At 45.5% G+C, this 111831-nt stretch overlaps 1 protein-coding gene across 1 annotated transcript; it reads right to left on the minus strand.

Annotated features, from left to right (window-relative positions):
- Window positions 1-11707: 11707 nt before the first annotated feature.
- Window positions 11708-75639, minus strand: wnt2bb (wingless-type MMTV integration site family, member 2Bb). Its single transcript, XM_080209707.1, has 5 exons — window positions 74934-75639; window positions 59333-59553; window positions 40726-41003; window positions 31909-32173; window positions 11708-12940 (listed from the first exon to the last, which is right to left on the minus strand). Exons 1-5 carry the CDS (start codon window positions 75119-75121, stop codon window positions 12711-12713), a joined length of 1182 nt encoding a protein of 393 aa, XP_080065833.1. The 5' UTR covers window positions 75122-75639; the 3' UTR covers window positions 11708-12710.
- Between the last annotated feature and the right edge of the window lie 36192 nt (window positions 75640-111831).

Raw genomic sequence — 111831 nt, forward strand, 5'->3', positions numbered from 1 at the left:
TTCAAACTTCCTGTAAAGGGAAAGAAGGGAAAATAAGATATAAATATAAAAGAATAAGAGCTGGAGTAGGCCACTCAGCCCATCGAACCTGCTCCACCATTCAATGGGAGAATGGCTGGTCTTCTATACAGAAACCCTACAGTACAGAGGAAGGCCGTTCGACCCATCGAGTCTGCACTGACAATAATCCCGCCTCAAGACCTATCTCCTCAACCCTATACATTTACCCCGCAAATCCCTTTAACCAACACATCCCAAGACACCAATTTAGCACGGCCAATCCACCTAACCTGCACATCTTTGGAGTGTGAGTGGAAGCTGGAGCACCCGGAGGAAACCCACGCAGGTACGGGTGGTGGGGGGGGTGGTGGGTGGCGGTAGGTGTGATGAGCCGCAGTTTGGACATGGTGAGAGATGGGAAGACGAACACCCTCTCAGTTAAAACTGTCCACTCCACAGGCAAGCGAAACAATTGGTTCTGCAGCGACTGACCAAAATCACAGCGAGTCAGAGAATCGTAGAATGACCCAGCAGAGGAAATCATCTTTGGAAGAATTGTCCAGTTATTCGCTCAACCCCAACTCTCTCTCTAGAAGCTTCTGGAAGTAAGGATGCTTGTCATGAGTGCAACCTGTGGCAAGACCTTGTCAGTGGAGCGTCTAACATGGGGAGATGTCGGGCTGCCCCTAATTACTCTATGAACGGTATGCTCTGTCTGTATAGCGCACAAGCGACAATGCATTTCACTGTATCCCAATACATGTGACAATAACAAATCCAGTCAAGTCTCTGACCAGCTCTTGCTGCCTTGCTCTAAGCGTCTCTTAGGGATTTACAGATCTGACAGTCAACCTCCTTGAGCCACACTGGGAAAGCACCTTGCGGGGCCATCAATCCCGGGGCGGGACTCCGACCTGGAATTCCGGGAAAGCTGTTATGCCTTGCACTCCGAGACCGCCCCCCCCCCTCCCCTCCACAGCCGCCCCCCCCGCTGCTCCCTCGCTGTGGTCCTGCCAATTTCCAGTGCATTCCAGAACGCAGCGAGCGGTCCTCAGAAGCAGTTGCGCCGTGTTGATGCGCAGCCTCCTCGAGGGCTTCCCAGACAATCTGTGTTGATGTTTGCTTCGCCCAGGCTGAGAGCTCTAAACCTGGGAGAATGCAATTAATGGATTTCTTTCAGGTTAAGTGGTGGTGGCGGGGGGGACGGGGGGAACGGCCCGGGAGGTCTGTGAGTCTCGCTGACCCAGCAGGGGATCCTGTTTCATATCCCCCCCCCCCCCCCCCACAGCGGGTCCGCACCGCGGCTAAGATATGACTCACCGACAGTAAGTTGCTGCTCACTAATCTGTGTCAGCGCACTGCCTTCCAGCCAATAACCGCCCTGTTTACAAGGGGACGGGGAATGGGCTAAACTGCAAAAACAAAACAGGTCACCTTTCCGCCCCTGGGGGGGGGGGGGGGGGGGAACGATACACAGACACTATTTTCATTGTGTGTCTGAAAACACTTCTGTAGACCAGTGGTGAGCTTTGGCAGCCGAGGCCCCCTCCCAGCTGCCCCCCCCCAAGCACCATCCCACCCTCAGTAGATGTCCTCTGGCAGAAATACTTAACAGATTTAGGTGCAGGTTGATGAATGAAGACCCCCCTCCCCACTCCATCACCACCACCCACCCCCCCCCCCCCCCACCCCCACCTCCACCCACGATCATCTCCTTCAAAAATGCAGTCATCAATCTTTATCTAGGCAGCGATTGCCTGAAGCTTTCTGTTTCAGTAAAATATGAGCCGAGGGAACATTATAAAGGTGTCAGGTTCCACTTTTTTTTTTAAAACTCCTTCAAATTTCATGCTTCCATTCCCCATTCCTCTCTTAAAGGGGTTGCCTCCTGCTGATTGGGGTTTTATTGGTGTCAGAACCCAACGTGAACCGGCCATCATTTATTACACGTGGAACTCGCTCAGTGACCTATTGGCTCCAAATCTGGTAACACTTCCATTTTCAATTTCTTACTCTTGTTTTCAAATCCTTTGTTCGTGCCCCCCTCCCCTCCTCCCGTCCCTGTAACCTCTTCCAGGCTTACAGCCCTCGAGAGATCTCTGCTGCTCCAATTCTGGCCTTTCTGCCCAACACACTATTTACATTCGGCCTCCATGAACAGCCCCACCTTCCACTGCCTGGGCCCCAAGATCTCCCTCAAATTCTTCACTCAGTAAAGTTTTTCACTCAGAGGGTGGTGAGTGAGTGGAATCGGCTGCTGTCGGTGGTGGTGGAGGCGAACTCGTTGGGGGTCTTTTAAAAGACTAATGGATGAGTACGTGGGATTTAATGGGATTGGGAGTTATGGATAGCTCTATGGCCTGGTAGGTATGGATATGATTGGCGCAACCTGTGGGCTGAAGGGCCTGTTTGTGCTGTAGTGTTCTATGTTCCTCCCTAAACTGCTCCACCTCTCTGATACTCCTCAAAACCTGCCTTCGTGATCAAGTTTTGATGCCTTGGTGTCAAATATTATTGGATAAGGCTCCTGTGAAGTGCCTTTTTGCTAAAGACACATTGTAAATGAGGGTGGATGCTGTTGTAATCTCTTTGGGAAATCTCAGTTAGAGTCCAGTCTGTAACTCACTCCCAGGTACGCGTTACCCTGGGGCAGCACAGTGGCACGGTGGTTAGCAGTGCTGTCTCACAGCGCCAGGGACTGGGTTCGATTCCTGGCCTGGGTCACTGTCTGTGTGGAGTTTGCATATTGTCCTCGTGTCTGCGTGGGTTTCCTTCGGGTGCTCCGGTTTCCTCCCACAGTCCAAAGTTTTGTGGATTTGCCATGCTGAAGTGCCTCTTAGTGTTCAGGGAGACTAGCAAGGGGTTATAGGGATAAGGTGTGGGTGGGTTTGTGATCGGTGCAGACTCAATTGGCCAAATGGTCTCCTTCTGTATTGTAGGGATTCTATATATAAACCATCTGAACCCTTTGATTAGATTATGATCTATCTCTGCGTTGTTCCTTTATTCTTTAATCATTGTCCTCTTAGTTGAGATCTACCTGATTTGTATTATCCATTAGGGTGACATGGCAGCACAGTGGTTAGCACTAAGGACCCTGGTTCAATTCCTGGCTTGGGTCGCTGTCTGTGCAGAGTCTGCATGTTCTCCCTGTGTCTGCATGGGTTTCCTCCGGGTGTTCCTGTTTCCTCTCACATTCTGAAAGAAGTGTTGGTTAGGGTGCATTGACCCGAGCAGGAGTGTGGCAACTAGGGGAATTTCACAGTAACTTCATTGCAGTGTCAATGTAAGCCTTACTTGTGACTAATAAATAAAGTTTTAAACTTTACTTTGCTCAAACTCTCTGGCCGAAATCCTCCGACCTCCCCCGTGGCTGGGATTCTCCAGTCCTGCTGCAGCGAACAGAGCTTTGGCTGAGCGCCATATTCTCCATTCTCGCTGGCAGCGGCGACGATACTGGAGAATTTTGTTATCCCTTCCTTTAACGGACCCCTAAAACCTATCACTTTGACCACACTTGGGGGTCACCTGTCTGAATATAATGTCCCGGATTGTTGCTGTGAAGTGCTTCAGGATGCTTGATTACATTGCAGGTGCTACGTAAGTTCAAATGATTGTTAATGCTGTGAGACCGGTGACTGGTTGCCCCTTTTTCCACAGCCCCTGTGACCCCTGAAGTTGGAATCAGAATGTCAGAAAATGTGGAAAGACAAATTAAACTCACCAACAATCTTCATTTATATAGCCCATTTAACAGAGTAAAGTCACCCCTTCCATTACATAGAATCTCCATGATGAGATTTTTACCACTTCCTCTCAATTCCTCACCTGTCAAATGAGATCCTGGGCACCGTTATCAGTGGAAAAAGTGATTCAAATCATCAGAAGTCCGGAGGAAAGGATAAAGAAATGTTTAGGAATGAGAAATAAACTGATGAAAGTTTCTGTTAGGGATTGAAACGTCCTGGCTGTCCCTGTTTCTGGATTATCTTGCTCTCTCTGATCAGTGAATACCAGAAGCTCAGTCATTTGGAATGTCTCAGGAAGAAAGCTGGGACCTGCGGATAGCGCTGACAGGGACAGTGTTACCATGAGCATCCTGGACAGAGGAAGGAATTTGCCCCTGGACAGCAGAGAATGAAATGTCAGAAGTAAACATAGAAATATAGAAGATAGAAGGAAGAGGAGGACATTGAGCCCACTGAGCCTGCTCCGCCATTCATTACGATCATGGCTGATTGTCCAACTCAATAGCCTAATCCTGCTTTCTCCCCATAACCTTTGATCCCATTCGCCCCAACTGCTATATACAGCCACCTCTGAATACATTCAATGTTTTGTCATCAAATACTTCTCTGGTAACAAATTCCACAGGCTCGCCACTCTTTGGGTGAAGAAATGTCTCCTCACCTCCAGCCTACATGATCTAACCCGAATCCTCAGAACCCCTGGTTCTGGACTCCCCCCATCATCAGGAACATCCTCCCTGCATCTACCCTGTCCAGTCCTGTTAGAATTTCTAAGTCTGTATGAAATCCCCCCTCATTCATCTGAACTCCAGCGAAAACAATCCTAACCTTTTTTTTCATTCATTCTGAAGACATGGGCATCGCTAGCTGGGCCAGCATTTATTCTCCATCCCTAGTTGCCCCTGAGAAGATGGTGATAGGCTGCCTTCTTGAATCGCTGCAGTCCATGTTCTGTGGGTGACCCACAATGCCGTTAGGGAGGGAATTCCAGGATTTTGACCCACTTCGTTAATCTTTCCTCAAACATTAGTCTCACCATCCCCAAAATCACACTGGTAAACCTTCACTGCATCCCCTCAGAAAAAAAGATCAAAACTACACACAATATTCTAGGTGTGGCCTCACCAAGGCCCTGTATAACTGCAACAACCTAGCCCTACTCTTGTACTCGAAACCTCTCGCAATGAAGGCCAGCATTCCATTTGCCTTCTTTACCACCTGCTGCACCCTCATGCTTACAAGAAGGATGTGAAAGCCTTGGACAGAGTGCAAAGAAGATTCATCAGGATGTTGCCTGGTCTTGAGGTGTTGGCTATGAGGAGAGGCATGGTGGCATAGTGGTTAGCACTGCTGCCTCACAGTGCCAGCGACCCAGGTTCCATTCTCAGCTTGGGTCACTGTCTGTGTGCAGTCTGCACATTCTCCTTATGTCTGTGTGAGTTTCCTCCAGGTGCTCCGGTTTCCTCCCACAGTCCAAAGATGTGAGAGTTAGGTTAAATAAACAGCATTGCCCCAGTACAGAATCCCTTAAATAAGTAGCATTGCCCCAGTACAGAACCCCTTAAATAAACAGAGTTGCCCAATGCAGAACTCCTTAATAAACAGAATTGCCCCAATACAGATCCCCTTAAATAAACAGCATTGCCCCAATGCAGAACTCCTGAAATTACTGCATTATTTTGATACACATTCCTGTAAGTGTAGAGCATCATCCCAATACAAACCCTCTCTCTATATCCATTCCACCTTAACAGACTCACCCAGATATAAACAGCTCCACTCGAATCTGAAACCCTGAACACAACAACTCAAATAAAAGAAAAATACTGTAAACTTGGAATCTGGAAGCTTATACAGAAAATGTCAGCGAAGGAACAAGCCAGTAAACTAACAATGAGATCAGCTAACGTTAATAACTGCACTCTCTATCAGAAGTCAGACTTGTTGGCCTATCTTTAGATCGAAGGGAGAATTGATTGGCTCAGGGCACCCTTCCTTTGGTCAGGTTCTAACTGGACTCTGTAATGCCTCACCAACACCAGGATGTCTCAGTTCAGAGTGCACTTGGCTTCCTCCATCCAGTTGACCAAGGCCAAGTAACAACCTCCCCCCCACCACAACACAGCACAGTGTGGCTGTGGGCCATATCATTCTCTGGGGCTCGATGTTAAACTGAGGCCCTTATCTGGGTGGAAACATATCCTGATATGAGCAGTGAGCTTCTACCTGATGTAAGAACGATAAGCGCTGTGAACACTCAGCAAGTTCAGGCAGCATCTACAGAGAGAGAGATGAGTTAGAGGGCGGGATTTTCTAGCGTTGCTCTTCCCGAAACTGTAAAATCCCGTCCAAGATCAACGGACCTTCCTGTGGTCCGTCTATCGCCCGCTCTGATTCCTGTGGTGAGCTGCGCTGTAAAATTTCAGCCAATGTTTCAGAACAAGTACACAGAAAATTACAGCACAGGAACAGGCCCTTCAGCCCTCCAAGCCTGCACCGACCATGCTGCCCATCTGAATTGAAACCCCCCTACCCTTCCGGGGACCATATCCCTTCATTCCCATCCTATTCACGAATTCGTCAAGATGCCCCTTAAAAGTCCCTATCGTATCCGCTTCCGCTACCTACCCCCGGTACCCACCACTCTGTTGAAAAACTTGCCTTGTACATTCCCTTTAAACCTTGCCCCTCGCACCTTAAACCCATGCCCCGTACTAAATGACTCTTCCAGTCTGGGAAAAAGCATCTGACTATTCATTCTGTCCATGCCCTTCATAATTTTGGAGACTTCTATTAGGTGGCCCCTCAACCTTTGTCGTTCCAATGAGAACAAACCCCAAGTTTCTCCCGACCAGAATTGAACATGCTGTTCCAAGTGCGGCTTAAGGTTGTGTAAAGCTGCAACATGACTTGCTAATTTTAAACTCAATGCCGTCTGCCTTCTTGACCACCTTCTCCGCCTGCGTTGCCACTTTCTGTGGCCTGTGTACCTGTGTTGAAAATCAGAAATCAAATGAAAATATAGATTATTTGTAGAATGATCTGAAAGTGTTGGTCTCAGTGTTGAGTCTGGAAGGTTTCTGTTTATTTTTTCATGGGATGTTGATGTCATTGGTCGGACTAGTATTTGTCTGTTCCTAATTGCCCTTGAGGGGGAGTTTAAGAGTCAACCACATTGCTGTGGCTCTGGAGTCACATGTAGGCCAGACAGGGTAAGGACGGCAGATTTCCTTCCCTGGTGAACCTGATGGGTTTTTATTAACAATCAGCAATGGTTCCTTGGTCTTCATTAGACTTTTAATTCCAGATTTTTATCAAATTCTAATTTCACTGTTGGCCTTGGCAGGATTTGAACCCGGGTCCTACATAGCTGGGGCTCTGGATTACTAGCCCAGTGATAATACCACCCCACCACTGGAAGGGGTGCCTAATGGAAAAGTTAGGTGCTGTTCCTTGTGCTTAAGGTGAACAGGATCGGACCTGTGCTGAGGATTGAGATATCAGAGAGGGGACAGGATGAGGAATCAGAACAGTGTAAAAGGGGGAGCAGTGAACACAGTACAGATTGAACACAACACAGATAAATTGCTGTTTCACCTGGAAGAAGAGTTTGTAGCCTTGGACTTTTTCCAGATAATAGTTATTACTATGGAAACCCACGTAGGTCTGAGTTATGTCTGATTTTTTGTGGGCTATACAAAACATTCCTTGTTCATGTCCTACTCAGCGTACCATCCTCCGCCCGCCACCCCCCCCCCAACCCCCCCACCCACCTGCCCCCTCCCCACCCACCCTGCTCCCTCACCTCATTTTCTGCTAGGTTGCTGACTGTATCAGTGCCATTTCCTGCTCTCACCCTGAATTGGGTCATCTAAACAATAGTTTGTACCTTTCTCACCCTCTCACATCTTCAACACTTCCCTTCACTTGTTTGATTTCCCTGTCTCCATTTCTTGGGCTAGATTATCAATCCGCAGCCACTACAAACCCACATGCTCCCACAGCTATCTCCTTCCTCACACCCACTTACTGGAAAGAGTTCATTCCATTCTCCCAGTTTTTCTATTTGTGTCTCATTTCTTCTGATAATTCCACCTTCTGATGTGTCTTCCTTTTACCTCAATCGCTGATTCCTCTCTACCAGGGTTGGCAGGCATCTCCACCACGTCCTTCCTATTTTCCCACACTTCTGCCCTCGCTCCTTCCCCCTCCCTCCCAGAGCCATGAGCGGGTTCCCCTTTATCCTCACTTTCTACCCCGCCAGCCTCCACATTTAATGAACCATTCTTCACCATTTTCCCCACCTTTAGTGTGGTGCCACCACCAAGACACCTCTCCCTCTTCTCTGCTTTCAGCATCCAAGAGAGACTGTAGCCTTTGCAAAAAGTCTGGTCCACTCTTGGAGCACCCCCGGAATGCCCACCCCTTCCCAGGGCACCTTCCCAGACAAGTGCAGGAGATGCAACATGTGCCATTTTACCTCCTCCCTCCCCGCTGTCCATTCCGGTGAAATTTATACCTGGTCGTTTTAACGTACAGTATTCGCTGCTCGTGATGTTGCTGCCTCTACACTGGGGACTCAAGTGTAGATTGGATAATTGTTTTGCAGGGTACCTCCATCTAGCCGGCAAGCGTGGGCTGGCACTGGCTTCCAGCCACTCATCACTTCTCATTCTCTGTTCAGTTCTGACCTCCCAGACTCTGTCTCCTGCGTAATTCCGATGAATTTCAATGCAAGTTTGAGGAAGAGCATCTTATCTTCCATTTAGGCACTTTTCCCACCTCAACACTGAGCTCAGCAATTTCAGTTTGTAATTTCTGCCCCAATTATTTTTCCAACAGCAGCTGTTGATGATTTTATTACCACTTACCCCTCCTCTCGGCACACGCTCCCATTCTTCGTTCATTCCCTCACATCCTCTTCTCCTTTCACCATCATCTGTTTTATCATTAAATCTCTCCTGCCTTCCACCCTGTCACAGAGCTTCCCTTTAGTTCTTTCCTGCCTCTGTACGTGTTTCCGATCTCTCTCACTTCTCCAGAAGACCATAAGACATGGGAGCAGTAGTAGACCATTCAGCCCATCGAGTTTGTTCCATCATTCCATAAGACCGTAAGACCATAAGATATAGGAGCAGAATTAGGCCACTCAGCCCATCAGGTTTGCTCCATGATTCAATCATGGCGGATTATTTTCTCAACCCTCTTCTCCTGCCTTTTCCCCATAACCCCTGTTCCCCTTATTAATCAAGAACCTATTTATCTCTGTCTTGAAGACACTCAACGACCTGGCCTCCACTGTCTTCTGTGGCAAAGAGTTCCACAGATTCACCATTTTCTGGCTGCAGAGATTCCTCCTCATCTCTGTTTTAAAGGATTGTCCCTTTACCCTGAGGTTGTGCCCTCTGGTTCTAGTTTTCCCTACTAGTGGAAACATCCTCTCCACGTCCACTCTATCCAGGGCCTCACAGTATCCAGTAAGTTTCAATAAGATCCCCCCCCCTCATCCTTCTAAACTCCAACAGACCCAGAGTCCTTGAGAACATATCTGATTTGATATAATCTTCTTTCTCATTCGTTGACTCTGTCTACACTTTGTGCTGCCTTGGTAAAGCAGCCAGCATAATCAAGGACCCAGACATACTCTCTTCCATTCTTCCTTTTCCGCTTTGTACTCAATGAACAGTATGCTTTGTCTATAGTGTGCACAAGAAACAATATTTTGCACTGTATCCCAATAGACGTGACAATAACAAATCAAATCAAATCAAATTAAAATCACCTTACCTCCATAATCCTTGATTTCCTTACCAATTAAAAATCTCAGCCTTGAAGATACTTAATGACCCAACCTCCGCAGCCCTCTGTTGAAAGGAATTCCACAGATTCACTACCGTCTGAGAGAAGGAAGTCCTCCTCAGCTGTGTTTTAAATGGGCGATCCCCTCACTCTGAGATTTTGCCCTTGGCTCCCAGATTCTCCCACAAGAGAAACCAACCTCTCAACATCGACCCTTTCACTCCCCCTGAGAATCCTACATGTCTCAATAAGATTGAATCCAAAGGACAGGCTAATTTGGTGCATTGGCCGTACTAAATTCTCCCTCAGTGTACCTGAGCAGGCGCTGGACTGTGGCACTGAGGGAACTTTCACAGTATGTTCATTAGTGTTAATATAATCCTAATTTTTTAAAAATTTATTTGTGGGATATGGGCATTGGAGGCTGGGCCAGCATTTATGGCCCATCCCTAGTTACCCTTGTAGGGCAGTTGAGAGTCAACCACATTACTGTGGCTCTGGAAAAAAGTTCCAGTCTATCCAGCCTCTCCTTATAACTCAAACCATCAAGTCCCGGTAGCATCTTAGTAAATCTTTTTTGCATTCTTTCTAATTTAATCACATCCTTTCTGTAATAGAGTGACTAGAACTGTACACAGTATTCCAAGTGTGGCCTTACCAATGTCTTGTACAACTTCAACAAGACGTCCCAACTCCTGTATTCAATGTTCTGACCAATGAAGCCATGAATGCCGAATGCCTCCTTCACCACTCTGTATACTTCTGACTCCACTTTCGTTGAGCTATGAACATGTACCCCTAGATCTCTTTGTTCTGTAACTCTCCCCAGTGCCCTAGCAGTAATTGAGTAAGTCTTGCCCTGGTTCGATCTACCAAAATGCATCATCTTGCATTTGTAGAGAATTCCAAAAGATTCACAACCCTTTGAGTGAAGAGACGTCCCCTGAGCTCAATTCAAAATAACCCCCCTTATTCTGAGGCGATGATCCTGGGTTCTAGATCCCCTCTGAGCAGAAAGGTTTTCTCGGACGTACATTGACGCTATTAAGTACCTTTCGGAATGTGGTATGTTTTAATGAGTTTGCTGCACCATTTGAAGAGATTTGTACCTTGGTTCCTTTGCTCCATTTCCTTTCACACCCGAAAGAAAGAAATCCAGTGTTTTGAGTTCTAGTTTCCACAGCTGTTTGAGGTGGAGTTTGGAGGGAGTTGTAGATTTCTCCTACCCTTTATATGAAAAAAGTTAATTCTAATTTCACTTGTAAATCACTTGGGGGTGGCACGATGGCACAGTGGTTAGCACAGCGCCAGTGACCCGGGTTCGATTCTCGACTCGGTTCACTGTTTCCGCAAAGTCCACACGTTCTCCCTGTGTCTGCATGGGTTTCCTCCGGGTGTTCAGGTTTCCTGTCACAGACTGAAACACGTGTTGGTAGATGCTAAATTGACCCTTAGTGTCAGGGGGATTAGTGGGGTAAGTGCATGGGGTTACGGGGATAGAGCCTGATTGGAAGTGTTGATGGTGCAGACTTGATGGGCCAAATGGCCTCTTTCTGTACCTTGGGGGGTTCTTAAAAAAAATGGGCAGCACAGTGGCATAGTGGTTAGCACTGCTGCTTCACAGCACCAGGGACTTGGGTTCGATTCCTGGCTTAAATCACTGTCTGAGTGGAGTCTGCATGTTCTCCCCGTATCCGCATGGGTTCCCTTTGGGCGTTCTGTTTTCCTCCCACAGTCCAAAGATGTGCAGGTTAGATGGATTGGCGATGCTAAATTGTCCCCACAGTGTTAGGGGGATTAGCAGTGTAGATATGTGCACTATGGGGATAGGATCTGGGCGGGATCATTGTTGGTGTACACTCGATGGGCAGAATGGCCTCCTTCTGCACTGCAGATATTCTTTGATTGGCCATGCTAAATTCTCCCTCAATGTCCCCAAACAGGTGCCTGAGTGTGACGAATAGAGGATTTTCACAGTAACTACATTGCAGTGTTAATGTAAGCCTTACATGTGATGCTAAAAAATAAACTTTAAACTAATAAATAAACTTTAAACTTTGAACTTTAAATCGACTCAGCTCTAATTTGAAGATTGCAATTCCTCCGCCTCGGTTTGGAGATGGCACCTACAACACACATTTGTAGAACATGGGCTTCAGCCTAACTTTTAATTAGAAAAAGATTTGTTTGCGAAATTACAAACAAAGTACTCAGATGGGTGCCTTCAGCACAGGGTAGAATGCATTTCTTTTTGTATCAGCCTATGACTGTAGCAAGGGCACTTGTAGCCTGCCAAACATTAACATACTTAGCAGATAGCAGTGTGAGAATTATTACAATATTCTTTTTTCTTAAAAAAAACATTCTTAAACCATAAAAAAGTTCAGGTGGGTTGTACTAGTGAAATCAGCAGCAGCAAACCAGAGTTAAACCTCATCCTTAATGTTGTCGCAGACTTCCTGTTACAGTTTGAAGGCTGAATTTATGGATGTGAGTTAGAATCAACAGATAGATTAGTCATATCATGTCAAGTCTCTATCAATCTCACTTGCTTTCCCTCCCTCTCTTGCTATCCTCTTGTAGCTAATGTTGATAGTGCAGGTCGCCTTGTTAATACAGAGCTATACAGTTGCCTTCAGAAAGTGCAGGCCTTTGTGTCTGGTACAGAGTTGCAGCTTCATATCCTTCTGAAGGGACAGCAGCTCTTCCGCTTATTAATAAGGCATTGATGAACCAATAATAAAAAATCAAAATCGCGAAAAGAAAAGAATACCAGGTTGGAGAAATTAGTGGCATGCAGTCGGCGTTAAAGGGGGCTCTTCATCACGTGACAATTACAGAAACTGTGTTTCACCTTACACAGTCTCTTGTTTAATGGGCAGTTTCACTGTCCCCTTCAGAGAGAAAAAAAATTAACATTGCGAACGATAAGGTTCAGGATTTACGCTTTATATTGCAGTTCTCCCTATGGATAAGGAATATGCGATGATTTACTGAACATATCCAGCGGTTCACCATGGTCTCCTGGGAGGTGTAGTCCATTCTCTTAGTGCTTCACAGGATATTAATTATAAAGAAAAGCCATGCAGCTAAACTACAACTCCCCAAAATGCCACGTGCCTTCACGCATATCCCAGGTTAAGGCGGCTTTGCCGGGCGTAATCATGTCTGGTCGAGCCAGTCTGCATGTTTGGGCGCTTTGCAGGTGTGGAAGTCCACCGTCTCTTGGCACTCTTTGCACTTGACCGCGCAGCACCAGTGAAACTTGCACTCGCATTTTGTGACTCGCACCACGCGAGTGGTGTCATAGCCCCGACCACAGCACATCACTTCACATCCGTCCGTATCCCGGGAGAACTTGTTGCAAACTCTCCCCGCTGTGCCCAAAGACCCTGGAAGGAAGAAGGAAAGAACGAATGAGACTGTTGAAGGACGATAACTGCATTGAGCCGCATCAGGCTACGCAAAAATGTTCACGCTAAACGGAGGAGAATTAAGAATTGACTGATCACCATCAAACCATTGTCGATTATCAGAAAAACCCATCTGGTTCACTAATGTCCTTTAATCAAGCCTGCACTGACAATGGCGGCACAGTGGGTAGCACTGTTGCCTCAAAGTGCTGGATTTGATTTCTGGCTTGGGTTACTGACTGTGCAAAGTCTGCATGTTCTCCCCGTGTCTGCGTGGGTTTCCTCTGCGTGCTCCGGTTTCCTCCCACAGTCCGAAAGACGTGCTGGTTGGGTGCATTGGCCCTGCTAAATTCTCCCTCAGTGTAACCCGAACAGGCCTGGAGTGTAGCGACTAGGGGATTTTCACAGTAACTTCATTGCAGTGTTAATGTAAGTCCGCTTGGGGGACACTAATAAATAAACTTTAACTAAAAAAAACTATCTTAATAAATTGGACTTTAATTTGAGGTGCCTGTGATTTATCTACTCTAGACACGGGTAGTCAAAGTTTCTGGGGGACACAAAGGGCCTGATTTTACCAACAATTTGCACCCGTTTTTGGGCGCAAAATTGTGGTAAAGTCGGGAGTGAGGCCTTTATCGCAATCGGCACCCGGGTCCCCGCAGATCGCCACTTTACCGAGACCCGCGAATGGCTGGGATCCGTTCCGCACCCAAATCGGGCGCAACGACGATTTAAATATATTTGCATGTATTTAAATTGAATTAACGAACTGCCCCGCCCAACTCTATCAGCATCTCCCCCCCTTTACCGCCCTGTTTACCAATCCGGAACCGCGCTTTTAGGGACCTGCTGAATAAAAGTCTGAGGCTCCAGCCTCTGAAGAGCGCGATCAGTGACTCCAACGGCTCTCCGACACGGATCAGTGGTGAGGGTGGGGGTGGAGGCAGGAGGAGGGGAGTGAAGTCAGATTGTTGTCTGGTTGGGGGAGGAGGAGGAGGAGGCAGGTCAGATATATCTCTGGTGGTTGCGGGGGGGGGTGGAGGGGAGATCGTTGTCTGGTGGTGGTTGGGTGGGGGGAGGGACAAGAAGGCGGGTCAGATGTTCTTCTGGAGGGGAGGGGGAGCGAGGCCAGACCATTCTCTGGGGAGGGGGGAAGGAGTGAGGCAAGTCTGTTGCCTTGGTGGGGAGGGAGGGAGGGAGGGAGGGAGGTGGGTCAGATGGATCTCTGGTGGTGGGGGAGGCAGATGGATCTCTGGTGAGTGGGGGGGGGAGGGGGGGCAGGAGGGTTTGCTGCCACTTTGTGGGCAATTGGTGGGGGGGGGGGAAGGGGGACAGGGATGGTGATCAGTCTGGGTCGTGGTGGGGGGGTGGATAAGGGAAGCAGTGATGTGTGTGTGTGTCCTCCTCATCCACACCCCCCCCACTACCCACCCACATCACTGCACCCCTTATCACCGCCCCCACTACCCAGACCGATTGGCCCCTGCCCCCCTTCCTCCACCGATCGCTTGCAGAGTGGCAGCGGACCCCCCCCCACTCCCCTCACCAGAGATCCATCTGCTCCCCCTTCCCCCGCATCAGAGACACATCTTATCTGCCTCGCCCATCCTCTATTTTAACGGAGATGTGATAGCTCTGTTAGACTAGGCAGAAAGACGGCTGTTACGTCGCAAAGTTAAGAAATATTCTTCCCAGGAGATAATTGGGGAAACATGAAAAGAGCTCAGAACAGCCTAATCCTTTTCATTGATGACCCACTCCTGATTTCTCATCATTATCTTCATCTAATGAACGAGGGGACACAAGGTCAAAACTGATGGATTGGCATCCCCTTCTCCTTGCAAGGGATGATGGGAAAGGAGCCTCGGTACGTTGGTGAAGTCAGGTGGGATTGTTCACTTAACTCAGCAGATGTTCACCAGGTTAACCCCTGGGGAGCCAGGATTGTCTTACAAGGAGAGAGACTGAGTCTGTGTTCCCCACTATTTCCAAGAATGGGGAGTGATCTCATTGAAACTTGCAAAATGTTTACAGGATGTGGTAGGGTGGATGTAGACAGGATGTTTCCCCTGGCTGGTAAGTCTAGAACCAAGGGACACAATCTCAGAATAAAGGCCTTTTAAAACAGAAATGAGGAGGGATTTTTTCACTCAGAGAATGGAGAATCTCTAGCCCAGAATGCTGTGGAATCTCAATCATTATTCAAGACAGAAATGGATAGATTTCTGGAGACTAATGATATCAAGGGATATGGAGATAGTGCAGGAAAGTGGGGTTCAGGTAGATGATCAGCCATGAGCTAACTGAATGGTAGAGCAAGCCCAGTGAGCTGAATGGCCCACTCCTACTTCTCTGTTCCAATGTCCTCAGTCCCCATTCATACCAGGACACAGCATCCTAATGTTCCACTTCCAAGCTGGACTGTCTACACCTTTGGTTTCTCAGGTACCCATTTTCCATCTGCTTGTCAGGGCAGGATCTGTAATCCTCACATACCTATACAGGAAGGTGAATCCTGGTGGGTCCATACCCATTGGCTGGGAGATGCCCAGCTTGAGGTTGGTGATGAGTAATCAGTAGGACGCAAAGGTCCTTTCCATTGTTGGTGCTGTTCCTTTACACCCATCGAGCTGGGCTTATGACCCACAAACTGCACTTCCCATGTTGATTCGCTCACTATTGAGATTAGGGTGAAATATCCAGTCCATTTGTTGTAAAGGGTGGAGCTTTCTCTCCATTTGTTATTTGATTGCATAGCCTGGGCAGAACCCAGTGACAAGGACTTGCCCAATATTAGCATCTCATTGTACTGGGGAGGCAATGGCCTGGTGGTGTTATTGTTTGACTATTCATCCAGAAACTCAGCTAATATTCTGGGGACCTGGGTTCGGATCCCACCAGGGCAGATGGCGGAATTTGAATTTAATTTTTAAAAATCTGGAATTAAGTATCTACTGATGACCATGAAACCATTGTCGATTGCCAGAAAAACTTATCTAGTTCACTAATGCTCTCTGCGGAAGGAAATCTGCCATCCTTACCTGGTCTGGCCTACATGTGACTCCAGACCCTTGGCAATGTGGTTGACTCTCAGCTGCCCTCGGGCAACTAAGGATGGACAATAAATGCTGGCCAGCCAGCGATGTCCATGTCCCATAAATGGAAAAAAAATTTAAAGTAAGTGAGATCCTATGCCCGGAACTCACTTGGTTGCAGAAGTTGTTGGAAGTTGCTTACTGAAGCCACTCCACTCCAGTTCCTTTGACTCTCCTGAGCTAGACCCACAGGCAGTGGGTATTTTTTGACTATTTTCTTGGATCTGGTTGATGGATGCCACTACACGGTAGTGGTCCTACACCGCATCACTGAAGATCTAAGGTTCCTCCGAGTCCCCCTGCCATCCAGCCTAGGGCCCCGTCGTGCCCTGTTGCCATGTGTCACTGCAAGGAGACACTACAGGGGATCTTGGTAATGCAGAGGCTGGGTACTGGCAGAGAAACCTCCGCACTCAGCTCCTGCTTTGCTAGATAGTGGTGGTGGATCACACAACTGCACTTGATGCACAACATCCCACTGGGGCAAAATCATTGACACTCAGGCGGGTCAAAGCTCAGAAGCATGAAACCAGGCTACAAATGGATTTTTGCCCTTCCACTGAAATGACGGCAGCTAGTGCTGTGTTGGATAAATACCAGAATGGAAGTTGGATCTAGCTTATAATAACGGTTACAATCAGAGGTGCCTTGGGGATTAATGGTTCCAACTCAATGCTGAAATCGTGGGAATGTTATCATAGAATCCCTAGAGGCAGAAGAGACCATTCAGCCCGTCGAGTCTGCACCGACTCAGACAGAGGTCTTATCCAGTCTCTCTTCCACTGTCTTCTGTTGGAAAAAAGATATAAAAGTCTGAGGTTAGGTACAAATCGACTCAAAACAGCTTCTTCCCTGCTGCTGTCAGACTTTTGAATGGACCTATCTTGCACTAAGTTGATCTTTCTCTACACCCTAGCTATGACTTTAACACTACATTCTGCACTTTCTCCTTTCCTTCTCTATGAATGGTATGCTTTATCTGTACAGCGCGCAAGAATTAATACTTTTCACTGTATGTTAATACATGTGACAGTAATAAATCGAATCAAATCAAATCCCTTATGCCTGGAATGCAATCATCCTGGGCTGGGTTATTGGGATTGAGTTTGGACCCATAATCTGCAGTTGGTGAAAAAGAATCCTCAGCTTGGTTTACAAGCTGCTCGTTTTACCATCCAGCTGAGAGCCAGTTTCACCAGTCTGAGATAAAAACTCAACAGGTCTGGCAGTGTCTGTGAAGAGAGGAACAGAGTTGACAGTTCAGCTCATGGATCTTCCATCAGAACTGCTTAAAGAACAAAGGAAAAAACAAAGAAAGTTACAGCCTGCACCGACCATATTGCCCTACTGAACTATAACCCCCTACCCTTCCGGGGACCATATCCCTCTATTCCTATCCTATTCATGGATTTGTCAAGATGACCCTTAAAATCACTGTCGTATCTGCTTCCACCACCTGCCCTGGCAGCGAGTTCCAGGTACTCACCACGCTCTGTGTACACCATGCTCTGTGTAAAAAGCTTGCCTCGTAAATCTCCTTTAAACCTTACCCTTCACATCTTAAACCCATGCCCCCTAGTAATTGACTCTTCCGCCCTGGGAAAAAGCTTCTGACTGTCCACTCAGTCCATGCCCCTCATAGTCTTGTAGACTTCTATCAGGTCGCCCCTGCCCCACCCCCAACTTCCGTCGCTCCAGTGAGAACAAACCAAGTTTCTCCAACCTCTCCTCATAGCTAATGCCCTCCATACCAGGCGACATCCTGGTAAACCTCTTCTGTACCCTCTCCAAAGCCTCCACATCCTTCTGGTAGTGTGGTGACCAGAACTGAACACTAGATTCTAAGTGCAGCCTAACCAAGGTTCTATAAAGCTGCAATGTGACTCGCCAGTTTTTAGTAATGGATGGTGGCTGTATACCCAGAGGTCTTATCTAGAGTAACTTGGCCCCGGATCACATCCTCCTGGACATCTCCATCCTTCAGCTGCAAGGACACAGGTGAGTGAGATAGGAAGGTGGTGATATTGACAACTGGGGGACAGTCGCTAATGGCTGTGAGCTCTGGAGACTGAAGGGCACTGGGAGAGGGGAGCGAGAATAGAAAGCCCAGCTGGGTGACACGGGGGCACAGGAAAAAGAGAGAACAGTGAATTGGCCACTTCCTCTGCCTCTGTCCTCTGCAACAAAGCAGCAGAGAGGGGCTCCTGAAGCACGGCAGGCAACACTTCACAGAATGGACCACCACAGCACAAAGCAGCATCTTACCAGATGGAAGTATGCCACACGGTAGAGTCGCTGATAAGGAAGTTTTTGCAGGATTGGGTTTGATAACCTTCTTGATTAACACGCTTCATTTAGCTTCATGTTCTCATAATTTGAATATTTATGCAGATCCCACTTTGCAATTTCTAAAGGCTCATTTTCTAAATTGAAACAATATGCGTCGAGACGTCAATATCTGGAGTTAAAAACTGGCCTTTTCAATGTAAAATCTTTGATCTAGTACATGGACTGAGCGTTTCCCACTCTGTGTGTGCTAATCTTTAAATTCAAAACCTACAAAGCCTGATATGCCAAACCACCCCCGGTGTGGTCCTGTTAGCTTTAATGAGTCTAATTCTTGCTTTTGTGCCAATCTAACATAAGATGCAGTAAATTGCAAAGGTTACACACCAGATGCAGCACAATGTGTACCTAAACCTGCAGGTTTCATAAACGTGTGCAGAAGCCTTTCAAATATGAAATTTCTAATGGCGCAGATAGACTGATCTCAGGGTGCAGATACACCTCGGTGAATAGACCGATTTAGATGATGCAGATACACGGTGGGGGGCACATAGAATGATCTAGGAATGCAGATACACTGATCTAGGGCATGCAGATATGATGATCTAGGAATACAGATAGATTGACCTCACAATGCAGACACTGATCTGGGAGTGTAGACACACTGATACCGGGATGCAGATACACTGAACTAGAGGGTCCAGATACACATATTTAGGGATGCAGATATACTGACGTCAGGGTGGAGATATAGTATACTAGAGTGCAGATAGGGTGTTATAGAAGTACAATAATCTAGGGGTGCAGATACAGTGATTTAGGGGCACAGATACATGGATCTAGAGGGTGCAGATACACTGATTAAGTGGTCCAGGTACGCCTATTTAATAAGTGCAAATACCTTGCTCTAGGGTACAGATAAACATTTAGTGTGTTCGGAGACACTGATCTAGGTAATGCAGATACACTGACTTCAAGGCACAGATACGCTGAGCCGGAGAAACACCGATCTAGGGGGTGCAGATACACTGACACAGGGGTAAGGACGCACTGATCTAGGAATGCAGATATACTGAATTAGGCCTTCAGACACACTGATATCAGGGTGCTGACACACCCATCTAGGGGATGTGGGTACACTGATCCTGAGATGCAGGCACACTGAGCTAAGGGAGCAGATAATGCTGATCTAGGAATGCAGATGTATTGATCTCAGGTGCAGATACACTAATCTAGGGCTACAGATATACTGAACTGTAGATACAGATACATTTGATCTAGTGTGTGTGCAGATGCAGGGGTGCAGATACACTAATCTAGAAGATTCAGATACACTGATCTCACATTGCAGGTACATCGATTTAGGGTTCAGTATACTTATCAGGGTGCAGATGTGCTGAACTATAGATACAGACACACTGATCTCGTGGGTTCTGATATACTGACCTGGGGATGCAGATATACTGACCTGGGGGTGCAGATACACTAATCTAGAATGTTCAGATTTCATGGTGCAGATACATTGATAAAACAGATGCAGGTACATTGATGTAGGGTGAAGTACATTTATCTAGGGGTGTCAATACACAGATTTGTGGATGCAGATACATAAATCTAGAGGGTGCAGATACACTGTTCTAGGGCTACAGAGACTGATCTTTGAATGTAAAGAAACTGATCTCAGGGTACAAATATACTGATCATGGGGATGCAGATACATTAATTTAGGAGTTGCGTATATACTGATTTAGATTCACAGATCTAGGGGAGCAGATGCACTGATCCAGGGCTGCAGATATACCGGCATTGTGATGAAGAAATGTACTATATCATGTTGCTCGCAAGGGGGATGTTTAAAATTCAACTTTATTTTACAGTTGTCTGCACTGGGCAGCTCCCATGATGAGAATGCAAGCTATTGATTGATTTTAGCTGGGGATGTGCTGGTTTTATTCTGAGTTAATGCATTTTTGTTTATGTGGTTTTTCCCTTGAAGTTTCAGAATAGGGTTTTGATTAGATTGGTTGAGAGAGACAGTCGTCTGCTCAAGGGGAGGAGCTAAGATTACAGGCATGAACAGGCAGCTTCTGAAAGAAGCAAGAGATGTCCCTGTCTTTGTCTCTCTCTCTGAAGGGTGCTGTTTGGGACTTGCTAGGAGAAATAAGTCTCACTCTACCTCTCTCCGGAGGTGTTCTGGAGGCTTGAGGTAACCCAAGTTTGAGCACATTAGCCTGTGTGACTAATTGATTTTGAAGAGGAGTTTAAGTCTATAAGAGGAATATTGCTCGAATTGGAATAAATAGAGACAGGTTAGCAGTTAGGAATTGTATCCTGTCATGTTTGAGTATTTCACTTGGTAAAAGTTAAGCTAATTCATTTGTTTTAGCTGAACTAGATTGTTAAATAAAGTCTGTTTTGGTAAAAGCTTTCTAGTGTGTCCATAGAATCACACCCAGAGTGAAGCACCTTATCCTCACTCTAACGCCAAAATAGAAAAAACTGTTGGGGGGCTGGTGTTTGCAGATATATTGATCTGAAGATAGAGGTCCACTGAGCCATGGGGAGCAGAGATATTGATCTCAAACTGCAGATACACTGATCTTGGGAGAGGAATGCAATGTTCTAGGAATGCAGGAACAGGGTCTAGGGGTGCAGATGCATTGACATAGGGAGTGCAAAAACGTTGATTTCAGGGTGTGATAGACTGATCTAGGGGTGCAGATACATTGAGCAAGGGTGCGGATATACTGACCTCACAGTTGCAAACACAGAATGAATACAATGATTTCAGGTGCAGATACACTAATCTTGGGGATACAGCTACATTGATCTAGGGCTGCAGACCAGAGAATTGCCATCTCTAAATCAGTCTATCCATACACATAGGTCAATGCACCTGCATCCTCTAAATTAACATATCGGCACCCTAGATCAGTGTATCTGCTCCCTTAGCTCTGTGTATCTGTTCCCCTAGATCTGTGTATCTTCTCCCCTAGATCTATGTATCTGCTTGCCTAGATCTGTGTCTCTTCTTCCTTAGGTCTACATATCTGCAGTTTCAGATCTGTGTATCTGCTCCACTAGAGCTCTGTATCTGCTCCCCTTGGTCTGTGTATCTGCACCCTCAGATCTGTGTATCTGCACCTCTAGAGCTCTGTATGTGCACCCTTGGATTTGTGTATCTGCACCCCTGGACTTGAGTATTTGCTCCCCTAGATCTTTGTATCTGCAGTCCCAGATCAGTGTATCTGAACCCTCAGATTTGTGCATTCCAGATCTGTGTATCTAGTGCCCTAGATTTGTGTATCTGCTCCCCTAGATCAGCATATCTGCCTCTGCAGATCAGTACCTGATCTCTGGGCGCAGATACACTCATGTAGAGGGTTCTGGTAGACCAGTCTAAGGGTGCATCTTCAATGATCTAGGGTTGCAGATACACGGAAGTAGGTGAAAATACAAAGATCACAGGGTACAGGTATATTAATCCAGGAAAGTACATTCACTGATCGAGATGGGGAGGGGTCAGATGAACTGATCTCAGGGTGCAGGGACACTTATCTAGGCAAATACAACATACACTGATCTGTGGGTGCAGATACATGAATGCAGATAACTGACCTAAAGATTCAGATTTAGCATAAGACCATAAGACATAGGAGCAGAATTAGGCCATTCAGCCCATCGAGTCTGCTCCGCCATTCCATCACGGCTGATATTTTTCTCATCTCCATCCTCCTGCCTTTTCCCCATAATCCCTGATGCCCCCATCAAACATGAACCTATCTATCTCTGTCTTCAAGACACTCAATGGCCTGGCCTTCACAGCCTTCTGTGGCAAAGAGTTCCACAGGTTCACCACTCTCTGGCTGAAGAAATTCCTCCTCATCTCTGTTTTAAAGGATTGTCCCTTTAGCCTGAGGTTGTGCCTTCTGATTCTAGTTCTTTCTACCTTTCCATGTCCACTCTATCCAGGCCTCGCAGCATCCTATAAGTTTCAATAAGATCCCCCCTCATCCTTCTAAACTCCAACAAGTACAGATCCAGAGTTCTCAACCATTCCTCATATGACAAGCTCTTCATTCCAGGGATCATTCTTGTGAACCTCCTCCGGACCCTTTCTAAGGCCAGCACATCCTCCCTTAGATATCGGGCCCAAAACTGCTCACAATACTCCAAATGGGGTCTGTCCAGAGTCTTATACAGCCTCAGAAGTCCATCCCTGCCCTCTCTAGCCCTCTCGACATGAATGCTATCATTGCATTTGCCTCAGCAGGTACAGATACACTGATCTCAGGGTGCAGAAAAACCTATCTGGAGATCAGATATACTGAGCTATTCAAGCAGATTCTAGCCTTTATAGCTAGTTGCTGCTAAGGTCTTAGGCTCTTTTCTTGCTTATTCTTTGAGGCAGTCACTCCCAGAATCCACCTGATAGCCTCATACAATAACACAAGAAGCAGGAGTCGGCCACCAGTCCCTTCAAGCCTGTCCCACCATTCTATATGATCAATGCATTTAGGCATACATTCATTGTTCCCTATATTCTACTACAAGATGGTGTAACACTAGGAGGAATATCACCTCCTCATGACATTTGTGCCTTTTGCATTTATAATTCTTCAACCTAATAAAGAATGCACTGAGTAAATGCTTAGCAAACATACCAGGTATGAATTATTGCACGGTTTTACTTCTCAGCATGTTAAAACACATAATAATAATTAGCAAATCTACTCAATTCAATCAGTACAACAGATGGCATAGTGACACAGTGGCTAGCACTGCTGCCTCACGGTGCCAGGGACCCGGGTTTGATTCCTGTCTTGGGTCACTGTCTGTGTGGAATTTGTACATTTTACCCATGACTGCATGGGTTTCCTCCGGATGCTCCAGTTTCCTCCCACAAACCAAAAGATGTGCTGGTTAGGTGGATTGGTCATGCTAAATCGTTCCACAGTGTATCCTAACAGGCGCTGGAGTGTGGTGACTAGGGGGTTTTCACAGTAACTTCATTGCAGTGTTAATGTAAGCTTACTTGTGACACTAATAAATAAAGTTTACAAGGGCGGCACAGTGGCATTGTGGTTAGCACTGCTGTCTCACAGCATCAGGGATCCGGGTTTGATTCCTGGTTTGGGTCAGCACGGAATCTGCATGGTCTCCCTGTGTTTGTGTGGGTTTCCTCCGGGTGCTCCAGTTTCCTCCCATAGTCCAAAGGTGTGTGGGTTAAGTAGATTGGCCATGTTAAATTGCCCCTTAGTGTCCCGGGATGCCGAGGTTAGAGGGATTAACGGGCTAAACATGAGGGGTTAGGGCCTGGGTGAGATTGTTGTCAGTGCTGACTCGATGGGCTGAATGGCCTCCTTCTGCACTGTGGAAATTCTATGATTCTAAGAACTTGTCTTTACATAACAATGGGAGAAAATGAACGTTACCACATCAGCCTTGCACGACTTAAACAGAACGACTACTAATTAACTTTCTAAATTCTCCTTCCCTCACAACTTTTCACTTTAAAATCAGATTGATTTTTCTGTGCCTTTATCCCTCTCTCTCAACTCGTGGTCATGAAGGATCAGAGACCTCCAAGCAGAATGGGTGTGAGATGTTTAGCAATCGCTCAGACAGGCGAACTAGCAATTACAGTGTCCAGGGCTCAAGGCTCAGTTCATTAATATTTCATCCATCTAACAATCATTAATATTCTCAATATTGTGCAGAAACACTTTCCTTTAAAAACCCAACATTTCAGAGCGATTACCATTTTCCTCAACATTCCTATGGAAAACCAATTGTCCCAATGTCCAGATATGTGGCAGGGGCACCAGGTACAAAAGCAAGAAACTTGGGGGTGAGGCTGTTTTGCCCGGATAGTAACACTCTCGCAATCTGAGTCACAACACTGTGGGTTCAAGCCCCAATCCACAAAATTCAAGCTGACACTCCAGCGATGGGGTGCTGCACTGTCAGAGGTGCTATCTTTCAGATGAGACATTAAATTGAGCCCCCCATCTGGCTGCTTGAGTGAATGTAAAATATCCCATGGTTAGCACTGCTGCCTCACAGCGCCATGGACCCAAGTTGGATTCCAGTCTTGGTGAGAGTCTGCATGTTCTCCCCGTGTCTGCATGGGTTTCCTTGGGGTGCTCCAGCTTCCTCTCCCAGTCCAAAAAATATGCTAGTTGGGTGCATTGGCCGTGCTAAATCCTCCCTCAGTGTACCTGAACAGGTGCCGGAGTGTGGCAACTAGGGGATTTTCACAATAACTTCATTGCAGTGTTAATGTAAGCCTACTTGTGACATGAATAAAAATAAACTTAAAATTTAACTTCCTCCCCTTTCCTACAGCCCTGTAATTCTTCTCCTTTTCAAGTATTTACCTTATTCCCTTTTGAAGATTAGCACTAAATCTATTTCCACCACCCCTTTAGGCAGCACATTCCAGCTTCTGAAAAAAAAATTCCCTTCATCTCCCCTTTGATCCTTTCGCTCATTATCTGAAATCTGTGTACTCTTGTTACTGGCCCACCTACCACTGGAAGTGCCTTCCTATTTACTCAGTGCAATATCTCTCTTAAACATGGCTCAGGGGATGGGGAGAAAGGATGTGTGTGTGTGTTTGTGAGTGTGTGTGTGTTTGTGAGTGTGTGTGTGTCAGTGTGTGTGTGTGTGTGTATGTGTTTGTGAGTGTGTGTGTGTCAGTGTGTGTGTGTGTCACTGTGCGTATGAATGTGTGTATGTGTGTGTGTGTGTGTCAGTGTGTGTGAGAGTATGTGTGTGTGAGTGCGTGAGCGTTTGTGTGTGTATGTTTGCGAGTGTGTCTGTGTGTGTGAGTGTGTGTCAGTATGTGTGTGTGTGTGTGTGTGTGTCAGTGTGTGTGTGTCAGTATGTGTGTGAGTTGTGTGTGTGTGTGAGTTGTGTGTGTGTGCTTGTGTGTGTCTGTGTGTGTCAGTATGTGTGTGAGTGTGTCAGTGTGTGTGTGAGTGTGTGTGTGCTTGTGAGTGTGTCTGTGTGTGTCAGTGTGTGTGTGAGTGTGTCAGTGTGTGTGACTGTGTGTGAGTGTGTGTGTGTGTGTGTGTGTGAGTGTGTAATGGGAGGGGTGGGGACGATAGCATCTCTGTGTTGCAATTCTTATTACTAGTACTCAAAACCAATCCCAGTTTCGGTATTCCTGACCTGTCCAAAAAGGATTAAATGTGGGGCAGATAAATAGGATGTGCAGTGACCTGTCACTTAATTGCTTCTCGTGGCCCCCCCACTAACACAGCGTCAACTGCCACTGTTCCAGCAGGTGGTTCACCATCATCTTCTCCAGGACAACTCGGAATGAACAATAAACAATGGTCTTGCCATTGACCTCATGATCTGAATATAAACAATGCTTCATTAACAGTTTGCGTTTCTAGGGCATTGCCCCTCTCCTCTCCACTGTACTGGATTCTTCCCAACTCTCTGTTTGCTCTTCCAGTCTCCCTTCAATCCCATCCACTGTATCCCATTCCTGGCCAGCCTCCAACGATGTCCTGTGCTGTTATAACCATTGAATAAGAAAAATACCGTGGATGGCACATTGCTTTATCTTTGGCAGAAAAGATCGAGTTACGAGTCAAAAAAGACAACAAGAGAAACATCTTCCAATTGAAAAATCAGAGGTCTTTAATCTCTCTCTACTTTATTCTTCTGTTTCCTTTAAATCTTCCAACATTGTGCAAGGGTATTGGGTAAGGGCAGGGGAATGACACTAAGCCATGATGCTGTTTTGGAGAGCCAGTGCAGACATGATGGGCCAAATGGCCTCCTTCTGCACCATAACAATTGATTGAGTTCATTTCCTCGCAACCTCTGGATTGACACCCAGACTTATTGTGTTGTCACCTTCTCCAGCTCATTCCCTGCACCCGCCCCCCTGTATCCCAATTCTGTGAACCTTGCATGGACTCCCTCCAGCCTGCATACTTCAAAAATGATAGAACTTGCATTTATATATCTCAGCTGATAGACTTGTGTTTACACCACAGACTGCCCAAGGCATGTCACACAAGCACACACACACAGTGTAGCTACTGTTGTAGGATGGGATTAGAGTCATAGAGGTTTACAGCATGGAAACAGGCCCTTTGGCCTAACTTGTCCATGCTGCCTCTTTTTTAACACCTAAGCTAGTCCCAGTAGCCTGCATTTGGCCCATATCTCTCTATACCCATCACACTCACATAACTGTCTAAGTGCTTTTTAAAAAGATTTTCTGGTCCCGATGCAGGGGTGCATTGTCCCAGTCCGGATGGGAAAATTTGGAGAGCCGTTAGATTTTCCTGTCCCGCCCGTGATGACGCCCACTGGTGGTGGGGCTGGAAAACCCCAGCCACAATGTGAGGAATGTGGCAGCCAATTTGCACACAGCTGCCTCTCACAAACAGCATTGCGATGATAACCAAATCATTTGATTCAGTGATGTCGTTTGTGGAGTTAATAGTGATCAGTTCATCAGAGAGAACTCCCCTATCGTTCTTCAAAATAGTGTCAAGGAACTTGGTTTGACATCAGAACTAATGGACAGCACCATCGACGTTGCTGCATCCCCTTAGACATGAACCAAAGTGCCAGGCCAGGTTATGTACTCTATGGGCTGCCATTAGCACCTCTTAGCCTTTTGTGATGACTTCAGTCAGGCTAATGAGGTGGGCTTGCTAGAGTATGAACTATCTGAGAGTTTAAATTGATGGTTAAACCAGAGAGGTTATTCTCCCTGTTTAAAGCAGGTGTGTCAGACTCCCAGCCTGCATTCAGCAGGGAGCAGCTAGAGAGCTGGCTGTGTACAGATATATGGTGCAAATAAAGTAACTTGGTGACTCCACAGAGGAGTTATTACACCTTTCTCCTTGTTTCTGTGGCTATGACTCATCTTCCTTTCCCTCACCCCGCAGTATAAACATCTCCCACTTTCTACACCTTTTAGCTTTGACAAGGGGTCACCTGGGACTCGAAACGTCAGCTCTTTTCTCTCCTTACAGATGCTGCCAGACCTGCTGAGATTTTCCAGCACTTTCTCTTTTGGTTATGTGCTCATGGGACTTGAGTAAAGAAGCTTCTGGCTCATAAGTGGGAGTGTCCACCACTCACACACCCAAATGCCAGCTGCTTCCCACAAACAGCATTGCGATGATAACCAAATCATTTGTTTCAGTGATGTTGTTTGTGGAGTTAATACTGCCAGCCAGTCAGTAATCCTTGCAGTCTCACTGACTGACATGTTGCCCTCCACTTTGTGTGGAGGGGGCGGGGTCAGGCTCCAGGATTCACCAGGATGCTTCAAGTTTCAGGTGAAAGATTCAAAGTGACTCCCGTAATGTCGTCTTGTCGCAAGCGCTGTTTGGGCTCTGTGGAAGGCCAGTTAAAGTTGACAGAGTGAAATGATGGGATCTGCCATACGCTGTTGCTATGGTATGTTGCTAGGATTTATTAAGGTCCTGGAGACGCATCAGAGCAGCTGCAAGGTCATTGTCGTTGTGAGTAACGTGTCCTATCTTGCCATGGAAATGTAATCACACCGCATTGCATTGGGAAATTCAATTAATCTTCATTTGGACAGAGAGGAAAGAAGGTGTATTTAATTTGCAGCAGCAGTTGTGCTGTTTTCTAAATTACATTCAACCTTTTCTGAGAAATTTAATTTTTAGGGTGATTAGATGTGATCTCATTGGAACCAAAGGAATTCCATTCAACTCCCTCCACCACTTTGCCCAGATTATCTCAATCAAAGGAGCACTCGTCAGATGCCTGTGCTCAGATCAAACAGTCTGCGCCCAGCTAATCCAAACATTCTGCCCATTCTATATTACTTACTTTATTTTCTACAACAAAAGGATCGGCCTCAATTGAAATATTGCATCCAATTCTGGACACTGCACTTTGGGAAGGACGTGAACAAGTTGGAGAGGATAGAAAAAGGATTTAGCAGAATAATTCCAAGGTGAGTTACATGATTAGATTGGGGGTAGGGCCTGGGTGGGATCGTGTTCGGTGCAGACTCGATGGGCCGAAGGGCCTCTTTCTGCACTATAGGGTTCTATGATTCCTCTATGATTCTAGATTGGACTAGGACTTTTCTTCTTGGGAAAGAGAAGGTTGAGAGGAGATTTGATAGGGTTGTTCAGAATCATAAGGAGTTTGAATAGGATAAATAGGCAGAAACTGTTCTGTTGGTGGAAATGTTGAGGGCCAGAGGACATTGGTAAAAACGGCAAAAGAGCCTAAATCATCACTGAAGAAAAATTTACTTCTGCAGCGAGTGGTTAGGATCTGGAATACACTGTCTGAGAGTGTGGTGGAGACAGATTCACACAGTGAGTGGTTAAGATCTGGAATGTACTGCCTGAGAGTGTGGTGGAGGCAGATTCACACAGCGAGTGGTCAGGATCTGGAATGTACTGTCTGAGAGTGTGGTGGAGACAGATTCACACAGCGAGTGGTTAGGATCTGGAATGTATTATCTGAGAGTGTGGTGGAGACAGTTTCACACTGTGAGTGTAGGATCTGGAAGGTACTGTCTGAGAGTGTGGTGGAGACAGATTCACACAGTGAGTGGTTAGGATCTGGAATGTATTATCTGAGGGTGTGGTGGAGACAGTTTCACACAGCGAGTGGTTAGGATCTGGAATGTACTGTCTGAGAGTGTGGTGGAGACAGATTCACACAGTGAGTGGTCAGGATCTGGAATGCACTGTCTGAGAGTGTGGTGGAGACAGATTCACACAGCGAGTGGTTAGGATCTGGAATGTATTATCTGAGAGTGTGGTGGAGACAGATTCACACAGTGAGTGGTTAGGATCTGGAATGTACTGTCTGAGAGTGTGGTGGAGACAGATTCACACAGTGAGTGGTCAGGATCTGGAATGCACTGCCCTAGCTGGCAGAGTCAACCATGGCTTTTAAAAGATTTTAAGAAGGATAGATGCTAATTGCCAAGCGGCAGGCTAAAGGAATGGGAGTGGGACTAACTGATCAACTCTCTCAATGAACTGAATGACCTCTCTTTATGTTTTAACCATGAGACCATTAAATGTGAGAGAAGTATAATGCCATTCATCCCACTGAATCAGTTCTGCCATTCCAAGTGATCTTTACTAATCTGACCTGATAATCCCCAACTCCACTTTCCCATCCTGTTCCCATAACCTTTGGTCCCCTTACTGATTAAAAATCTATGTATCTCAGCCTTGAACAAACTTAATGACCCAACCCCGACAGTTCTCTGGTAAAGAATTTCACAGATTTGCTATCCTTTAAGAGAAGAAATTCCTCTTCATCTCTGTCTTAAATGGGTGACTGCTCACTCTGAGATTATGCCCTCTGGTCCTAGACATTCCCATAAGCATCTTTCTCAGCATCTACTCTGTCAAGTCCCCTTACGAAATAAAGGCCAACATTCTATTTGCCTTCCCTATCACCTGCTGAAGTTGCTTGCTAGCTTTCTATCCCCCTGAATCTTTCTGTGCTACAGCTTTCTGCAGTCTTTCTCCATTCCGATAATATTCAGGTCCTTTATTCTTCCTCCCAAAGTAGGAAGAATTTTCCTGTCCTATCTTGTATCTGCCAAATTTTTGCTCACTCACCTAACTTGTCTCTATATCTCTATAGACTTTTTGATATGCTTTATTATTGCATAGTATAGGGTGAAAAGTATTGTTTCTTGTGTGCTATGCAGACAAAGCTCTTTATATCATCCACACCACTTGCCTTCCTACCTATTTTTGTATCATCCACAAACTTGGCAATAGTACATTCAGCCTTGCTGAAGTCTTACTAAAACTAGACAGGGATTATGTTAGACCACTCCTGGAATACTGTGAACCGTGCCCTCCAATATGACCTAGCAAACCACTCAGATGTATGAAGCTACTGAAAACTCAATAAAAAGGAATGAACCGAAACCGACCATCAGCATCGACTTGGGCGCTGGAAATAACAGCAAACTCAACCCTGAGGATCCTGCAAATTCCTCCTCACTGACATCTGAGAGCCTGTGCTGAAATTGGGAGAGCTTTCTCACAGACTGGACAAACAGCGGCCTGACATAGTCATTCTCACAGAATCATACCTTACAGATAATGTCCCAGAATCACCATCACCATTCTTGGATATGCTTTGACCAGCATGAGGTGTCAACCAGGGAAGCTACAACAGAGGATTACTTGTATGCCAAACAGCACAAACAGCAAGTAATAGACAGAACTAATAGTGTATAAAGTGCTGGAAGATGTCATTAGCAGTGCTATCAAGCAGTACTTACTTAGCAAAAACCTGCTCACTGATGCTTAGTTTGGCTTCCATGAGGGTCACTCAGTTCCTGACCTCATTACAGCTTTGGTTCAAACATGGACAAAAAAGCTGAATTCCAGAGGTGAGGGGAGTAACAGCCCTTGATGTCATCAAGGCTGCATTTGTCTGAGTGAGGCATCAAGGAGCCCTGGCAAAACTGGAGTCAGTGGGTACCAGGGGGCAACCTGTCCACTGTCTGGAGTCACCCCCAGCACAAAGGAAGGTAGTTGTGGTGGTTGGAGGTCAATCAGCTCAGTCCCAGGACATCACTGCAGGACTCTCTCAGAGTAGTGTCCTTGGCCCAATCATTTTCACCTCCTTCATCAATGACTTTCCCTCCATCATAAGGTCAGAAGTGGTGATGTTCACCAATGATTGCGCAATGTTCAGCACCATTCGCAACTCCTCAGATACTGAAGCAGCCCGTGTCCAAATGCAGCAAGACCTGGACAATATCCAGGCTTGGGCTGACAAGCGACACATAACATTCGCGCCACACAAATGCCAGGCAACGACCATCACCAACAGGAGAGGATCTAATCATTTCCCTTTGGGATTCAGTGGCTTTTACCATCACTGAATCCCCCCGTGTCAATATCCTGGGGAGTTACCATTGACCAGAAACTGAACTGGACTCGCCACGTAAGCACAATGACTACGAGAACAGATCAGAGACTAGGAATCCTGCGGCGAGTAACTCACCTCCTGACTCTCCAAAGCCTACCCATCATCTCTAAGGCACAAGTCAGGAGTGTGATGGAATACTCTCCAATTGCCTGGATGGGTGCAGCTCCAACAACACTCAAGAAGCTCGACACCATCAAACCCACACAGGCACAGGAGTAACGTGCAAACTCCACACAGACAGTGACCCAAACCAGGAATCGAACCCAGGTCCCTGGAGCTGTCAGGCAGCACTGCTAACCACTGCGCCACCCCTTTTCTCCTTCCCTAAAGGACATTAGTGAACCTTATAGATTTTTCCGACAATTGACAATGGTTCCATGGTCACCAGTAGCTTCTTAATTCCAGATGCTTTTATTGATCTCTAATTCCACCATCTGCCGTGGTGGGATTCGAACTCAGGTCCCCAGAACGTGAGCTGAGTTTCTGGATTAATAATCCAGCGATAATACCACGAGGCCATCACCTTCCCTTTGAATATCACAATATTTCTGTCATAAAGACTGCAGTTTGTTGAGTGCCAGTTTTTACCCCCACCCCGTGACACAGTCTGGATCTTACCTGCTGCCTTGTCCAGGACACAGTAATCGGGCGAGTTTTCGAAGTACACCAACTCATTTTTGATCAGTCTGTCTGAGTGTCTGTTGGTGACGGTGAAACCAGTTCCATCCTGGTTCATGGTCACCTGGATCGCCACGTTGTATTTTTTCCGCAGGTAATCTCCGGTCTTCCTAAAGTCCGACATTGCTAACCAACAAGTCCTTAATGTGCATGATCCACTGACCCCGTGGCATTTACATTCCAATTTCATGAACCTCTTCACAGCCTGCCGGGTTAGAGAGAGGCAGAGTTATCACAAGAGACACAAACCTTCCATATCTAACCTTAAAGGGTTTTTAACAAAACATTCTGCACAACATCTGATGGGGGTGGCACAGTGGCACAGTGATTAGCACTGCTGCCTCACAGCGCTAGGGACCCAGGTTCGATTCCAGGCTTGGGTCACTGTCTGCATGGAATTTGCACGTTCTCCCCATGTCTGCGTGGGTTTCCTTCAGGCTCTCCAGTTTCCTCCCACAGTCCAAAAGATGTGCTGGTTAAGTGGATTGGCCATGCTAAATTCTCCCTCAGTGTACCCGAGCAGGTGCTGGAGTGTGGCGACCAGGGGATTTTCACAGTAACTTCATTGCAGTGTTAATTAAGCCTACTTGTTGACACCAATAAATAAACTTTATAACTGTTAATAATCCAGGATGAATCAGAAGATACATTCCAAGGGATTTGTGGGCACATGAATATTTTGGGGGGTTTATCGTTGATAATCGGGAGAGAAACATTTCTTAATTTTATTATGAAAGATTCCGCTATAGGAACAGTGACATTACTCACAGAATTAGCAATTATAAATCAAAGGAGTTACATGTAGGCCAGGCTGAGTAAATATGGCAGATTTCCTTCCCTAAAAGACGTTGGTGAACCAGATGGGTTTTTCTGACAATCGACAATGGGTTTCAGGGTCATCAGTAGATTCTTAATTTCAGATTTTTTTAATTGAATTCAAATTCCACCATCTGCTGTGGTGAGATTTGAACCTGAGTCCCCAGAACTTTAGCTGAGTTTCTGGATTAATAGTCTAGGAATAATACCACTAGGCCATTACCTCCCCTAATTTATACCACATGAGAAGAGAGTGCTGATTTGTTGGCAAGTCGACTGTGATTGGTGGAGGTGTTTGCCATGGAGAATGCAGCACGGAACAGTTAACTGCCCAGTTTTGTTCAAACTCAAACTGGGAGGGGTGACACTGATTGGTGGAGGCAATGTCTTGGGGAATGAACCAGAGGATGGCCTTTCCCCAAGGTTTTGTTTAGTTGAAAAAGGTGCAATGTGTGCACGTGGGGGTAATGCCTTGACACATTGCTCCTCTTTCAACTAAACACAAAACCTGGGGAACAGCCATTCCCTACCTCCTTCCCCAGGGCAATGCATTCACCAATCAGAGTCAACAAACCAGCACTCTTTTCTCATGTAGTCTAAATTGTTGGCCTTCTTTATTGTTGGTCATTTCTTGCGAGCTGTCCTGGTGAGTCCAAGACAAAAGGTTTTGATGGCATGTCTCTTTTGTTCAAACAATACTCAAGTTCTGCGTGACTGAACAACTATTTAACTCTATAAACCTTTAATTCTATGAAAACTAGGCTGAAGTTCCTTCATCCAACAATACGTCTTAAACCTTATTTTAGAAAACCCAAGGAAAAGTGCTACTGCTGTTGGAACTCTGAATTAAAAGCAGGAAATACTCAGCAGGCCTGGCAGTATATGTGGAAATGTTAACGCTGCTTTCTCTCTCCAAAAATGTTGCCGCACTCGCTGAGTATTTTTAGCATCTTCTGTTTTTATTCTACAAAACTAAATCCCTTCCTTGCGCGATGGTGTGACATTAGGAAATGTATTTAAAACTTGCTGATATATGCTAAAGTTCCTATTGATTGGCAGACTGGATCCAAGGACATCCTTCCGACTCTAGTCAGATCTAGATTCTCAATCCGCAACGGACGATGGAGAAAGTGGGAATGATGTCCTTCCACAACCACCAGTCAGATTGGATTAGCAGGAAGCGCTATCTGAATATGGTGCTCAAAAATTATCTAAAAGGACAGCACAATGAGTGAAATATTTCTTTATATTTCCTTTGAGATTTTTTGAGTTTTTTTTTACTATGCTTTAAACTATAAAATTGATGATGAAATATGTTCACTGTGATAGCTGATGCAAATTGATTTACAAATCATTAACCCCTTGAGCTTAGTGTTTCCTTTGCATGTTTTGAACATGTGGATGCTGTCTGCTATACATCTGATCCCAATCTCACTCTGTTGGCACGCTGCCTGATGCAGAATTCAACAGATTTTTTTTTTAAAAAGTCTGTTAAAAGCTATTTCTGTCTCTGAACAAAATATAAGAGGGTTGGCAGAGAGCCTCACAACTTAGAGCATCAATTGTACAGAAGGAGGCCATTCAGTCCCTCCCCCCGATTCTATCATTCAGTGCAAACGTGCTTTTTCACAATATAATTTTGTGGGATGTGGGTGTCGCTGGCTAGGTCAACTTTTATTGCCCGTCCCTAATTGCCCCTCAGCAAATGACGCTGAGCTGCCTTCTTTAACTGTAAGAAGTCTCCTGACACTAGGTTAAAGTCCAACAGGTTTATTTGGAATCACGAGCTTGCGCAGCGCTGCTCCTTCATCAGATGAGTGGACCTGATAAAGGGACAGCACTCTGAAAGCTCGCGATACCAAATAAACCTGTTAGACTTTAACCTGGTGTTGAGAGACTTCTTACTGTGCCCACCCCCAGTCCAAATCTGCCATCTCCACTTTTGTAACTTTTACTGAGATATAGGTGCACTCACAGTGCTGTTAGGGAGGCAATTCCAATATTTCAACCCCGTGACAGTCAGGAACAGTGATATATTTCCATGTCAGGTTGGTGAGTGACTTGGAGGGGAACTTCCAGTGCTCCAGGTATTTGCTGCGTTTATCCTTCCAGATGGTACTGGTCATGGGTTTGGAAGGTGCTGTCTAAGGAACCTTGGTGAGTTTCTGCAGCGCATCTTGTACATGGTGCACACGGCTGCCAGTCTTCATCGGTGGTGGAGGGATTGACTCTGGAAAGGGTAACAATCCAGCCGGCTGCTGTCTCCTGGATGGTTTTGAGTGTTGTTGGAGCTGCACCCATCCAGACAAGTGGGGAGTATCCCTTCACACTCCAGATTTGTGCCTTGTAGATGGTGGACAGGGTTTGGGGGTCAGACGCTGATATATGATCTAACTCATACACATCTTTGCCCCCTTTCCCTCTGGCTAACAAAAGGACATCAACTTTAGATTTAAAACTAACAACTGTTCCCATATCAATTGCGATCTGTAGAAAATAGTTTCAAACTTCTATCACTCTGTCTGTGGAAGTGTTTCCTAAACACACTCCTGGAAGGTGTGGGTATTCTTTGTCCTCTGGTCCTTGACTCTCCAACCAGTAGAATAATTTCTGATGATCTAACCTATCAGTATCTTGAAACACTGAATTAAATCATCCCTTAATCTAAATGTTATGTGACATGGACACGGATGTTTCAGTCTACAGCCCAGAGTCCGAGGTTTTCCTGGAACCTGGCTGTAGTTTTAATTCGGGTAGAGGTTTATAAGAACATTATGAATGGGAATAGGCCATTTAGCCCCTCCGACCTCTGCCCTTCAGTTTGATCATGGTTAATCTATACCTTGGTTTTATTTATCTATCTTTGGTCCATATCCCTCGCTAATATAGAAACTCCACAGCGCAGAAGGAGGCCATTTGGCCCATCGAGTCTGCACCGACAACAATCCCAGCCAGGCCCTATCCCCTTAACCCCACATGTTTATCCCTCTAACCTATACATCATGGGACAGTAAGGGACAATTTAATATGGCTAATGCACCCCTAACCCTCACTTCTTTGGACAGTGGGAGGAAACCAGAGCACCCGGAGGAAACCCACGCAGGCACGTGGGGGGAACGCGCAGACTCCACGCAGACAGTGACCCAAGCTGGGTATTGAACCCAAGTCTCTGGGGTTGTGAGGCAGCATTACCAACCACTGTGCCACTGTGCTGCCCAGTCTGGGTCAGGTGTGCAAAGTCAGGATAATTCCAGGATCTGAAAACTCGGCACAGGAAAAGCTGCCCAGAACTTCCAATTCCTAGTCCTGGGTGAGAATGGGAGTTGTGCCGGGTGATATTGGAAAGGGTTAAGAGGCTGTTGGGTGTGGAAGCGAGCTAGGGAGAAGATCCACCTCGATGACCCAGCACCTTTGGGAAGACAGAGAAAAAATGGATAAAACAAAAAACAGCCCTCCCACCCTCACCCCTCAGACCACCTTACCTCACCCATGCCCCATCCGTGCCAGCCCATGGCCCCCCATGCCCTTCATGCCATCCTATGCCCCATCCCTATGGCCCTTCATATCTCCTATGCCAATTTAATGCCAACTCAAGTCCACCCATGCCACTCACTGCCCTTTGCCCTCACACCTACCATGCTAAGCCATCCAGTATCCACCATGGGCAGATCTCAGCACCCAGGCTGAGATTTTTAAGTTGTTCTCATTGCTAAAAACCCATTCACTGCATTTAACTTCCTGTAATCCCTTATGAAAGCAAGCATTTGTACTCATAGTCCCACCTCAAAGAGTTTATAACCACTTGGAGTTGTCAATAAACCTGTGATAATGATAGGTTGTGTAATCTGTCATGCAAAAGTAATCCTGCAATGCCAGCCTTATGCTTATGTCAACAGACAGAATGAAATAGCAGGAGCCATCTTGTGAAAACTGCAGATAGTTTTTAATCAAATATTTAAAGGGTAGGGCATTTAAATGCTTTGACAGCTTGATAGTTATTTTGACAGTTCCATGGAGCTTGACAATGAGTTTATGTATTTTTTACACATATTCATATCAAATTCTAACCATTTCAAAAAGCACCTAGCCTCTCCCAAAGGTGTCTTGGGATCATATACAATAGGGGGCCCTACCTCTCTAAAAAGTACCGCAACTTTAGACCTATTCCTATCAGGTAAAAATTACACATGTCTTTTCTTTATATTTGTTCATGGGATATGGGCATTGTTGACAAAGGCAGCATTTATTGCTCATTCATAATTGCCCTTGAAAAGGTAGTGGTGATCCACCTTTTTACAACTAGTGCAGTTGATGTGGTGTAGGTATAACCACAGTGGTTAGGAAGGGAATTCCAGGATTTTCACCTAGTGACAGTGAAGGAACAGTGATATATTTCCAATCAAGTCGTGTGTGACTTGGAAGGGAACTTGCCCATGGTGTTCACATGTGCCTGTTTCCCTTTTCTTACTAGATGGGAGAGGTGATGTGTTGGAAAGTTGCTATTGGGAGTCTTGATGAGTTGCTACAATGCATTGTGTAAATGGTACATATTGCTGCTACTATGCACCGGTAGTGGAGGGATTGAATACTTAAGTTGACGGATGGGGTGCCAATCACGGGGAATTCTTTGTCCTGAATGGTGTCAAGCTTCTTGAGCTACACTGAGCCAGACAAGTGTGGAGAATTCCACTGCACTCCTGACTTGTGCCTTGTGGACAGGCTCTGGGGAGTCAGAGAGTGAGTTACTCTCCACAGAATTCCCAGCCTCTGATCCGCGGTTGTATCCATAGTATTTTTATGGCAGGCCCAGTTCAGTTTCTGGTCAATGGCAATCCCTAGGATGTTAATAATGGGAGATCCAGTGATGGTAATGCTATTAAATATCAAGGGGAGATGAAAAGAGCTTTGACAAAGGGTCATCTGGACTCGAAACATCAGCTCTTTTCTCTCTTTACAGATGCTGCCAGACCTGCTGAGATTTTCCACCATTTTCTCTTTCGGTTTCAGCTTCCATCATCTGCGGTAATTTGCTTTTGTCAGGGGGAGACGGTTAGGTTCCCACTTGTTGGAGATGGTCACAGCCTGGTACTTGTGTGGCATGAATCTTACTTGCCAGTTATTATTTCAGTCTACATATTGTCCAAGTCCTGTTGCGTTTGGACCCAGATTGTTTCAGTACGGCGGAAACCCGATTTTACGTACCCCGATTTAGCGCAAAATCGGATATGACGCGATTTGACAGACGGACTTTTTTTTGCTCTTTCCGGTTTAGTGATTTCGCGCGACCCCGATAACATTCGCGATAACATTTTATGGATGCAAACCATTGCGTTCCAATGGGGCTGCACTGTATCTGATGAGTTGCGAATGGTGCTGAACATTGTGCAATTATCAGTGAACATCCCCAATCCTGACCTTATGATGGGGGGAAGGTCATTGATGAAGCAGCTGAAGATGGTTGGGCCTCGGACACTAACCCTGAGGAGCTCCTGCAGAGATGTCATGGGACTGAGATGATTGACCTCCAAGCGCTCATACTTTTGCTTAAAGTTTAGTTTATTTATTAGTGTCACAAGCAGGCTTACATTAACACTGCAGTGAAGTTACTGTGAAAATTCCCTAGTTGCCACACTCTGGCGCCTGTTCGGGTTACACTGAGGGAGAATTTAGCACGGCCAATGCACCCTAACCAACACGTCTTTCGGACTGTGGGAGCACCCAGAGGAAACCCACACAGTCGTAGGGAGGATGTGAAGATTCCACACAGACAGTGACTCAAGCCGAGAATCGAACCCAGGTCCCAGGTGCTGTGAGACAGCTAACCACTGTGCTACCATGCCGCCCGTTCCTGGTCACTGTGCTGATGGTGGAGAGGAGACTGAGGGGGTGGTAACTGGCTGAATCCAGATAGAAAGCAGTGTTGTAGCTGCACTGGAACAGCTTGGCTAGGGGTGTGGCTATTTCTGGAGAACATGCCCACACTACTATTGCCGGAATATTTTGAGGTCCCGTGGACTCTGCCTTTGGCTGTGTTTCTTGCTATCACGTAGAGTGAAGTGAATCGGTTGAAGACAGACATCTGTGATGCTGGGGACCTCAGTGGGGGGAGTCTGAGATGGATCATCCTCTTCTGGCTGGAGAATGCTGCGAATGCTTCAGCCTTGTAATATTTTGATTGTTTTGGACATCCCACCAGCCAAGATCAGATCTGACTGAGACAGCTGCACTTTAACATGTGCAGTTTCCTCCGTGAATCATGCATGTGCACATTACAAGCCGCCCCAATCCTCTCTGCAAAAATATCGGGGTCAGAGGCAGGGTTTCTAGATCCAGGTCTCCACAGCCATTTTTGCTAAGCTGGAAAACCTCCCTATCACCACAAAAATTAAAATCAATAGTTCATAACATTCCCTCAATAATTAATGTGACAATGTCCATAATGAATACTTAGAAATATTAGTCTTAATAACGAGTTTATAATTATATAAATAATTATTTATTTATATAATAAATTAGTCTTAGGCTAAATTAGTCTTAATAATTAGTAACTTCTATTTCAATGTTAATATTTTTCCTTAATAATGGATGTATATATTAATAACTTGTTGATTTAATTAACAATCTATATTATTATTCCAGGAATTGTTTTTTCATCACCATTCAACATTTTAAAATCAATTAGTAATGATTTAGTCACAATAACTTTCAATTTCATAATTAATACCTTTACACCAATAATTCTGGCTTTGATATCAACTGCTAATAAATTATAATTGATCGTTACATTGTTAGTTAATGACTTTCTCTGAATAATTTACTTAATAATTAACTGTGTTCCATCAATGATTTTTTTTATTCATTTGTGGAACATGGGTGTCACTGATTGGCCAGCATTTATTGCCCATCCCTCGTTGATGAGGAATTTGAATCCAATAAAACAAAATCTGGAATTACGAATCTACTGATGACCGTGAAACCATTGTCGATTGTTGGAAAAACCCATCTGGTTCACTAATGTGATTCCGGAGCCACAGCAATGTGCCTCCGAGGGCAGTTGAGAGTCAACCACTCCGGAATCACACGTAGGCCAGACCAGGTAAGGACGGCAGATTTCCTTCCCTAAAGGACATTAGTAAACCAGATGGGTTTTTCCAACAATTGACAATGGTTTCATGGTCATCAGTAGATTTTTAATTCCAGATTTTGTTTTATTGGATTCAAATTCCTCCTCCTGACATAGTGTGATTCGAACCTTGGTCCCCAGAACATGAGTTGAGTTTCTGGATTAATATTCTAGCGATAATGCCATTAGAATCACTGTGCAGAAGGAGGCCATTAGGCCCATCGAGCCTGCACCAACACCAATCCCGCTCCAGGCCCTATCTCTGTAATCCCAAGTATTCACCCTGTTGACCCCCTGCCACTAAGGGGCAATCTAGCACGGCCAAATCACCTAACCTGCACATCTTGGAGGAAACCAGAGCACCAAGAGGAAACCCACACAGACATGGGGAGAATGTGCAAACTCCACACAGACCAATTCCACCCAAGGCTGGAATTGAACCCAGGTCCCTGGCGCTGTGAATTTCTGGATTAATAGTCTAGCAATAATACCACTAGGCCATGACCTCCCATTGAACGCCTTGCTTCCAGAATTGCTTTCCCATCAATAACCAATACATTGCTATTACAAAACATGAACATTAATGAGAAATTAAATCATTTAAAAAAGAAACAGATTTATTTGCTGCGTAGTTTTTGCTGCATCTTATTTCCAAAACCTCGTTAAACTTTGGACTAGTTGGCTGGATGCCAGTTCTGATTTCTGGGTGGATTTTACCTGAATGAACTGGTGGCCGTGTGCGGTTAAGTCTGGATGTCAGCTTATTTCAAACAGGATCTGACTGTGGTGCACGGTTTCATTGGAAAGCATCTACTCACCGTCCTGCCGCATCGGTTGTTGTGGAGGTTCATCAATGCTCTGGCATCCTTCTCCTTCTTCTCCTTGGCATCCACAAAAGCTTTGGAGAACTTGATTCCGTAGTTGATGTTGTCGCTGCAGCCCCCCCAGTCGAACTCCCCCCTCAGGTCCCGGGCTTTGCCCCTCTTGCGCGGGTCACAACTGCAGCTGTTCAGGTCTCCCTGGCTGCAGGCTCGTGTGATGGCGTACACAACCCCGGCAGAGGAAATCGCATAGACAAACGCAGCCTCTTGGCTACCTGAGGAAATAGTGGCAGACAAGTTTGTAAACAGGGCAGTGTTCTTTCCCTTTTTAAAGTTTTAAAGCGAAGTAAAGTTAATTTATTAAGCCCACTTCTAAGCCTAATGTAAGCCTACTTGAGGTGAATAAATAAACTTTAACTTTTGTCACAAGTAGACTTGCATTAACACTGCAATGAAGTTACTGTGACAATCCCCTAGTCGCCACACTCTGGCGCCTGTTCGGGTACACCGAGAGAGAATTTAGCGTGGCCAATGCATCTAGGCATTTGGAATGGGAGAGGAAATCGGAGCACCCAGAGGAAACCCATGCAGACATGGGGAGAATGTGCAGACTCAACACGTCAGTGACCCAAGCCAGGAATTGAGCACAGGTCCCTGGCGCTGTGAAGCAGCAGCGCTAACCACTGTGCCACCAGAACATGAATAAGGAACAGTTCACCTTGTTCATTCCCGGATATGGCACCACTTGGCAAGACTGATATTTATTGCCAATGCACAGTTGCTCTTGAGGTGGCGATGTACTTTTTTGATGAACTGCTGTTACCCTTGTGGAGATCTAATCAAGGTGCTTAATATGAGGAGGATCTGGGATGAGAGAGTCAGTTTCCTGTGGATGAAATAACGGCTTGGCTGTTCCAAGTTTAACTTTTCACATGAAGGCTGCTGGAAATCTGAAAGTTTTTCACCCCAGAAGGTTGTGTGTGCATGAGAGAGAATAACTGGAGCTTTCAAAACTGTAGAATCAGGGGATATGAAAGAAAGGTAAACGGGTGGCACAGTGGAAGCACTGCTGCCTCAGAGCGCCAGGGTCCAGGGTTCAATTCTGGCCTCAGGTCACTGTCTTTGTGGAGTTTGCACATACTCCTCATGTCTGTATGGGTTTCCTCCGGGTGCTCCGGTTCCCTCCCACAGTCTGAAAATGTGCCAGTTGGATTGATTGACCAAACTAAATTGACTCTAGTGTCAGGGGATTAGCAGGGTAAATATGTTGGGTTACGGGAATAGGACTTGGGTGGGATTGTGGTCAGTATAGACTTGATGGACTGAATGGCCTCCTTTTGCACTGTAGAGATTCTGTGTGAAGAGGATGATCAACAATGATCTATTTTAATGTCGGAACAGGTCCTTGGGGATGAATATACTCCACCTATTCCCAATGTTCCCAAAATCATAGAATCCCCATTGTGCAGAAGGAGGCCATTCGGCCCATTGAGACTACACCGACTGTCCGACAGAGCATCTAACCAGGCCCTATCCCTGCAAACCTACACATTAAGTTTTTCCTGCCTCTACTACTATCTCTGGCAGCTTGTTCCAGACATTGGTGGAAGCTCAAAAAGCCTGACTTGCTGAGGTGCAGTGATCTCAGAGACTTGTGGGGTCAGAGTCGATTACAGAGACTGGGAGGGCCGTCTGCAGATGCTCCGCAATAACTCATCAAGGGCTCCTTCCCTAAGTTTGCGACTTCTAGCAGCAGGCGCACGAGAACACCACTAACTGCGGTTAAGTTGCCCCCAGGTCACTCACACCAGCCGAGCTTGGACATATCCTGAATAGGTAATGTCATTCCTTCAATTGTGTAACAAAATTCTCCCCGTGTCTGCATGGGTTTCCACCAGATATTCCAGTTTCTCCCCACAGTCCAAAGATGTGTTGGTTAGGTGGACTGGCCGTGATAAATGGAGGTACTTGAAAGTCCGGTGAAAATTTTTAAGTGTTGTTAAACTAGGAGGAAGCGTAGCTCTGAGAACAGATTGGTACCACGGGCAAAGCCTTAAATAGGAACATTTCATAGAATTTATGTTTTTCACCGACAGAAAGATTGACGCAAAAGAAAACTTTATTCCCATTCCACTTCTCCCACACGCAGCCTTTTACTATTTATTTCCTTGTGAAAGGTGTCACGTTGCATGTACATAATTTATTGAGGGCAACTAACAGCTAACTAGGAAGCATAAACAGCAGTAAATCTGCAGGAGTCCCTAACTCACCAGTGGACACGTTACGTCGCATCCTGATTTCGCAACACATTTCGTCTACTGTCAGGGTGTGTGTGTGTGTGTGTGAACACTGTCATTTCACTTGGCTCCACTCTCAGGTTGTATCTGTTTCAGTCACGTCTGCTTCCGTACTCCATTCCACCCATTTTCTCCGATCCTGTCCTGTTGCCAACATCCACTTTGTGCATAGCTCCGTAGGTCAGAGAGTCATAGAGGTTTACAGCATGGAAATGGGCCCTTTGGCCCAACTTGTCCATGCTGCCCAGTTTTTAAATCATAGAATCCCTACGGTGCAGAAGGAGGCCAATTGGCCCATCAAGTCTACACCAAACACAATCCCACCCAGGTCCTATCCCCATTACCCCATGCATTTACCTCCCTAATCCCCCTGACACTAAGGGGCAATTTAGCTTTGCCAATCCACCTAAACCGCACATCTGTGGACTGTGGGAGGAAACTGGAGCCCACGCAGACATGGGGAGAACATAAACCATTAAGAGCCATTAAGGATTAAGAACCATTAAGGTTAACCATTAATAACCATGGGGAGAACCATTAAGCTAACCTCAATTTCCCCCAATTTGCCCATACCCGTCTATACCCATCTTACCCATGCAACTGTCTAAATGCTTTTTAAAAGACAAAATCGTATCCACCTCCAAAGATGTGTGGGCTAGGTGGATTGGTCATGCTAAATTACCCTTTAGTGTCATGGGGACTAGCGGGGGTAAATGCATGGGGTTATGGGGATAGGGCCTGGGTGGGATTGTGGTCAGTGCAAACTCAATGAGCCAAATGGCCTCCTTCTGCACTCTAAGATTCTATGTTCTATGTTCCACTACTGCCTTTGGCAGCTCCTGTCAGACACGCACCACCCTCTGAGTGAGAAAAGTGTCCCACTAGACCCTTTTGTATCTCTGCCCCCCTCCTCATCTTAAACTATGCTCTTTAGTTTTAGATTCCCCTACCTTTGGAAAAAGATTGACTATCTAGCTGATTTATGCCCCTCATTATTTTATAGACCTCGATAAGATCACCCCTAAGTCCTCTACGCTCCAAAACAGTCCTATCCCTGTCCCCCATTCTCCTTTGCTATTTCTGGTCAGAGAACCAAGAGGTTATCCTGTAACCCTGACACAACACAACAAAAAGAAACTTGCATATTTTGGATCTTGAATGTAATAAAATACCCCTGTGAAAAGGAGTGTTATCTAACACTTTGGGTGGGATTTTCCAGCCGCGCTCGCCCTGAACCCGGAAAATCCCACCCCCGGTCAATGGACCTTTCCAAGATCTGCCCCTCTCCCGCTATGATTCCCATGGTGGACACAACGGGAAAATTCACCCCCAAGCCGTGGTTCATTTGAATAGGTGAGCCACAGAGTTAAGAGGTAAAAAACGTCTTAAAGACAGAAAAGAGATAGAGAGGTGGAGAGGTTTGAGAGAAGGGAATTTCAGAACCTAACGACCAGGCAACTGGAGGCAAGGTCACCAATGATAATATGGTCATTTGGTAATTGGCCAGAATCCACAAATGGCCATAGGCATCTCTCTCCATCAAAGGGAAAGAATTAAGTTGTATATTGCTTGAGGGGCACCACTCCACGAGTGCAGGGTAAAGCGAGGAGGCAGTCCTCCACTCATTACCACCAATGGCTATGACAATACTGTGCCTTTAAGAAATACATTTCTATTGTGTTTCTTGTAAGGGGGGGTGGGTATGTTTAAAATTCAGCTCTGTTTTACTGTGCCAGTTTGTCTGGGCAGCAGGTAGCTTGAATGTTGAAAATGCAGGATAATGACTGATGTTGTGTTTGTCGAAACAGAGTTACCACTTAGGTTTTGCTTGGAGTTTCAGAATAGCGTTTTGATTAGGTTGATTGACTAGGGACAGTGCTAATGGGAGGAGCTAAGCTCACAGGGAAGGTACACAGCTTCTCTTTTATTTTAAAACCATCAGTTTTCTTCCTAATCCTGAAAGAAACAAGAGGTGTCTTTCTTTCTCTACCTGTCTGGATGCTGCTGTTTGGGGCTGTCAGAAGGCAGGTGTCTCTGTCTCTCTCTCCAAAGGTGTTGAAAAAGGGCTGTTAACAAGGACAAGCACTAACTGATTTTGAAGAGGGATTTAAGTCTGTAAGATGAATACTGCTTGAATTGGAACTAGGTTAGCCTATAGGTTTCAATTGTATCTTGTCATGTTTAAGTATTGTTCAATTGGTACATGTTAAGCTAATTCATTTGTTATAGTTAAACCATGTTGTTAAATAAAGTTTTTTTTTGCTAACGTCTTCCTAGTGTGTCAATAGAATTGCATTTTGGGGGGAAACACCTTATCCTCTCATTAATGCCAAAATAGCAAATAGTTGGGGTCTAGTTTGTTGTTCCACACCCTGACATGGTAAAGTGATGTTGGCGAGGCTCAAGAAGCCAGGATTGGAGGAATACAGATATCAAGGAGGGGCGGAGGGAAGGGGAGGCAAATTGGGACTGGGAGTGGTGAGGCTGTGGAGGGGTTTTCAAACACAAACACAACTGTTAAAAATTGAGGTTCTGATTGATCAGGGGCGAATGTGGATCGGTTCGAACAGGGGTGACGGGTGAATGGGACGTGGTACAAGTCAGGATGAGGCCAACTTGGGTCACTGCCTGTGCGGAGTCTGCATGTTCGCCCTGTGTCTGTGTGGGTTTACTCCGGATGCTCCGGTTTCCTCCCACAAGGCAAAAGATGTGTAGGTTAGGTGCATTGGCCATGGTAAATGCTCCCTCAGTGTACTGGAACAGACACCGGAGTGTGGCAACTAGGGATTTTTCAGAGTAACTTCATTGCAGTGTTAATATAAGTCTACTTGTGACACTAAGAAACAAACCTCTTTAAAACTATTAAGCAGAGCTTTGGATGAGCTCAAATTTATGATCAAGTTTTACTCAAACATAATTGGCCGATTTTTAGGCGTTGACTGATCTGTTGTGTTATTCCCTGTTTTTTTTCAACTGTTTTTCAGTTCATAATAAGAACACAGAAATGGGAGCAGGAATGGATATTTGGCCTTTCGGGTCTACTTCACCATTCAATAAGATTAGCTACAGCTTCCCCCACTATCCCCTTAATCCTCAGCCATACTTGATGTAGAGTGGTGTTCCTCAAACTGTAAACCCCTGGTGACAGATTAGCAACTTGTTCTGTGAAGGCATAGACTTAAGATAATGGACAAAAGAAATAAACCTCCAGCCTCCAGAAATCTATTGATTGCCCTCTTGAGTACATTCAATGGTCCTCTGGAATAGAGAATTCCAAAGGTTCACAAATCTTTGATTAAAGAAATTTCTCCTCACCTCAGCCCTATTCCCTGTACAGGAATGAGGTAGAGAATCTGGTGAACTGGTGTGATGGCAATAATCTCTCCCTCAATGTCAACAAAACGAAGGAGATTGTCACGGACTTCAGGAAACGTAAAGGAGAACATGCTCCTATCCGCATCAATGCAGAAGAAGTAGAAATGGTTGACAGCTTCAAGTTTTTAGGTGCACAGATCACCAACAATCTGTCCTGATCACCCCCATACCGATAGTATAATTAAGAAAGCCCACCAATGCCTCTACTTTCTCAGAAGACTAAGGAAATTTGGCATACCCACTATGACTCTCACCAACTTTTACAGATGCATCATAGAGAGCATTCTTTCTGGTTGTAACGCAGCTTGGTATGGGCTCCTGCTCTGCCCAAGACTGCAAGAAACTACAAAGGGTTGTGAATGTAGCCCAATCCATCACACAAACCAGCCTCCCATCCATTGACTCTGTCTACACTTTCCAATGCCTCAGAAAAGCAACCAGCATAGTTAAGTATCCCACACACTCCGGATATTCTCTCTTCCACCTTCTTCCATTGGGAAAAAGTTACAAAACTCTGAGGTCATGTACCTCAAGAACAGAACAGCTTCAAGAGTCAAGAACAGCTTCTTTTCTGCTGCTGTCAGATTTTTGAATGGACTTACTCGCACCAAGCTGATCTTTCTCTACACCCTAGCTATGACTGTAACACTACATTCTACACACTATCCTTTCCTTCTCTATGAACGGTATGTTTTGACTGCATGGCGCACAAGAAACAATACTTTTCACTGTGAGTTAATACATGTGACAATAATAAATCAAATCAAATATCCTGGGACTGTTCTAGATTCCCCAATCAACAGGAACATCCACTGGCATCTACCCTGTCAAACCCTCCAAGTATCTTTATATATTTCACTTCAATTTAAGTTGATGTAACAATAATGGGATTCACAAATTCATGGACGTTTACACACAGAAAGAGGCCATTCGGCCCATTGTGCCTATGCTGGTCAACAAAGAGCTGACTATACTAATCCCATTTTCTAGTGCTTGGCCCATGGCCTTGAGATTTTGACAGTGCAAGTGAATATCTAAGTACTTTGTAAATATTACAAGAGTTCCTGCCTCCACCATCCTATCAGGCAGTGAGTTCCAGATTCCCAATACCCTCTAGGTAAAAATGTTTCCCTTTTAACTCCCTTCTTAGCCTCCTATCCCTTAACTTAGATCAATGCTCCCTGGTTATTGACCCCCTCTGCTAAGGGAACAAGTGCTTTTCTATCCACCTGATCTGTGCCGCTCATAATCTTATCCACTTCTATCTCAACATTCGCTGCTCCAAGGCCTATCCAATCTTTCCTGATATTCAGACCCTCCAGCCAGGCAGCATCCTGGTGAATCTCCTCTGCATCCTCCCCAGTGCAAACGTTGATTAATCACAGTGATCACTTTCCAACAATGGCTGGGATTTTACGGCCTTGCTCAGGTGAGGCCCCCTCGTAAAATCCCGCTCGGGGTCAGGGGAGAGTTCCTTTCTGTGAGCCTACAGTTCCGGCCATGCTCATTTGCCCCTTAGTGTCCTGGGATGCGTAAGTTAAAGGGACTAGCGTGATAAATATGTGGGATTACAGAGATAGGACCTGGGTGGGATTGTTGTTGGTGCTGACCCAATGGGCCAAATGGCCTCCTTCTGCACTGCAAGGTTTTTATGATGCTATGATTTCTACAAATCTTCTTCAGCCCAGTTTTTAGTCACTTTCACTATCTCTTCTGTCAACGTCTGTATTCTGTCCTTCCCCCAGCATACAACAGAGCGAAATACGGGGTGAGGAAAGCCCTCATTGGTGGAGAGCTTTGGGAGCCATAGTTCCAAAGTCACAGAATCACAGAATGGTTACAGTACAGGAGGAGGCCATTCAACCCATCATGTTTGTGCTGTCTGTCTGAATGAACAATTCACTGTGTGACACTCCCCATTCTCCGACAACCCTGCACATTCTTCCTCTTCAGATAATAAATCCAATTCCTTCTTGATTGAACTTGCCTCCATCACACCCTTAGGCAGCGTATTCCAGACCTTAAGCACCTTCTGCATGGAAAGGTTTCTCCTCATGTCTTCATTGCTTCTTTTGTCCATTATCTTCAGTCTATGCCTTCACACAACAGGTTGCTATTCTGTCACCAGGGGCTTATAGTTTGAGGAGCACCACTCTACATCAAGTATGGCTGACCATGAGCCTCTCCCACCCTTAGCACCGGTATTGGTGTGTTTGGAAGAATTTGCAGGTCGGTATTTAGCCTGTCTCTGTGCATTATTGACGCATCTTTCTTGGCCATCAAGTCCTGAGGTGGGATTTGAACATGGAGTGTCTGCCTTAGACGCAGGGATACTACCCACTGTGCCACAAAACCCCCACAGGAATGTGGTTGACTCTGAATTACTTTCTGGAAAACCCAGCAAACCATTCAGTTTTAAGAAAGAATGTGCAGGATTACAGGGAGAAGGTGCGGGAATGGCTTGAGATAAATTGCTGCTATGCCGTGCTGGCGCAGATGTGATGGGCTGAATGGCCTCTCCCCAAGCTGTAAGAATTCTGTGATTCTGTGCAAAAGCTGTAAGTCTGAACTGAGTCATTGCCAGGCCAATAGCTGTTCATACCCAACATTCATTAAATATACTTCCCATCTCTTTCTCCTTCTCTGAGCTCCTCCAACTCTGGTCTTTTGAGCATCCCCAATTCTAATCACTCCACCATTGGACACTGTGCCTTCAGATCCCTTGGCCTGAAGCTCTGGAATTTTCTCCTTAACACTTCCTGCCTCTCGACCTTACCCTTCTCCTTTAAGATGCTTTTTTGATCAATCATCTGTCCTAATACCCACTAATGGGGCTCATTGTCAATTTTGTTTGATAAAGCTTCTGTGAAGCTTCTTTCCAAATCAATACCCTAAAGGTGCAAGTTGTTGACAACACAATGGAAGCATTGTATTCGAGCCCCACTGCAATGGGGGACAACATCCCATTCACCTTATTGATTGAAATCTGCACCCATCCACTGGTTCAGTCACTTGTGTACTCGAACACCCTAAACCCCTTTGATCCCCCAACACCTCTGGTTTATCACCATTTAGCAAATGCTCGAGATCGCTTGAGGATCACACTTCCCCATGTTGAACTTCATTCATCTCCTTGTAACTTTCTGCTCCAATTAACCTAATGTATTGTGTCACTGAACGTAGTGTCACATTAGTGGGATGGCATGGTGGTACAGTGGTTAGCACCGCTGCCTCACAGTACCAGGGACCCGGGTTCAATTCCCAACCTGGATCGATGTCTTTGTGGAGTCTACACGTTCTCCCCCCGTCTGCTCCGGTTTCCTTCCACAGTGTGAAAGGCATTAATGAGCTTTTGCAAGACCAGGCAAGTTGTGGGGGGTTACAGATAGTGTGACATGAATCCAAGATCCCGGTTGAGGCTGTCCTCATGTGTGTGGAACTTGGCTATCAGTCTCTGCTCAGCGACTCTGCGCTGTTGTGTATCGTGAAGGCCGCCTTGGAGAACGCTTACCCGAAGATCAGAGGCCGAATGTCTGTGACCACTGAAGCATCTTAGAGGGGACTCAGATAAGGTTAGTGAAGAAATTCCAGAGTTTAGGATGCAGACATTAGGAAGCACAGTGACCATTGGTGGATGACTAGGAGGCTGTAATTGGAGAGCGCAGGGATGTGGGAGAGTTGGAGGACGGGTGGAGAGACAGCGGGGGACGGATGAAGGTGATACGGTGGGCTTTGAAAACAAGGATGAGAATCGCAAAATGTGACCTGGCTTTGTTCCTTACCCATTAATATGTTTCCCCAAAAACCATCTCCCATTGCAATCATGAAAAATCCACTTAACTTCCAACATCCACAGCCCTTTGAGGCAATGAGATTTAATTCCAATATCCCTTACATAAAAAGGAGCTAATTCTAAGATTACAGAACATAAAATACCCCAGCACAAACAGGCCCTTCGGCCCACAAGTTGCACTGATCGTATTCATACCTACCAGCCCTATCTATAACTCTCAATCCCATTAAATTATGCCCCATAGGTCTGGAATTCTGTGCCAGAAATCACTTTCTGTCTATTTACACAATCGTTACTATTTTAAACACCTTGATTACACCACCCCTGAAACCGCATTATGTCAATTTTTAGCAGCAGTTTATGTTTGGAGTTTCTGAGCACTGTAACCCTATAGCGTGGACGGGGGCGGGTATCTGCGTTGTGCCCAGAGGGGCAGTAATACCTTTACCTTTACAGTTACAGAGTCAGGGCTCTGAAGATAAATGCGACCAGTTCCTGCCTGAATTATTTCTGTTTGACTTTTCCCCAGTTTGCCTGTGGAAATATTTACATCTCTTATTACTGTTTACACAACTTGGCATAAAGACATACGCTAACTTTAGCTAGTTTAGGAGAGCAGACCCTGCCTGACCCCTTGTAAAAGATGTGCTCACTCTCTCTCTCGCTCTCTCTCTCTCTCTGGCTCTCTGTGTGGAAGGAAACTGCAGGGGACAGGCACAATTGAAATGTGGAGCTTGTTCAAGGAACAGCTACTGCGTGTCCTTGATAAGTGTGTACCTGTCAGGCAGGGAGGAAGTGGTCGAGCGAGGGAACCGTGGTTTACTAAAGAAGTTGAATCACTTGTGAAAAGGAAGAAGGAGACTTTAGTCAAGATGAGACGTGAAGGTTCAGTTAGGGCACTTGAGAGTTACAAGTTTGCCAAGAAGGACCTAAAGAGAGAGCTAAGAAGAGCCAGGAGGGGACATGAGAAGTCTTTTGCAGACAGGATCAAGGAAAAACCTAAAGCTGTCTATAGGAATGTCAGGAATAAAAGAATGACTAGGGTGAGATTAGAGCCAGTCAAGGACAGTAGTGGGAAGTTGTGCATGGAATCTGGACAGATAGGAGAGGCGCTAAATGAATATTTTTCATCAGTATTCACACAGGAAAAAGACAATAGTGTCGAGGACAATACTGAGATACAGGTTATCAGACTAGACGGGATTGAGGTTCATAAGGAGGAGGTGTTAGCAATTCTGGAAAGGATGAAAATAGATAAGTCCAATGGGCTGGATGGGATTTATCCTAGGATTCTCTGGGACGCTAGGGAAGAGATTGCAGAGCCTTTGGCTTTGATCTTTAGGTCGTCATTGTCTACAGGAATAGTGCTGGAAGACTGGAGGTTAGCAAATGTTATTCCCATTGTTCAAGAAGGGGAATAGAGACAACCCTCTAATTATAGACCAGTGAGCCTTACTTCTGCTGTGGGCAAAATTTTGGAAAGGATTATAAGAGATAGAATTTATAATCATCTAGAAAGGAATAATTTGATTAGGGATAGTCGGCACGGTTTTGTGAAGGGTAGGTCGTGCCTCACAAACCTTACTGAGTTCTTTGAGAAGGTGACCAAAGAGGTGGATGAGGGTAAAGCAGCTGATGTGGTGTTTATGGATTTCAGTAAAATTTGATAAGGTTCCCCACGGTAAGCTATTGCAGAAGATACCGAGGCTTGGGATTGACGGTGATTAAGTGGTTCAGATCAGAAATTGGCTAGCAGTAAGAAGACAGAGGGTGGTGGTTGATGGGAAATGTTCATCCTGGAGTTCAGTTACTAGTGGTGTACTGCAAGGATCTGTTTTGGGGCCTCTGCTGTTTGTCATTTTTATAAATGATCTGGACGAGGGTGTAGGAGGATGGGTTAGTAAATTTGCGGATGACACTAAAGTGTGGAAGGATGTTGCAGGTTGCAGAGGGACATAGATCAGCTGCAGAGCTGGGCTGAGAGGTGGCAAATGGAATTTAATGCGGATAAGTATGAAGTGATTCACTTTGGAAGGAGTAACAGGAATACAGAGTTTTGGGCTAATGGCAAAATACTTGGTGGTGTGGATAAGCAGAGAGATCTCGGTGTCCATGTGCATAGATCCCTGAAAGTTGGCACCCAGGTTGATAGGGTTGTTAGGAAGGCGTACAATGTGTTAGCTTTTACTGGTAGAGGGATTGAGTTTAGGAGCCATGAGTTCATGTTGCAGCTGTACAAAACTCTGGTGTGGCCGCACTTGAAGTATTGCGTACAGTTCTGGTTGTGGCATTATAGGAAGGATGTGGAAGCATTGGAAAGGGTGCAACGGAAATTTACCAGGATGTTGCCTGGTATGGTGGGAAGGTCTTATGAGGAAAGGCTGAGGGACTTGAGGCTGTTTTCATTAGAGAGAAGGAGGTTAAGAGGTGACTTAATAGAGGCATAAAAGATGTGTGCATATCAATGTGCATATGTATGCATATGAGAGCGTGACTGTGTCTGAGGGTGAGTATGTTTTCGAATGCATGTGTGTGTCAGCGTGTGTGCATGTATGTATGAGTCTTGTGTGTGTGTCTGTTAGTATGTGTATATACATGTGAGTTTGTGTGTGTAAGAATGTGAATGTGTATGTCTATATGAGCTTGAATGCGTGTGTTTGAATGTGCACATTTGAGTGCGTTTGAGTGTGTGACTTTGAACAAGGATGCATGCAGTTGAGTGTACGATGGAGTGTGTGAGAATAAGGTGTGTGTTTGAGTGTGCAGTGTGTGCATTTCAGTGTGTGATTTTGAATTTGTGCATGTATTTAAGCACATGTGCTTGAGTGTCCAGTGTGTGAGTGTGTGTATTTGAGTGTGTATTTGAGTATGTTTGTGTTGTGAAGTGTGGTCCCTTTAAAAGCTAGTTTTGTGTTCAGTAATTGGATGTCTAAAATGCAGGTGCCTACAGGTACACAGATTGCAACATTTGTAATAAGGAGCAAGCATCAGGGTTGCCTTGGTAACAGGCTTTGCAAGCTTTTGAATTTTGACAACCTATCAGGTTAAAGAAGACACTCAGCTATCAGGAATCTATTAGATTTGAATTTGTTGTTGTTGACAACATCAGACCAATCCTGGTACAGGGAAATTGATCAGTCATCAAAGTTATAAAGAGGAACTCAACTGCAGGAAGTTCAACTGAAGAATTGCCACCTCTCAACAGCTAGAGAGGGAAGGAGTGGCTCCCTGCCAGCTTGAAATATCTTTTCAGAGAACTCTCCATCTATCTCACAGAAAGGTACCAAATCAGAAAGAGTTTACAGATAGCAGGATCGCCAGAAGCTCTCCAAATATTTTTCCAAAGCCAGAAAACCTGTTTGTATATTTTTGCAAGTGACTGAATTATTATTATTTCTTTGGTAATGAATGGTCTTTCTATTTATTTGAACAGCGTTTTAATAGACTTCACTTGAATCGTTATGTAACTTGTTTAGTTAAAAGTTCCTGGTGAAGTATTTGGTTAAGTAAATAACTTGTTAATTGTTCACTTAAAGCGAGTGTCAGGCAGGTCTTTATATTAATGGACCTTTAAACGTTAATGAAGAACAGTTCACACCTTCCCAAATACTTTTAACAGGTTATGAAGCAAGATAGCCCTCTTTGGAGGATTCAGGATGGCTGCACAAAGTGTGTTTAAGTGTAGTTGTGGTTATCTGGGGGTATTTGAGTATATTTGAGTGTGTTTGAGTGTGCTTGAGTTTATTTGAGTGTATTTGAGTGTGTCTGAGTGTATTTGAATGCATTTGAGTGTATTTGAGTTTGAGTGTGTTTGAGTGTTTTTCTGTGTTTTTGAGTGTATTTGAGATTATTTGAGTGTGTTTGCATGTGTATGAGTGTATTTGAGTGTTTTTAAGTGCATTTGATTTTGTTTGAGTGTATTTGAGTGTGTTTGAGTGTGTTTGAGTGTGTTTCAGTGTATTTGCATGTATTTGAGCGTGTTTGAGTGTGTTGAAGTGTGATTGAATGTATTTGAGGGTATTTGAGTGTGTATGAGAGTGTTTGAGTGTGTTTGAGTGTATTTGGGTAAGTTTAAGTGTGTTTGGGGTGTGTTTGGAGTGTGTTTGAGTATATTTGAGTGTGTTTGAGTCTGTTTGAGTGTATCTGAGTGTGTTTGGGTGCGTTCCAGTGTGTTTGAGTGTATTTGAATGTGTCTGTGTGTTTTTGAGCATTTTTGAGTGTGTTTAATTGTGTTTGCACGTGTTTGAATGTGACTCCTCCTCCTCCTCCGACTCCTCTCCCCAAGCTTCCTCCCCCTCTCCTCCTTCCCCCCCACACCTGATCCCCGCCACTCCTCCTCCTCCCCACTCCTCCTCCCCCGTTCCTCCTCCCCTTCTCCTCCTTCCCCACTCCTCCTCCTCCTCCCTCCACTCCTCCTCTCCCCACTTCTCCTTCCCCCCGCTCCTAATCCCCAATCCTCTTCCCCGCTCTTCTCCTTCCCCTGCTCTTCCTCTCCCACTCCTCCTCGCCCCACTCCTCCTCCCTCCACTCCTCCTTCCTCCACTCCTCCGCCCCCACTCCTCCCCCCACTCCTCCTCCCCCCACTCCTCCTCCCCCCACTCCTCCTCCCCCACTCCTGCTTTGTTTGAGTGCATTTGAGTGTGTTTGAGTGTGTTTAATTGTATTTGAGTGTGTTTGAGTGTATTTGAGTGTGTTTGAGTGTATTTGAGTGTGTTTGACTGTATTTGAGTGTGTTTGACTGTATTTGAGTGTGTTTGAGTGTATTTGAGTGTGTTTGAGTGTATTTGAGTGTGTTTGAGTGTATTTAAGTATGTTTGAGTGTGTGCTTTTCACTTAAAACCAATGTGCCATTGCTAAAATGTTAATTTGCTTTTTAAAGTTTCTTTAAATAAAGCATTAATTTTTCCAACATCACTTATCACTCAGGATGTGCCAGAGTTCTTTTCAGCTAATTACTTTGAAATACAGTCACTATTATAACGAAGGAAACATGGCAGCCAATTAGCGTACAGAAAGATCCCACAAACTGTAGTGGAATAGTAATCTATTTAGTGAAGTTGATTATGGGATAAATATTGATCAATACATTGGATAGAACCCCCTCCCCCAAATACCCATGGGATCTTTCACATCCACCTGCTGGTGCCTCTGAATAACTATCATCCACAATATAAGCATTCCCCCAGTACTGCACTCAAAGTTGTAGATTTCTGTGCTGAAATCTCCTGGATCGAGCCTTGAACCTACAACTTCCTGACTCAGAGAGAAGCGGCACAGTTAAGGCAAGTTGTGGCAAACATGACTGAGAAGCTTCCCTTTCAATGTAAAGAATTATCTGTGGTACAGCCACAGACACCGGAATGCCTTGCTTAGGCTTGCTGCTGTCACCTACATGTTTGTTCCTGTGGAAGGAGCATTATTTACTGCAATGCGAGATTCCCACCCCCTGTGGATTTTGTTTCTTTTACTTTTTTTAAATAAAAAAGTCATTTAATCTCTGATTGTGGCTGGCTGATAGTTTGATAAATTAAATACTTGCAGAATATTCCCAACTCACCATCTCTGAGAGTCCTGAAATATACTGCCTGCAGCAGTTGTGGACTCGTCAACTTTAAGGGCATTCAAATGGTGAGTGGATAGACATATGGGTAACATTGGAATAGTTTAGGTTAGAGGGTCATTAGATTGGTTCCACTGGTCGGCGCAACATCGAGGGCCAAAGGGCCTGTACTGTGCTGTAATGTCCTATACGATAGGGTAATACACAATTACAGGGAATTACAGCACAGACACAGGCCATTCAGCCCAACTGTATCATGCCAGCATTTGTGCTTCACACGAGTTTTCACCCAATCCTCTTCATCCCACCCTATCAGCAGACCCCACATCTTCCTTCCTTCTGGGTTTATCTAACTGCCTCTTAGATGTATCTAAAGTTGAATGTTTCTTTATTAGTGTCACAAGTAGGCTTACATTAACACTGCAATGAAGTTACTGTGAAAATCCCCTAGTCACCACAGTCTGGCGTCTGTTCGGGTCAATCCACCTAACCCTTTGGAGTGTGGGAGGAAACCGGGGCACCTGGAGGAAACCCATGCAGACACAGGGAGAATGTGCAAACTCCGCACAGACAGTGACCCAAGCCGGGAATCGAACCCGGGTCCCTGACGCTGTGAGGCAGCAGCGCTAACCACTATGTCACCGTACCGCCCTATATGCTACCAACCTCAGCTACTTCCACATTCCCTCTGGGTAAAGAAAGCCTTTCTCAACCTATCCTCCTCACCAGGCTGTGAGTGAGTACAGGCTGAGGAAACGCTTTGGGAGATTATCCCCATATTTCACATCCTGAATGCAGATCTTCACGTTTTAAAAAGAAACATTCTTTCACGGGATGTGGGCATCACTGGCAAGACCAGAAGAGAAAACACTGGAAAATCTCAGCAGGTCTGGCAGCATCTGTAAGGAGAGAAAGGAGCCTTGACAAAGGGTCATCTGGACTCGAAACGTCAGCTCTTTTCTCTCCTTACAGATGCTGCCAGACCTGCTGAGATTTTCCAGCATTTTCTCTTTTGGTTTCAGATTCCAGCATCCGCAGTAATTTGCTTTTATCCACTAGCAAGACCCAGCATTTGTTGCCCTTGAAATGTTTGACTTGCTGGGCCATTTCAGAGGGCAGTTGAGGGTGGACCACATTGCTGTGGCTCTGGAGTCGCATTTAGGCCAGACTGGGTAAGGATGGCAGATTTCCTTCCCTAAAGGACATTAGTGAACCAGATGGCTTTTGATGATAATCGATGATAGTTTCATGGCCATCTCCACCGAGACTAGCTTTATAATTCCATAACTTATTCATGGAATTTAAGCTCCACTGGTGGGATTTGAACCCACACCCCCCTGGAACAGAAGCCTCTAGATAAGTATTCCAGTGACATTACCACGCTGCCACCAGCTTTATCCCTAAAACTCTGTGTATGTGTTGTGAGCTGTCCCTTTAACTCGGGACAGTGCGTTTGAAGAAATCATTTGCAGCAAGTGAGGTTCTGGCTGGGACTCAGCACCCAACAGCGCGTCAGGGCTTTTGATATTCTGCAGGCTGTTGGCTCAGAATTGCCACACTTGAAAAGCGCAGCCAACAATCCTAGCCAGGAATCCGTCTGCTTGTGATGCAGGGGATCTACAGCAGTGCGCATTCCAAGAACCAGCTTACAACCTGTGGGGCGTCTACGGAGCGTTCAGCCACTTAGCTGCCCGAGAGTCACATCTTAAATGGGAGGATGAGTTGGAAAACAACCTAATGTTTAATAGGTCGAAAGAATCTACAGTTAGAGAGTGCCACTCAGGACGTGTTCATTTCCTTTATTTGGACACGGGATATGAGAAGACCCAGATGGAAAGGTAACTCTTTGGGCTTTTCACAATCACTGACCTGGAGATAGGACAGTGAGTGAGTTCTCGAATCTGAACACTCCAGATCTGTAACAATGTGCTGGACTCTTAATTTCCCTCTGATAATGGCCTAACTAACAACCCAGTTCAAGGGGCAATAAGGGAGGGGCAATAAATGCTGGCCCAGCCAGCGACACCCACAACCCTTGAATGTGGAATCACAAATTATTTGAACCATCTAAAGAATAATACTTAGAAATTCCCATGGAATTAATGCAACTTCTGCTTGGAAATATGTCAATTTCTGTTAATATTAGGGTTGCTGATCTTGGCTGGACATATATTTCTGGGGTTTCACATGATGCCCATGCCAATTGGAAACAGATTGTTCACAGAATCCCTACAGTGCAGGAAGAGGCCATTTGGCCCATCAAGTCTGCACCAATTCTCCAACAGAGCATCTTACCAAGGTTCACCCCATTTCCTTAATCCTGGGTGTTTATCCTGCTTATCCTCCTAACCTACCTTGGGAAACTAAAGGGCAATTTAGCATCGCCAATTCACCTAACTTTCACACTTTTGGACTGTGGGAGAAAACTGGAGCCCACCCAGAGGAAACCCATGCAGATACGGGGAGAATGTGCAAATTATGCACAGACAGTCACCCGAAGCTGGAATTGAACCCAGGTCTCTGGAGCTGTGAGGCGGCAGTGCCACTCTGCTGGCCATCATTCATCACCCATTCTTGATTCATTCTTGATTCTTGATTCAATCTCCAATATTTTTCATAACTGATAACCGAAAGAGTCCAAAACATTTTTTTAAAGTATATAATTATTTTTAGTGACCATTTGATCTTTCACACCAGGGTCCTGGGGGTTAATCGTTTATGAAGTGTCCAGGCCAATGCTGGAGGGTTTGTAACCCCTACTTTCTGTTCAGGATTGAGTTCATAACTGAGTATATAAAGAGGCAGATCACGACATCCTTTCACTAAATGAAGCAGTGTTTGAATTTGAGTGTTTTAAGATGGGGGCATTTGAATGCTAAAGTGTCCCCTTTCACACAGCAGGAATTCTCCAATTCCAGGATTTGAGTATAGGAATAAGGATAGTTTGCTGCAGTTACACAGGGCCTTGGTGAGGCCACACCTTGAGTATTGTGTGTAGCTTTGGTCTCCTAGTCTGAGGAAGGACATTCTTGCTATTGAGGGAGTCCAGACTGATTCCTGGAATGGCAGGACTGGCATATGAAGAGAGACTGGATCGACTGGGCTTGTACTCACTGGAATTTAGAAGAATGAGAGAGGATCTCATAGAAACATATAAAATCCTGATGGGACTGGACAGGCCAGATGTGGGAAGAGTGTTCCTGATGTTGGGGAAGTGCAGAGCTAGAGGTCACAGTCTAAGAATAAGGGGAAAGCCATTCAGAACTTAGATGAGGAAGAACTTCTTCACTCAGAGAGTTGTGAACCTGTGGAATTCTCTCCCACAGAAAGCTGTTGGGGACAGTCGGTTCGATATGTTCAAGAGGGAGCTGCTCGTGGCCCTTGTGGCTAAAGAGATCAAAGGGTATGGAGAGAAAGTGGGAGTGGGATACTGAAGGTGTATAATCAGCCATGATCACATTGAATGATGGTGCAGATGTAAAGGGTCGAATGGCCTACTCCTGCGCCTATTCTCTATGTTTCTGTGCTTGCTTCCTTACCATTTTAAACTTGAAAATTTTCTTTAAAAAAACAACTTACTACGCAACATTACTTTGCCAAATACGGTGTGGTCCCTGGCCAAGGTGCTACAGTTCCATCGATGGTGTCGGAATTGGTGCTGACATTCACGAATCCACTCCTTGGCTCCTTCCCCTATTGACTGCATAATATCCGGGTGTTTCTGACACAGCTGCCGCTGTTTGTTGACCAATCCGGGGATGTTGTCACAGATCACACGGGCTCCGAGGGCTCCAATGTACCTGTGGGAGAGACCAGTGCCATTAGATCACATTACCTCACACCAACATCCCAAATACAGCTCCCAATGATTTACTGGGAGTCACAGCCCAGGGAGGAAGCTATTTGGCCCATCGCGCCTTTGCTTTCCCTTTGAAGGAGCTGTCCAATGGGCCCCAATTCTTTCCCATCACGCTGCAGTTTCTGAGTTTGAAAGAAATTTACACAGGGTATGGGCAGCGCTGGTGTGGCCAACGCTTTGTCTCCCCTCCCTAATGACCCTTCAGCTAAGTAGCTTGATGTCCCATTCCAGAAGGTAGTTAAGAATCAGTCACATTGCTGTGGGCCAGACCAGGTAAGGGTGGCAAATTTCCCATCGAAATGTGGATAGTGAACTCGATGGCTTTCTACAACATTCAAAGGTGGCACAGTGGGTTCGCACAGCTGCCTCACAGCACCAGGGACCCGGGTTTGATTCCCGGCTTGCGTCACTGTCTGGGTGGAGTCTGCATGTTCTCCCCGTGTCTGCATGGGTTTCCTCCCACAGTCCAAAGATGTGCGGGTTAGATTGATTGGCCAGGCTAAATTGCCCCTCAGTGACCCAAGATGTGTAGGTTAGGGGGATTAAAGTGGTAAATACGTAGAGTTACTGGCACTGGGGCCTGGGTAGGAGGCTCTGTCAGAGAGTCAGTGCAGACGCGATGGGCTGAATGGCCTCATGCTGTACTAGAGGAATTCAACGATAGTTTCATTGTCACCATTACTGAAGCTAGATTTCAATTTCATGCTTTATTCCTTGAATTTAAATTCTATTAGCTGTTCTGCCAGGATGAGAACCCCTGTTCCCAACACATTAACATGGATTACTAGTGAACTTACCACCATACCACCTTTTAAGAGTCAATCATATTACTGTGGCTCTGGTAGGCCAGTCCAGATAAGGTCTGCAGATTTCCTTCCCTAAAGGACACTATAAAAGTTTGTTTTTTTATTAGTCACAAGTAAGGCTTACATTAACACTGCAATGAAGTTACTGTGAAATTCCCCCAGTCGCCACACTCTGGTGCCTGTTGGGGTCAATGCTCAGCAAGTCTTTCAGAGTGTGGGAGGAAACCGGAGCACCCGGAGACACGGAGAGAATGTAAATTTTAGGAAGGGGCATTTTGCAGTTGAGAGCAGGTTGGCTGACCATCATATTTCCTGTTGAGGCTTCCTTTCCAGCCTTGGACAGGATATGGAACAGGAACTGATCTGCTAGCCCCCAGCTACCTCCTGTTGAAAGCAAAGATCTACCAGCACATGTTCACGTGGCCCCTGCCAACTATTTTCCACTCTCAATTCTCTCTAATTTTACTGGGACAGCACGGTGGCACAGTGATTAACACTGCTGCCTCATAGCGCTAGGGACCCGGGTTCAATTCCGGCCTCGGGTCACTGTCCGTGTGGAGTTTGCACATTCTCCCCATGTCTGCATGGGTTTCCTCCAGGTGGTCCGGTTTCCTCCCACAGTCCAAAGATGGGCGAGTTAGGCTGATTGGCCATGCCAAATTGACCATAGTGTTGGGCGATTAGCAGGATAAGTGTGTGGGGTTGTGGGAATAGGGCCTGGGTGTGATTGTGGTCAATGCAGACTCGATGCACCAAAGGGCCTCCTTCTGCACTGTAGGGATTCGATGCTATGATGGGAGCTCCCCGGGTGAAAGATATCTGGCTGCATTGACGTCCTCCTGCCATTAGAGGTGCTGCAGCAGGAGGGTGCATTTATAACATGGTGGGCAGAACTCTCCCATAAAATTTCTAAGGCCAGAATCCTCCAGCCGTTCATGCCCCACTGTCACAGTCAGCGAGAACAGAGCATTTGGTGCTCAGCCAAATAACCGTTCACTGCAGCGGGACTGGAGAATCGCAGCTGCGGGCGAGGTCGGAGAATCTGGCCTAAGTACTCGTTAGAGTTTAGAAGAATGAGGGGAGATCTCATTGAGACATATAAGATGATGAATGGGATGGATAGAATAGAGGTGGAGAGGCTCTTCCCGCTCAGAAAGGACAGTAGGACTAGGGGGCACAGCCTCAAGATAAAGGGAGGGCGGTTTAGAATGGAGTTGAGGAGGAACTTCTTCACTCAAAGGGTGGTGAATCTCTGGAATTCTCTGCCCGTTGAGGTGGTGGAGGCTGCCTCGCTAAATATATTTAAGACGCGGGTTGATGGGTTTTTGATAAGAGAGGGGATTAAGGGTTATGGGGAGAGGGCGGGAATGTGGAACTGAGACACGACAGATCAGCCATGATCTTATTGAATGGCGGGGCTGGCTCGAAGGGCTAGATGGCCTACTCCTGCTCCTATTTCTTATGTTCTTAAGTGTTGTCTCCAGCGGAAAAACCAATGAGATTCCCACTGGGTGGTTTGGTGTGACTCAGTTCACAATTCACCCACATTTTGACATGCTTTTGGAGCCTGAGAAGATTCTCATTAAACTTACCCACACTTAAAAATTGTTATGGGGTGGGGACCCATAGGTGTCAGGAAGGCTGGCTCCTTTGAGATCGGGCTGTCCTTTCTCAAGGCATCTGCATCCCTCCCCCCCACACCCCCCCACCAACCCCCCACTCACTGGTACCAGTATCTATCCCTCCAAGTGAGCGACACCCTGCTCTGGGGTTGCCAAAAAGCCCCTTGGGCTATGTTGATTGGCCATGCTAAATTGACGAGTGAACTATAAACCAGTGGGCCTAACATTGGTGGTGGGGAAGTTGCTGGAGTTTATTATCAAGGATTTCATAACTCGGAATTTTGAGGCAGTGATATAATCAGACAAGGTCAGCATTGATTTACAAAAGGGAAATGATACCTGACGAATCTGTTGGAATTTTTTGAGGATGTAACTAGTGGAGCTGGCTGAGGAGAACCAGTGGACGTGGTTTATTTAAATTTTCAGAAGGCTTTCGATAAGGTCTCATTAACATATTACTGTGTGACTTTAAAGCATGTGGGATTGTAGGTAATGTTTTGAGACGGTTAGAAAGCAGATAGGAAACTAAGAGTTGGCATAAATGGGTCTTTTTCTGATCGGCAGTCAGTGATTAGTGGGGTTCTTCAGGGATCTGTGCAAGGACTCCAACTGTTCATGTTATAATGATTTGGAAGAGGAAAACTGAATGTATTATCTCCAAATTTGCAGATGATACATTGGGTGGGAGGGTGAGCCATGAGGAGGATGCAGAGATGCTTCAGCGTGATGTGGACAGGCTGAGTGTGTGGGCGTATGCAGGGCAGATACAGTAAAATGTGGATTATTGTGAGGTTATCCACTTTGGTAACAATAATAGGAAGACTGGTTATTACTTCAATGGGTGTAAATTGAGAGAGGTGGATATTCAACAAGACCTTGGAGTCCTTGTGTTTCAGTCGCTGAAAGTAGTATGATGGCCTTCATAGTGAGAGGATTTGAGTGTGGGAATCTGGATGTTTTGCTGCAATTGTATAGAGTGTTGGTGAGGCCACTCCTGGAGTGTTGTGTGCGGTTTTGGTGTCCTTATCTGAGGAAGGATGTCCTTGCTATAGAAAGAGTGCAGTGAAGATTTACTAGGCTGATTCCTGGGATGGCAGGTCTGTCACATATAAGGAGAGACTAAGTCCTTTAGGATTATATTCACTGGAGTTTAGCAGAGTGAAAGGGGATCTCATAGAAACTCATAAAATTCTAACAGGGTTAGACAGGGTAGATTCAGAAAGAATGGACAGGCTTTTACAACCTCACTCGGGTGAGGCTCGTAAAACCCCACCCAAGGCCAGTGGAGAATTCCGTTCTGTGAGCCTCACATGCCCCGATTCTGGGATGGGCGAGGCGGTAAAATTCCTGCCAATATTCCTGATGGTGGGGAAGTTCAGAACTCGGGATTATAGTTTGAGGATAAGGTGTAAGTCATTTAGAACTGAGATGAGGAGAAGTTTCTTCATCCGGAGGGTGGTGAATGTGTGGAATTCACTACCACGGAATATAGTTGAGGCCAAAACGTCTGATTTCAGAAATAAATTAGACGTAGCTCTTGCGGCTAAAGGGATCATGAAATATGGGAGGAAGGGGGCGTCAGGGTTATTGTTGGTGCAGGCTTGCTGGGCCGAATGTCCTCCCTCTGTATGTATGGATTCTATGGATTCTATCTTATATGTTTCAATAAGATCACCTCTCATTCTTCAATCTCCACTGGGTAAAGGCCCAACCTGATCAACTTTCTTTCATTAGGTAAACCCTTCAACCCAGGAATGAGTCAATGGGCTTGTTCTGATCAGCTTCGAGTGCAATTCTATCCTTTTTACAAAGAAGGAGGCTCAAACTGTCCATGCTATTCCAGATGTGATCTCAGCAAAGGCCCTGCCCAGCTGCAGTAAAACTTCCCTGCTTTTATATTCCATTTCCCCGCATAATAAATGCAATTTACAAATGAGTTTGAGTGGAAACTTGAGCAAAGGAACTCACTTTGAAAACTGGCACCGTGTTCAGTGCAGTTTGTGCCCAAATTGCCAATCCCAAAGTGCCCAATGTAAACCTCTATTCCACGGGGAATAGCAACCTCTGGGAATGTGAAGGTGCCGAGTTAGAAATTTCATGATTTGATCAACCATCACCGGAATTTTACTGCCTTGCCTTGGAGCGGGCGAGGGGCGGACAATGGGGAGGTTCGTTGACCTCGGGCATAATTTTCCGGTGTCGGGTCGAGCGAGGCCATAAAATCCCGCCCCCCCGTCTCCAAACCTCTCCCGGTGGGCGAAGGATTGTGAACCTGCTTCAAATGCTTCCACCTTCAAAACGCAGAGGGGGCCCGGTCAGGGAGAAACCACCGCTTTTATTCGTAACAAGCCCAGATCCAAACATTGGATTGAGTTTCCTCCCCATAAGAAGAAACAACTCGACCGGAATTCTCTGACTATTCATTCACGTCCCAATGCCGCTACCGGCGAGAATGGAGAATCTGGCACCCAGCCAAATCTCCAGTCACTGCAGCGGGACTGGAGAATCCCAGCTGCGAACGAGATCAGAGAATCCGGAGCCTCATCCCAAAATGTCTACCAGTCCTTCCCATAATCCGCTTTCTCTGCTGGTTGGAGAAGGTGGCTCAAAAATAGAAATCGTTACAAGCCCCAAACTTAACGAATAAACTCTCAAAAATGCAGCATTTTTGGTGCGGCACAGTAGCACAGTGGGTTAGCACTGCTGCTTCACAGCTCCAGGGTCCTGGGTTCGATTCCCGGCTCAGGTCACTGTCTGTGTGGAGTTTGCACATTCTCCTTGTGTCTGCGTGGGTTTCCTCCGGGTGCTCCGGTTTCCTCCCACAGTCCAAAGATGTGCGGGTTAGGTTGATTGGTTATGCTAAGAAATTGCCCCTTAGTGTCCAGGGATGTGCAGGTCAGAGGGATTAGTGGGTATAATGTGTAGGGATATGGGGGTAGGGCCTGGGTGGGATTGTGTTCAGCGCAGACTCGATGGGCCGAAGGGCCTCTTTCTGCACTGTAGGGTTCTATGACTCTATGATTCATTGTAACAATGTGAACCCGGGATCCCCAGGACATTAGCTGAGTCTCTGGATTAATAGTCTAGCAATAATACCACTAGGGAATAGTCTCCTGTCTGCCCTTGAGAAGCTAAGTCGTGGCAAGAGGGCAAAACCAGGAGCTGGGATTCTCAGTGCTGGGAGTTCTTGCTTTTTTAGATGGGACTTTAGGCTTATTACAGGACATGGCTAAAGTGGAATGATATCTGATGAATCAGCCTTTACACGGGACAGCTGTGAGATCTGCAAGTATTACCCACAAACTGCCTAGATGCCAAAAGAGAGTAATTAAAAAATATACCCTGTGGGTTCAGATTGACTCCAGACAGCAGTAAGAAGCCAGGAAATCCCACCAACAAGACGCAGTGGCTAAAATATGTTGGCAAATATTACAGGCAAGCACCAGTGTGGTGCTCAGAATCAGCCTTGTCCTTGCCTACTCCATTCTCATTAACTTGCTTAATGAGAAAACTCTGGAAATTTACATGTTTGGGCTCCAAGGGAAGTTTTTTATTTGGTTCCAATTAAAGTTCCCCAGATTTTCTCTTTCTCCAATCTCAGTGCGAACCTACTAGTCTTTATTTGTGTTTTCCCTGACCCTACAGGTGGTTGGGACAGCATGTGGCACAGTGGTTAGCACTGCTATCTCACAGCGCCAGGGACCTGGGTTCGATTCCTGGCTTGGGTCGCTGCCTATGTGGAGTTTGCGCATCCTCCTTGTGTCTGCATGGGTTTCCTCTGGGTTCCCTTTGGACTCTCACAGCCCAAAGATGCGCGGATCAGGTTGGTTGGCTGCGCTAAATTGACCATCGTGTCAGGGGGATTAGCTAGGGTAAAAATGTGGGGTTTTGGGAATGGGGCCTGGATGGGATTGTGGGTGGTGCAGACTTGATGGGCCGAATGGTCTCCTCCTACAGTATAGGGATTCTATGGGTTCGGTTCCTGGTCTCTCTCTCTCTCTCTCTTTCTATGACTTGGGTGAGGTGTAGGGTCAGCAGGGAAGGAGCTTGGCCCCTGGAGCTGTTATCCAGACCCACTTCCAGTCCTATTCCTTTTTGAAATCGATTCCTGTGAGGCTCAGTGAGAATGGACATTCCATCTCCCTACACTGGGAATGTTTGTCGGGAGTGCTGGGGAGGAGATACCCACTCTGATCCTGATGACCCTGGATAACAGTGTCAGTATCTGGCTTTAACATAACACTCTCCAAATCTACGAGCCTTCCTTTTCATACCAGTCCAAATCCACTTGGTTATAAACACCATCAATTAAAAGTGGTTCTTCATTTTCTCAATAGATTCTGTGTAAAAATAGTCAAAGAAATTCCAAATAGTGACTACACCAAGCACAGGATGTTTAATAATCTCCCAACATAAGATATTCTCTGACTTTCCCCTGTATTAAATCTCGAAAATAACGAATATTAAACCTTAAACACAGAAAAAATCCACTGAACTGCCCATGTAGAATCTATAATAAACCCAAGACAAAGATTGGCTCTCCAGAGAATATGGATAGACTCACATATCAAATACATGCATAGACATAGAAATGTACAGTCACAGGACACAGTCTCACAGTCTCTCTCTCACACACACACACACACACACACACACACAGTCATACACACACAGCCACACAGTCTCATACACAGTCACACACACAGTCTCATACACAGTCACACACAGTCTCATACACAGTCACACACACAGTCTCATACACAGTCACACACAGTCTCATACACAGTCACACACACAGTTTCATACACAGTCATACACACGCAGTCACACACACAGTCTCATACACAGTCACACACAGTCACACACACAGTCACACACACAGTTTCATACACAGTCACACACACAGTCTCATACACAGTCACACACAGTCTCACACACAGTCACACACACAGTCACACACACAGTTTCATACACAGTCACACACACAGTCTCATACACAGTCACGCACAGTCTCATACACACAGTCTCATACACAGTCACACACACACAGTCTCATACACAGACAAAAATTTTACAGCCCTGCCCACCACAGAAATCGGAGCGGGCAAGGGGCAAACCATGGGAAAGTCCATTGACCTTGGGCAGGATTTTACACTTTTGGGATGAGCGAGGCTGTAAAGTCCCACCTACGCGCTCACACACAGTCAGACGCCATGCGGAATTTTCCCATCCCACCTGCCATGAGAATCGGAGCAGGCAGAGGCGGACAATGCAAAAGTCCATTAACCTCAGGTGGGATTTTCCAGACTTGGGGTGAGTGTGGCCAGAAAATCCCACCCACGGTCTCTCACACAGTTTCAAACACGGGGGGTTGGGGGTGTAGGGGAGAATTCTATGAGAATAATTCGAAGTGCCAGTTAATACAAAAACAAGAGAGCTTCAGATCCATTTTTTGAGCGACTCCAAATTCAGTATCTTATGCATTTAGAGAAGGAAGAAATGGATTTGACCATTTCCAGCCACCAGATGGAATGGGCAGCACTTAACTCACCAGGAAGGCTGCTGAAACAGCACAGGGTGCCATTGCGCACGTGTTGACCTCTGGTTGCACGTGCGCAATGGCAACCAGCAGAGAGCTGACAGATCTCTCGGAAGGCAGGGGCCAGGAAATAGGCAGAGGGCTGAGTGTGCTGGATATCCGGTAAGATCATGAGAGGCGAGAACCTGATTTGTCGGCTGTCGTGCAATTTTACCAGCTTGCCCTACCCATCAGTTGTCTCCAGAGTTTCACAAACAGTCGCTCGCACACAGTCACATTTACAGTCACACACACATTGGGCAGTATTTTCTATCACAGTCTTACACACTCACACATACACACACACATAATATTATGCAAATACACACACACACACACACTCAGGCACACAAACACACACAGACGCATACACATAGACACACACATCATTATGCAAATATACGCACATACAGCTACGCATGCACACACACATTATTATGCAAGTACATACCCACATGCACACAGATGCACACACATCATTATGCAAATACACACACACTCACATGCACACACACACACACACACACACACATGCACACACACACATACACACACACATGCGCAAACACACACACTTAGTGTTAGAGAGCGAGAGCGAGACTGGGAACAGATCCTCTGAGGGAAGTTTGAGCAGGTTACGCCTTTACTCAATGGAGTTTCGAACAAGGAGAGGTAATCTTATTAAAATATAGGAAGATTCTGAGGGGTTTTTGAGCAGTAAATGCCGAGAGGAGGTTGCCCCTTGTGGGAAATGTAGAACAGTTTGAGAAAAAGGGGGTTGTGTATTTATGACAGAGATGATGACGAATTTCAGCTCTCAGACGGTCATGAATCTTTGGAATTTTCTAGTCTGGACAGTGTGGAGACTGGGTCATTGAGTATATTCAAGGCTGAGATTATCCAACTCCACGGGAATCAGGGATTATGGGGAAGAAGTGGGAAAGTGGAATCATGGTCAAAATCAGTCAGGATTTTAGCGCAAGGTGGACCAGGCTGGAGGGGGAGATCCCTGCTCCTATTTGTTATGTTCTGAAGTTCTTTCCAGTTAAACAGCATGAACCTAAATCAATGCCTTGAAATTGAAAGTGTTGCGATTATTCAACCAGATGTGAAGGAGCCGCAACAGGAGTTGAGTAGATTCTGCTTGGACTCCAATGGCTGAATGTTGACATGATCATTGGGAACCTGGTGAAGGCGGCACAGGGGCGCAGTGATTAGCACTGCTGCCTCACAGCTCCAGCGACCTGGGTTCAATTCCCAGCTTGGGTCACTGTCTATGTGGAGCTTGCACGTTCTCCCCGTGTCTGCATGGGTTTCCTCCGGGTGTTTTGGTTTCCTCCCACAGTCGGAAAGACGTGCTGGTTCGGTGCATTGGCCCGTACTACATTCTCCCTCAGTGTACCCGAACAGGTGCCGGAGTGTGGCGGGGTTGTGAGCTTACTTGAGGCAGTACAGCACTTTCTGGCTGAGTTTTACAGGCAGCAACCTATTCACAGCTGGGCTCTGCACTTGCTGTTTAATGAGGGGCGACAGGAGAGGGAGGCAGGAGCTCAGGACAGCGCGGCCCCCCCTGCAAAGGAGCCCGGCAGCCTTCACTACTGGACCTGGGGGAGTGCTCCTGAGACCCAAGCAACAGAATTGACAGGTGATCACTAAAGTCAGAATTGGGGGAGTGGCTGAGACCTCATTAGTTTATTTATTAGTGTCACAAATAAGGCTTACATTAACACTGCAATGAATTTACTATGGAAATCCATTAGTCGCCACACTCAGGCACTTGTTCGGATACACTGAGGGAGAATTTAGCATCTAACCAGCACCTTTTTTGGACCGTGGGAGGAAACCGGAGCACCCGGAAGAAACCCACGCAGACACAAGGAGAATGTGCAGACTCGGCACAGACAGTGACCCAAGCTGGAAATTGAACCCAGGTCCTTGGCACAACAAAAGAACAGTGCAGCACAGGAACAGGCTCTTTGGCCCTCCAAGCGTGCGCTGAACATGTTGTCCTAACTAGACGAACCGTCTATATTTCTCTATTCCCCGCCTGTTCATGTATCTATCCAGATAAGTCTTAAATTTCACTAACGTGTCTGCCTCAACCATCTCACTTGGCAGTGCATTCCAGGCCCCCACCACCCTCAGTGTAAAAAACGTCCCCCTGCGTATCTCCATCTCCATTGAAACTCCCCCCCCTTATCTTCAACTTGTGCCCCTTTGTAATTGTCATTTCTGCCCTGGGGAAAAGCTCCCAACTCTTCACCCTATCCATACCCTTCATAATTTTATAAACTTCTATCAGATTGCCCCTCACCCTCCGTCTTTCCAGGGAGAACAATCCCAGTTTATTCAATCTCTCCTCACAGCTAATACCCTCCATACCAGGCAACATCCTGGTAAATGTTTTAAGAACATAAGAAGATAAGAAATAGGAGCAGGAGTCGGCCATCTAGCCCTTCAAGCCTGCCCTGCCATTCAATGAGATCATGGCTGATCTGAAGTGGATCAGTTCCAATTTCCTGCTTTCTCCCCATAACCCTTAATCCCCTTGTCTGTCAAAAACAATTTTCTGTACTCTCTCCAAAGCCTCCTCGTCCTTCTGGTAGTGTGGCGACCAGAATTGGACACAGTATTCCAAATGTGGCCTAACCAACATTTTATACAACTGTAACATGCCAACTTTTATACTCAATGCCCCAGCTGATTAAGGCAAGCATGTCATATGCTTTCTACACCACCTTTTCCACCTGTGCTGCCTATGTGGACCTGTATTCCCAGATCTCTCCGATATAGCCCCCACCTGAATTGGATCTACCAAAATCCATCACCTCACATTTCATAGAAACCCTACAGCACAGAAAGAGGCCATTCGGCCCATCGAGTCTGCACTGACCACAATCCCACCCAGGCCCTACCCCCATATCCCTACATATTTTAGCCACTAATCCCTCTAACCTATGCATCTCAGGACACTAAGGAGCAATTTTAGCATGGCCAATCAACCCAATTCGCACATCTTTGGATTCTGGGAGGAAACCGAAGCACCCGGAGGAAACCCACGCAGACATGAGGAGAATGTGTAAACTCCACACAGACAGTGGCCCAAGCCGGGAATTGAACCCAGGACCCTGGAGCTGAGAAGCAGCAGTTCTAACCACTGCGCCACGCCTAATTTGTCTGGATTAAATTCCATCTGCCATTGCTCTGCCCAATTTTCTAGCCTATCTACATCCTGCTGTATCCTCTAACAATCTTCATCACTGTCCACAATTCTAGCAATCTTAGTGCCATCCGCAAACTTGCTAATCAGACCAGCTAAGTTTTCTTCCAAATCATTTATATATATATATTACAAACAATAGAGATCCCAGCACTGATCCCTGTGTAACACCAATAGTTACAGACCTCCATTCAGAAAAACATCCTTCCAACACTACCTTCTATGGCCAAGCCAGTTGTGAATCCATCTAGCTAGTTCATCCTTAATCCTGTGTGATTTAACCTTTTGCACCAGCCTGTCATGAGGGACCTTGTCAAATGTTTTACTAAAGCAAACGAGGAAGGTTTACCATGGAGGTCCCTCAGAGGCTGGCATTAGGAACCTTACTTTCTTAGGTACATACTAATGTCCTAGACTTGGGTACAGAGGGTAGAATTTTAAGATTTATGAATAACACGAATCATGGGAGGAGGATAGAGATAAAATTCATTAGGACGTAAACAGATTGGTGGAATGTGCAGACGGTGGCAGACAGAGTGTTTTGCACAGAAGTGTGAAGTGATTCATTTTGGTGAGAGAAATGAGGAGAGACGACATAAAGATAAGCGTACAGCTCGAAACAGAGCTCAGGAACAGAGAAACCTGGGAGTATATGCACACAAATCTTTAAAGAATGTAGGGCAGGTTGAGGAAGTATAATTTTTTATTCCTTTGTGGGACATGGGCATCGCTGGCTGGGCCAGCATTTATCACCTATCCCTAGCTGTCCTTGGAGGACACTTAAGAGTCAACCACATTGCTGTGGCTCTGGAGTCACACATAAGCCAGACCAGGAAAGGAGAGCAGATTTCCTTCCCTAAAGGACATTAGTGAACAAGATGGGCTTTTACCACAATTGACAATGGTTTCACGGTCATCAGTAGATTCTTAATTCCTGATTTTTTAAAAATATTGAATTCAAATTCCACAGGTCTCCAGAACATTAACTGAGTTTCTGGATTAATAGCCTTGTGATAATACCATTAGGCTATCACCTCCTTTTAATAAAGTACACAGGAATCTAGGCTTTCTAGATAGACCTGTGGAGTATAAAACCAAGTGAGTTATGATAGTTATGATGAACCTGTATTCAACAATAGTGAGGCCTCAACTGGAATATTGTATCCAGTTCTGAACATCATATTTCATGAGGGATATGAAGGCATTGGAAAAGGTCCAGCAAAGATTGACAGGAATGGGTACAGGGATAGAGAAGTGTTGGCACAATGGTTAGCATTGCTGCCTCACAGTGCCAGGGACCTGGGTTCAACTCCAGCCTTGGGTGACTCTATGGGGTTTGAACGTTCTCCATGTGCTTTTTTTCATTCATTCATAAGGTGTCGCTGATTGGCCAGCATTTATTGTCCATCCCCAAGGGCAGTTGACAGTCAACCACATTGCTGCGGCTCTGGAGTCACATGTAGGCCAGACCAGGTAAGGACGGCAGATTTCCTTCCCTAAAGGACATTAGTGAACCAGATGGGTTTTTCCGACAATTGACAATAGTTTCATGGTCACCATTACTGGGACTAATTTTCAATTTTAGATTTATTGATTCATTGAATTCCTTAATTAATTGCATTTAAATTCCACCAGTTACTGTTTGAACCCATGTTGGATAAAGGTATCAATGGTTATGGAGCAGAGGAAGGTAAAAGGGATAAGGTGAAACCAGCCATGATTCATTGGAACGATGGAGTAAGTTCAAGGGGCTGAATGGCTCATAACCTCAGAGACAACGATGTTTGGCAATTTATTGATCAACGAAGACCCTTTGCAGCTCATGGGTCAATCCTTGTGTCATCCAATACCCACTCATGTGATTCGGCACTGAGGCCAACTGGCTTTCCTGAGAGGAAGCAAGAACTTTTTTTTATTCTTTCATTTATTGTTGTTGTTGATGCATTTATTGCTCATCCCTAATTGCCCTTCAACTGAGTGGCTTACCATTTCAGAGGGCAGTTAAGAGTCAACCACATTGCTGCAAATCTGGAGCCAGATGTAGGCCAGATCAGGCAAGGACAGCAGATTTCCTTCATCAATGTTCTCATGGTGATCAGTAGATTCTTAATTTTGGGAATTTTAATTGAATTCAAATTTCCCCATCTGCCGTGGTGGGATTTGAACCCGGGTCCCCAGAACATGAGCTGAGTTTCTGGATTAATAGTCTAGTGATAAAACCACTAGGCCATTGCTATCCCCAAAACATTGAATGTATTTGAGAGGTGGCTAGATGTAGACTTGGGGCAAATGGAATCAAAGGTTATGGGGAGAAAGCAGCAATTGGCTATTGAGTTGGATGATCAGCCATGATCGTGATGGATGGTAGAGAAGCCTCGAGGCTCTGAAACCCTCCTGCGTGGGTTTCCTCCAGTTTCCTCCCACAGTTGAAAGATATGCAGGTTATGTGGATTGGCCATGGTAAATTGCCCCTTTTGTGCCCAAAGATGTCTAGGGTAGGTGGATTCGCCATGATAAATGCACACGATTACAGGGAGAGGGGAAGGTCTGGGTAGGACTCTCTTTTGGTGAGTCAGTACAGATTTGATGGGCCGAATGGCTGCACTGTAGGGATTCTATGCTTCTACGGATGAGGAACTTCTGTTCTGTGAATAGCTGGGAGAAACTGGGACCGCTTCCCTTGGGAAAGGGCAGATTAGGAGGAGATTTGATAGAGGTTGAAAATCATGAAGGATCTGGTCAGAGTGAATGGGGAGAATGTGTTCCTGGTGGCAGCAGGATTCCGAATCAGAGGAACAGATTTATGCCGATCACTAAAAAAAAGCAATGACCACATGAGGAACAATAATCTTACAAAGTGAAATGTTAGGCTCGTCTGGATATTGCCTGGAGGCAGATTTAATCTTGACTTTCAAAAGGGAATTGGATAATTACCTGGGGATAAAAAATTTGCAGGGCTATAGGCAGAAGACGGGGCAATGGGACTAGGTGACGTGATCTTGGGAGAGCAGTTATGATGGGCTGAATGGCCTCTTTCTGTGCTGTAAACATTCTATGATTCTATCAAGTGGCACTGTTGTAATTTAAGAAACTCAGCAGTCAATTGGCACACAGTTAGTTCCCAGAAACAGCAATGAGTTAATGATTAGATAATCTGTTGTGCTGAATGTTGGTTGAGCAATAAATATTGGCCAGGACCCTGGGGAGAACTTCCCCACTCTTCTTCGAAATGGTGCCAAAGGATCTTTTGTGACCACCAGACAGGGTCTGGCTTTAACGACTTATCCGAAAAGACAAATCCTTGGATTTCGACTGAACCCACCACCCTCTGACTGTGAGGCGACTGAGCCATGGCTGTCAGCAGGAAGTTCGGGAACGATAAAGCTGCGATCACAGGGCTCGATCCTTCGACTTTCTCCAGCCAGTTCATGGTGTTGTGAACAGATTGGACGGGAAATTGAAAGGGTCCAAACAGGAGTTGGGAACAGTATAAAGTATTACGTAGCATTTGTAACACAGAAATAGGCCATTCAGCCAAACTGGTCTATACTAGCACTTGTGTTCCGCGTAAGATTCCTTCCACCATATCCCATTTAATCTCATTGGCATTATCCCTCTCTTCCTTTCTTTGTCATGTTTTTATATAGCTCCTCTTTAAAGGCATCTATGCTACAAGTTTCAAGTACCCAATTAGAAAGTTCCACATTGTCACCGCTCCCTGGGCAAAGAAGTTTCTCTGGAATTCCCTACTGGATTTATTAATGACTATCTTATGTTGAAGGCTTCAAAATTTGGTTTTTCCCCCAAGTTGAAACAAATTTTTCAGTCTACCCTATCGAGACCCTTCATAACCCTCAAGATCTCTCTGTCTTCTCACTCTTTCAGCTTTCGAGAGGATAAGTCCCCAGCCTGTTCAATCTATTCTGAGGCCCTGGTATCTTCCCAATAAATATCTTTGCACCGTCTCCGGCACTTCTATATACATTTTACAACGAGGGGACCACCTTGAAATAAACGGGCTCCCCATCTTCGCAAACCAGTCAGCAAAACAAGTGGAAATGACTTTGGTCATGATTTTGAATGAATCGGACTTACCACCAGGAAGATTCCACTCGTGGTGTCAGTGTGAGTAATATTAAGATAAAGGCCAGGTAAAGTCTGGAGCAGGTACTAGTCCCATCATTGCTTGCTGCCCTGTTAAACAGCCTCACACCATCTTCCCCAGAGGTATGGGACATTTTCCAGTGAAGCCTGGGTTCCTCAGCTCTGGTCCGCCCCGACATTTTTTGCGCTTTAACAACAAGCAAATCCCCACAACCCTGCAGAAGATCGACAAGGTTTTGGGCACAAACAATTCTTCCTGGCGTCTTCAAATTGTCAATGGTTGTATCTTAAAAATCCTGGCGATTTTGACCTGTTAAATTCATCCTCTGATGTGGTCGGGTATTCATCCTTTGAGCTGACACCTCAAATTAATCTGTAAATTTCCCTTTTGTAAAAGTCAGAGCTGAGATGAGCAATCGTGGCTTTTAACTGAATGTTTTTTCTCTCTCTTTCTCCTCTCTCTCTCTCTCTTTCCCCTTCCTCTGTGCTTTCTTGGTTGCTGAGTCAGGCAGCACCTTGATCGGATCTACAGTGAAGAACTGGCACTGTGCGACTGTCTCTGTTCCTCTCCTTGTGGGTTGAGTCCTTAGCAGTGGTGTGCCGTGAGAGAACCCTGGCACTCTTGGCTGTTGACCGGCGATCTATTTGCTGACACCAGGGCCGGGGCTGAGCTACAGATTCCAAAAGGCACCACATCCCCACCTGCTGGAGTAAAATTACACACACTCTCAGACACACAAGAGTTCAGGAGATGTACAAAGGCTTAAAGCGATTAAATACCTAATACTAAATGTTGCACCTGGGTCCTAGAGCCCAGTGAAGTTGGTTGACCATGCTGCTGTCCAATGTTACTTGCCAATTGTGCATATTTAAGATGTGATGACTTTCTTTAAATAGCCACATTTAAAAACTTGCATAGGATGACCTCAGAAAGCCCCAAAGCACTTTGCAGACAAATCGAGTACTTCTATAGTGTCGCTGCCATTATGAAAATGGCAATCAATTTGCTCACGGCAGGCTTCCACGGACAACAATGTCTTTAGAGTGGCACAGCGGTTAGCCCTGCTGCCTCACCGGAGTTGAGGGGGTTGAGCTATGAGGAGAGGCTGAATAAACTAGGCTTGTACTCGTTAGAGTTTAGAAGAATGAGGGGAGATCTCATTGAGACGTATAAGATGATGAATGGGATGGATAGGATAGAGGTGGAGAGACTCTTCCCGCTCAGAAAGGACAGTAGGACTAGGGGGCACAGCCTCAAGATAAAGGGGGGCGGTTTAGAACGGAGTTGAGGAGGAACTTCTTCACTCAAAGGGTGGTGAATCTCTGGAATTCTCTGCCCGTTGAGGTGGTGGAGGCTGCCTCGCTAAATATTTTTAAGACGCGGGTTGATGGGTTTTTGATGAGAGAGGGGATTAAGGGTTATGGGGAGAGGGCGGGAATGTGGAACTGAGCCACGACAGATCAGCCATGATCTTATTGAATGACGGGGCAGGCTCGAAGGGCTGGATGGCCTACTCCTGCTCCTATTTCTTATGTTCTTATGTTCTCACAGTGCCAGGGACCAGGGTTCGATTCCCGGCTTGGGTCACTGTCTGTGTGGAGTTTGCACGTTCTCCCTGTGTCTGCGTGGGTTTCCTCCCACACTCTGAAAGACATGATGGTTGGGTGTATTGACCCCAAAAGGCGCTGGAGGGTGGCAATTAGGGGAATTTCACAATAACTTGATTGCAATATCAGCCTTACTTGTGACTATTAAAGAAGACTTTAAAGACAGAATAAACTGCTTTTTTTAATGATGTTTATTGAGGGGGAAATGCTGGTTAGGACACTGGGAAGAAAGCCCCTGCTCTAATTGCAAACACTGACTCAAGCAGGATGGCACAGTGGCAGAATGGTTAGACCACTTAATACGGAGGTGGTCTCACAGCGCCAGGGACACAGGTTCAATTCCAGCCTGGGGTCACTGTCTGTGCGGAGTTTGCATGTTTTCCTGTGTCTGTGTGGATTTCCTCTGGGTTTCCTCCCACTGTCCAAAAATGTGTAGGTTAGGTTGATTGGCCATGCTAAATTGGTCCTTATGTCAGGGGGATTAGCAGGGTAAATGTTGTGGGTTTCTGGGAAAAGGGTGGCATTGTGGTCAGTACAGACTCGATGGGCCGAATGGCCTTTTTCAGTACTCTAGAGACTTTATGATTCTAAGCGTCAGGATCCTCTGGTCCCGACTGCCAATGGAATTTACTGGAGCGCAGGGGGGCCAGTGAACTTTTGGCTGCTTTGTTTATCTATCATGACAGGGCCAGGGAAATCCTAGGCGAGATGGTACATACCCTGAAAGGGCATAAAGGGCCATATTTTAACATTTCATCCAAAAGGAAAAGCATCTCTGACAGTGCAGCACTACTTCAGTATTGCACAGGATTTGTCAACCTAGATTATGGGCTCCAGATGTGGGAGATTTACACATACCTTCTGACACCAAAACAAGAGTGCTACCCATTAGCAGGGTGGCATATGTGAATAGATGTATAGAGATGTGTTTTTGCCGCCTGCTTCTGATTTAAATTTCAAACTGACCACAAGTCATCAAGGGGGAAGAGCAGAGTCTCTGAGGATGTCAGTGTAAAATCCTGGAGCTTCCTGTCTTTTGTATTACAGAAACAGAGAGTGTATGTTGTCAACAGGACTCTACGCAAAACCTGATGAAGGATTCTATGATCGAATGGATCTTGACCAGAAATATTTTGATAGTAATGTGATGGATAAGGAAAACAACTTGCATTCTTATAGCAACTTTAATGTTATTAAATATCCCAAAAGTGCGATATCCCAGGAGCAATGCCAGCAAGAGGAATTGACACTGAGCCAGAGGAGAAGGCATCAGGAGGGGACATTAAAGCTTAATCAAAGAGATGGGTTTTAAGAAAGGGTCTTAAAGGAAGAATGAGAGGTGGAGAGGTTTACAGCAGGAGGTATAAGATGGTTAAACATAAACTTGTTCAAGAATTGAGTTGTAGAGAGTTTAATTTGGAGTGTTTATTATGAATGGGAGAGTTGAACCTTCCAGGAAGAGGAGACCAACTTGCTAAATAGGTTTGAAATGTGGGTTTGGAGGAGAATGGAAAGGATCAAATGGAGAGGAAAATTAACATGTGGTGAAGTGCTGAGGAGAGCGAGTGAAGAAAGAAATGTGCTGAAGGTAAATCGGAATCGGCAGAAAGATTGAGCACGGAACACTGTCAGAGGAAACCAACTATTAACTGACAGTGTAAGGATTCGGGGTAGACCACTTAAGATGGAGGTGGGGGGACATTTCTTCATCCAAAGAGTGGTGAGCCTGTGGAATTCATTCCCACAGGAAATTGTTGACCCCAAAAACATTGAATGTATTCAAGAGGCAGCTGGATACAGCACTTAGGGCGAATGGGATCAAAGGTTATGGGGAGAAAGCAGGATTAGGCTATTGAGTTTGACCATCAGCCATGATCGTAATGAATGGTGGAGCAGGCTCGAAGGGCCAAATGGCCTCCTCCTGCTCCTATCTTCTATGTTTCTATTAAGAGATGTGACGGAGGGAAAATTTAAAGGAAGAAGAGAAGGGAGAAGAATATCGTATAAATGTTGGCAGAATTTGAATATTAGTGATGCCGACACAAACTGAAGGAGAGGTTTGAAAATTGTAAAGATGTTATCAAAAAAAATGACAAGACTGGCACAGGAGAGGGAGGCATGGAGAAGACTTTGTGCCAAGGGCCTGTCTTTATGTAGGGCACACGTGTTTAGTGAGGTTATCAACAAAAAGCAGTGAGGGAAGCACACATGGTCGGATATGATGGATGAGTCAATCTCTTGGGGGCTTCTGGGCCCTTTGGCTAAGATCAAGCGTTGGATCAAGCTCAAGATGGGATGCGATGTCTGATCTTGTCAGCTTGGACCTTTCTTGTCTCTCTTGTGGGGACCTTGAATTGGATTCAGTTGGATTTTCAGTTTTGCTTTTGGAGCGAGCGAGGAATGGATTCGAGTTTGCTCGGTCCACTCTGAGCATTGGCTTTCGGGATGGAGTAAAACAAAATTAAAGAAAAAGGCAAAGGAAGGTAAACTGATTTTCAAAAAAATAATCTAGGCTGAAATTCTCTGGCCGTTCATGCCGGTGGGATTCTCCGATCCGCCGGAAGTGTACCCCTTCCCTCGGGTTTCCTGCTAGAGTAGGGTGACATCAATGGAAATTCCCATTGACAGTGTGGCACGACCAGAGAATCCTGCAGCTGGCAAACAACACAGCACCTCCCACCAGTGGGAACCACACCCCTGGGAGGCCGGAGAATCGCCCAGCTAATTCTTCTTATTTGTAACTTGATTAGAAAGTTGATCTCATCCTGTAGACGAATATATTTTCTGGATATTTGAGAAAGACAGACAAGAGTGGAAGCGGTGTGAGGCCAATACTGCTCATTATTCAGCTTTCTGCTATGGAACATAATTAGCTGCTTGACATATACAGATGATCCAGGCACTGAAGACTATGACAAACTATCATCATTCAATTGATAGATTATGCAGAGGGCCCAGTCAAAATAGACAGCTGCTGGCTGAGTTACAGCCCTGTTGCATGAGATCCTGGACTTAGAACACAAATAAATAGACAAAGTTATTCTCTGGTTGGACAAGTCAGCTGGGAATAGAATCGAAACGAGACCTGCCTTTCCATCTTTCAAAATGCCCACACTGCATTCCTCCGAACACCAGGGAGTGAAACACCAGGCATATTTCAATATATCATTCCCTGAAGATAAATAATTCCTGTTTATAAGGACGTACATGACTTTTTAGCCTTTCTCCATGGCTCAGTTGGTAGCACCTTGGCTCTGATGGTTGTGGGGGGGAGTTCTCTAGCTTCCCAGCAGCGGGAGGTGGTGTATCGTACACTGGTCATGGGATTTCCTGGTCCCGCTGTTTGCTGTCAATGGGATTTCCCGTTGGTGTCACCCCGTGCCGTCGCAAAACCCACGGGAGGGTGTGTGAACCTGGCGGGACTGAGAATCTCACCGGCATGAAAGGCCGGAGAACTCCCCCCTTGAACACAAAACCTTCACTGATGCCCCCAGTGCAAGACTGAGGAACTACCACACTGTCACAGGTGTGGGATTTTGGATAAGATTTCTTTTTTATTCATTTGTGGGACATGGGCGTCGCTGGCTAGGCCGCCATTTATTGCTCATCCCTGGTTGCCTTTGAGAGGTGATGGTGGGCAAATCTTCTTGAATCGCTGCAGTCCACATGCTGCAGGTTGACCCACAATGCCGTTAGGGAGAGAATTCCAGGATTTTGACCCGGCAACTGTGAAGGAACGGTGATATATTTCCAAGAAAGGATGATGAGTGGCTTGGAATGGGACGTGCAAGTAGTAATGTTCCCATGTATCTGCTACCCTCTTCCTTCTAGATGGAAGCGGTCTTAGGTTTGGAAGGTGCAGTCTAAGAATCTTTGGAGCTTTTGGATCTTTTAAACTGAGACCTCACCGGACTCTAAGGTGAGTGTAAATGATCTTATAGCACCGGGCAAAAGAAGAGCAGTTCTCCCCAGAGTCCTCCCTCAATCAACTTTACTAAAAATAGATGATCAGGGCGTTATTGCATGGCCATTTGTGGGAGCTTGCTGTGCACAAATTGGTTGCTGCGTTTCTGACGTTACAATAGTGACCATACTTCAAAAGTGCTTCATTGGCTGCAGAACATTGGGGTTATCCTGAGGTTGTGAAAAGATATAACAATTTCTTTTCTTTCTAAGCAAAATGTTTGGAGAATATTAATACAAGGTTCATGAATAAATGTTAAAGTGTTCAGGAAGTATAAATATGTGTAATTAACTCCTATAAGTTACAGGGGTGTTACTTGGCAGAAAGGCTGGTTAGGTTTGGAATGTGCCAGTAACCAGCACAGATTTACTGAACCCTCTGTACCCATATCTACCAGAATAATAATAACATTCCACCAATTATCAGATACAACGACCCTGTATTCATCCCTCCAAGGGGGTAGCATGGTGGCACAGTGGTTAGCACTGCTGCCTCACAGTGCCAGGGACCCAGGTTCAATTCCTGGCTTGGGTCACTGCCTGTGTGGAGTCTGCATATTCTCTCCATGTCTGCATGGGTTTCCTCCGGGCGCTCCAGTCTCCCCCCACAATCCAAAAGATGTGCAGGTTAGATGGATTGGTCACACTAAATTGCACCTTAGTGTACCTGAACAGGCACTAGAGTGTGGCAGTAACTTCATTACAGTGTGAATGTAAGCCTACTTGTGACTAATAAATAATCTTTTAGATGGGAACATTGGGGAGAAGTGTTTGAATTGTATTTGGTGGTGGTTTAGCATCACCGGGTAGCGAATTTTAGCTTTTCCTTGTATTGATGAGAATGGTTGTAAGTTATATTTCCTCCACTGGATGAGGTGTTAAACCATAGTCCTGCCTGCTTGCTAGGGCATGTGCAAAATAACCTGAGGCACAATTTGAAGAAGTGTGAGGAAGTCCTCCTTAGTGTCCTGGCCAACATTCATCCCTAAACCAATACCTAAATCAGTTGGATAAACACAAAAAACTGCTGACTCTCCTCCTCTCAGCTCCGACGAAAGATCATCCAGACTCGGAACGGTGGCTTTATTCTCTCTCCACAGATGCCGTCAGACCTGCTGAGATTTTCCAGCATTTTTCTGTTTTTGTGACCTAAGTCAATTGATCTTGTTATTTATTTCAGTGCACTTCATGGGATCCTGCTGCGCACAAACTGGCTGGCATGTTTCCCACATTACAACAGCGATTACACTCCAAAATACTTCATTGGCTGTAAAGCACTTTAAGACATCCCCGTGTTATGAAAGACGCTACGTAAATGCATGGCTTTCATTTTTCTTGCTTTTCTATTCACTGATCATCAATGATCTCCTTCTATCTATCCATAATATGTCAAAGATTTGATTTGATTTATTACTGTCAAACGTATTAACATACAGTGAAAAGTATTGTTTCTTGCATGCTATACAGACAAAGCATACCATTCATAAAGAAGGAAAGGAGAGAGTGCAGAATGTAATATTACATCATAGCTAGGGTTTAGAGAAAGATCAACTTAATGCAAGGCAAGTCCATTCAAAAGTCTGACAGCAGCAGGAAAGAAGCTGTTCTTGAGTCTGTTGGTATGTAACCTCAGACTTCTGTATCTTTTTCCCAACGGAAGAAGGTGGAAGAGAGAATGTTTGGGGTGGATGGGGCACTTAATTATGTTGGCTGCTTTGCCGAGGCAGTGGGAAGTATAGACAGAGTCAGTGGTTGGGAGGCTGCTTTCTGTAATGGATTGGGCTACATTCCTGACCTTTTGTAGTTCCTTACTGTCCATTCCAATTATTCCCTCAATGATAATGAGATTTGAGTACCAAAAATCTGATATTTTGGTATAAAGTGCATATCTGGATGATGAAAGGCTTTTGGGCATCTCCACACTTGATTCCGAAGAACCATACCAAGCTGTGACACAACCAGAAAGGATGCTTTCTATGGTGCATCTGCAAAGATTCTACAACTGAGAATTTTCTTGCAGATGTTCCTACTTCATAGCTGTGACTTGCAGTTTTACAGGTGTAACCTGTATTGCGGATGATCTTTGGGTGAAATTACACTGATTGGTGTCAGCAACTGCAAGAAAATTCCCAGCCCTCAACTGTACACACTTTTTCTCATGATAAATTCCTATGTCTCTATTTACAATAGAAATTTCCAATCCAAACATGTTGCTGTAATTACACCCTCCGGCCTATGAGGATGCCAGTCAGTGCCAGTCACCAGGCACTGAAATGTACCCAGCCATAAAAACACTGTGATCACAGAAGCAGGTCAGAGGCTGGGAATTCTGCAGAGAGTAACTCACCTCCTGACTCCCCAAAGCCTGTCCGCCATCTACAAGGCACAAGTCAGATAGCGTGGTGGAACACCCTCCACTTGCCTGAAGAGCACAGCTCTGTCAACTCTCAAGAAGCTTGACGCCATACAGGACAAAGCAGCCTGCTCGATTGGCACCCCACCTACCAGCTCAAACATTCATTACCTCTGTCACCAATGCACATTGGCAGCTGTGTGTACCATCTATTAGATACACTGCAGCAAATCACCAAGGTTCCTTCAACAGCACCTTCCAAACCCACAATTCTCTACCACCTTGAAGGACGAGGGCAACATATGGATGGGAACATCACCACCGGCAAGTTCCCCTCCAATTCACACACCTTTATTCATAATTACAAAGAACTAGATCCTATTAAGTATCAATGAATTCTCTACCCTGTCCCTATTCATTTATATATTCCATCTATGTTTATTTTCTTTATTCTTTATTCATTCTTGGGACATGGGCATCAGCATTTATTGCCCATCCCTAGTTGTCTTTGAACTGAATGGTTTGCTTGGCCATTTCAGGGGGCAACTGAAAGTCAACCACATTGCTGTAACTCTGGAATCACGTGTAGACCAGACCAGGTAAGGACGGCAGATTTCCTTCCCTAAAGGACATGAGTGAACTAGATGGGTTTCTCTGACAATCCACAATGGCTTCACAGTCATTAATTCTAGATTTTTTTATTGAATTCAAATTCCACCATCTGCCATGGCAGGATTCAAACCCGGGTTCGCCAAGACATTAGTTGACTTTCTGGATTAATGGTACAGCAATAATACTACTAGCCCATCACCTCTATACTATATCATAATTATCGATCTATCTACCTGTCTATCTATCTATCTATATCCATCTATCTATTTTTCTCTCTATCTATTCATCTATCTACCTATCAATATCTCTATCTATCTTTATCTCTATCTATCTATCTCTATCTTTCGATATCTCTATCTATATCTATCTCTCTCTAACTTTATCTTGCTCTATCTCTCTCTCTATCTTTATCTATCTATCTATCTACCTTTTGTCCATGTAATGGTCTATTTATGTATCTATTTTTTGATTATCTGACGATCATCTATCATTCATTTCTCCATTATTGATTGAACACTGTCTATCTCTCTCTTGGGTGTTCTACACATATTAGTGATTATGGAAAGTTGATGTGGAATTGAGGAAAAAGGCATTCTTGAGAGATATATAAAAATAGTCATGGATTGGAGTTGGAGAGTGTGCTCCACTCTGAATGTTGTTGGGAAATTGGGTGGCAATATTTGGAGAATCTACTCAGTTTCAGCATCAGGTAGATCAGATAATTATGATATTTGAATATTTCTGTATGTTTGGTGTTACTTCTTTAACCAACGTAATCGTTGGTGTATAGGAAGAGAGACTCAGAAAGGGAGAAAAAAGACAGAGGAATGAAGGGCAAATAATTCAAAATAATCAGAGGTGAGAATGTAGGAAGAGAGAAATAGAGAGAGAGAGAGAGAGAAATGCACAGAAAGAAAGAGATGGAGACAGTATCAGAGCAAGATATTCTGCGATGTGGAAAGAGAGAAAGGAATAGTGAATGAGAAAGGCAATGAAAAACAGGGTGACGGGTTGGGTGAGAGTATGAAATGAAAGATCTGTAGGAAGAAAAGGGCAGACCGAGGCGAGATTTTGACCTCTCCAGATAACATGCCCGGGTTGGCAACCAGGGGCTTCTACTGGATTGGTCCATGATTACGTTTGGTAAAGTGCGGCACTGGTTTGCCATTGCCTTTTGCAATGTAGCTCTTACTGCCTGTCATCAGGGGCATTGGAAAGATTGACAGGTTGATAATCGACCTGTTTGGGCACAGGGGGCACACACCTTCCATGACCAATAGGACTTGAAACCACAGCTTCTGGCCCAGAGGTAGGGGTGCTACCCACTGCAAACGTTCAGACAGTAAAGGGAAATAAATGGAGCGGGAGAGATTTAGTAAGTGAGATGAGATGGTTGCCGTTTGATTTTTCCTCTGGCTGAGAATTCCGACACACTCAAACCCCAGCTGTCGCAATTGAACCTGGACCACGAAAAGAACACTGGCTCACAAGCCCCATTGTTGGGTGGGAGTTAGTCCCTCTCTCCTATGTAACAATGCAGTCAGCTGTCAGCTCACAGAGCTCAAACTGAGTAGTTGCAAATAGCCTGAACTCCAGGCACCTCCTGCTGTTCGTAATGTAATCCTGTCTAATGCCTGGCCAGGCTGTAAGGACAGGGAAATAGAAACAGTCTGCACACCATATTCAGTTATGAACTAAACACAATCCCCGGTGACCACTGCCTATTACTGACATAATTGGAAACAGAACGTAAGAAAGAGAGAGAGAGCGATAGAAAGGCACAAGGGGGGAGATAGAGTGAAAGGGATAGAGAAGTAACGTTTATTTATTAGTCACATGTAAGGCTTACATTAACACTGCAATGAAGTTAGTGTGAAATTCCCCTAGTTGTCACAGTCCGGCGCCTGTTTGGGTCAATGCACCTATGCTGTTTTTCAGAACGTGGGAAGAAACCGGAGGACCCAGGGGAAACCCACGCAGACACGGGGAGAATGTGCAAACTCCACACAGACAGTGACCCAAGCCGGGAATCGAATCCAGGTCAATGTGCTGTGAGGCAGCGCTGCTAACCACTGTGCCACCCAATGAGGTGCCAGAGGGGGTGGTAGAGGTAGGGTACAATTAAAAGGGTACAGTTAAAAGACATTTGGACAGGTACATAGATGGGAAACGTTTGGAGGAATATAGGCCAAACACAGGCAATAGGGGCCAGGTCAGTTTAGGGAACCTGGTTGGCATGGATGATTTGGAATCGAAGGGCCTGTCTCCATGCTTTCTATCTCTATGACTGTAAGTGATACAGTTAGAGAGTTATAGTCAAAGAGGGAGAGAGACAGGCAGACACCGCAGGCTATGCTATGCCAGCTCCAAGTTCATCAATTTAACTTTAAAATTCACCTTATTTTTTTCAGTGCCTTTCATGGTGTCAATCCTACCTGATCTCCTCCAGCGCCACAACTCTCAGAGATATTTTCCCTCCTTCAATTTTGGTATCTTGCGCACACCTAATTTTCTTTGCTCCTTCATTGATAGCTTTGTTTCGATAGAATCCCTGCAGTACAGAAGGAGGCCATTCAGCCCATCGGGTCTGCACCAACTCTCCAACAGAGCATCTTATCCAGGCCCTATCCCCATAACCCCACATGCCCCTGTCTACATCAATGGGAATGAAGTAGAAACGGTCGAAAGCTTCAAGTTTTTAGGTGTCCAGATCACCAGCAACATGTCCTGGTCCCTCCACGCCAACACTATGATTGAGAAAGCCCCACCAACACCTCTGCTTTCTCAGAAGGCTAAGGAAATTTAGCATGTCCGCTACGACTCTCATCAACTTTTACAGATGCACCATAGAAAGCATTCTTTCTGGTTGTATCACAGCTTGGTATGGGCTCCTGCTCTGTCTAAGACTGCAAGAAACTACAAAGGGTTGTGAATGAAGCCCAGTCAACTACGCAACCACCCTCCCATCCATTAAATCTGTCTATACTTCCTGCTGCCTTGGAAAAGCACCCAGCATAATCAAGGACCCCATGCCCCATGGACATTCTCTCTTCCACCTTCTTCTGCAGGAAAAAGATACAGAAGTCTGAGGCCACGTACCAACCAACTCAATAACATTTCTTCCCTGCTGCCGTCAGACTTTTGAATGGACCTACCCTGCATTAAGTTGATTTTTCTCAACACCCTAGCTATGACTCTAACAGCACATTCTGCACTCTCTCCTTTCCTTCTCTATGAATGGTATTCTTTGTCTGTATAGTGCGCAAGAAACAATACTTTTCACTGTAAGTACACGTGACAGTAATAAATTCAGTCAAATCAAATCACATATTTACCTGCTAATCCCCCGAACCTTTACACTAAGGGGTAATTTAGCATGGGCAATTGATCCTAATCTGCACATTTTTGGAGTGTGGGGGGAAGCTGGAGCACCTGATTGTCTGTGCCCTAATCTTTTGGCTTCCCCCCCTAAACCTTTCCACCTCTCTCCTTCTTTAAGATGCTCCTTAAAACCTCTCTCTTTGACAAACAGCCTGCTAGCAGATGTCAACAGCTAAAGTTGGTTCAACAGAAACTTCTTGCTCAAGTTTTGGCTTCCTAGTGGGATATTGCGGTCTAAACACAATGTTTATAGTTTCTACATTACAATGAGTAAGCTGTTGGAAGTTGAAGGCAATACAGCCACCCATCTCCAGCCAGTCATTGCGGTTGACCCAATGAAGTGTTTATATTCATTTAAGCCTTTGCAAACTATGATTCCATTACAAAGTATTACTGAAAGAATTTCAGATCCATAGACCGATTCCTGGATTTTTACAGATTGCAGTTTAATTCTACGAGTCCAAGATGAAGCTCTAATTCCAAATTGCAAAATTCTGAGCAGCCCACAAGCATCTGGGATGTTGGCTTTATGACAATTATTTATTGACAGGACACTGGCATCACTGAAAAGGCAAGAATTTATGACCCATCAGAAGTTAGTGGTGAGCTACCCTCTTGAATACAATTGTGTAGATTACCAGGTCATTGCAGATGGCATTTAAGAGTCAACCACCTTGCTATGGGTCTGGAGTTGCATGTTGGCCAGACTGGGTCAGAGTGGCAGATTTCCTTCCCCTGGTTATACTAGTCAACCAATTGAATTTTTACAACAATTTTACAACAATTCAGGACTAGAGGGCACAGCCTCAAGATAAGGGGGGGGGTGCAGTTTAGAACGGAGTTGAGGAGGAACTTCTTCACTCAAAGGGTGTTGAATCTCTGGAATTCTCTGCCCGTTGAAGTGGTGGAGGCTGCCTCGCTAAGTATATTTAAGTCACGGGTAGATAGGTTTTTGGTAGGCAAGGGGATTAAGGGTTATGGGGAGAAAGCGGGAAAGTGGAACTGATCCACTTCAGATCAACCATGACCTTATTGAATGGTGGGGCAGGCTCGAAGGGCTAGGTGGCCTACTCCTGCTCCTATTCCTTATGTTCTTATTATGTTCTTATTTAGTAGTTTCATGATGGGATTTGAACCCACGTTTAGAGATCGTGAGTTCATGCCTCTGGGATTATTGACATGACCGTTCCGTTACTGTTTTCTGAACTTTGTTGTGTGTCTTGAATTTTATTCTATAGAGAGAGTGCTTCTGAATTGTAATGAGGCTGATTGGGTCGTTCTACTGGGCTGTCACCATAACTGTGATGGAAACTCAGCTGATACCTAGAGATACCAAACCCCGGGCCTTATAGGAAGTTTCTTGTGGGCATCAGTTAAGCATTTATTTGGCTTAAGCAGGCCCGCCGTCACTGGGGGCTTGAGGTCAGGGGCAGGGCATCCCTATACTGTGAGATATAGCTTCCTTGAACCGAGGGGACCATCGCCCTATATTTTTGAGCCCAAAGCCCTGGAGTGGGACTTGAACCTTCCACCCTTGGACTCCGAGGTGAGGGTCGAAACCATAGCTGACGTGTAATAGTAATTAACAGTAATACCAAGAGCACCAAATAGGCAGAAATAAATCAACATCCACAGCACACAGACCAGTAATAATTGCAATTAAAAAGCACCAACTGCAGATGGACCAGCTGTGATGAGGAGTAAGAGAGCAAGTTGTTTCTCTGGCCTCCATTTTGAACTGAACACTAACAGAGGGACTGGAACCTGACCTAATATTGTTCAGGTTATGATGTTTCCTATTTAATAGTATGAAAGGCAAGTTTAGTTACATTATAAATGCAGGTACAAACTCTTTGGCAAGTCGCTTCAGGAATTTGGGAAAGATTCCAAGGTATTATTTTATTTCTAATGGGCTGAGATGATGTGCTGTTTGGGACACTGCTGGCAATCACTGTGCTTTGCTTTGTCTGCAGCCAGAGTTTGTGGTCGCGGGGCTCTCTCTTTCTCCTGACAGCGGGGAGCTGTACAACCGTAGGACCACTGCTTCAGGCCTGTGAGGTGGACCTGCAACCCGGTGACGTTTGCTTCTAACCTCCGATCACCGCTGTAATTCAGTCTAGGCCTTTGCTGATTTAAGTACTCACCCTCCTTTCAGCCCAAGCCTGGAGTCTGCACAGCTATCACCCTGCGGTTGGGTGGAGCTGCCCACAACACATGACTGAACTGATGCACATTAATCAACTCAAATCCACAAGCATTAGTCATAAACTTAACAAAAGGGCCTGGAACAATGCAACACCCTAAAAATAACTCCAGTCCCAACAGCTCAGAGAGAAAAAAAAATTGGTTTCCAGTTTCGTCTCTTATCCCTGTTGCCCACCAGATCCTTTTAGCTTACTAGAGAGGGAGGCTACAAAGAATTGTTAGTCTGGAAGTCCTGACCTTTCCTGGTACAAAGACCCTGTATCCCAGACCCCCAGATATTTAATGCGTCTGCCTCTGAACTTATTCACTGTGAATCACAGAGTCCTGTGAAAATATTGTACACGTACAGTGGACTGTTCTGACACTCTGGTGCTGGTGGCAGCTTTATTTACAGAGGTGTATGTGATACCGATATACTACACAGCAAAAGGTCGCAGTCTGATGGACACATACAGGGGACCAGGGGCCAGAGTGTCCTCCACGACATTGAGTATTTAGTGGTGCCTACTCTCATTAATGTGGTAACACCACCAGAAATCCGAGGGATGAGGAAATGATGTCCCATGGATTGTGAATCTCCACACGTTATTGGACAAATTTCACCACCCTGCCCTTGGCATTGCAGAAAGGGGGTGAGGGTGGCCTTGTGGTAATGTCCCTGGCCTGGTCATCCAAGCTGATGGTTTTGGGATAAGGGTTCAAATCCCACCACAGCGACTGGTGGAACTTAAATTCAATTAATAAATCTGGAATAATCTTGGTGATGGAGACAGTCATAAAAAACTTTAGAGAAAGGAAATCTGCTATCCTTACCTGGTCTGGTCTGCATGGGATTCCACAATCACCCCAAATTCCTTTGGAAAATATACCATATGTTCAAAAGTGTTGCGGGTTTCTTTAGGAGCTGATCACCTGATTTGATGTCGTTAGGGTGTTGCCACACACTGCAGTTTTACTTTTAGTTTGTACTCTGTATAGGTAAGGTCTCCTGGAATCATTGTTAGTATGAATCTACGTGTGCAAACCACATCTGTAGAACCCACAACCCCTAAAATAGTTTGGATATTACAGCGTACCACTCAGGTCAAAGGTAATTAGCGATGGACAATAAATGCTGCCTTTGCCAATGACGCCCACATCCCACGAAATGAATGAAGTAAACATAAGATTGTCACAACCTCCACAGTAATTTTATTACTGCATTTAATTACCAACTAAACTAGGACTTAATAGTGTAAGTAATTTCTTAGTGAGGAGATTAGGTTCCTGCAATGCCACTCAACATCTCCAGCTTGGAAAGGGAATAAACAGCTGAGACTATTTATTGTTGGAAAATTTTAAAGTATTTCCAATATTTCATTCTTTTTTCCTCTCTCTGTGCCAGCTTTGACTCTAATTCACCCAATGGATTCCTTGGATTCTCTTCTCCATTATTTCTCAATATCTTTCTCAGTCCTCAAGCTGAATCACCCAGGACAACTCGATGGGAAAGGACTTTTACACAGCGGGTGATTTTAATCTGAAATGTGCTCCCTGAACGTGTGACGGAGGTTGGTTCAATCGGGCCTTGCAATTTACCTGGGGAAAAAGGCATTGGGTGGAATTAGCTAAGATGCTCTTGGAGAGAGCTAGCACAGATACAACAGGCTGAATGGCCTCTTTCTACATTATATCCATTCTATAATACGAAGGAATCTTATTGTCAAAGGAGATAGATTATGGATTAAAGCAAAATATTGTGGGATGCTGGAATCTGAAAGAAAAACAGAAAATGCTGGAAAATCTCAATAAGTCTGACAGCGTCTGTGGAAAGAGAACAGAGCCACCATCAGACTTAAAAAATTGCCCTTGCTGCCAGCTCACACTTAATGCAATTTACACAACAAAGCTTTAGATTTGAAGGATGAAGAAAGATGTGTAACTAATGGGGATAGGCCTCCAAATATCCCACTCCAGGAAATTCTGGGCCATCGTTTAACTCCCACTCACCATGAAATATTCCTTTAATTAAGCTTGTGCTCACAAAACTATAGTCTCCAGCATGAGATGGGATTTCACACAGCACTTCTAGTCACCCTATTATAGAAAGGATATGATTAAACTAGAAAGAGTGCAGAAAAGATTTACTAGGGTGCTACTGGGATTGATGGATTGAGTTATAAGGAGAGGCTCAATAAACTGGGACTCTTTTTCTCTGGAGCAGAGGAGGCTGAGGGGTGACCCTATAGAGGTCTATGAAATAATGAGGGGTATAGATCAGGTAGATAGTCAATATCTTTTCCCAAAGGTAGGGGAGTCTAAAACTAGAGGGCACAGGTTTAAGGTGAGAGGGGAGAGATACAAAAGTGTCCAGAGGAGCAATTTTTTTACACAGCGTGTCTGGAACAAGTTGCCAGAGATAGTAGTACAATTTTACCTTTCAAAAAGCATTTAGATAGTTACATGGGTATGATGGGTATAGAAGGATACGGGCCAAATGTGGGCAATTGGGATTAACTTAAGAGTTTTAAAAAAAATAAGTGCGACATAGACAAGTTGGGCCAAAGGACTTGTATCCATGCTGTAAACCTTCATCACTCTATGTCTCTATGATCTGGGCAGTCTGGGAGGCTGGAATTGATTTGTACCATGACTAGCCTTTCAAAGCACTTCATAATGATGGATGTCAAAGCCACTGGATGATATCATTAAGGCATGCTGCTTGCTTTTTCCTTGGGGGCCTTAGATTGGTGTAAAGTGAGGTTGAAGACGCCTGTGAATACTCCCGCCAGCTGGTCCACGCAGGATCTGAGTGCTTACCTGGGTACTCCATCCGGGCCAGGCACTTTCCATGGGTTGACCCTCGAGAAGCTGCTCTGCCATCTGCAGTGTTGACCTCAGATACAGGTTCATCCGAGGCTCCCAGAGTGGAGGGTGTGCTCTCGCTGACCTCTTGCTCAAAACAGGCACGGAATGCGTTGAGCTTATCAGGGTGGAGTGCGTTGGAGCTGGCGATTTTACCAAACTTCACCTTGTAGCCTGTTATGTCTTACGGACCTTGCCATGGTTGGTGGGAGTGCGTAGGTTTATTGCGGAGGGTTGGGTGTCAATAACCAAAAGATTAATAAACCTTAATTTTGAGTTCTGCCTCTAAAGGGTAGACAGGAGCTGTTCTATTAATGTACGGCTGGATATATGGAGACAATTGCGATAAACTGGATAAATTTCTAAACTTCCACGAGTCAGTAATCAAGCTGCTACAGTTACCATAGTAAAAATATCGAAAAGGATTTTGTAACCTGGGATTTTATCTCATTCAATAGCAATTTAACTAACAATGTGGGGACAATAATGATACCTTTCGGAGCAGCGAGCCTTTACAGTCCAAACCTCTTCAATAATACAGCCCCAATCATTATACACTCATCCACAGGTACAGACTGACCCCTAGTGCAGTGTCTGGTGTGGTGCCATCGCTGGGGTAGGTGAGATCACCAAAGAAGTTAATTAAGAGACACCGGATTTGTTTGAAAGGCTGTGGATTGTATAAGGGAGGGGTAACAGAGGGAGGGAGGGGAACAGAGGGAGGGAGGAGTAACAGAGGGACAGAGGGGTAACAGAGGGAGGGAGGACTAACAAAGGGAGAGAGAGGTAACAGAAGGAGGGAGGGTAAGAGGGAGGGGTAACAGCGAGGGAGAATTAACATAGGGAAGGAGGGGTAACAAATGGAGGGAGGGGTAACAGAGGGAAGGAGAGGTAACAGGGAGAGGGAGGGGTAACAGAGGGAGGGGTAACAGAGAGATGGAGGGGTAACCAAGGGGGAGACTGGTAACAGAGGGAGGAATTGATCTCCCAGTTTTAAGTAGGTGTGATAAACCCGGATTTTGACATGGCAAGTGAAGATTTTATGTGTGTTTAGAACAGTGTGCACTTTGGGGGGCAAGAGGGAGGTTCTCAATGAAATTGAGTGTAGGTAATGTGGAGGGGAAGGGGGAGAGAGACAGAAACAAAAAGGCATGGAGAGAGGGAGAGAGAGATAGAGAGCTAGGCAGAGGGAGAGACAGGCAGGTGGATAGATAGGGAACAGAGAGAGAGAGCTATGGAGAGAGAGACTGTATAGAGTTTCAATGTGTGGGTCTCACCAAAACACAGAAAATTGCAGCAAAGTTTCCTTACAAGGTGTTCTTGTTCTTCCCTTTCTGGGTACTGCTAAACCAAAAGAGATATTTCAACGTATAAACAAGCAGCAAGGGTCTTTTAATGTTGATGTTTATGAGCAATCTTTCACATCCGAGCCATTTTATAGGCGACTTGGCCTGTGTAAAGGCCTCAATGAATCAGTCAGATTAAGGAAGTAAAGAAAGGAGGGAGCGAATAATCGAGTATCTGGAGCAACACGAGGAAAAGGCAAAAATCTAAATCAAAAATCAAACTTAATCGCGCGTCATCTAGTTAAAAAAAGAGAGCGGGGAGAGAGGGACACACATTGGGCCTGATTTTACGATTTTCATTCTAAGTGCTGAATCTGGGTGTAATTCAGATCCAACTTGGGAATCTGCTTTCCGGCCCCCCCCCCAAAACGCACTCAACCTGAAAAAAAAATATCGCGGGTCTCATTTGCGGTGTGGGTGGGGCTTAGCGTGGCCAAAATGATCGGCGCTCTGAACGGAACGTGCGCAGTTGGAAAAAAGTTTGAAAAAGCGCCCGTGTCAGATCGCTCCCGGACCGCAGGAAGGGGAGAAAGTGGCCTGGGAGTGGAAAGCGGGAATGATGGTCCTCACACATATCACTGAGCCCCTTATCCACCCACCCCTTAACCCCCCCCCCGACCCCGTTACCCAGACCAGTCTTAACTCCCTGCCCCCTTTCCCCCCCCTCCATCACCGATCACCCGCAGAGCAGCAGTGGATCTCCCTGCCCCCCCTTTTCCCCCACCGCAACCCCCCCCCCTCTACCCCCCCCAACCAGAGATCCATCTGCCACCCCCGCACCAGTGAGTGATTGGGTCGTTTCCCCCCCTCACCAGAGAATGTTCTGGCCTCGCTCCCCCCCCCACCCCCCCAAAGAATGGTCTGACATCACTCACCTCACTCCCCCTGCTCAGGGAATGGTCTGGCCTCACTCCTCCCCCACCCCCCCCAGAGGAACATCTGACCTGCCTCCGCCTCCCTCCCCATCAGACAATGATCGGCCCCTCCCCCCGACCACCAGACAATGAGTAGCCCTACCCCCACCCCCCACCACCAGACAACGATCGGGCCTCCCCACCCCCCCCTGCCCCGCCTCCCCTGTCAGAGATACACCTGACCCACCACCTCCTCCTCCTCCTCCCAGCCCCCAACCAGACAATGACCCGACCCGTCTCCCTCCTCCCTCCCACCACCGATCTGAGTCAGGGAGCCGCTGGAAGCCCTGAACTCGCCTCTTCAGCAGCTGGAGCGCCCGATTCAGACTCTTATTCAGCAGGTCCATTTCGGCACGATTCAATTCGAATTCATGCAAATGGGTCACTGCCTGTGTGGAGTTTGCACATTCTCCTCGTGTCCGCGTGGGTTTCCTCCGGGTGCTCCTGTTTCCTCCCACAATCCGAAAGATGTGCGGGTTAAGGTTGATTGGCCGTGCTAAGAAATTGCCCCTCAGTGTCCTGAGATGTGTAGGTTAGAGGGATTAGCAGGTGAAATATGCAGGGATATGGGGATAGGGCCTGGGTGGGTTTGAGGCTGGTACAGACCCGATGGGCCAAATGGCCTCTTTCTGTACTGTAGGGTTTCTATGACTCCTATGAAATGTATTTAAATCAGCGTTGCGCCTGTTTCGGGCGTGAAGTGGGTCGTCACCATTAAGGGTTTCGGTAAAGTGGCCATCTGTGCGGAGGTGGGCGCGGATCGCGTTAATTGCCTCACACCCGACTTTACCAAGTTTTCGCGCCCGAAAACGGGCACGATGCAAAGGTAAAATAGGCTTTAGCCGGACGTACATCAGGGGGCTTTCCCAGAACTAACTTTTCTGTCCAGTCTTTTTTTATATCCTTCATAAAACATTTTATATCATAAATAAAAATGTAAATACACCTATTTTTAATGCTGTTATGATCCAGCTGGGCAGTGCCAAGGTGCCCCCTGGGCATGGGCACTTTGCCCCTTGGGCACTGCCAGGGTGCCCAAGCCGAGGGGGGGCACCATGCTCCCCCTAACCGCTCATTCCAACAGGGTCCCCCTCTGGTTCCCTGTGAGCGGAGGAGCTTCTCTAAAACCCCCCCTGCTCCCCCCCCAGACTGAAATATTCCTGTGTGGGTGGGTGTTGCTATCAGGCCCAGAGAATACAGTCCTGGGCCTGATAATCACATTTAAAACAGATTCAATTAAGATTTAAATCACTCGCCTTGTCTTTCCACCGGTTTCCAGCGTGATTCCGACTGCGCCTGCTTTCTGGCTGTGGGAGACCCGCACGTGTCAGGAACACATTTGCGAATCCCGCGAAATGGTCGACGCGTGCATCTCTTAAAAAACATGCGCATTGGGATTGGAGAATCAGGCTCCCGGTATGCCCACGATTCATTCCCAGTGTTCATTCCATCAGCTTCTTCACTGACAACCCAGGCAAGTCGTGGGGGGTTACAGATAGTGCGACATGAACTCAAGATCCCGGTTGAGGCCGTCCTCGTGTGTACGGAGCTTGGCCATCAGTTTCTGCTCAGTGAGCTCTGCGCTGTCGTGTGTCATGAAGGCCGCCTTGGAGAACGCTTACCCGAAGATCAGAGGCCGAATGCCCGTGACCGCTGAAGTGTTCCCCGACAGGGAGAGAACACTCCTGTCTGGTGATTGTCGAGCGATGTTCATTCATCCATTGTTGTCGCGTCTGGGCTTGCAAAATCTCACCAACTGTCCTGGCTGGAGACAATTTAACCTGTGCTTAACCCTCTCTCCACTCACATTATCTGTACCTTTAAGACTTGATTACCTGTAAGGACTCGCATTCCAACCATTATCTTGTAAATTGAGTTTGTGTCTGTATATGCCCTGTTTGAGACCACATCTCCCACTCACCTGAAGAAGGAGCTTGAGGCTCCGAAAGCTCGTGCTGCCAATTAAACTGTTGGACTTTAACCTGGTGTTGTGAGACTTCTTACTGTGGATGGCAGTGAGCACAGGAATAATGGGAGAATGGGACTCGGTGCAAGTTATGTCAATAACCAGGTTAATAGGTTATCATGTCTGAAGCAGGTGAGTGATTTTCGCACAAATGTATTAATATGCATGAGTATCATGAATCATAGAATTCCTACAGTGCAGAAGGAGGCCATTCGGTCATCGAGCGTGCACTGACTCTCCAACAGACCATCTTACCCAGGTCCTATCCCCTTGTATTTACTGTCAATGCCCTAACCTACACACCTTTGGACACTAAGGGACAATTGAGCAGGGCCAATCCACCTAGCCTGTGCATCTTCGGACTGTGGGAGGAAACCGGAGCACCCAGAGGAAACCCACACAGACACAGGGAGAACGTGCAAACTCCACACAGACAGTCACCCAAGACGGGAACCGAATCCGGGTCCCCGGCGCTGTGAGGCAGCAGTGCTAACCACTGTGCCACCTTGACGCCTTTCATGGTGTAATATCACAGCCTGGTAGTTTTATTCCTATATTTCAAGAATCTACTGTGAAATCTCCGTAAATCCCACACTACCGTTATTAAATATTCAAACAGCACAAACTAAACTCCAAGGGATGACGAGAGGAACTATCAGAAATGAGGAGACTTCAGGAACCTCCCTCCCGGGTTAAGGAATGTGCGTTGAGTGGGGGGGGGTGGGGCCACAATCAGAAACCCTCCTGCACAAAATGTCAGGGCAACTCAATAAATTTGGCTAAAGCTTGGCAGCCATTCCAAGTCTTTATTGGAAACTGATTTAGTGGAGGTCAGTCCAGTATGACATTGACACAAGGGAATGCCAAACAGTGCCTTGAGCTTGCTTCATTGAAACTCCAACCTTTACTTCTCCATAAGCTGCCCCCACAACACATTTAAAAACAAGTCGGATCACAAATCAGGTGGATTGATAAATACACAAACAGAATTACACAGATATGTCCACCAGAGGAGGGTGCAGGAATCCTTGCCGAAACCACGACCAAAACCACAATCATATTGTGAAACTCCAGACCAGATGGAAAGCGGAGTGACTCGTTGACCTGGTCAAGGATTTCATTGTCATGAAGGGAGCTGGGGGAACTGATCCAGACACAATTGTTTGCTCTGAACAAGGGTTCAAATCCCATGGGAGCTGATAAGAAAGACTTGTACTTATATAGCGCCTTTCACAACATCAGGGCGTTCCCCAAGTGCTCTATAGCCAATGAAGTATTTCTGAAGGGTAGGCATTGAAATCCAACAGGAATTTAAGAGAAGCTTTTGGACCCAGAGTGTGGTGGGAATGTGGAACTTGCTAACACCAGGAGTGGTTGGAGTGAAGAGTATGGATGTGTTAATGGAGAAACTAGATAAGCAAATGAGGAAGAGGGTCTGATGGCAGATTTTAGATAACAAAAGTTGGGAATAGGCTGGACTGGGGCAGAAACACCAGCATGGACTGTGTAGGCCGAATGGCCTGTTTTTGTGCCATGTTTCCAAAGTACTCAACGTGAACACAGCAGCCAATTTGTGCACAGCAAGCACCCACAAAGAACAATGTGATAAATGTTCATGCAATCTGATTGAGTGATATTGGTTGAGGTGAAAATATTGGCCAGAACCTCCCAAGAGACTGCCCCTGGTCTTCTTCAGATAATATCTGTGGGATCTTCTACATGCACCTGAGATAACAGACATGGCCTCGGTTTAACATCTTCTCCAAAAGATGGCACCTGTGGCAGTGTAGCACCCTCTCAGTACCCTCATTGGGACTATCAGGTCCCGAAGGTTCAGAGTTGAGGAGGAACTTCTTCACTCAAAGGGTGGTGAATTCTCTGGAATTCTCTGCCCATTGAAGTGGTGGAGGCTACCTTGCTGAACATATTTAAGTCACGGGTAGATAGGTTTCTGATATACAAGGGAATTAAGGGTTATGGGGAGAAAGCAGGAAAGTGGAACTGATCCACTTCAGATCAGCCATGATCTTATTGAATGGCGGGGCAGGCTCGAAGGGCTAGATGGCCGACTCCTGCTCCTATTTCTTATGTTCTTATTAGCTCAGATTATAAATTTAAGTTGGGGAGAGTACCCCAAGTTAAAAAATAGAGAATTAGGAGTAAGGATATTAGTTGGGTGTCCTTTCTCAGCTAAAGGGGAGTGAGAGATGGAGAGAAAGAAAGAGAGAAAGAAAGAAAAGAAATAAAGAGTGAAAGAGAGAAAGAGCGAAAGAGAGAGAGAGAAAGAGTGAAAGACAGAGCGAAAGAGAGAAAGGAAGAAAAGAAAGAAAGAGCGAAAGAGAGAGAGAAAGGAAGAAAGAGAGAGAGATGGATGGATGGATGGATGGGTTCAATTCCTGGCTTGGGTCAGTGTCTGTGAGGAGATGAGATCAGTGACAGTCCTGGAAACAATAGCTTGATGTTTGGTGGTGGAGTCATGGTCCTGTTGAGGTTGTAGTGTCTGTGAGTTGTTGCTGAGGCTCCATGAGGTAGGAGCCGGCATGTCAGCAGCAAAAGAACCACCTTTATCGGCAGCTTTATATAACAGAGTCAGGATTGGACCTGAGAGAGCAGAATGAAGCAAGTTCAGACAGAGTCAGGTTTGAGTGTGAGGAGCAGAGAAATGAAGACAGATGTTGTCACGCCAACAGCGCGATCGCTCCTGTTTTCTCAGCGTTAAACACTCGGGGTGGAACTTCCCCATCCCGTCTGTCACGGGAATTGGAGCAGGCAAGGGGTGCACCATGTAAAGGTCCGTTAGCCATGGGCAGGATTTTCCAGCTGTACTCACCCCTAAGCTGGAAAACCTCGCCCTTAGTCATTTTTTGGGAGAATTCCTGCCACTTTCTTTGCAATCAGACTTACTCCATCCTGCATTGCTGCATCCAGTGTTACTGCATCCAGTGTTACTGTGTACAATGTTATTATGTCCAGTGTTACTGTATCCAATGTTATTGTATCCAGGGTTATTGCATCCATTGTTACTGCATCCAGTGTTACTGTATCCGGTCTGGCTGTATAAGATGATGAATGGGATGGATAGGATAGAGGTGGAAAGACTCTTCCCGCTCAAAAAAGAATAGGACTAGGGGGCACAGCCTCAAGATAAAAGGGGGGCGGTTTAGAACGGAGTTGAGGAGGAACTTCTTCACTCAGAGGGTGGTGAATCTCTGGAATTCTCTGCCCGTTGAAGTGGTGGAGGCTGCCTCGCTAAATATTTTTAAGACGCGGGTTGATGGGTTTTTGATAGGAGAGGGGATTAAGGGTTATGGGGAGAGGGTGGGAAAGTGGAACTGAGCAGCGACAGATCAGCCATGATCTTATTGAATGGCGGGGCAGGCTCGAAGGGCTGGATGGCCTACTCCTGCTCCTATTTCTTATGTCCTTATGTTCTTATGTATCCAGTGTTACTGTGTCCAGTGTTACTGTATCCAATGTCACTGTGTCCAGTGTTATTGTGTCCAGTGCTACTATGTCCAGTGTTACTGTATCAAATGTTACTGCATCAGTGCTACTATGTCCAGTGTTACTATATCTAGTGTTACTTTATCCAGTGTTACTGTGTCCAGTGTTACTGTACACACTACCTTTGGAACCAGAATTGCAGCACCCACATTCACTGTACTCACTGTTACTGTTCAATGCTAAGACTGAGAGGGTAATGTGAGTACTAATTATTCGGTGATAACAATCCATTCCCGCAGTGATTGTCCATGGATTATTGGGCAAAACAGCTCCCTCTGTTTACTGAAGCATTCGGATGAAGAATAATCATTGTATTTAGACAAGATATGACTCAAGGAGTCAGTGCAGGTCAGGGAATAGAACAGTCTGATCCCACTGTGAAAAAACAGTCCGGTCTAATTTTAACTTGTCAGTAAGATGAATAGATCGTAAATTTATTTGCAACCTTCACCCCCACACAAACAAGCACACTGATTCAGCTGCCTTCCTCAAATTTAGATACACAAATGCCCATTTAAAGTGTAGAGTTTTAAAGTTTATTTATTTTAAAGTTTATTTATCAGTCACAAGTAGGGTTTACATTAACACGACAATGAAGTTAGTGTGAAATTCCCCTAGTTGCCACACTCCGGCGTGTGTTCAGGTCAATGCATCTAAAGGATGGTATCAGCTATCTGAGCGTGGAATCTGTGGTCTTGCTTTTGTACTGATTAATCTTGAACAGTTTGTAATAAAAGCATGGACATTTTAGAGGGTAGGGTAATGTGAGGGTTATGTTGTTGGACAAATAATCCAGAGAACTGCGTGAATGAACATGGGATTTAATATCCACGGTAGCTGGAGAGTACAAATCCAATTAATTAGATCATGCTGCTATTAATCCTGACCATGAAACTATTGGATTGTCACAAAAACTCATCTGGTTCTCTTACCTCCTTTAGGGAAGGAGATTTGCCGTCCTTACCCAGGCTGCTCCACATTCATCTCCAGACCCATAGCGATGTGGTTGGCTCTTAACTGCCCTCTGGTTGAGTGAGCCACTCCATGGTACTCAAGCTCACTGCCACCTTCCCTACGGGGCAATCAGGGATGGGCAATAAATGATGGTTTTGCCAGCAACGCCCACATCGGGTGAGTGATTAAAAAAATCATTCCCATCTAATTGAAGGGCGGCATGGTGGCACCCTCTGCCTCACGGCGCCAGGGACCCGGGTTCAATTCCATCCTCAGGTCACTGTCTGTGTGGAGTTTGCACATTCTCCCCGTGTCTGCGTGGGTTTCCTCCGGGTGTTCTGGTTTTCTCCCACGCTGTGCGGGTTAGGTTGGTTGACCACACTAAATTGCCCCTTCTTGTTTTTAATCAATATTTGATTCTTTGCTTTTAAAAGTTCATCAGCAGACTCCTGTGACTTTGTTCAATAACTATTCTTTCACAGTTTCTGAAAAGAAAATTAGTATCCATCCAGTCGGGATTCATTCTGGGATCCGACTTGTAATTGTTAACGTCAGTTGTGATTCTGACACCTGACAAGTCATTCAGTTCAAGGGCAATTAGGGACAGGCAACAAATACTGAACAGCTGGCGATGCTCACATCCCATTGCGGAATCAATGTTTGGCACAGAGATGATTAATCAAATTAATGCTAAAAGATGGCATGTGTTGAAATAGAGTGGATGGAATATCCTCAAACTATAACCCTGGTTCTGGACTTCCCCCACCATGGGGAACATTCTTTCTGAATCTACCCTGACTATCCCTTTAGTCAACTAATTTACTGTGGGTCAGGAACCACATGTAAATCAGACTAGGTAAGAATGGCAGGTATTGGGAGAGTGGACTGGGGCTTCAAGCTGGCTGGAGTCTTTGGCTGCGTGCTTGTGTTTGAGACAGTACTGGGCTCGAAATTCCATCCTTAATCATATTGCAATGATCATTTAGTCCTGCTTTCCAGCAAACAAGTGGATTGATGAGGCAGAGGTTGTCTATAATTGCATCGACTGTTAGTAATACTCAGCGATCCTTTAAATAGGCATGATTTCCACGATCATGTATTTGGTCCTAAACATCGCCAACAACTGTGTGTTTGGAAGGGTCATTTAGATCTAAAGTGTTTGGTTTGAAACTTGGTATGACTCTCACCAACTTTTACAGATGCATTCTTTCTGGTTGTATCACAGCTTGGTATGGGCTCCTGCTCTGCCCAAGACCGCGAGGAATTACAAACGCTCGTGAAGGTAGCCCAATCCATCACACAAACCAGCCTCCCATAAATTGACTCCATCCACACTTCCTACTGCCTCAGCAAAGCAGCCAGCGTAATTAAGGACAGCCCGTATCCTAGACATTCTCTCTTCCACCTTCTTCCTTCAGGAAAAAGATACAAAAGTCTGACGTCACGTACCAACCGACTCAAGAACAGCTTCTTCCCTGCTGCCACCAGACTTTTGAATGGGCTTACCTTGCGTTAAGTTGATCTTTCTCTACACCCTGGCTATGACTGTAACACTACATTCTGCACTCTCTCGTTTCCTTCTCTATGCCTTGTCTGTATAGCGCGCAAGAAACAATACTTTTCACCTTATGTTAATACATGTAACAATAATAAATCAAACCAAATCAAATCTTACTGGCTGTTCATGCCACGCAAAATCTTGGTGACAATGGCAAGATCATAAGGTCCTACTGCCAACGAGTGAATGCCACCTCCCACTCCCACCCACTGTTTCTCTTCCCACAGATGCTGTCGGGCCAGCTGAGCTTATCCAGAATTTTCTATTTTTATTTCAGGTCTCTGTTAAAACACCTGCAGCATTTTGCTTTGGCTTGCCCTAGACTCTGGACTACAGAGTACACTCCTTATCACTACCCAGCCGTCAAAGAGTGTGCAACCAAAACAGAAAATGCTGGAACATCTCAGCAGTTCTGGCAGCATCTGTAAGGCAAGAAAAGAGTTGACGTTTTGAGTCCGGATGACCCTTTGACCAAGGATCATCTGGACTGGAAACATCAGCTCCTTTCTCTCCTTACAGATGTTGACAGATCTGCTGAGATGTTTCAGCATTTTCTGTCTTGGTTTCAGATTCCAGCACCCGCAGTAATTTGCTTTTATCACAGAGTGACTGTTTTTTCCCAAATAGAGAGAGTTGGGAATGATATTCGCATTTGAAATTGAGCAGGAGTTGCCTCGTGGCCTAGTGTCCCTTGAAGATGTTAAACAATTGCCCAGGTTAATAACAGAGGGAGGCTGGGTCCAAATGAATTGAGTGTATAGTGTGAACTTGAGGTCATTCTGAGTTCAGTTGAGTCTCTGGAACAGGAACAAGTGGCTACAAAGAGGAAAATTCCAGTTGACAACTGATTGGAGTTTGTTATTGTTACATGAATGAAGCAAATTGGATAATATTATTAGAAGGAAGCTGAGAATTTGGTCGGGTCATTTGTAAATTGGGGTCTTGAAATAACTCCATGGAGATGAAAATCCCATCACCAAACTACTTTATTTACAACTATAATGTATACATTATATACACAGAATAGCACTTTCAGTAGCTTCCTGCTATAGCAGGCTGAGAGACTGACACACCTGCTTTAAATAGGGAGCATGGTTGGGTGGATTGGACCATCAAGAACTTCTTCTGGTGTCCAACCAGATAAAATCAAATTAACTTAGAGACGACTCGCTCCCTAAAAAGAGGGGAACCACCTGTAGCAAAAAGGCAAAGCAGAAAGAAAACTTAAAAATTCAAATTAAAATGTGATTATTGGGGTCAATAATACACCTCAGTCCCTACAGTGCCCAATGGGCATGGAAGGCGTCATCTCGGACACCACATGCTTCCTTGCCAGGGACACCTAGGCGCGAATATAGCCGCGGTAGGGAGGCAAACAGTCAGGCTGGACGACCCCCTCGATTGCCCGCTGCCTGGGCCTGTTGAAGGACTCATCAGGAAGTTCATACTCTAGCAAGCCAACCTCATTACCCTGGCTGAAGTCATCACAGGTCAGATCAACTCACTGGAAATCACATTCTGTTTTGGTTCTGGTCTGCGAGGATCTGTTGCCTTATCCTGGCTCTGGGGCCTCCTGCAGATCCAGAGACACTTCCTGTGATGTTCTGCAATGTCAGCTGAAGACACGGCCACCAGTAGTGGAACAATTGAGACCAGGCATGCTCAAGGGAGGAGCATTGGAGGAGCACTGATATCTCGGAGAGTTGTGGGGCTGGAGGGGATTGTAGAGATAGTGAGGGGCAAAGCCACAGAAGGGCTTGTAAACAAGGATGGGTATGAATGTGAAATATCCACTTCATATAAAATAGATAGGGGCAGCACGGTAGCACAGTGGTTAGCACTGCTGCCTCACAGCACCAGGGATCCAGGTTCGAATCCTGGCTTCAGTCACCATCTGTGTGGAGTTTGCACATCCTCCCCGTGTCTGTGTGGGTTTCCTCCAGGTGCTTCAGTTTCCTCCCACAGTCCGAAAGACGTGCTGGTTAGAGTGCATTGGCCACACTAAATTCTCCCTCAGTGTACCCAAACAGGTGCTGGAGTGGGGCAACTCGGAGATTTTCACAGTAACTTCATTGCAGTGTTAATGTAAGCCTACTTGTGACGCTAAGATTATTAGATAGAGAAAAACAGTTTCCACGGGCAGGAGCGACAGTAGGCAGAGGATGCAGATTTAAGATAATTGGCAAAAAGAACCAGACAGAATATGAGAAGATTTCTTTTTAACACAGCAAGTTGTTGCGATCTGGAATGAGACACAGATTCAATGGGAACTTTCTGGAGAGAATTGGATAAATGCTTGAGATGAAAGCTTTTTCAGGGCTTTGGATAAAGAGCAGGGCAGGAAGGGGAGTGGGATTAATTGAATGGCTGTCACAAAGGGACGGCACAGACACAATGGACCGAATGGCCTCCTGTATTATAGGGTTTCACAATAATGTGACATTTCCATCTTGCATGTCAAATATTCATCCAGCTTGTTGGAGTTAGTAAGTGGTTAGTAAGTTTGTGGATGACACCAAGATTGGTGGCATAGTGGACAATGAAAAGGTTACCTAGGATTGCAACAGGATCTTAAATGATTGGGTCAGTAGGCTGATGAATGGCGGATGGAGTTTAATTTAGATAAATGCAAGGTGATACATTCTGGTAGATCGAAACAGGGCAGGACTTACTTAGTTAATGATAGGGTGTTGGGGAGAGTTATAGAACAAAGAGATCTAGGAGTATGTGTTCACAGTTCCTTGAAAGTGGAGTTACAGGTGAACAGAACGATGAAGAAGGCATTCGGCAAGCTTGGTTTCATTGGTCAGCACGTTGAGATGGCTTGAACAAAGTTGTTATTGTTAAGGCCACACTTGGAATACTGTGCACAGATCTGGTCACCCTATAATAGAAAAGATATTATTAAATTAGAAACAGTGCAGAAAAGATTGATCAGGATGCTACCAGGATTTGATGGTTTGTGTTATAAAGAGAGGTTGAATAGACTGGGATTTTTTCCCTGGAGTGTAGGAGACTTAAGGGTGATCTTATAGAGGTCTATAAAATAATGAGGGGCATAGATCAGCTAGATAGTCAACGTCTTTTCCCAAAGATAGGGGAATCTAAAACTGAAGGTCATAGGTTAATGTGAGAGGGAAGAGATACAAAAGGGTCCAGAGGGGCACATGTTTCACTCAGAGTGTGCTGAATGTCTGGAACAGCTGCCAGAGGTAATAGTAAAGGCGGGTATAATTTTGTCTTTTGAAAAGCATTTAGACAGTTACATGGGTAGGATGGATGTAGAGGGATATGGGCCAAATGCGGGCAATTGGGACAAGCTGAGTTTTTTTAAAAAAAGAACGGCATGGATGAGTTGGGCCAAAGGGCCTGTTTCCATGCTGTAAACCTCCATGAATGGGACTACATTGTTCTATAGTAGGAGCAGTTTTGTGTTGGGAGTTGGATAGAGGTTGTCCAGGGGAACTGATTCGATCACTCAAGAATTACAGGAACCGTGAACTTTCAAGTTTCTGCCTTATTGCTTAATGCGGAGACTTTGCAGGGGAAGGATTTCTTCAGCTATTAAATGGGGAATCACGCGCACTCAAACTTTGACCCAACTGCTGCATTTTGTTGCCAATAATGTGAGAACCAAAAGTATTCATCTGGTGACACGCACATATCATTTATCCAGCGAGTAGCAATGTCAGATCTGAACTCTCCTAATCCAACAGTGTTGTTGCAACAGGACAGATGCTATAGCATTATTGGATAATTGCGTCCAACTGCACTCAAACATTTCATGTCTGTCCCTCCTTATTTTGGATGGAAATATTATTTATGCTGCTATACTTCAACAGAAGGATAAACAACAATCTGAAAGAATGAAAAGTAAATTTATAGCATTCAGTTGGTTGCTCCCAAAATACGGAATAATGATCCTGAGGAATTGGAGGGGAGTACCTCTGCTGACCAGTTCTGTAGAGGGGTTACTGTAGAGTAATAATCAAAAAGAAATCCCTTTGATCTGATTATTTCTTCTTTCCTGCTCTGAAACTAAGCTTAAGGGACAAGCCAAACATTGCAGAACACCAGTAGTGATGGAAAGGCACAACAATATTAAAAATTAAAAAGACTGAAAGTTTTGATTTAATATGATTTGATTTATTGTTGTCACATGTATTAATATACAGTGAAAAGTATTGTTTCTTGAGCACTATACAGACAAAGCATACAGTTTATAGAGAAGAAAGAGACAGATCAACTTAATGCGAGGTAGGTCCATTCAAAAGTCTGACAGCAGCAGGGGAGAAGCTGTTCTTGATTCAGTTGGTACGTGACCTCAGACTTTTGTATCTTTTTCCCGATGGAAGAAGGTGGAAGAGAGAATGTCCGGGGGTGCGCGGGGTCCTCAATTATGTTGTCTGCTTTGCCGAAGCAGTGGGAAGTGTAGACAGAGTCAATGGATGGGAGGCTGGTTTACGTGATGGATTGGTTACATTCACGATCTTTTGTAGTTCCTTGTGGCCTTGGGCAGAGCAGGAGCCCATACCAAGCTCAGATACAACTAGAAAGAATGCTTCTTTATGGTGCAGCTGTAAAAGTTGGTGAGAGTCGTAGCTGACATGCCAAATTTCCCTAGTCTTCTGAAAAAGTAGAGGCGTTGGTGGGGCTTTCTTAACTATAGTGTTGGCATGGGGGGACCAGGACAGATTGTTGATGATCTGGACACCTAAAAACTTGATGCTCTCGGCCCTCTCTACTTTGTCCCTGTTGATGTAGACAGGGGCATCTTCTCCTTTACCCTTCCTGAAGTCGATGACAAGGTATACCGATCATTTAAACATTATGAACAGATACAGAAAAAAATCAAAAAGCAAATGGAATACCAGCTTCCATATCTAGAGGATTTAAATAACGCAAACCAGTCTCCATCCATTGACTCTGTCTACACTTCTTGCTGCCTCGGCAAAGCAGCCAGCATAACCGAGGACCCCACACACCCTGGACATTTTCTCTTCCACCTCTTTCCATCAGGAAGAAGATACAAAAGTCTGAGATCAAGTACCAACCGACTCAACAACAATCTCTTCCCTGCTGCCATCAGACCATTTTTTTAAAAACCCTAAGCTTGTCAGGGTTTAAAAAAAGGCAGCATGGACAAGTTGGGCTGAAGGGCCTGATTCCATGCTAAAAACATCTATGACTCTACGACTTTGAATGGACCTACCATATATCAAGTTGATTTTTCTCTACACCCTATCTTGACTGTAACACTCTATTTTGCTCTCTCCCATTTCCTTCTCCCCCATGTACTCCATGAATGGTATGCTTTTTCTGTACAGCGTTCGAGAACCAATTTTCACTGTATCCCAATACATATGACAATAATCAAATCAATAAATCAAACCAAATCAAAAATTAAAGGGGCTTGAAGTCATGCTAAACTCCATGAAGCTCTGATTAGACCACAGCTGGAGTAGCAGGAGCAGTCTGGGCCCTGTATCTTAGGAAAGCTTTGGAGGGGGGTGCAGTGTAGTTTTACCAACATGATACCAGGAGTCAAAGATTAAGTTATGAGGAGAGATTAAGCAAACTAGGGTTGTAGATCTGAAAGGCAGGAAGGTGTGACTTTATTGATTGAAGATTTGAAGATATTAAGGGGAACAGACTGGTTAGATAGAGAAAAACTATTTCTGCTGATTGGGCAGCTTAGAAGTTGGGACAGAGTCAAAATCTTCGAGTCATATAGATGTGAAAGTAAAAAACATTCATCCACACAAAGGCTGGTAGATGTTTGGAAATCTCTTCCGTAAATGGCCATTGGTGTTAGCTCAACTGTTAATTTTGAATCTGAGACTTATAGATCTTTGTATTCCAAAGGTTCTCAGGGAAATGAGATAGGGTCAGCTTATGGATTTAAGTTGAAGATCAGTCATGATTTCATTGAATGGTGGAACTGACTGAATGGCCTCTCCCTGTTCATGTCCCTGTGACACAATCTAAGGTTCTCAAGGTCTTTGCCATCATTGGGAGTTGATCACATGTTTCAGCCCAATCCACCGTTCTCATTCCAGATCATCTCTTGGCAATACGGATTGATGGTTCCTTCAATTACTCTCAATGCCAATTGCTCTACGTGAACTGTCTTCTGGGAAATGAGGTTTCATTCACATTTGGCAACTTATGCTTCATGTACCTCTCGGACAGGTATACCAGTTTGGATACTGTTGGGGAGGGTAGCCAGTCAGGGGAAAATACCAGCCAGGCCTGTGGCACCAAAACTGGTTGTGCTGTAGAGCAGGGTCAGATTAAGTCCAAGCAAGTGATAGTAGTTGGACATTCAATAGTCAGGGACACAGACAAGCGTTTCTGTGGCCGCGAACGAGATCCTAGGATGGTGTGTTACCTTCCTGGTGTCAGGGTCTCTGAGCGGGTACATGACAACATGAAACAGGAGGGTAAACAGGCCGATGTCAGGCAGAGGGATCTGCGTGTGCAGGTCCACAGTTCCCTAAAATTGGCAACCCAGGTGATTAATAATACAAATGGCACTGAGTACAAGAGTTGGGAAATCATGTTCCAGCTATGTCAAACCTTGGTTAGGCCGCATTTGAAGTGTTAAATGCAGTTCTGGTCACCACACTATCAGAAGGACATGGAAACTTTGGGGAGAGTGCAAAGAAAGCTCTCCTGGATGTTGCCTGGTCTTCAGGGTGTTGGCTATGAGGAGAGTTTGAATAAACTAGGATTGTTTTCACTGGAAAGATGGAGGCTGAGGGGAGACCTGGTCTGCAAAATGATGAGACGACAGAGAGGGTGGATAGTCAGAGGCTTTTTCCTGGGTGGAAGTGTCATTTACAATGGGCACAGGTTGAAGGTGAGAGGGGAAAGTTTTTCACGAAGAGAGTGTTGGGTGCCTGGAGTGCGCTGCCAGAGGAGGTGGAGGAAGCAGGCAGATTAGCAACATTTAAGAAGCATTCAGATGGGTACATGAATAGGGAGGAAATAGAGGGATACGGACTGAGTAAAGTAGAAGGTTTATTTTTAGTTTACTTAGGGCATCATGGTTGGCGCAGGTTTGGAGGGTCAAAGGATCTGTTCCTGCGCTGTACTGTTCCTTGTTCTTTCTTTGTCCTCTGTGTCATCAACTCCACGCTCTGGCACCTGTTTGGGTACACAGACGGAGAATTTAGCATGGCCGATTCGCCTAACCAACACATCTTTTGAACTGTGGGAGGAAACCAGAGCGCCTGGAAGAATACCACGCAGACACGGGGAGAACATGCAAACTCCGCACAGTCAGTGACCCAAGCTGGGAATCGAACCCAGGTCCCTGGCGCTGTGAGGCAGCGGTGCTGAGCAGTGTGCCACCGTGCCGCCCTTAAAATTAATCGGCAGAGTACTGCTGGAAGCAAGAAAGGTGGATAATTATCGGGGCAGTTCGAGACAAAACCCTCTTTCAAAACATTTGCTATGAAAATGTTGGAGTGTTTTAGTGACAGTCAGGGATCATCCAATTGGGTGTCAGTGATGATAGAGAGGTGGGGGTGACTGATGGGGAGGAAGGAGGGGGCTCACATACTGTCAACTCAGGAATACACGGCAGCTAAGTGATAAACCTGCAGAGGGCTGAGGGAGAATTGAAATTATTCGAGCAGGTGAATGATTAACATGAGCGATGGTTTAGCAAGTCTGACTCCTGCTACTGTGACTGTTTCAATTAACAGGTAGTGCTATCTAATTGTCCGCCGTTGTCCTTGACTCGTGACGGAAAATAATTACAAGACTGCGTGGACTTTGACTTGCAATCTCACGGGTATATTACCTACCAGCTACACACGCCAAACCCAGCGCAACACAGAAACTGTCAGCGCAATGAAGATGAATGTTCCTCCTGTGCAAATACAGATTTATGAGCTGTTTTCAGAGAGAGTTATCTGAATCCATGGTTTATATGATTCAGCCCATGGGGCGGGGGGGGTGGTGTTGGGAGGCATGGGATGGTGGGGTGGGGAATAGGAAGGAGCATAATTCAATTGCGAACATGGCAAATTTACACTTGGCAAATGGTGCTACTGCCACTCTGAATAAACACAAGCCTTCCCCCCACCTTCCACCATGACTAGCTATTTTGGAAATGCAGATATAAAATTACATAATGAAATCTTACTGGGACGCCAGCAAATACCCGATATATCAGGAGTAACGTGAAGAGAGTCCCAATGAAAACAAGAAATTTCTGCAAAATCTGGTTCAGTCGCATCTGAAATGACAAAGGAGAGGTTAATGTGGGGAGCGTTGGTGGCATGATGACAATCTCCTCGTCGAATATATATAAGTCACGGGTAGATAAGTTTTTGATAGACAAGGGAATTAAGGGTTATGGGGAGAAAGCGGGAAAGTGGAACTGATCCACTTCAGATCAGCCATGATCTTATTGAATGGCGGGGCAGCCTCGAAGGGCTAGGTGGCCTAGTCTTGCTCCTATTTCTTATGTTCTCATGTTCTATCCCTGGACTTGTTTATTCAGAGGCCTAGATTATTGCTCTGGCGACCTGGGTTGATACTGTATTCATGATGTGGGGATGCCGGTGTTGGACTGGGGTTAAACACAGTCTCACAACACCAGGTTAAAGTCCAACAGGTTTATTTGGTAGCAAAGTCCACTAGCTTTCGGGGCTTTTCCCCTTCGTCAGGTGACCTTTCCTCTGACCTTTCATCTGACAAAGGGGAAAAGCCCCGAGAGCTAGTGGCGTTTGCTACCAAATAAACCTGTTGATATCCCAGAACAGCACACGGTGAATTTTAACTTCATAAAACCTGGAATTGAAAGCTAGTCTCAGAGATGGTGAGCATAAAACTATCGTCAGTTGTTGTAAAAACCCACCTGGTTCGCTAATGTCCTTCAGGGAAGGAAATCTGCTGTCCTTACCTGGTCTGGCTGACATGTGGCTCCAGACCCACAGCAATGTTGACTCTTAACTGCCCTCTGAAATGACCAGCAAACTAATCAGTTCAAGGGCAATTAGGGATAGGCAACAAATAGTAGCTTTGCCCGCAACATTCACATTCCACGAAAAAAATAAATTAAAAAAAATGTTTGGTTGTGTACTCTTCAGTTGCACTAAGTCTCACTGTCTGAACTGTTAACTTATTTCTTCCGTTTTGAATGCTGGCATCTCTACTTCCCTGTTTTAATTTCAGTTCTTTGGTCGTGCTGTACTATTTTCTGAGCTCATTCGACAAATACTTGATTTCAATCCTCCCTGAAGGTCTTGCTCTGTATTCAGACACAGTCTTGTCTGTTGAAGGGGTTGGCAGGGCACATTCCTGGAGGTCTCACCAGATGATGTGGAAATGCTGGCATTGGACTGGGGTGGGGGCACAGTAAGAGGTCACGCAACACCAGGTTAAAGTCCAACAAGCTTTCGGAGCGCTGTTCCTTCAAACTGAGCTAATATTTCCTTATAAGCCTCTGCACCGTACTTTGTTTTATAATGCGGATGTGAAGCATCTTGTGACATTGTGTTACTTTGGAGGTGCCATATAAATGTAAGCCATTGTTGTTGTCAGAGGCAGCAATTAAACTGGACGTGCAGCTTATTCTGGAAGTTGGTCTGAGTGTAGATTGAAATCACTCAGCTGTTCTCCCTGTTAAGGGAAAGAACAGAGCCCCGAGGGGGAGTAGATCATTGC

The sequence above is a fragment of the Carcharhinus amblyrhynchos genome, chromosome 22 (assembly GCF_965287045.1).
Source record: "Carcharhinus amblyrhynchos chromosome 22, sCarAmb.v2.hapA, whole genome shotgun sequence".
In the NCBI taxonomy this organism is placed as follows: domain Eukaryota; kingdom Metazoa; phylum Chordata; class Chondrichthyes; order Carcharhiniformes; family Carcharhinidae; genus Carcharhinus; species Carcharhinus amblyrhynchos.

What these genes read in the sequence shown, in the direction of transcription:
- wnt2bb (XM_080209707.1), bottom strand. Translation starts at nt 75,121, where the DNA reads ATGTCGGGGCGGACCAGAGCTGAGGAACCCAGGCTTCACTGGAAAATG. An exon ending in CGAGTGGAATCTTCCTGGTG is followed by an intron (nt 59,554 to 74,933) that starts GTAAGTCCGATT and finishes TCTCTCCCACAG; the next exon opens with GTACATTGGAGCCCTCGGAG. An exon ending in TGTCCTGGACAAGGCAGCAG is followed by an intron (nt 12,941 to 31,908) that starts GTAAGATCCAGA and finishes TCTTCCTTCCAG; the next exon opens with GGTCTTTGGGCACAGCGGGG.